The sequence below is a fragment of the Tinamus guttatus genome, unplaced genomic scaffold (assembly GCF_059628265.1).
Source record: "Tinamus guttatus ecotype Peru unplaced genomic scaffold, ASM5962826v1 Tinamus_guttatus_pri_ptg000240l, whole genome shotgun sequence".
NCBI lineage: Eukaryota > Metazoa > Chordata > Aves > Tinamiformes > Tinamidae > Tinamus > Tinamus guttatus.
In genome coordinates this window covers 6,756,819-6,872,187 of record NW_028288774.1, presented here as the reverse complement: position 1 = coordinate 6,872,187, position 115,369 = coordinate 6,756,819, and the positions used below count along the sequence as shown (strand labels likewise).

Genomic DNA, 115,369 nt, shown 5'->3' with positions numbered 1-115,369 from the left:
TTAAAGTTATATATGCTTAAAGCCTTTATGAGAAAATTACTTTTTATATAAATAGTTCCTTTCAGGAGAATAGGGTTGGGGTCTATGCTTAAATATTTAAGTTAAATAGACTTAAATATTTAAGTTCACAGAAGCATTCCCTACTCCAGCTTCTGCTATATTAATCAAAGTACTTAAAATTGTGTATTAAGCAGGTATAGATCTAAAATGAATGTCTATATAAAAGTTATATACGTTTTTCCTAGTATTGTACTGAGCAAAAAACAACTGAAATGCTTTAGTCTAGACAAACTTGCCCCCGCTGAAAAGACCTTTAAAAATATAGACAAAAAGAAGAGACTTAAAAATACAGATTTACCTTTATCTGCATGGAATATTCTAGGTAACTTGCTGGTGTTAGCATAGTAGTCTGGGTATTTGCGTATCAAACATTCTGCATGTAAAACCTTTTAAAGTAAGATTGACCCATAATGTGTAATCATTAACAGTAAACACACTTAACCAGGACTGCATAACAACCTTGAATTTCTTACATTATTTGATAATACAAAAATGAAATCTGATGCAACTTAACATACTTCTGCTTTTCTTGCAAGTTCTCTGAAAGCTCTGCAGCTTTATTTCTAGCCTGTGCTTAACCTCATCTTGTTTGCTCACTGTGGCCAAACACAGGCCTGATGGGTAGTGGGGAGATTGGGCAAGGAGAGTGGCTCAGTCTCAGAGCAATTCGTCCTTCCTGTGCAGGAGCGTGGTTAGACCCTGCTGAGCTCAGCCTTAAGAGGTCAGGCACTTTTCTCCCCCCTCAGCCTCCCCCCGAATGACAAATAACTATTTACCAGTTATCAGGGAGGTTCTCACCAGCAGAAATGGGGGGGCAAGAAAAAAAAAAAAAAAGAAGTATTTGATTTGTCACTTATTTTCCCCCCCCCCCTCGAGGGCACTTAAATTGCCATGAAGGAAAGTTTTTGGATCATCAGCAACTTACAGTTTTAGCTATTACCCTGGAGAAAGTGTTCTTGAACTCTGGCCAGAACAGTGCTTTTCCTTCTCCACAGCAGAGTTAGGCTGCAGCAACAGCAAACAGGCAGCAGGGGAGCAGGGGAGAGAACTATGGACAAACTTTGCCGCCTTCACTGAATAAAGTTGTTTCCACTATCTGCCATTTCATGCAAGTGTTTGAGTGGTAAATAAGACAAAAATACCAGCATTAATCATCAACATGTAACACTTCAGAGTGGATTAGTCCTACTCCAAAATATCTCAAGAAAGACAGGGAGAAGAGATTTATAAACACCCCACCAATCAATAATTGTATTCATCATTAAACAGTAACCAAGTCCTCTTACTCTGCATTTATATTTAACTATTTTTTTTCTCACCAAAGATAGAGAATCCAGTACAGAAGTCATCCTTTCTGCGAGGAAGGTGGATGTGGCAATGAAACCCCAGGTGTGCTGCATTAACCACCTGACACCATATCTGCAGAGGGGATCTGCAGAGGGGACTGGGCAATAGAAACACCATGGCAGCAAGGTCAGTGTAGAAACTAAATCAATAAACTGTCTGCCTACAAAGTCAAAAGATTATAGCCTCCTTTGTTAGGGCACAGAGCAAATATCTGGGAGATTTTACTCTAAACATCTTGACATCTAAGTCGAGAGTGAAAAGAGGCAAAGGGAAATGGGTAGAAAGATCAAAAGTAAACACTAGCAGCAGTGACTGGCAAGACTGCTAAAGGTCAGGAAGAGGGGGGATTTCAGGCATGCCCCTATCTCAGTCCTGCAGAACATCTTGCTGAAATGCATATATTGGTGACACAATTTGTGTCTGTAAATCAATACATAAATATTTTTTTTCCCTCATCTGCTTCTACGCATAACACATTTTTTTTCCCGTCTTGCATGAATAAGAATGGTAGCTTAGTAACAGCAGCATATTTTATTTTTATTAACCCACCTATCTTGCAGTAATCATGGTAAGCCAGAGATCATAAATTAGAATTATGCAAACTGTTCAATCTTTAGCTTGGATCAAACAGGGAAATTAAAGTAGATTAGCATAATTATTCAGGTATCATGCTAAGTAATCTGATGCTACATGTTAGAAGTCAAATTACCATGAAATATTACAATCTTTGAAAGTGGTTATACAGATTTTACAAAGGTACCTAGATTCTCAGTTTAAGGCTGTACAAGCTAGGTCTGAGGAACACATGAAGCAGTCATGAATTGCTTCCTTTAACAAGATATGTCCTTGGAGGACTTTCCTTTTCCATACCCCATGCCCATCAGAGTTCAGAGGGTTGCATCTTCATCCTTTGCAGACTTGAACGTGACCATAAATTCCTGTGTGCTGGCTTGGCCAGTCACTTCTTTCTCTCTGCAGTGTTTCTTCTTTAAAGCACAACTTAAGAACTTATCAGGTCAGTAGTCTCCAGCTGGGCAGCAAACAGTTTTCTCTTGGACAGTTTCCACGTTTCCGTGTTAGAAGGCAAGCTTTGGGCAGAGAAGTGCTATGCTTTTTACTACTGCTGAAGTTGAAGGCCATTGACAGAGACCTCAGCCAAAAGCTACTAACTGTCATTAAAAACAGAGTAAGCAAGAGGGAGGGGAGAGAACCCACATAACCAAACCCACTACTGCACATTCCAGCCTGCTCCTCCAAAGTTACTTCTGTTTCTCAGTTCTGTGCCTTATCTTTACTACAGACACAACTGCCATCCTATATCCTGCTATCTTGTGCATCTTGAACAACAAAAAACATCCCCAGTAGAAAGGATATGTGAGTAAACATAACCATAAGGGATATGGCACAGCTAGTTCCAAAACTTGCCCTCAATTCCCAGCCAAACCAGAGGAAAGGTAAACACAAATGGACCCAAATTCTTTCCTAGTGCGGTGATCACCTCAAAGCAGTTATTCACATAACCTGGTACAGTTTTATGCTTCAGCCTTTTCTGATCTAGGTGACACCTCCAAAACCACATACATGCCAAATCAGGAATGGAAAAGGGCAATTGCCAGGCAAGGATTAGATCTTTGTACTTGGCAGTCTGGTACACTGAGCTCTCCAATTGATTTTGATTTCATTTCACATTCAGATCTTGAGCTCTCAAGCACAGCTATAACGATATTCATAGGTAGTCAATATAAAAGTATTAAGCACACATTTGTTATAGATCTTATCAAATATAGTGAAACCGTTAAGAGGATTCCTTTTCTGGGCATGAGGGTGAGGAAAAAAACACCACTCAACACTTGCACATTATAGAAACATTTATCTTAACCTGTATAAATTGCCATACTGGCATACAGACAACTGCTCTGAAGGACTAAAGAAAAGAGCTGACTATTTTGTCCAGCAGGTGTTGCTGGAGACTGCTAAGCATGTTAAAGACAAGGTCAGACTGGTAAGCTTCTGGTAAGGGGTCGTGAAAATTAAGATGACTTTAGTAGTTCCAGCTGATTAACCCTGCGGTAATTGCACAGAATCACAGAGTGGTTGAGGTTGGAAGACAGATGTAGACATGTCTAGAGCAGGTTGGTATTCTAAAATACCTGTTTTATGACCATATTTAGCTTTTCATTTTATGCAAGTTCTTGAAGTCGGGTACTCCACAAGAAGGCATTGAGCTTCACCTTGCTAATTCTGAATGAGAAAACAATTCACATGCAAAATGATTGAGGTTTAACATTGAAAACAGTCATTTAAAATAACTTTTTCTTTTTTGCTAGATTGCTCTCATGCTTGCTTTTTAAAAATAAAGATACGAAGTTTTCTTAGAATGCCGAAGCTAAACTTGCTAAACAAGCTTGTGCATGGCATGGTTAAAGCAAGCACTAAAATATACTTTCCAAATCCTCAGCCTTACCCCATTGATCACTGTTGGGGCCAGGATTATCAGCCACAGTTTCACTGGGGAAAACCATTCCTATGAAAACTTGAGATAAAACTTCAACGTTTTTACAGCTCCTGCAAGCCTCTTAAAAACCCCAAAGCTAATGTTTATAGACACTGACACCCAGAAAGAAGTCTGAACATCCAAGATTTTTTCTATCAAGGGGTTTCAGATTGGGCATCCCTCCTGTGACAGATACGCAACTAGTGCTCAGCAACAGCTCAAGTCCCTGTCATTTATGGCTTACTTGATGCTGCAAGACCTGTACTGATGGTACAAAAGCCTCTGAAAATGTGTGCAGCAAGAACAGGTAACTGCCATGGCTGCATCCAAGTTACACTAGGAGAAATGGGGTTGGGCACAGGAAGACTTAAGGAGTTTGCTGATTTCCTTAATAAGTGTAATTGTTTAAGAGTATACTTCACAAAGCCTCATCTAACAAAAACTCTTAAGTTAGTCCAACAAAACGAGAGCTACACTGTTCTTGTAATTATGAGGACTATGATATAATATCAAAACTCCAAGGTATTCCAGTTTCCCAACTTTTAGTAGTGGGAAGAGCTTATTCAGAGTAAGCTTACCTACACCAAACATCTGAACATGACTTTTTATAATCAGCTTTATACATACTCAGCTAGTTTCGTGGCTGGGCAAGTGCAAATACGTGAACAGCAATGAGGAATCTTTCAAATAGAAATATATAGGTCTTATTTGCTAAATTTTTATGAACATCCATTCAAGTATCTTCTGTCAAGTAGTAACATGCAGCTCTATTACAGCAACACAAGAGCTACCTTAAAGAGGATAGGCCTTTAAGTCTTCCCTAGTAGTTTTACCTCATCTTTTCCTGCAAGATATACTACAATGCAGAAATACTTTATATCCACATCACAGAATATTTTCCGCTGCTTATCCTATCATTTTCTACCCACCTTCCAAATAAGCTATTCTTAATTAACAGAAATTCATTACTTTTCCTTCTTACCTCAGACCTAGCAGGACTCTTTCTTCATGTAGTTGTTTAGTCATTCATCTTCAGTCACAGGCTGCACTTCAAGCCTTCCAGAAAATTCAGCTTTTCAACTTGCAGTACCATTTCCTATGTGGTGAAGCCAGAGCACTGTAGATATGCATACAGACTGTTGTACTTCTCTTGCTCAACGTAACTTTCAGTAAATATGGGGCTCTGGGTCCTTACCCCATGAGGGAACCACTGGCATTAGGAAGGAATAAGCAGCACATCTCATCAGGACTTGGACGGTACAATCCTGAATCAGTATTTTATTTCTACAACTCTAAAGTTAAGCAAGTGTTAGACACTATTGAACACAACTTTTAACTTTAATATTGAAATTCAACACTAGTAGAACAAATAAAAGCACAAATAGGAAACATTGCCGTTTAAACCAAAATTAATGAAGAGACAAGCCAGTAATTAGATCAGTTCTATTTTTTTAGCAACATATGAGAGAGAAAATCCAACATCAGTACAAGTGTCAATGGCCCCACACTATTCATTTCAGGACTTAACTGAAGAGTTAAGCCTGTTGCCATCTCAGACGGTAGTTTTAGTATAGCATACTGTGAACAAGATGAAACTTATGTACATTAACAATGAAAAGCCTGAACAGTTACACTAAACAATTATTTACAAGTATTCCAACACAAAAAAAACAATAGCCACAAAAATGAAAAAAACTGAAGAGATATCAACATTTAGAAGAACCTTATTAGAAAGAATTACAAAACATCAATAGCCAAGACATTAACAATTGCACTACACTAATACAGAGTTCAAATATTAAATTGGTGCATTATTTCACAATGCACTAGCTTCAAGAGAGAAATGCTGCTTTCACTAAAAGGCAGCTTAGATTTGTTTCACGTAATTGTTTTAACAAGAAGCCTATTAACACAATAATGATTGTTTTAATGCTACAGTTTACAGCAAGACAAAAACCTAAGATAGCAGCAGTTCCACATGGCACTTAATTCCACAGGTTTCTAAGCTGTGGTTTATGCAATGCCTACAAAGTGCTCCCAGTTGAATATACAAATAAAATTCACAATAAAAGTTTACCTGACATCAGGTACATTGAGCGTAGGTGGCCTTAAAGCCTGTCTTCCAAAATTTATTCCCTCCGTTCCAAAACCAGTAACTAACAAAGCAAGGCCCCCTCCCTACCTCTTAAAGGTCATTAGGGATGTTACTTCTTATTACAATGCCATAACACTAAAAAGCAGCACACCACTATAGTGGTTAACCCTGGGATGATGTAACATCTAACAGTGTAACCAGAAGGTTTATGGATTAACATCCAGGATCCTCTATAGACAAGATAGTAGAGTCCAGTATCTCAAATGGTTAATACAGCTGATTAACTGTATTATGCAATTTAAAAAAAAAAGGCCAAATCCTGTAAAACTAATGACATTGATCAAGGGCTGGAAAGGAGACCAAGAATTGAATGCTTCTTTCAACTCCTCAGACTTCAGTCCAGCAGAGACTCTATAGCCATACTCAGTAGTTCCTTTGGACTTAATAGTTCAATATATAGTAAGACTAACTGAGCGGTTCATTTTCTTTCCAATGAGTCGAGATGGTCTATTCTGTGTTGTAGATCTAGTTGTCATTCTGTCAGTGAACAGTGCTCGCTCCTCAGCTGCTGCCTTTGCCATCTGTGCCTTTTTCAGCTCTCTGCAAGACATTGAAAGAGTCACACATATGAAGTGTATCAGTAAGGAGTGCAGCTGTATCACAGCAAGAAGTGTTTTAGAGGAGTTACAGTAGTTCAAGCCATACTGCAAGCATCCACATCCACATGTTCACAACCTATGGGAAAAATTTATTATCTAATGTTATTTATTTATTTATTTTAAAAGAAGTAGTCAGATTCACACAGCTCTTATTTTGAAATACAACCTTTTATATGCAGCTCAACAGCTTTAAGATGAAAATCTGTGATGACTACACAGGGACTCCTGCTGTTGCTTATATTTGTACCAACTGACTAGATGTGTGTATGCAATTAGTACACTGGCATTCCTAACCTTATAAGTTCTCAAGTCTATTTGTTGTCAGTGATAGTTAATCTAAAAAATTGTTTATGGTTGGTGAGTAGAAAGGGAGGGAGATAGGAAAAAGTAATCATCTCTAATATTTGCTAAACTGGTATTAATAGATTTTATTCCCAACTCCCTTCTCACTCTTCTAATACCATAATTTAGCAGGATGGTACTTACTTTCCATAGAAGCTCTGAAAAGCCACTCAAAAAGTAATTAGAGAGGCCTGCTCAAATGCAGTGTTCAGCCACAACTGAAACTCTGCTTGTACAAGTAAACACACTCAAAAGAACATAACTGGCAACACACAACTCGGGCAACATCCTTTTCTTTTTCTATACCCACATTAAAAACGTATCACCACCAAAATCTTGTTTATTTAACACAAGAATTTGAACTCAGAACTGCAAGGCTGAGTCACTGAAGGCAGCACAGGCCATTACCCTATTTAGCCTTCTATCAAGTGTTCTGTACCAGAGATATGCTAATACTCAGCCTCTTGAGAGCTAAAACTCTCAAGATAAAGTAATGATCTGACTAAAGAGCAAAACATTTTACCCATTATGAAGGTTTTTTCATTTTCTGCTTTCCTTCAGGAGACATACTACTAACCATAAGGATTCCTCCCATATACCTTTCATTCACTTTTTTCAAAGCCTGAATTCGGTGTTTACTGTTTGAGCGGGAAATAGGACAAGGTGACTAAGATCTCTTCCAAACCAGAAGATTTTCTAGCTACTTAATAATTTAAGTTGTATATGAGTCAAATACATCCCAAAACATTCCTGACATGCTATTTTATTGCAGTTCAAGATATTTGAATTCAGACATGTTTTACAACAATTTACAAGTGATCTAGGAATTTTCCCATGAAAATGCACACACACACAATTTAAACTATTATGTATTTCGCCACTGTGTGTCATGCTTAAAACATTTAAAAAACAAAAAAAATGTCACTACTAAATGACATTGAGATTGCTTTAAGAGTGGTCCAAGTATTTCCTTAAAGAAGTTTCCTTACGAAATTACATTAACTTTTCTTTTTTTTCCCCACTCCCCTTTCTCTGAGGTACATAAGAAATATTTGAATCAGTTACTTTTCTTTGAAAGCCTCTGCACAGAGAGGGGAAAATAAAGCAAGCAATTATATATATGTAGATGCATAAAGATTTGCAGACCTCAGGCTGAAACAAGAACAGTCTTGAGTTATGATCACCCTATTTCCACAGACACACACAAAAAAAATCACTAGAAAACTGAGTTACGTCTGAGAACCCAAAGGAATTACTTACTTTTGCAAGAGAGAGTTCTTGAATTTTTCTGCATTCAATTCTATCCGCAGCTGCTCTGCGCTCTTTTTTGCGGCAGACAGCAGCACTGAATGTTTGACTAGTGCCACAGCTGAAGGTCTTTTCTCTGGATCAGGGTTAATCATCACCTTAGAAAAAGGGCAGATAAGTTACACTGTATTACTGGCCTTTAATAAAATACCACACTGATCAATGAGCCACCTGTACAGGAGTTCTTACTTTCAGTAGATCTAGTAGTTCTTGAGAAAGCACTTGTGGTATTCTAGGAAGTTTTCCTTGTCGAATTTCATGCCATTGGTCCCCATTAGTTGGAAGTGGTTCAGCACCAGCAGCACAGATCACAGTCAGAGCAAGAGCAAAAATATCTGCTTTTGGCAAGTGTGTGTAGTTCTTGAAAAATAAAGAGAAGTTTATTATATATGTACCACAAGGTGTTAAAGCAAAAACTGGCAGAGAGCTAGCATTCAGCAGTGAGTATATTCAGAGCATTACATTCCCATTGAGGTATTACCAGTATTTCAGTGATTTATGATACTAAGTTGTCTCTCCTCCAGAAAAGAGGAGGCAAACAGCAATTTATTCTAAGAAAACAGCATTCAGACATAAAAATGAGTAACATCCACTAATGAGAGGTACCTCTTGTAGTACTTCATTTGCAAGAAAACGGCTATCGCCTTCCTCCACTTGTGGACTAGATACTCGTGTTACATGACCAAGATCACCTGCAAAAGGAGGACAAAGTTATTCTTCAGCAGACATATATAGGCAACAGTTTTTTAAGCACAAGTACGCTACTCCTTACCTATTTTAAATATAACTCTATCAGATGACCAGTCATCATCATCACCTTCTTCTGAAGTTGTACTTGGGACTGATGTCCTAGATATGAAAATATTACCTGGAAAAGAGGCAAAATTTGAAATGTTTACATGCAAATTCTACCTCATCCAATTTCAAAAGGCTTGTCTTGGCCATACAGAAGTTTCAGTTACATATAGTTCATAGAGCAAGAAGTTAGAGCTCACACAAGCACACACATTCTCTGACCCTCTACTGGGAAGAGGGCCAAGTATTATGCAAGCCAGGCAATTACACAAAAAGGACCCAAGATAAACACAACAACAGTTTAAGTTTGCTAGCCAGTTTTACGACTGACATCTTTGTGTTGTTATTTAGAACTTCAAGAAGAATTTACAGTTAATAGGGTGTGGTTAACTGCTCATTTTTCTACAACAGATTAAACCAACTGAAGAACCACAGAGTGAAACAGTTTATGCACTTACTAGGTTTGATATCCATGTGTACCAGTGACATTGAATGAATGTACTTTAAGCCCCGAGCCACCTGTAGTAGTAGGTCTTTGAGCTCTGGTTCAGTAAAGTAACGCATATTCCTGTAGTTTTCACTTATGGCATCTGCTAAACTGCCACCTAGAACATTACACAAAGCAACAAGTTATTTCACATCAAACCTTTGAGAAATTAAGCACAACTTTCTCCCAAAAGTATAACTAACTCCTTAACATGTACCCCTAAGACCTTGCTGAGGGTGAGGAAAAGCTGAAGGCAAGGTTAAATTAAATTCCATATCTCTTCTTTACAGGAGAAGAGTAGCATTAATACACTACACGGCTATAAAGTCTCCTGCAGTTACGATGTAGGTTAACAGGGTATCAAGTGTGAAGGGAAAAGTCTCCCCCATGCCTCCAAGCCTCTGGAAAGGATTAAAAACACAACCACCTTTAAAATTTGGCTCCACCTCCACTAGGGTAAAATACTGGGTCTAGCATTTTTCTCTGCTTAAACCACAGTAAAGTTAAAAATAAAGCCAATGTACTAAATATCTAATCTACATTTGCATCTGTGTAGCCACTGTAATAACAATATTGATAGCTCAGTGAGAGCATTTATTTTAATTGAGACATACTTCTGATGCACTTGGCCAACTCCCTTCCTCTCTTCATTTTCCAAGACGTTACTATTTGCTGAAGTCACTTTAAAGGGCCTCTGCTTATACTCATTCTCCATCCTCCGACCTTCACTTAGTTCTTCAATAACATCCCCTAAATCATCCTGGTTGCACTGCATGCTTTTAAATATGGGACTAGCATGATAGTGGTACATTTCAAACCACTGCCTCAGATTTGAGGGCACTTTTCATTTTGCAAGAGGGAGGCACCTGCCTTTGTGTTTTGTGATCACTAAGTGCACACACACGGTATTGTTTTACAATGAAAAGGTCTTTCATTCCAAAGCAAAGCTGCAAGTCACACCAGAAAAAAGAGCCGTTTGATACAACGATGAACACTGAAGTTGTGGTCATCTGACATTCACAGCTAAAAGAAATAATAAAAAATAAAAAAGGTGTTTCTGAAGGTAAATAGAGACATTTACCTCTGACATGTTAGTCAGTTTAAAAACTCTAACACCTTCTACACACTCCACTCTATTGGTAAGATTGTCCAAATAAAGTAGCTGGAATAAAATGGATGAAGGCATAAAAGAACATTCCCTATTAAGTGGGCAATAACAGTAATTTGCTAGCATTCCTTGCCCTATCTGAAGGGCATACACATGTCTCTAAGTGGGACTATTTCTCTGGATGTGTGTTATTTTGGAAAAAACAAAACCAAGCGAGCCATAAATGTTGTAATATTTTGCTTGCTAAGTATTTCCCTTGCTGACTGGTGACAGATTTCTCTACAACACAGAAGAAAATGAACAGTCTTGCTGCTCGGAAATGCCTTATTGTACTCCCAATATTCTAAAACGCTTAAAACTTGGTTCGCAACTTAGCAAGTAATGCTTTAAATATCCAAAACGCCATTTTCAACAGAAAGGAACATGCAGACATATCTCAGAATGATAGTAGGAGCTACCTGCAGGGCAATTAATTCCTAGTTAGTGCTAGGAATGTGCAGAGATACCTATATATCTTCAAAAATTAGATTTTGGAAGCAAGTGCAAAAGTTAAGTGAGTTAAGCTTTACTTACCATTACAATACTCATTCTGTATAAGCATATGATCATCTTCTGCCCATGCAGAGTAATATCTTACAACATGAGAATGTTGGCCCAGAACTGCATGTGCATAAACCTCTCGTAAAGCATTTTGCCTGTTACAATCACATACACACACAAAGACAAGAATGTGCAGGAATATTATGAAGTGATTTTAGTTCAATTTCAGCTTGATATAAACATTTGGAGTATCATATCCTTTTCCAAGCTTAACTTATTATATAGTTTTCATGTTAGGTTTTGTGGCACCTTGCTAGATATGAACACAGGTATTTTAAAGTCGTTTATTTAAAGCCACTCAAAATAGCGAAGATTCAGCTTTGCTACAGATGATTCTTGATGGAGCTGCCACTTCCATTACACATTTTACAAGCAGTGTCAGCAGCAGACTTCGAAAAGCATTGGTGACATGTTTTAAGAAAAATTAATAATGTTCATAAACCAGAAGCATGAGTACACTTTTGGTCCATGAATATAGCTAAACAGCACAATGTATGAAGTTGATCTGCAATACGTAGCAATACATCCAGAGTTTTGCAATATAACTGCAATTATTCTAAGTGAAGGAAGTTGGGAATCTCAGCTCATTCACAAAAGCTAAAAAATCCCAAACCAAGCTCAACAAGGATTAAGACTTTGTTTAGAATTTTGTCTTCCCTTTAAATATCTCAAAAGATCATCACAGCAGGGTTTATTCAGGTAGCATCTCCTTTCAATACTGCATAAGAGTATTTTGGGAGTGTAGAGATGAGAACCTGATCAGTTTTACAGATAATACCAGGACAAATCTGTGTTAGAGCCAAATAGGCTTTTCTCCACACGTTTCTTTGCACAGTATACACAAGTGTTATAGGATAATGCAAGATTTTACACTTAAACTGATTTTTTTTTGTCTTAAATGCATTCTGTAGACTTAGACATGAATGAACCCGGAAGAAAAAAGCATAAAAGGCTGGGTTTTAATTTAAACTCTTGGTTGCAGGAAATACTCACTCATCCACTGAGCCTGCTAAGGGTTTCTTGGACCTTTTTATAGCATAAATACAGCCATCGAGCCGTTTCACACATTTAAACACAGAACCAAATTCACCAGATCCAATCTTCTCCAACTCATGGAATTCAGTTGCATACCGTGACTTCATATTACTTTCTGTTATTGTGATTCTCTGCAAAGATTTTAAAAATGAAAGATTTAGATCTGCAGATACACAAACTCCCAAGCTTAAAACTAATTTCTAACAATTAATTACCTTAGCAGGTCTGATAGTCTCATCTTCAAGCTCTCCATCACTTGCTTCCATGTCCTCTCCACAAGAACTGAAATTTACACTAGTTACTTTCACAAACTCAGTATAGTTTTAGCAGTTGCTTGATTTCCTCCCCAGTCTACTTTTCATATTCTACTTGTTTATTCTAACTGAAAGCCAGGCATTTGCAAAGACAAAGTCATAAAATTAAGGCACTGTACTAACATCTGTGCCATTTTTTTCCCCCCATGTTTTAAGGCAGTATTTTCCTCATTGTTCTTCCCTTCTCATAAAAATCTATAGGCATAATCCATTCAGTCAGGTAAAGATCCCTTTCAGACACAGACAACTTTACCCACACCATACATAAGCCGACACAAAAAAATTAATGGAGCCGAGAATTCAAACAGTTATGTTTTGCAACACTGAGATTTGCAGCAAGAAATACTTTTGTGAAGCAACTACTACTAGAATTTTTGCTGCTAAAATTCTAAGTATAAGCTTAAATAAAGCAAGATATTCAAGTTACTCACTCATTCCAGTGAGTTCTCTTCCGCCGACGAACTTGCCCTTCAGAGTTGTGAAGGAACATGGAATCAGGAGTGAAGGGATTAATGTTCACATGAGGTGTCTGTCTAATATCAGGATCTTGCCTCTCAGATTTCCCAACGTTCATAAACAGAGAGCCACCGCGAAGTTTAACTGAGCTGGAGCCCATCCCTTGGGCTTTAGAAAGCAAACTCTAATTAAAACAAAACAAAGTCTTTTTAGGCTTACCATTGTTTTAGATGCAAGTGGATCACACAAGTACATTTCTCAGAAAGTCATTATTACAATATTGCTTATGCAAAATGACCGTGAATTGATTAAAGAATGCATTTCCATCAAGGCATTTCACAGAAACTATTAGGCTTCACATCCTCACAGAAACTATCAAAGTGAATATGACATGTCAAAATCATATTAAAAACACATACAACACTCAAAGGCAGTGTTTTTCTGTCTTTATTCAAACCGTTGCCATCACCTAACCTTCCTAAAATTAAATTCATGAACCATTTTGTACCAGGGACAGTGATTTGCACAAGGGGAAGTAAGACCAAACACAAACCATAGTTTTAATGACTTAGGTGACAAGTTTGCGGGGTGTGGGGGGCAGGAACCCCACCACCACACACACAGATTTGATGCACAAGCTCCTCTTAACAGGCCTAAAAGTCAGTTTCTGAAACACCACAGGATAGTGCATGTTTTGCGTAACAATCTGTCATTTTCCATGTACGTGATCCAATCTCTCCAAATCTGGTTTATAGTCAAGTCTCCCATATCCTGATGGGCATGCACTGACCTACTGGATCAAAAAGCAGGAATATCACAGCTCATCTTAGTAATACCTTAACATATCTAAAATCTAAAACACCATAAGAGAGCTCACGCTTGGGAAACTCATCTGTATTATGCATATCTGGACTAGATGAAATTCAAGATTTTCATCTTTATTTTCATCTAGGGGTATGGAGTCTTAACATGGCAGTATTTTTCATTGGTTCCCTTAAAAAAAGAAAATCCCTACTACAGGTGCCAGCTCTCCAAGATAAGGAAACAGGGCATCCAATTCACGAGTTCTGCAGTACTGCACAGTAGTAAAACATCATTTTTAGTGCTACAACGCACAAGAATTGCGCCTCTAAAGTGACTGATCCACACTATAAGGTCATTCCCTCCCCCTTCCCTCCCTCCCACCCGGGGCTAGGCTATCAGTAAAACCTCATTTAAGGCAGACAGCTGAAGATAGCCAGTTAACAAATAAAGGTTGCCTTATGCCTAAATTCAATTGTTTTCAACCTGTAGTCTACAGACCCCTAGGAGATTATCCCTGGGGATTATCCCTGGATTATTTCTAAAGGGTTAAACAAAAAGTAATGAAACAGAGCATGTCTAATTACCACTAGATTTAAACTCACTGTAGAGTGTTTTATATGGATCTGAAGTCAAAAGCTGGAAGTACTTTCCAAAATCTGTTATCTTTATAGGGGCAAGCTACCTTTTAACATCCACTTAACAGTGCCCACTACTCAGGTAGCTAGTTTTACATTTGGTGTGGAAAAGCACCGTGAACTTGTTTTGAACTACTTTGGCACTGCATTTCCGTACAAGGCAGAGCAATTTACAGACAGGTATGGAGAAGCAAATATGACTTCGAGTTAACTTCTAACTATAAGCACAAAAATACTCTCATTTTACGACACTCTTCCCCCCCTCCCCCCCGCCTTTTATGGGGTTTGGTTGTGGCTGTTTTATAAGGAGTTTAATGTTATACGCTCACGCTCTTTTGAATATTTTTAATCCATTTCCAAAAATACCGAAGTTTTCTAACAGTAGGAGGAGAAGGAGAGGAGGGAGAGGGGAAAAAAAAAAACACACAAATCAATAGAGTTTTTTTTTTTTTTTTTAAGGAAAAAGACGAGGCAGCGGCGGGAGGGGGTGTTTCCGATGCCGAGTGCCGGCACCGCCTTCACTGCCGCGACCGTTTGAACCGCCGGGTTCGCCGCTCCTCCGCGAGGGCGGCGCCGCCTCCGCGGCCCTTTAACGGCCCCGCGCCGGCCGTTACACAACGCAACGGCCCCGGCCCCAGCCCCAGCATCCCGCAACGCCCGCGTTCAAAATGCCGGCTGCGGCGGCGTGCACGTCCCCGAGGGGCTCCGCGCCCGGCTCCGCTCCGCTCCCCGCGGCGGGGCGCCTCACCTTGGGCGTGTGCGGCGTGTCGAAGAGGCGCAGCTTGCGGAAGGTCTTGTGCGGCGGCGTGCCCGGGTAGTCGGGCAGCGGCGAGCCGGGCTCCTCGCTGCGCACCCGGTAGCCGCTGGCCGCCAGGTGCGGCGGGGAGCGCCCGCAGTAACGGCGGCCCTTGTTGGGGGGCGGCGGCGAGGGCGAGCCGGCCATGAAGTAGGCGCCGGGCGACTTCACCGGGGACGAGCCGAAGCCTTCCTCCTCCCACGAGTCCCCCTCGTCCGGCAGCGGCGCTGCCGCCGGCTCCATCTCCTCCTCCTCCAGCAGGGGCGGGTCGCCCCGTGCCGGGGTGCGGGCCGCTGAGAGCGGCGAATCTGCCTCCTGGAAGGCAGAGTCCTCGCCTGTGCTGTTGCCGCTGCTGCCGCCTTCCTCCTCCTCGTCCTCCTCCTCCTCCTCGCAGTCGCTGTGGCCGCTCAGGAATAGCAGTTTCTGCCGGATCGGGGCGGCCGCCCGCCGCGCAGAGACCCGCCGCGGCGGCGCCGCCGCCTGCTGCATGCTCAAGAAGCTCATGGCGGCTGCCGGCCACTCCCGCCGCGCTGCTCCGCGCCCGCGGCGACCTACGCGCCTCGCTGCGGCTCCGGCAGCGGCTCCTGGGCACGGGCGCTGTCCCCGGACTCGGCTCAGCTCCCCTCGCCTCGCGCTGTTCGAGCTCCGCGGCTTTCCCGCGACCGTTAGTCACGTGGCACGCACGCCAACCAATCACGCCCGCCCACTTGGTTTGAAAACACGGAGGGCGGGGGTGGGGCCACGCGCCTCCACGTCACAGGTCGCTTTGGCGCGAACGCGCTGCGGGCGGCGGCCGCGCCTTACAAGGGCCGGGCGGGGGCCGCGCGGCCGCCATTGGCCGGGGGGCCGGGCCGCGAGGCGCCGCGGGGCCGGGGCGTTGCCGCCGCCATGTTACGTCCCGCAGCGGGGCGCGGCAGCCGCGGTGCGCACCGCCCGCCTCCATGTTGTGTCTCTCCTCCCGGAAACGAGCTGGCCTTTAACTTCCCGGGGGGAGGAGGGGGCGGTAACGGCCACGGCGGGGCGCGGCGCCATCTTACGCCCGGCCCAACGTGAGCCACGAAACCGTGGAAATAGAAACAGTTTTTCGGCTCCCGGGGAGCAGGGCTGAGCCTGGGAGGAGGCTCCTGACTCACAGAGCGCTGCAGTTCCGCGGGAGGCTCGATATGAAGCGACTTTGTTTGCTCCTCAGTCATTAGGAGGATGCTTGAGAGCCCAAGTTTCATACGTGCCCCACAAAATGAAGCAGTAGATTCTCTCAGATAAGGCCACATTTTTTTTTCCGTTAAAATAGCAAATTAATATTCAATCACACTTCAAATAATTTGATTCATAAACATTGCTCAGAAACACGCCCCAAACACAGCATCCCAAGTGATGAAGTCACTTCCCTAAGAACTTCTTGCACAAACGAGAAAGTTACAGCCTAGCAATGATGATTTATAGCAGGCACCATGAATCAGCCTCTCTCCCCAGAGATGCTCTCACCTCTGCCTTTCTGCTTCAGTTCAGGGGTTTGAACTACCTTTCCTTGAACTGCCTCACAGCCCCAGTTAGGCCATGACCCCATTCAGGGCCACCCCCAAATCATACTGGGAGATAACAGAAATTACGCTGTAAATGGAACATCCTCACCGAGAAAAGCATGGGCTGACCCCACCTCTAAAATTTTGTAATATAACAGGTAAGACCCAGGTAAATAAATAAATAAATAAAGTTTGTACTTAACCATGTTTCCGTTGCTCCCTGTTTTCCTGTGGATTGGCAGCTGGTCCCTGATTCCTTGAAGCAGAAATCTCAGATCTCAGCCACTTTTTTCCTCATACTCCCACTTTTGCAGGTCAGGAATATTCACCGTTTCCTGATGTTGAATGACCGTAGGCAACAGCAGGTCTCAAAGACTCTTCTTCTGCAGCCAGCGGAAACAAGACACCTGTATGTACAATAGGTAATAATTTTTATACAGATTTTGTACTGATGCCTACACCCCAATTGCCCTGATAGGGTTTCCCCACGTGGGAGCCACTGCATGGTTGCTACTCTCCCAGTCTGCATTTCTAAGATGCAAGAAACGCCATGGGGACACAGGTGTCCCCAGCAGGATGGGCACAGTTCTCCTTACCTCCACTTCCATGAGCGCTCCCTCTGGTCTTGGATCGTCTTCCCCAGCGCAGGCTGCTGTGTGGGAAGCATCGGCGGCCTGCGCCGGGGTGGCACAACTGTCACCAACCGCTGCGGGCCCCCAGTGGGGTCAGCGCCGCTGACGGCGGCAATGCGGCTGCTCTTCCCACACAGCATATGTAGGGATATTTCTGCTTATATGCCATGCATTTCTTGCACTTCTGGTGGCTTGAAAGCTCAAGAGGGTTTTTATTTTCTGGACAAGCAATGGCACACCACAAGAACATCAACCCTGAGATTATGGAAACCTCTTGAAAAGTATAAATTCAGAAAACTGAAAGTAGGCAGGGAGCCAGTACAAGTTATGAAAACAGGACTGGATAGCATGTGGAGAGAGATGACTACATCAGGCCAAGCATTTTAAAAAATGTCTGGCTTTCCAATAATTCAGAATCTCAATGATGTCATGTTCAAAATAGTAACTAACAAAAATTGAAACGCACCATATAACAAATAGTGCCTGAAGCATTCCAGTTTCAGAACAGATGATATAAGAAAAGGCTATTACAAAATGTAACCTCCATCTGTTTCTCAATAGCCAACAGAGGGAAATGCAAAGAATTCCTAATAAAGGACTTAACATCATAACATTAGCTGTGGCTTGCCTTAGTCATGTATGATGGCTTTATTTTCTTAAAAATCAAGAGGTTAAGCTTTCAATAAATGAGTTTTTTTTTTTTAAAGAAATGCCAAAGCTGCAGTATTTCCTTCCCAAGCTCATCGTAAATGGAACCGGTGCTGCGTTGTTTTCTAGAGTCTCCGATGCAGCCATGCAAGGAAGTTAAGTAGCAAGTGAATTTCAGAACCCCTGCATTAACTATTGAATCACTGAGCATTTTAACAGTTTGAGTTGGACAAAACCAAATGAAACAATTCAAATTTTCTGCAGAGATGGAAATATACAAGGATGAGAAAGCAGAAAAAGGGATACAAGAGGAGATCATAAAAAAGGAATGGAGAAAGAAAGAGCAGAAATGCAACGGTTTAAAAAGGAATTTTATTTCCAAAGTGAGACCGAAAAAAGAAAAGGAAGCACTCAATAAATATGTAAATATGATAAAATGTGTAGTTATGTTATAAAGATCTTATTCATCATCTCTCTATATATGTGCCATCGGGCACTTGCACCAGTTCTTCTTTCGCTCTAGTTTGAAGGGATTATTAACTGCTGTATTGAATAGAAGATTACTGTCTACAAGAACAAGTATCGTAGCTCTGCTATGCTGTCCACCATGACAAAAAGTATGGCTACTAGTACGATTCTTATATACAGCTTAACTAAAAAGTACTGCAGAGCAATATCCCTTAGACAGACACATTGACAGTGGAGATGGACGGAAGTGGGGAAGTGCTGTGCAGGCTTCCACTGTGTCATATTCACTCAGCCAAAATGATCCTGAGTTTCCTGATTAAATTGCACCTTTGATCCACTGTAGATCTTTCAAACTAAAGCTCTGATGTACAGTATATAGTTTTATGTCCAGGCAATTCCTGACTGGTATTTTAGAAATTTAGGTGGTTGAAGGGTTTTCATAATGTACTTGCTTTTTAAAAAAAATACTTGCATACTTTAAAAAGGTATATGTGCAATGTAGTGCATTGAAGCTTTTTCTAACAGGAATATTCATCTGGGGCACACACTGTCAAAAAGCTACTTTTAACTACGAGTTTTCAAGCTGAAGAGGAAACTGTTGTTCACTCTTTTGTGGGTAGCAGGGGAACCCAAATAATGATGAATGGCAAAGAAATGAAACAAAGGCCAATTTGTCTAGTTGTCAGAGGAAACTGCCACAGAAGTGGGAACAGTGCCATCTTGTCAGGATTTCCTGCACTTACAAGTTCAGCTGCAAGACCCCCAAATCATTTAGATCAAATTAAAAGAGTTCTGCCAAAAATCCATTTTGTAGCAGCCAACATAAACTAGAAACTGGTTGAAATTACAAGAAATATAAATGGAATTAAAAAGCAAAAGAAAAGAGGAGGAAGGACACATTCCCAATGTCTCATAAAACAACAACAAAAATTAGTCCTTTAAAAGCAATATTGCTTCCTTTAAAAGGTCAGTGTCTATATCTCAGAGTTATACAATGCCCTGAAGTCTCTTACGAGGAATGACAAATTGGCTTACTAAGTAAAAGTTCGAAAGTGCTTCTAAAAAGATACTTGAAAAGAAGGATGAAGCTTCAGGAAACGGAAGTTAGTTCATATTCTCAAGCACCAAAGCTGCTGGGAGTATCCAAGTACCTGTTCAGAAACATCTGCTACAGTGCTATTTAAGCCTGTGATTCTACAACCAATTAAGTCCATAAATGACCACAGACTGGCACTAAAATGGTTGCTCCCTGGCACAAGCCTTCAGAGAAAAGGCTTATATTTTGTCCTGCATGTATGAGCCTTCTTGACATTGTCCAAACCTTAATGGATGATAGTGGTAGAATCAGTTGATTTTTTTTTTAAGAGGTCAAATTCATTTGGACAGTGGATCCCAAGTCAGATCCCAAGTCAGTCTTTCTCTTGTCAGAATTACAATTCTAAAGATTTTACCTTGATTCAATGGTTATGAATGTAAAGTAACTCCTTTGCAGTCCTGGTTCCTTTTCCGATTCAGTCTCAAGTTTCTTTGAACAGCTGCCTGAGGATAGTCTCCTTATCTGTTGAGCTGTGAAAACTGATAGAAACCTGAGGGTCATTTAGTTCCAGGAGAGAAGCCGGTAGTAACGCAGGTGGTCTTGGAGCCAAACTACTCAATATTTGTGTAGGATGTTTCCCTACAGCTGCTTGTAGATCAGGAGCCTGTTCTTCTACAGACCCTGCTGAAGTAAAAATGAGCTGGCTAATGATGTTCCCATAAGCATATTCATAGCATTAATGTACAGTTGCAACCTGTGGCCTGAGACAAATGAGACAAATCCAAATCCACCTCTACGAGCAGCAATATCTTGCAGTTCTCTTCCTTTTTAGTATAGCTTGCATGAATATAGCCTACTTGGAATAGAGGTAATTCAAAAAGTTTCAGTATTTAGAAATTAAAACAATCTCCATTCGACCTATTTGTAAGCTAATGAATACATACAAAGCTTATAATGTACAATTCTTAAGTATCTCTTCCACAACTATGATAGCATAAGTACTAACAATTTTTAAAGACAATTCTGTTTTTAATTTCTGCCTCTTAAAACTTGAAATCTCTACTTACAAACAAAACAAAAAAACAGAATCTGATCCTGAAAGTCACATTCAGATCAGAAATTTCTGTCAAAGCATCATCAAAGAGAGAGAATGATTGTCATGGCTGAAAACAACAGGTGCAATTAGAATACTCCATTCTTTTGCTCAAGTGAGGGTAAAATGGTGGAAAGTCAAGACTTAATGTCCATAATTAAAACCCAATTTCCAATGCACATAATACTGACATAATACTACTAATTTACTGATATCATTAACCTTTTTCTCCCTCCAGGTATATGCAAAACCATAAAAGGGTATTCTGCCTTTTTCAGATGTACTAGTATTATCTCTTAGTTTTAAAATAAGACATTTTACAAGCATTTTTAGAGACGCAGTTATGAGCCTTGCAAGGGTTTCAAGAAGCCCTGCCACCTTCCTCTCATTTAAATCCTCAGAAACCTATGTACATTCAAAAATCTGTCTCCTAAGACAAACAGCAGCTAATCCTGTCCGCCCCACAAACCATTCTTGCATTTGCTGATTTTTCAAAGTAATTACAACTTATAGTAAAATCTAAATCAGCCCTACACCTAAGCAAAAAAACCCACTGGACACATAACTGTGGAACCCTGTGGTTTCTCCAGAAGCTTTCTACAGCTGCTGTTACACCAACAGAGCAGCCAAGTTCCAGAGCATCCTGTCTTCCTTTCCCTGCCTTCCTTAAGATGCCTGCTCAGTTAGAAAACTCTCAGCCAAATACTACAGAACACCCAAAATGAAACAGTAATTTTGATGCAGAGTCAAAACCTCTCCAGAAAAACAAGTAAAATACAGCACCCAATGCAAGAAGCTTATCAGTTTGCGAAGCCTCCACCGAAAGGCTGGTGCAGAATTAAAACAAAGCAAAGGGTAACACGCTGGAGCTTTGAAAGTAACCTATGAGATGCTTCTCTCTTTTATGAAAAAAAAAATCATTTGTGCCCTGAAAACATGAATGTTTTGCCATTTCTCTGGGTGCAGCAGAAATGATTATTTCTTCAGACCCTGAGAGAATTTAAGGGGATCACATTTCCAGAAGAAAAAAATACACAGAGGAGGTAAAGCAGAATACTTTCTTGTTAATATAAGCTTTTGTATTTACTGGGATAATTGAAGTCTTCTTTGATTATAGCCCTCAATTGAAAAAGACCAGTGTCACATTCCTGATGGGGTTAGGTAAGTGCCAGCTGGGTACTACAGTGATGGGCTAATTGTATTGTCAGATTCTCCTTTGGACATGGAACTAGCAGAATCACAACTAATATCAAAAAAAATCTCACAGCTGTTGGAAATACCTGAGCTACTTTTTTAATTACATGCAAAACACAGCAAGAAAAATAACACTTATATTCCTTACATACAATGCAATTTACTATTTATTTATGACAGTCAAGAATTTTGATAAGAGACTGTCTCCTGATTTTTTGGTCTCTTGTCACATTGGTCCAAACTTCAGAAAGTTTTTATCACTGGAAAAAAATTTTTTTGAGGATCTGATATTGAAATTCACAATGATTTGCAAGAACAAGAATACCTGAATATTAATAGACAACTGGAGTTTAAAATTTGCATCTGAAAAAAACAATGCACATATTAACTTTTGTATTTTTAAGAATAAAAATGATACAAGCTGAATAAATACATTTTTCAAGTTTCAAACAACTGAAGAGTGATAGCTGAACAAGATACAAGTTACCCTTCACTTCCATATTGCTTACACTCACCTATCAAAAACATTCGGGTTTGTATTATATTTAATAGCTGCGGAATTTTACAGAATGCTCAGCTCTTCCGTACATGGAAGTGATAATTCAGCGACCAGGCGAGAGTGACAGAATTGGAAAGGTTGTGTTACGGGGCACTTCTGCTTCTCGGCATGAAGGACGTATATTGAACCTAAGGTGCACAGCCTGAGCTCAGCAGCTGTAGATGCCGGATTCAGAAGCACTTTTCTTCAGACCCTTCTCTCCCTACCGGCTTTTCCTCATGGTTAGATATTGATTAAACAGCTTCCTGTCTCTGGGGAAGGTTCCCTGACTCTGCACTCTGGGAAGAACACAGCATACAGAATGATTTCTCAGGAATACCAAACAACATGAGCATTAAAACATCCAGTAAAACAAAATTTTCCCTGCAGTATGATTGAGGAACAGGAACTAGAAGTTTAGGAAGAACTGCCTTACAAGCCGAGACATTTTGTCTGGACTGTTAGCTCTCTCCCTCGGTTGCATGCTAAGCAGACACCACATGCCTTTTCTCCCACACTGTGCCTGAATATTTCCAGTATCAGTCAGCTGATTCCTGGCTGAGATTAATTATGCCATCAGGGATTATGGCTTTTTAAAACTTTGTTCTGAGGCCTCAGGATTTTCTCTTATAAAAACACAGTTTCTTAGCTTCAGCCTATTCATGTGTGCTTTGGCATTAGCTCTTTAAGGTAAAAACTGCCCTTTTGTTATGTGCCCCATGTCTGGCACAATAGGTCATCAGCCAGGAGCACCAGAACAATGACCTCCCTCTTTTTACTATGAAGACAGGCACTGAGCTACTGTAAAAGCAAAGCCTGGAGGCGGTAAAAACCTGTAAGACCATTTAAAAGGGAAAAGTTGTTTTTAGAAAGGAGAAGTTGAGTCTACAGATGTTTTATTTTTATTCCTTTAAGGGAGGCGTTGATATAGGCCTGGAATTTGAAAAGAAAACAAAATTGTGAGTGGGGAATACTGTAAAGTGTGGGAGCCAATTTCTTAGAGGGAGTGATACAGTAAGTTATTTTACTTCATAGGATTCCTTTTTTACAAATGAATTGCTTTCCCTACTGTGCCAAAACACTCACTTTGAGACAGAACTTTAAATAAAAAGGAGTAAAATCTATGGGGAAAGGCAAAAGTTTTCTACTAGCAAACACTCGATCTTTTCTGGCATATTCTTTGTTTCCTCCTCCTGAATTACGTTTTGCCAGTCTTCTTATCAAACACTGAATTCTGTATAACCTTCACCACAGAACCTCCTGATACCAACCACCAGTATTTTCTTACCAGAAAAAGTTCTTTCCGTTCCTGTCAGGATGGAAGCAGGGAGGAAAAAGAAAAATCACACTGTTTTCTCAGCTGTGAAAACAATATTGTCTATTATGCATACAAACCTCACAGCTAAAATACATGTAAGCACCTCTGCACACAGCAGTCTAAGTTGGTCTTTTTTATTAAGTACTTCTTTTCCTTTATAGAGGTAGCTATCAATATGGAAGCAAAACCTGTGACTTGGGAGTTTTAAAAGATATAAGTCAGAGAAATCACTTAAATGAAGTTAGTTTTTCCTAACAGAGACATTTGAATGCCTTGCAGCAAACCAACTGAAATACGAATAGAGAAGGAATATTCACATTGTACAGTGATCAGAAAAAAATTCTTGTGAAACAAGAAGGACTGAAGCTACTTCTTTGCTAAATCATTTCCAGTCATCATATCTAAAAATAGTTTGCAATGAAATTTAAGGAAAAGAAGTCTCTGTTTGAGACTTCATGCCAAATGTTACATCTTTAATTTCTAAAATGAGCTAAGAAACTAATCTAGCTGACAGGTAATTAATCCTTCTTGCATAGTATATTTATCTGTGTGGGATGTCAGGTATTTCCTAAGACACTTTAGGAAAACTAGCACCTAAATGAGTAAGGAGCCTCAGTCCTAAGCTGCAGACCCTTCTACTCTGTAGTGTATCCAGAGAACAGTCTTTGTTTTGGCCAGATCTATCACACTGTATTGTCAACTTTCACTGCCTTTTTCTGTTGGCTATCTCAATGAGAAACCTAAAACGCTATAACCAGCTTTGATATAGTTAGTTACACTAAACCAGCTACATATTATTCAACGTTGGCCTTTTAGAGGTAAAATACCTCTACTTACATAGCTATGAACTCTTTGTTTTTATGGTAAAATGGGTACCTCACATTACTTATAAAATGCTTACTTGATAAGCACTTCATCCAGAAGATTTTTAATTCTTCTCTTGACATGGTAAAAGATGAGGCTTCAGTTTCAGAAGCTGCTTGACTTGTGCTCTTGACACTCATCTAAAACAATCTTACATGAAGCCCAAAATTTTAACTTGCTTGACGAGCCTACTAACAAGACAAGAGTAAAGACAATTTTTTGGTATTAAAAAGCTTAAAAGGTACCTTTTGCTGTATGTGTTAGACATACCTATATTTTGTTATATATTTTTCCTTTACAGAATGATACGCAAAGAATGCTGTACTTATATCATCATTATTAATCCCTAATTTCTAATAACTTAGGTCCTAATTTTCAAAAGCACTGATTATCAGCATATCCAAAATAGTGATTTGTAGCTGCAGGCACTTGTAACTGATAAAAATTAGACTATTAGTGCTTGTACTTATCCTGCAAAAACACCATTTGAAAAAAAAAACTCATTTTGATAACAGATAGTTTACCCTTTTGTCAAAATTAGTTGACTAAGTACTATGTTAATCATTCCTGTAGTGTTCTAGAATGCTTAAAATTAATAACCATTAATACCGAACAGTTAATACACTATAATGGATTATGATCAAAATTCATACGCCAAAATGTTAAACTTAAGATAAAAAAAAACTTTGGAAAAAAATATACAAGGCTGTAAACAAAAACTTCATTTTCATTAAAAAGTAAAACAGTATGTCACATGACAATATTATCCTAGTTAGATATAATAGATATAATATTGTTATATTTATTGCATCATAATTTGAGGGTAGCAGTTGAAGTAAAATATGTAAAGAAACGAAATAATTAGATTTACTTCCTTTAATATTGAACAACCAAAGTTTCTCTTTTGTACATAATCCAATTTAAAGATAATATAATTAGCACTTCCAGCATTAACAGTCTGTATTTACAATGAATGAGACGGCGTGGATAATCTAAAGAGTATTCAAATTTGTGCGAAACAAATCAAAATACGAAGATTTACAGAAGGCTCAAAATCCAAGACTTTTCCATTTCTGGAAAGCAATTTAAAATGGTTTGTCTTCTTTATTACTTTTAGGGTTCCTGAAATGATCATTTTTGTTATAGCATTTTAAATTTGAAATCTTCAGCAATGCCTTCATAATTTGCACATGACATTAAAAATTATTTCCAATACTTCTATTTCACTTTCCACTTGCTTGTAGACCAGTCTGAAATCTGATGAAAGGGTAACAAGGAAATTTACTATGTAATCCTAATTCCATATTCCTGAATATACAACGGTTGGGAGTAGATGATGTCAGTCCATTCCAAGGGTTATGTACACAAAAGTTACAAAATGTTCTTCGCTCTTGCATAAAATGTGTACACGGTATCAATGGGCAGGGAACTTCAAAGTTTTTATGGATTGCTGCTGGCATGGACCTTTGTTGATTGAAAATAAAATACCTTTTAATCTATTGTTCTGGTAGCAGTGTTAGAAGTTAATCATCAATTCCTGGTGTTTCTCCCTGCTGTATTCTGGAAGCTATTCTGATGGCTTCTTCCAAAGACTGCTGTTCTCCAAGCTGAAACAAATGTATTTAAAGATAAATAAATCCAAAAAATTGCATAAGATAAAGGATATAAATTTATTAAGAAAAATAAAAAATGAAACCAAACACCTAGGTGCCAATCAATGTTATAACACAAGTGCAATCAGTGTTGTCAAACCTCTTTTGAGTAATATTAGATTATGTCTACATAACCAGTATGCAAATAAAGATATCCTCTGATAGCAGAATATACCGAGTTTCAATACCCCTAAAAATGCAGAAAGGAATTTCCTCAGAAAGGAATTTAGTTCAATTTAAATACATGATTTATTAAAATACTGTGTCTTCCAGATACAAAATTTACCTACCAATATCATTTATAACAAAAGTAGTACAAACATACGTGTTTCTTGTGTAAAGCAGCATAGTGTCAAGCATTCACCCTAGATGTTTCCCTCAAACTTCCAGTCAAAAGTGACTTTCTTCCCTCTCAAAATACTATTCACAAAAATTCTTGTTTTAGTTTTATTTTCAGTTCCTTTCTAGCCAGAACTCTAATTTATGCTTGGTTTCTAGCTTTCTCAAAACTAACTCAATTCAAATTAAACTTATCTTTAAAACCCAGAAATTACTCTTTCGATGCAGTGTTTAGACCATGTGAAATACTGTTTATAGAAACTGCTGTTTGCACTGTATTGGTTACACAGATAAACAAAAGGTGATTTTCCAGAGATTTTTTATTTTTAATATTTCTGCATAACTGCATACATTTAAATTTTTAACTATTACTTCTGGTTTCAAATAGTATACATTCAGTTTACTATGTGAGTTGCTTTATCTATATTGCTAAATTCATAGCAATTTACCTTTGAGAGCTTGGTATTCTTCATCAAGTTAATATGTAGTGCTGAAGGATGAGTGAAACTGCTGTATCACGTCACTGAATATATATGCCATTCTTCATGAAAGATTCACTTGGCCTCAAATTTCACCCTCTGCCTCCTCTCTTTTTAAAAATTTTTATTTTTCTTTTTAATTTTAACTAGGTGATTTGGAAGATAAGATGCTTATTGTTCCTCTTCCTGACCCTACGTAGTATTTAAAATGTAAAATGATTTGCTTATGTGACTGTTTTATCAGGGAAGACAGATTTATTAGATTCATTTTATCACATGACTAGGACCTTCCATCTCTCGAAATAAGAAACATTCCAACAGACTTACCTGTACTGCAATCTGTGTTCCATTGGATGTAGCCAACAATGTAACAGGTCTGGTTTCTGTCGTCACTAAATGGTGCCCATGTTGCTGATGTCCCATTTCCGACGAGGCACTATGAAACGCTGCTAAGTCTTGAGCCACAATAGCAACCTTCAAGACCAAAGAAAGAGAATGAACTGGGTCATAGAGCTGTTACCATTACCAACTTCATACATAGTTCAAAGTTCAGGTTCACTTCAAGGCTACCACGATTTATGAGAATAATTTTATTCATGCAAAACATACCATTTTTAAGCAAGTTATCATTACTTTGGTTTTTAACATTATCTATTTGATCTCAAAACGCAAACATCCTCGGAAGTTCACAGAAATTCTCTAAATGTGCCTACAAACCTGTGATTATGTATGTACACAGAGCACACTGATTAATAAATATTTTAATTTTCACATGGCTTATTTTTATAACACTGGAGTGAAAAGAGAGATTAAAATTTGTATGACTATATTTCTAGCAAAAAGTTAACTACTATATATGAAAAGCAAAAAATCAAGAAAAATACACAAATGTTTCCTCCCTGCCAAAGAAACGACAGTCCCCAAATGTTAAGTGATAAAGAACTAGAATTCATATTGGACTCTGTTTTTAGTTCTGCCACACATTTGTTGTGTGACTTAGGTAAAAATAGTGAGGACCTCCATGTCTTATTTTGCCTATGCCTAAATGGATTATTTGACTGCTACCTAATAAATTGTTCCTAATGTTTCTAAAACATTCTGAAATACTATGATGTTCCTCCCAGCAGTGGAGAAGAACACATCAAATTATTATGAGGAAAATGTTATGGCTAGGTAAGGGAAACCGCCTTAATTATTTCTATATACATATAGAGGTGAATGGGGAATGTTGGTGAATCCTGTAATTGCTTATGTATCTACTTTATTTCATCTTACAATGAAATATTACGCATACGCACAGGAGACTATTTTACCTGCTGTCCTTCAGTGCCTTCCGCAGTAACCATTGCTACCGAATGTGTTCCTGCAGAGGAGATGACGGCATCGTGGGCAGGGACTGTGATGGTGGTGCCATCTTGTGTTACCATAGTGATTGTATTGCCAATGGCCTGCATATCAGCCTGAGATATGTTGACCTGAAACACAAAATCATTGCTGAATTAAAAAACATTTAATTGCTGCTTGAGTGATACCGGAGTTTTAGCTTTCAGCAACACGATATACGCTTACAGGTTAAAAACAAACAAACAAACAAACAAAACCCAGGATCTGTAAATGTTTATAAATAAGATCTGAGAAAGGATATCACACATTTAAAGTATAACAGTATTTATCAAATAAAGTCCTGTTAATTGGTAGCGCAGTTTCTCTATTTGAAACAAAATATGTAACAATCCAGCATGAAAAAGCAATGTATTTATCATAGCTAAAAAAATATAGTTAGTAGTGTTCTCACATTGGCCATAGGTTCTAAAAACTATGATTCTACTTCCCAAAAGACACGTATTTCCTGAGAATCACTGCCCCTTTTTGTTCTATTCTTTCTTTCTTGGACAAACAGCACTCACCACATTTATCTTACTGATGGGGAGGTAATATTCCGTGGTCATTCCAACACATAAACCCATTTACAGAAACAATTTTGGATCTGTAATAGGAAAACTAGGCGTACTTGTCAACAGAGTCTATGATTCCATGTTCATCAGATTATATCCCAAATAACTGCAGGAAAGGTTATCTCTGGGTACGTCTTACACAGTGGCTGGAGCCAATCACAGTAGTACCACCTGACATACTTTCATCTTAATGAAAATCTTAAAAAGGCCTCTATTGGTTGAGAAGTTAAAACAGGAATAAAAAATTAAAAATAATCATACGATTTTTTATGTCTCCAATGTAAGATGTACTAGGCTGTCAGATATGATAGGTGATTTGATATAATGTGTGATTTATAAGTCAATACAGATTACAGTTTACAGAACTAAAGTCAAGCTGAAAAGTAATTTAAATAAATGCATAAAGTCCATGTTAAGACTTCTGCAGGCTTTCATTTTAGAGTGGAAAAAATGGTTACTTAGCATTGCTGCAGTGTTCAGGGTCTGTAATATAACAGCCTCCCTTTCTGATTCTGATCAGCCCCCCTCTGATTCTGATACAGAAGAGATTTTTCATATGCTCTTTGCAATTCAACTACTTTCTTAGTTGAAATATAGTTTTCCCCATATACCAGAACTAAACAAGACAGTAAACAGTTATGGCTTTGTGTTGAAATCCCCCTCAATGGAACTGCATGGTAATTCCTTAAAAAAAAACTTATCCACAGAAATCATCAAAGCATTCCTTATCCTGATCCTCTCTTATCTATGTTAGAAATGGTAAAGGACTGCACACTAACAAATGCCTTTTAAGACAGGCAGGTGAGCTAAAAGATTTTATTTATCAAAAATTTGTGCAGATAGATGTCAGAGAAGATAACAATCAGATATTAATTGTTTAGGAAATTCCTGGAAATCTCTCAAACTAGACTATACTGAGCAACTGTTGTAACAGCCTATAGTGTGAGCAAAACGGACTTGCAGAGTTTGCAGCACTCACACATACATGGACAGCAAAAAAAAAATCTAGCTTTGCAGTAATACAGTTTCAGTTGTCACAATATATGTTTAATTTAGGTATCCCCGAGGAAGCCCAATCCTGACCCAGCTCCTAAACCATAAGAAACCTAAGTAGGTACTTATCAAGGAACCCAACAGATGTTAGGTACCACGTGGAGCAGCCCCAGCTCTGGGCACGTTGCTGCCAGTTCCTCAGCACGGCAGGTACTTACGTGCTGGGTTCCATCCTGGGAAATGAGCGCGACTTGTTGACCTAACCCTGACTGAGTGACCGTAGCAACTTGTGCAGAAATTACATCATCTCCCTCGACACCTGTCACATAGGTTATCTGGGAGCCTTTGAGAACATCTTCGCCTTGACCTGTTTGACACAACAAAGGCAAGAAGGTAGTTTGCACACTCTAAATACTGGCAGGAAAGCTAAATGACAAGGGTTGTGGCAGACGGGTTTGAAGGTCTTAGACACTACAGGGAAAAAAAAAGGAAAATAAAGGAAGGAAAGATACCAAAATCAAGGCAGAAAGTCCCAAATGACTGTTTTTGAAACCGGGGGTATAGTTATATAGCAATGAGTTCTAATACATAAAAAAACTACATATTTAAAAATGTATTTAATTTAGAACCAAATATCAAAATGGTAGCAAACATTTTGATGAATTCATTAAATGTTAACTTCTGCATTTTAGAGGCTTCTTGCAAGCCCTACTGGCAGCTTATTAAAAGAGTTATTCATTAACAAACATACAGAAGAATACAGTGATGCCTTTGTGTGAAGATTTAAGTACATTTGCTATCTTAATAAATGTTTAACCTCAGCAAATGTGAATCGTAGCATTATCTTAAAAGGTGGTATCAGCATATAGCATTTTTTCTTAAAAATCATATAGTGCAGTTTCCCAAATATATGTAGTAAAACCACTTTTCGGACCAATACAGTTTACAGTTTTTTTTTCTATCCTCAACCAGATCTAAAATAACAGACTTTTGCAAGTTACATTTCTTCTCTCACTATATATTATTCAGTGTGATCTTTTATGATCACAGAATTCAGTAACCATGATACCATGAAAAATATTTTTTCAAGAACTTTCCAAACATGAGCATATCTTCTTAATTGCCTTTACAACAGTATATAGAAGCTATCAACTTTACAGCAAAATAGCTTAGTATGAGACTTCCACCAAGTATGATGTTACACATATTCTTAGAAAATCCACTCAGAAAAGTCTGGCATATTGCAAATATAAACATATTAGACTCTTGCAGATTCCTTCCCACATTCATGTTTATAGCCAATCTGTTTATAGCAGGTTTGCTGGGACTGCAATTTGAATTTCTATTGTATCCTCAGCCTGCTAGCTATAAAATGAATTTATGAACTGCTCAATTACTCACTCAATTTCAGTTTGCAGGTTACCTATCATACTAAAAAAATCCCATGAAGAAGTTAAATAACTTTAAGTACTCTAGATTTTTATCTGTGCTTTTCATTTCTGTGGTTATGATGAACACTAAAATATTAACCAACTCATTTTTACTGTTATAACAAGAGATTCAAAACCTACAAACTCTAACCTGGAGGTGGCTCAAAAAAGGCCTCTGGTTCTTCTTCAATGGGCTCTGTGTCATTGTGTGCTGTTCGCTTGTGCATAGCAAGTGTGGAAATCTGCTTGTATGTTTTTCCACAGTGATTACAGTTATATGGTTTGGAATGAGTATGTACAACATGGTGCTTGTATAAACTGGAATACTCTGTAAAACGTTTATCACAACCAGGAACTGTACAGACGTAGGGCTTCTCCCCTGTAGAAAAAAAACAAAAGGCATAAAACCAACTTTATCTAGGATGCACATTAAAAATTGTCAACAAATTGGTAGGAATTTAGGGAGATGCCCTAATTATCAACCAGATTCCAACTTCAGTGGCAATAGCGGAGCTCACCAAGTGCGGCATCTTTTTGTCTCTTTTTAAAACTACTGCCAATAAAGTTGGGCCTTCTTCTCTCCCTGTCAGGCCATCTAAAAATGTCTTTTATATGAAGACAGAACAATCATCTGAAAGCTGCAATTTACAGAATCTTTAGATATTGACACTAAAGATGAAAGCAAATGCAAACTGCTTCCCTGAATGCCATACTATTCTGGCCTCCTGGGAGGTCAATCTTAACCTCGGTTTGCCACAGTATTGCCAACTTTGTCCCTTCTGTTCTCAGAAGTCCTGCATTTTTCCTCAATTATCATCTACATTGTTATACAAGCAGCATTTCACTTACTTTTGAGACTTTATGCTCCAAAGAAATCTATAGGAAGCATATGTTTAAACAACTATCATCTAATATAAATAAAAATATTGTATATAATATATATATAAAAACTTTTCACTTGAAATCAATGAAATAAATGCAAAAATTACATTATAAACTGTATTATAAAATGGACATGTAAAACTTATCTCCATTAACTTGTACGTGCTTCCATAAGGCATGTAAGGCTAAAGATGATGGCTGTCACTAACTTTTATAACTTTCTATTTGCACAGATGACTCTCCCTGCCAGTCAAACCGGGTAACTGTTTTCATGTCTAGTTCAGGAACATAAAGTTTCGACCCCCCCACTTCAGCAGCAAGGAAGATAAAACTGTAATGAAAGAGTGACTCACAAAGGCAAGCCAAATTCCAGCTCAGGCTTGTACTTCACAACTCGCAACAAAGGCAAGCCCCCAAACCATATTAAGGATTTAGCTCAATGTGAGCCAAGAAAAGGTTTTGCACTGCATTTAAAGAACTTTGGATTAAAACCAAAGTCATTTTGCCTTGGGAGCTAAGGTGCAGAAAGTAAATGCTTAACTACATCAGTGGAAGAAAGATGAGGCCCAAATGAAAGCACTGAGACAGGATACATACGGCTGTCTACAGCCCAGTTACAATGCAACAAAAGGAGAGTGACACAGCACACTGCCCTTCAAAACACTACAAAACATTACTCATGTACCTGTGTGTATCCTCACATGATTCTTATAATTAGTTGCACTGGCAAAAGCTCTCCCACATCCTGGCTCTGTACAGTAATAAGGTCTTTCGCCTGTATGTGTCCTGATGTGAACCTTTCTAATATTAGATGTTGTAAATGACCTGCCACATCCTTCAAATGGACACTTAAAGGGTCTTTCACCTGGAAAAAGAAAAAAGAAAGAAAGAAAGAAAAAGAACATATGCAGAAGTTATAAAAGAACACAAAAATTGTTACTTAAACTGAATGCAGGAACCTAAAGGAAGATATTTTTGAGCCAAATCTGGCCAAGTTTAGGGAAATCATTAAGACCGTAAGCTAAGTAATCATGCATTTAATTAGTATTTTATGATGTATAAAACAGACTCAGTTGCTTGGAATACCTTCGACACAGTCCATATTCTAATGGATTTAACTCCCCCAATATTCATAAACATATTATACAAATGGTATTATACGAAAGGTAATTTATCAATTATACTTCATAACATGAAAAGAATCCATTCATGATTTAGCATATAACCAAGCTATAGACGGATCAGTAAAATTCAGTAGAAAACACTTAACCTACAGGAGCAAAACCAACTTTTTAAAGAGACACAGCCCAAAACTCGAATTTCAAACCCCACAAACCAAATCAATTACAAACACTTTTTTTTTTTTTTTTTTTAAAGAAATCCACTTGTGTAATATAAACATGCTAGCTCTTATCATTCTCCCAATCCATTTCATTATGAATGGTAAGGCTGATCCCTGTCTCCTGTACCCCCCAGCTCTATCAAACCACCCAGAATCGCCCACCCAGGGCAAGCGCAGGGGACTAAGGCGGAAGCCCCAGCTGACCTGCTCCCCATCGCAGCTTCACCCTTTGCAGAGCTAAGCTCCATCCACTCACTGTATTGTTTACCAAAAGCAGGAATCTGAGAGCAGAGAGGGCAGATCATCGCTACAAGCACAACATTAACTATTTAAAACACAGAAACATAAAAGTCCCGATAGAGACATTAATACCGCGAAACTCCAAAGTAGTTCCTTGGCAGAGGAAACTGTAACTCACTCCCTAAGGCAGCTATTAGGGAAGGTTTGCAGTTTCCTGCCAGGGCGGTGTGCGTGTGTTTTAAGTGCACACGCCTCAGTGTTGTGTTGCCATGGCTCCCTTAATCCCTGCCTCAACACAGAACCTCAGATTACACCGGGAAGGAGCCAGGTTCCGCAGTCCACCCTGCACAAGGGCAGCCCTTCCCCAAGGGGCTCTCGGGCCATCCCTACAAGGCCGCAGGAATGTCACCCGGCGGGTCTGGGCAGCTGCCTCCTCTTTCTAATGCACTTCTCAGGAGAGTGACCTGTTTCCAGGGGACTGCAATTTGTGGTGGTAGAAATGCAAAGCAAGTCAAAACACTTTCCAGCTCTACCCCCGCTCAGCTGCAGCACCAGTCTCTGAAGATGGACTCTGCCACCAGCACAACTTCCCGTTCTGAAATGGCTTTTCTGCCACTAGGAAGTATCAGAAGATAGGGCACAGATATGTCTGGGGATGTCATGGAAGAACCTGATGCAAGCATTTAATCGCAGCAGAAAGTGAGACTGGACTGCTACTAAAAATAAAGGGAAAATCACTCTGGCATCAAATGGGCAGAAAACCAAGATTGCTAACACTGCTCTACATGATAAACAAATGAAAAGGCTCCAAGGCCAAGGCAGAGAGGGGAAAAAGCCCAGACCCTTTTGTCTCCATCAGCTAGGCTGTTGTAACCTGCAAAGCCAAAAGTGTACGCTGCTCCCTCCCACCACAGAAAGGACTTGGTGCAAATTCTCTTTCATTCTTTGATTTGCTGCAACTGTTCTTAAATCTGTAACTTGAAGAAATCCCTGAACTCTGATCCACAGATTGCCAGGAGTCCATGTTTTACTAATACTGTTTGAAGGGGTGAATGGCAACTAAAGCTGGCTTAAGTCATATCTCAACAGCTAAGGTAGAATAACATATATTAAATTTCTATGTAAACTTGTATGATCATAAAGAAAAAAAAAAAAAAAAAAACAAATCTGTCTGCAGATAACCAGTCTGTTCTCTATACTGTAGAAATGTTCCAGTTTGGAGTTTGTACTTGATGATACTATACAATAACTTCTGGAATAATTGTTAATAATAACAGTTCTGGAAGAAAAAATACATTAAACTTTTATGTCCTCATCCTAATGTCCATTTGACATCAACATAGCACTGACGGCAACAGACTGTCTTTAAATATGGAAGTAGAGGAAAGCAAAGTTCTTTCAATGTAATGAACAGCTTTTTGCATTTTTTTTCTTCTGTGGGCATTGTCCTTCCAAATCTGAGAAAAGACTATTTCTTTCATTCTTTTTCTCTTTTTAATGTCTAAAATTCAGAGATACAAATGGAAAAACTTGCAGGTGTTCTAGAAGGTGAGTTAATATAATTAATGGAATCACATAGGTTAATAGCTGTAAGAGGCTATTCTTCCTATTATTAAGTTTTTGTGTGTGTGTGTGTTTTCAGATCTCATGAGCAAAGGAGACATTGCACAAGCGTGTTCGCACATGTGTGTGCACACCAGTAGAGTTTTGTGGAGTGCAGGATACGCTATCCAGAATTCATTTCTGTTTTGGCTTTCAAGTGAATTTAATTAGACAAAACATAAAATTTTATTTTCTATACATTTGGATGTACATTCTGTACATCTATACAGCTGTTTTTGCACTCTATTTTTATTCATTCTTCTGCTGTCAGAAGATGAGGGAAATCAGGATAATAACAATATGAGAACTATCAGCCTTCATAAAACGACCATGCTAATTATCTGAAAACACTAAAACTTAAAAATATTGATGGAATTTCTAGGTAAGCTGCATTACTGAAAAAAAGTTCCTTATTCTGTTAAATCTGCAAAATCAATACCTTCTATCTACAAAGAAACTATAGAGGCCTCAAGTGACTCAGTGACAATGCAAGGGTTACACACATTGCTCAGAGTTAGTGCATTTGTAATGACAGTGTGAATGCTTAAGCACTTTTCTGAGAAATGCTGCATGCTGCATTTGCAGTAAATGCTTACCATGCTGACATGTTGTTGAGCTCACTGGGCTTCAAAAAGTGAATATACATAGACTGATTTCATAAGTATAAGTTATAAAATGATCAAAGAGAAAAAATATCCCCCTAATTCTAACCAAACAACAACAACAACAAAATACAGATGCTAATAGTACCTGTGTGGGTTCGGATGTGTTTCTGTAAGTCTCCTGAAGTCTTGAATGATTTGGTGCAATTTTCTTCTGTGCACCGATAAGGCTTTTCACCAGTGTGTGTTCGGACATGACTTTTTAGCCCATACCCTAAATATCAGAAAGGATGTTACAACAGTACAGATACAAAATTAAGATGCTCAGAAATCATCATGATCAAAAGCTATGCTGGCCATTCCGATTGGGAAACTGTCTGATGAGCAGAATTTTTTATTCTACTCTTCTCATGCTTTTCATTGCACTACACTGAACCCAGAACAAAGTTTAGAAAGTATTTCTTCATTTATTTCTGAAGAAAGTACACTTCCATAATGCTTTGTCTTTCCCTCAAAGGGATACATTGTAATGATTATAACATGCAGACAAATATTTATTCAGTCTTCTGAGGAATCTGTGTTTTTACATGCACCTTTTTTTGATCTCTTACCACTACTATCATCAAAATAATTGCTAAATTTTGAATTGAATTATTAGCTCAGAGAGCAATTGATACCATGATTTACTAAACAGCAAAAGCTCTTACTACTTCCCAAGGCTCTGAGTCTATTCTAATTTTTCTAAACAATATATATGAAATGATGTTGTTAATATGTGCCACCAGGCAGTCATAAACAGTCTTTCCTTTTAAAATTACTTTCAGGAACTCATCATCATCAAAAATATCACTAGTCTCAACAGGCTAAGACCTCTGTCAACTATTTAACAGAGAGAATTTTACTAAAATCTTTCCCTCCCTACTTTCCTGAAAAGATCGTGAACAAAGAACCCCAAAATACCCATTTACGAAAAGAAATTTGAATCTTGGGCCCATAAGTGATTTTATATTTCTACAAGAAGATAGCACCGCTTTAATTTCTCAAAACATCCCTACAGCAGCTGAAATGTTTGTTTTGTTTAGTTATTAAAAACACGAAGGTGGCCTAACAAGATGCACATTCGTTCTTACATTTAAAACAAAGTTTTAACAAACGAATGCTCAGTTTCATGATCTAACGCAGCTATTTAACCCAGAAGTATTCAGTACTTAGAATGTACGTGGTCAAAGGACTGCACTTGACTGATGATCTAAAGGGGCACAATAGTTCTGTTCAAACATATGATACTAACAGACAGAAAGATGATTATAGCCATACAACAGTCAAAGCAAAGGGAGAGAATATTTCATTACATGGTTCTGAATCTCTTTACAAACACCATGCAGTTAAACAGATTCATAACCCTTTAAGTGTGTCTGCTTCTCTTTTGACCTATCTCATCAGCATTTCTTTTGTTGGTATGATCAAAGAAGCAGTATTAAATATATTTAATCATATGGAATTCTTTTGGAAACATCTTTTTCTGCTTTCTAAGGATTAAAAATATCCTATAGCCTTTCACATCTAAGCATCATACTAATTTGCATAAAAGGCAAAAGAATAAATTTGAAAACTTTTTCTCTTTCACCATCTTCCATGTTTTATTACTCATAATTGCCTTTTACATGATCAAATGAAAGGCTGACATTATGCATGAGTGGAGTAATTTGTATTGACTATAGAGTGTACTTCATGAAAAAGACACTCTGATACAGTTTTGACAAAGAACACTCAAAACAGACTATTTCCCATCAATAATCTTTTCAACTTTGGATCAGAAGATCAGATATTTAGCCACAAACAAGTTTCTTGTTATCACCTCATTTAACTTACAATAATAGTTTCATGTTAGAAAAAAACTTTGAACTGATGGTAGAATAGCAGGTGAAAAGTAAAGAGAAAAAATGTTTCACATTGTTTCACCTTGATTTTTTTTTTCAGTTCTCATAAATGGATCTCATTCAGGAACAGGTTGTTTACTTAGCAGTTAAAAAAGGCTATAATAAGAACTTATCTTTTATAAAGAAAAACACTAACAGATAGGAGTAACTAGTGTACAAAACATTACCTGTTGCAAATGCTTTACCACAACCTGGATGTTCACACTGATACGGTCGATCTCCTGTGTGTGACCTTTCGTGCACCTACCAAGACATCCAATACTCTGGCTCAATGAAGTGTTTTATCCAATTCCGTCAACACAGAAACCTCATTCTCAGAGACAATATATTTTGTTTCTTTTCCTAAGAATCATGTTCAGAAAGTATCTTCTTTTTAAATTGGTGATAAAAATTAATGGAATAGGATAACAGCACTTTCCTTAAAACTAAAAATGACACTTTTCAAGGTCTAATAATAAATAAATAAATACATGCAGAGTGGCCACCAAGCATCCTGAAAGGCAGCATGCACATATCTCACTAATTTTTGACTCCTGTGAGCCCTCTAATGATGCTCTTGTACTGCATGAAAAAATGCACAGATGTGCTCTGCAGCAAGCACACCATTTGAATGTACAATCCATACAGCTTGAGTTACTGACTGCAGACTGTCTTCTCAGAGGCAAAGAGCCATAGCAAGAAGTTTAACTCCTTGGTAAGTGATTAGTTCTGCCTAAACTGGTATGTGGACTGCTCTATACCTTTATTGGTCTGGTAATTCCTTTACTGACTTAGAGGAGAATCGCAAGTTGGCAGCTGCAAAGAGAAGATGTTTGAGCTTTTCACTTTGAATACTGAATTAGTTTGAAGAACTAAACTTCATGTTCTGATGATAAAATCTTTCCCCAAAAAATTAAATTTTTGCTGGATCTTAAAAAAAAAAATGCAAGTTACAGTGAACAAAAAGTGAACAGCAAATTTCTGAATTTCTGTGGTAGTGCTGTTGGCAGTTATTTCAACAACAGAACTCTTAAATGCTGTCAGTATATAAGCAGAAAAAAAAAGTCATGTATCTACCTCTGTCCTGCTTTGATAGCCAAATGAGTAACATGAAGAGTCAACATTTTTTCCTCATCATTTAAGTCATGGCGCATGCGTTTTATATGACATTGACAGGCAAAAAGAGTATTTTGCTTAGTCAGTGAATGCAGTCTATTTAATGATTAGTTTTCAAAACCAGCCTCTTCTCAGAGCACTATGCAAAATCTGAACATCTGAGACAATCAATTGCTGCAGGATCAGCCCACTAAGTACTTACAAAACATCAACATTATGACTAGCTCTTGGTTCACTTCTATAACTTTTTAACCATAGCTTCATAAAACAAACAAACAAATAAACAAAATCCCTCCAACCAACTAACAAGTGCACAGCACCAATGCTCTTTTTACATATTGTTACCTTAAGATGGTGAGCTGTTGTATACAGTTTTCCACAGCCATCATATTCGCAGCGAAAAGCTTTCTCTCCACTTTGCTGAGCTTTTGCAGTCACTCTTGTTCCGTGTCCTTGCAAGACAATCTAAGTTTTAAAAAATACATAAAAATCAAGAGAACAATACAACTGATCAGGAAACTCTAAGATGCAAAGACTAAAGATGCAAAGTTGAATAAAGAAGTCCACTCAAATGTAGAACTTTCTCCTGAACCACAGGGAAAAATATAACTCATGAAATCCATTAGTAATATTACTGTTTAACCCACAATATCATTCATCATTAATCAGAGAAATCACTTTGATACTTAAAAGATACATGGAGAAGATGCACAACTGGCAGGGCACTCTTGGTTAAACACCTGCACTTTACCTGTCACTAAATCCATTCATATCTCTTTGCTGTTTCAACATTTCCGTAATTATTGTTATTTCTAATATCTGCAAGGAAATAACCAGATATACTTTACCAATGTTGATGGCTATAAAGAGGAGCCAAAACAAGTAGAACACTCACAAAAAAAGATCATTTGGAAATCCTGAGCATTTGTTTGTTCAAGCAACTATCCGCAAAAGTATTCAGTATCTTTGTATTACATTAGTTCATGTGAGTTGAGGATTATTAAGAATTCAGTTAGTGTTACCATTCAGCAAGGACAGATATAATGTTATTATTTTTAGAAGATAATGTTGTCTAAAGGAATTTAAAAATTCAGATGTTAGATACTAAAATCAAAGAACACAGCAAATAAAGCTCTGTTATAATGTGAAACTTCTTAAAAGGAATTGTGTCCTTCAAAATACTTTTAAATGGATTAAACAAAAAATAATTGTAAAAGAAATCACACAGACATCATAACTTATTTTGGAGAGTTAACGCCGCAGAACAACAACAAAGGATATAAAGATCTCAAGATTTTTATATTGTGCAGTATACACATAAATGTTAGTTGTATGATTCTACTCTTATTATGAACAGATGGGTACGACAGGCTTGAAAGGAAAGAGCATATCATATCCATTTGGTCACACATATTCTTCTGTCCTCACACATACATATCACACTAAGATTCACAAAAAGCCTTTCTGTTTTTTCTTTAGTGTGAAAGCTAACCATATGCAAGAGGTTTGAATCATTACTCTGTGGCCTGACATCTGTTCTGTTCTTGTGTTACTGAGGGCTTAAAAATTTTATAGTATACACTTATAACTAAACATAAAATTATTTTATCTCAAATAATATATTATCTCAAAAGGAGCTAAAAGTAAATATCTACTTGCATTAAGACATAATCATGGTTAAGATTTTTGAAAATTACTGATAGTTTGGGGACACTTAAATTCTGATTGGCCAACTGAAGTCACCTTATGGAGTAAGAATTTGATATTAAGCCTCAATATCTTTTGAAATATTAGATCATTTTCCGTTTGAAATACAATGCTCCTTTAGATTGGCACATTTCCATATGGCATACAGGCTGCCATATATGCAAAAGATTAAGCTACCTCCATATTTACTTTAATTTGTGCTGGGCTGAGGTGGAAATCAATGTGTAACTCGATATTAGCAACAAGCCATTTTATTTAAATGGGTCTTATTATTTTCCATCATTTTTGATCCAGGATTACCTATGGTTTAAGGACTATAGAAAGTTGGTTCACCCTCTGGAAGAGAACTGTTGAATTACTTAACCTCTCATGAATGAAATATACAGGTGAAAGAGTCGGCCTGAAAATCTTGGAAATTCAACATAACTTTTTATATACGTTTCAAGAGAGAAGAAAAGGAACATAAAACAAAAATTCTGTGAATGGATCTTCCGTAAAGTGAAAAACACAATCTAGCCACATAGGTTTGAGCTGAAAAATTCCTGAAGGGTAGCAGCAGACTCTAGCTCATAGCTTAACAGAACTCCTACTGTGCAGCTTGCTGGGCATGGAAAAGACAAGAAATAAATAAATTTGAATTAATCATTCTGTATTGTGCTACATACCTGCATTTTTTTATCTTGTTCATTTTCACCTATCATTCCTGTGCTGCTTACACTGTCATTTCCATCAATAGACACCTGAAAAATGAAGTTGAGATGGGGAAAAACATTTATAGGCCATATTTACTTATCTGAAAAGCAGAGGGTTACAGACAGTTCCTAAGGGCTTACTATTCCACAGCTCTCTAGCTCCCTCTTAAAAGACAGTTGTTCTATAGTACATTAATTTACAGGTCACCACTTTGATCAGCTGCATTATGCAATAGTTATGAAGATAAGCCTCTCAAGTTATCTTAAAACGGAGACAAAAAGATTGCAAGGACTAAATGCTTTAAATCAACAGACTGGCAAAAGTGTTACAATAAATTAATAATATTTAGTTCAGACAGAAAAAAAAAGTCATTTTTAGTAAAGGGATATATCTATTTTTTTCTGAGCAGAATTTGTTTGTTTAAAACAGCACAGCTGCTTTGGAATCAAAATACCTGTAAAATATTTTACATCTCAATTCAAGATAGTAAAATTACAACAGCTAAGGAGTCATGCATTGTTCCAAAGGTTTATTTTTTAAAGCAGTCTATATGAAGAGAAAAATACCTCTGCTTTCCAAGGAGCTTATAAAAATATATCTTTTTATGAAAATATAAAAAAACTCTCAAGTACATTAACTCAATGGCTTTTTATTCACTGTAGGAAAAAATAATTTAGAGTATACCTTACATGGTTTCGCCATCTCTTAATAATGTCTGGGTTGAAGACAGGTTTTTACAATACACTATGCATTCATTACACTTATGCATGTTGAGATTGCTGCACCTAAATCAAGTCCAAATTATTTTATTCCCTTTTTCAGATATTTTGGCAAGAATGCTAGCTCAGCTGGTAAGCCTATGCCTTTCACTAAAGAGGTCACAGCAGCCTTCTAAGAAGGTGTAAAAGGTGTCAAAAGGTGTGTAAAAGGTCTTGCCCATAACTAAAAAAAAAAGTTATGATTGCTTTAAACCAAAATGAAGTAACAGATGGCTAATTTGTAAAAGTTTGCCACTACAGCTCAGCTAGGCTTGAATTGCCTTTTCATTTTTTTAAATCTTGAAATCTTTCTTTTTTGAAATCTTACCACAGGCATAAGTAACAAATCTGACTGGCTCTCTTAGGATCTCCTCATTTATAGCAAATAGTAGCAGAGTGGAAAAAAACAGTGTTTCAACTATATTAATTTTCCTAACTGGCCTTCTACCAAAACTTGACAGTTTTGAGTGACAGAAGACAAGTAATTCTGCTCTTTTCCAGAGCATTATAATTATCCAGGAGCAGGGACACTGGAAAACTAAAAAGCCATGAAAATTGCAGTGTTTATTATTATAGTTATGTCTTGATTTACAGTTGTCCTTAAAGCGTAACCTTTAACATGCGAAGAGAATTGTAACTGGTGCAGTTCATTAATGGACTACATGAATGTTGAACTTCACACTACACTTTTATTATTAAAAGCATGCATCAAAGAAGTTTTCTTCCAAACTCAATATCTGATTAATCATTTAAATTACACTGCATCATATGCTGTCCACGCCAAATACAATGGGCCCCAGTCTTCTCAATGAAAAAAAAAAGGGAAAAAAAGAAGGCCTTCCAATGGTATTTTTAGAGAAGTAATTTACTTTTCTAAATCACTTCCCAAGTTAATCCAACTCCTCTTCTGGTGTTCAATTCCTTGTTCCTTTTATGCAACACTACAAACTGGAGCTGCTCATGACAATGAGGCACTGTCAAAACAACTCAGAGGCCTCTCTTTTAAGAGGTCTGAATACTCTCTTACTTGTAATTTTATTGCTGACTCTTACTGCCAACTCTCACATGCCACTACATTAAAATCTTACAGATAGATAAAAGGTCTTTCAGGATACCTTGGCTGCATATTGCTCAAAGCACTGATGGTATCTGGATCGATGGCAGCATCCCTGTGTGAAGCCCTGCCACTGTGCCGTCAGCCTGAATAGCTAAAATGGTATCTGACTGTGGCATCTGCACCGTATGGTGGATGTAGGCGGTAGTACCATCCTCCAGCTGGACTGCTTGCAATGCACTCTGGTCATAACTATCTGAGAAATAATATTGCAAAATGTTACAAAAGAAAAGGAAAAGCAGTGTCTGAATGTCTTGAAAATAAAGACATAACACAAGAAACAACTGTTTAAGAAAGGGTGTCTGAGAAGTATAATTACTTAAAAGATCACTATCGATAGCACAGACTACCTTCATCAAAACAGCTCTTCCCATAGCTTTTACTTCTGTACACTTATAAAAGTGCAAAAACTATTTTATGTTAGTTACTTAGAAAACACATTGGACTGCTTACTTACAAAGGAAACCACATAAATATACTTTCAAATTGTTATTCACTCACAATAACATGTAAAGAATATAACATATGCACTAAAGTCTATAGTTCATATTTTAACCGTTTCATAGAATCATAGAATACTTAAAGTTGGAAGGGACCTCTAGAGGTCATCTAGTCCAACCCCCCTGCACATGCAGGGTCACCTAAAGCACGTGGCACAGGACTGCATCCAGGTGGGTTTTGAAGATCTCAAGAGAAGGAGACTCCACAACCTCTCTGGGCAGCCTGTTCCAGTGCTCTGTCACCCTCACTGTTAAAATTTTTTTCCTTAAATTCCTGTAGAACTTTTGGTGTTTCAGTTTGTGGCCATTACCTCTAGTTCTGTTGGTGGCCACCAGTGAAAAGAGGTCCTGCACTCCCCAGGTGCAGGACCTTGCACTTGGCCTTGTTGAATTTCATAAGGTTTCTCACTGCCCAGTTGTCCAGTCTGTCCAGGTCCCTCTGGATGGCAGCGCAGCCCTCTGGGGTATCGGCTACTCCTCCCAGTTTGGTATCATCAGCAAACTTGCTGAGGGAGCACTCTGTGCCTTCATCCAGGTCATTGATGAATAAATTGAACAGGACTGGACCAAAGACTGACCCCTGGGGACACCACTAGCTATAGGCTTCCAATTAGACTCTGCACCGCTGATCACCACCCTCTGGGCCCTGCCATCCAGCCAGTTCCTAATCCACCTCACTGTCCACTCATCTATCCCACACTTCCGGAGCTTGCCCAGGAGGATGCTGTGAGAGACGGTGTCAAATGCCTTGCTGAAGTCAAGATAGACGACATCCACCGCTCTCCCCTCATCTGTCCAGCTGGTCATTCCATCATAGAAGGCTATCATTGCAAGGCTACTTACAGCCCTGCCTCCTCTTCGTTGGATCCTGTCATGGTCACTGCAGCCAAGGCTACCCCCCACCTTCACATCTCCTACAAGTCCCTCTCTATTTGTTAGCACGAGGTCCAGTAGCCCACCTCTCCTTGTCGGCTCCTCCACAACCTGCATCAAAAAGCTATTGCCAATGCCCTGCAGGAACCTCCAGGACTGTTTATGCCTGGCTGTCTTGTTCTTCCAGTTGATGTTGGGGTAGTTGAAATCCCCCATGAGAACCAGGGCCTGTGACCGTGAGGCAATATCCAGCTGACTATAGAAGGCCTCATCAACTTCCTTGTCCTGGTCAGGTGGCCTGTAGCAGACACCCACCACAGCGTCTCCCGCATTAGCCTGCCCTTTAACCCTTACCCACAAGCTCTCAACTCGCTCATCATCCACTCCCAGGTTGAGCTCCATGCAATCCAGTTGCCCTCTCACATAAAGAGTGACTCCACCACCTCGCCTTCCCAGCCTGTCCTTCCTAAAGAGCTCACAGCCTTCCATGGCAGCACTCCAGTCGTGTGAGCTATCCCACCACGTCTCTGTGATTCCAATGAGATCACAACGCTGGGACCGCACACAGAGCTCCAGTTCATCCTGCTTATTCCCCATGCTTTTAAGAACAGAATCCTGCAAGTGACACCAGCATATGCAAAAGGAACACACAATATATGAGATGAGTTTTAAGGAAGAAATTCTTAAAAAATTATTATAGTTATTCCTATTTGCATTGCCATTTGTAGAACATAATTCTCACCATACTAATTTAAACAAACTTAAAATATTTACTTGCCACTTTTCAAGAGAGTGGGCCTATTTCCAAGACTAGTGTCATCAGCTGCTGCAGAAATCTAAATTTTCATTTAAAATAAATACATTTGCATTTTGGACTGTTATCACAGAATCATAATCATAAAGGTTGGAAGCGACCTCTAGAGGTCATCTAGTCCAAATCCTCTGCAGAAGCAGGGTCACCTAGAGCATGTGGCACAGGATTGAGTGGGTTTTGAAGATCCATGACATTTTCTGCATTACCACTTAATGGCAACACCATCAATAACAAGATCTTTAAAATTTAACTGAACTTCTACCTCCCTCAGTTCAAGAGAAATTTATATTTCTTACCTGCTTTCTCTTATCATTTTCACATGCAGTCATTACTGAAATCTATACCAAGGTTTACATTTCTATTATCAGCATATCTACTTACTTTAATGAGATCCTAGACTAAAAAAATAAAGTATGCTGTCTTTTTTTCTGTTCATAACTGCTATATGAGGCCCAAAAGACAAACTGAACCAGTCTCATTTAATAATTTCCAGATGTCATTATGTAAAAGTAACAAGTAATCTACAATGAGAATCATCTTAAATACAGTACCATGTTTTCTATTGCTGAATTTCTGTTGAACTCTAGTAACAAAGCACACTTCAAAAATATTTACCTTTGGAAGTGTGATGAATAAATGCTGTAGTTCCATCTTCCAACTGAACTGCTTGTCCATCCTCCAGGCGTAGACTGTCTCCTGTTCAGAGGAAAGAATTGGAATACTTTAAAAACAGGTTGAAAAAGCCACCAGTTAGAAAGATTGAATACTAAATATTTAGATCTGTTCAAGATTATTTGCACTAAAATAAGAAACAAAAATATTACTTGTTATTAAATAATATAAACATTTATCAATAATACAGTACTTAAAAGTATACTTCTTGTATTATTACACTTACTACTTTTAGGCATGGGCACATGTTGAACATAGGCAGCAGAACCATCTTCTAGTTGAATCACCTGGCCATCCATTAATTTACCATCTGAAATACATCATTAGATTCCTTAAAAATACTCTGCATGACAAAGGTCAAAACTCCTGGTTTAAAATGTCAGTGCAATATCATAGAGAAATAAATTTTAGAGAAGACTAAGCACAGTATGACTATATAGCAAAAGTTTTAAAATTCTGGGATAAAAAAATGGTGAAAGCTCTGATGGTTAAAGTAAATATACCTCAATTAAAAAAACAAACTCTGTATCCTATCCCACGTGCAAATGTTTAGCTTGAAATGCAAAGGCCATTTCATTTGGGTTGACATATGTTCTGTATTTGATACCCCTCTCCTATTGGGAGCAGGAATAAATATTTATTTTATAGTGTTACTTTAATATCTCAGCAGGAATTGGAGATTCATAAGCATTGTACAAACATAAGAAACAGAGTTTTCCTGCCTTTAGAGATTTACAGTCCAAAGAGATGGTTAAAAGACGGAAATACCGTGTTTAGACAAATCAACTTTAGCCATTTACGTACCTTTAGAATTGTGCTGTATATAAGCAGTGGAGCCATCAGCAAGCGTAACTGCTTGCAAACTCACACCTTCCATGTTTTCCAAGTTGTCACCATCTAGTAAGAGAAAAGTTCATATACACTATTACCAGCATCTAACCATAAAAATCACAATCTAAGCACCTCCAAAAATTATGACATCTTCTTAAAACATAATGATTTTAGAAACAGTGCTAAGTAATAATTCTTACTTGCTTTCAGGCTTTTGAAAAATACACTAGTGTCACTTGTTAAAGATTATAAACATGACATCTCAAATGTTATTTTCCTTAAGCAAAACAGTGAGAATGCCATTAAATAACTACAAAATTGAGGTTTTAGGACAAATATTAATTAGGTCATGATCCTGAAAATTGAAACTTTGATATATACTTTTATCAGTGATTTTGTTTGTGCATTTCATTAAGAAATACAAAAATATTTAGAATGAAATACAGCATTAGAAAAAATATTTTATCATTTAAAATCAATTTAAAATGTCAGAAAACATAAAAATTTAAACAAAACCTGCCTGGATGTGACCCTGTGCTCTAGATGTCCCTGCTTGAGCAGGGGGATTGGACAAGATAATCTTTAGAGGTCCCTTCCAACCTCAACCTTTCTGTGATTCTGTGTGAATCCCAAATTATCAATTTATGTGAAAGCTCAACTAGTTTAATACATACTTAGATATAAACTGAAGTTACAAAGCAAAAAACAGTAAAGCTACACTGAAACAAAGTCAGATTATATGGTTCTTATTTTGGCACATTTTTGCTCTATTACTTTAATTAAAAGATCGTTTAGTTTCAGAATTAATGAAGTTAATCTCAGGTAACTAAGAATAATGTGTTGATTTGTGCTAGATTCTTCCTTTAGAATACAATACATGCATTTTGAGAGATTTAGCTGAATTTCAAACAGAAGACACAAAATGATGCAGAGATATTTTAACCTGAATGTTCACCTTGCACAGCTACAGCTTCTGTTAAGCAGAGTGTCACATGCTGGGCCTCCATTCCTCCTCCAGAAAATTCTGTCATTCCCTGAGAGTCTCGATTTATCTGAGCTAATAACATCGTCTACCTAGAAAATATCCACAAAACATAAACAAACAATTCAAATACAGAACCTGAACTAGTTAAAGACAATCCAAGTTTAATTATATTTCTATGTAACTATTACAGATATTTCATGTTAGCTTTTTCATAAAGAGGATGCAATAAGAGACTGATTTATCTGGAAAGTTGTTCAAAGATAAAAAAGTTATTTGACATGTCTGTTATTTATTATAACCTCAATTGACTAAGCTCTTAAGAACTTCAGGTAGCAGTTGCCACATTTTAAGTGCATCAGCTCTGTTTAGAATTCAGTCAAATATGAACGCAGGAAGGGTTCTATAAAAGCAAAGGTACTAGTTAGAAAATAATAATGTACTTCATGATAAAATGTGCTAAAAACAAGAAAGTGATTGGTGAATGAAAGTTACAACTTAGCCCACTCAACATGTTTTTCTTTTCTTTTTTTTCCCCTCAGAAATGCTTTACTATGACATATTAGGAAGTCTACTGAATCTGAAAGGTTGCTGCTGGTTGTTGTATTACTAGATTAAGAGGTTATAAAGGAAACACAAAACATTGCATTCTGCTAACTCAGACATTGGCTTTCATCAGAGATATAAAAATGAGTCACTGATTTCTGCAAGCCTTTTAGTCAAAATCTTATATAGAAATATGTGGATATAAAGTAAGAAAAAAGCCACATGGTACTATGATTAGGCTATGCAGCATTAAAAACCCTTTCCCCCAATCTCCTTATTTTTTTAAAAACATTAAGAAATAGTTTAGATAATCTCACAGAAAAAAAGGCTACAGATAAATAATGCAGACTTCAGTCTTAGTGTGGTACTATGATCTGCTGTTTTGTAATCCAGGGCTGAGAGGAACAATCTAGGAATTCTAAGCTATTTGGAATTAAACTTCTGAATAAGTAAGCTATCTGCAACCTTGAGAATCTGTAAAAGTGCCTTTGGATGAGGCAGTTCATTAATGGTCTCACGAACCACTGAGAAACTCACGCTCATTAAGTTGAAACTGAAGAATAATCAAAACACAATTAGACCATTTACACACTCCAGAATGCCTGCAGTGTTTAAAAAGCTCAATACCTTAATTCAGTACTGCCAAATTGAAAAATATCTCCAAATAATATTTACAGACTGTGTTCCAGTGACTTCAGAGCTGATTTCATTTCTGAAGGTGGTGGGCAGCTAGAGCAGTCTCTCAGTCTCAGCAGAGCAAGTCAAGCCACAGCGAGCTGCTGCAGCTCTGTTATTTTCCTTATCTCAAGTAAGTCTAAACCTCAGTGTGGTGCACAAGGCAAGCATATCACTAACTTACAAGCCTGACTAACTTTTATTGTGATGTTATACCAAGTATCCATGTTACTTTTGAAAGTAGGCCTGGACTCTTTTTGCTATGTATAGGAATGACAACTTGATTAACTGTTAGGTTAATGGGATACATACAGTTTAATAAGGAAAGTGGAAGGAGTAGCTTTAAGGAGGTTTTAAGTTTCCTTTATAAAGGCTATTCTTTTCACATATTACTTTGAACACTGTGCAAGAAAAACAAACAAACAAAAACCACCATTAGTGATCAATACACAACTGAGTAAGAAATGTGTCTTCAAAGATTAAAATCTTACATAATGCCTAATTGGAACATTAAGGAGATAGGATACAGGTTTGAAACAAAGAGCCTGAACCTTGGACAACTTTGAGCACCAAAGAGAAGATGCTGTTTAAGTGGAAAGAAGGTAAAATACAGAACAAGTGTGAGACACTTCTTTACATCCAAAGATGAGAAATAGCTGCCTTCTTTCAGACACTATAGCCTGAGGGAGAAGGAATAGTACTAAGACATAAGAGATGTTGAGTTCAGCTCCTCGCTCTGTCATCTCCTGATTAGTGACTCTGGAAGAGAACTTCCTAGCTAGACCGATTCATGTATTGGAGAAGGAATGCTATATGGGTTTTGAATGGAATTGAAGTTTTGAAACAATTCTAGTAGGGACTGGAAATCAAATGCCTTCAGCTATGTTTTAGAGCATTCCCACCCTTAGACAAAGTATCTTTTAAAAATCCTACCTCTTTAATATGCTATATGTCTTTAGAAGAGAAAAATGGCCTTCCTCTATAGAGTTCATGCCTCTTCTCTCCACATTGGGGAGTAGAGAGAGGGAGATAGGCAACTCCTGGAAAACAGCAAAGTCCCCAAATACTCAAAAGCAGAACAAATTGAGTCAATGACTATTTCAGGGAACAAAAAGAAAAAAAAAGAAAAAAAAAAGGCACCTGAGGAGCCAAAGTATTTGTTTCAGTTTAGTTTTCTTGCTGTAGCGTGGCAAACGAGTAACTCACTGCATGCTGTGTCCATCACTTTCCTTACCCTAGGCTCTGCATGAGCATGTCCTCTCAGGGACAGAGGCTGCTTTGCTCTCTTCTCCCAATCCTGACTCTTTCCTTCCTGACATCATCCCATCCGATCTATCTTCCTCGCAACCCTCCTTCCTTTCACTAGCTTCTTATCACCAAATCCATTTGTTCTCCAAGAACCAGTTCTTCTCTTCAGCCAGCCCTATACAGCTCTTCCCAAACATAATTCCATCCTTCCTCTTTCTTTTAAGACAGTCTTTGATGTTTCCTTTAAATAATGATGCACAAAGTAACCAGACCTTTTCATGATACCAATATAAAACAGCACACATATCTCAGGGGTAACAGGAGGAAAGAGATCAGACTCATCCAGACCTGTGCACCCCCAGCAGAGGCTACAGCAGAGTGGCTCCGGGAGCCTCTTGTATGCAAAGCCCCAGCCCTTGCCCGCTCCCCTGCAACGCAGTAAGTGCCACGCACGTGGAAAGGGTGCTCAGCCAAAGCGGGAACCACGGCTCTCCGCCCCTCTCTGTCCTCCTCACCGGACAGGAGAGGCTGAAGCAGGCAGTGCTCTGAGAAATCAGGAAGACGATGCAGAGATCCAAGGCCTATATTGCTCAAAACTGGGTCAGAGAAAATGTTTTACAAATAATCGCTTCTACAGCACTATCTTTTTTTTTTTTTTTTTTTTTTTTTGCCTTTGAGGGTGGCCAAACACTGGAACAGACTACCCAGAAAGTTTATGGCACCTCCATCCCTGTAGGTGTCCAAGAGTCAGCTGGACAAAGTCCTAGGCAAACCTAGTCTCACTAGAGCTGCCCTGAGCTGGGGTCAGGCTCAGTGATCTTGGTAGATCCCTTTCAACTTAAGCTCTTCTATGAGCCTATGATTATTTATCATTTTGATACTGCATACTCTACAAATCCAGCAGCCTGTTATATTTTTCTTCATTCATTTTGCTTTTATAAAGCCTGTCTCTTTGATCAAACTTGTGGTCTTCTCCCTTAACTCATATTCTTGAATTTATCCTTCCCTTTTCTGCTAACTGGTTTATACAGTTCTCTCTCCACAGCTTCGTCCAACCCCGATCTCATCAACTTCCTTTCCTAATCTACCTCGCAACTTTTATTTCCATGCATTTGCATCACTGAGTTTTCCCTTTAAACCTGTCTGCCAGGAGTTTAGCCAGTGAGAAACTGTGAAATAAAGATTTCCTTTACCCACTTCTAATATTGCACCTTGTAAGTCAAAAAGCTGCTGAAAGCAGCTGTTCTAGAAAAACATATGAAGCCTGGTCTGACACCTACATAGCTGTTCAGTGGGACTGATACATGTCTATTCCGGTTGATGTGAAGTGCTGTCCTAAAGAAAAGACAAATAGATCTATGGTCACTGGAGCAAGAACCTAAGGCTTCCCTTGGTGAACTTTCGCAGATCTTCATAGCTTGTGTACAATGTGCCACTTTCAAAGGCAGTAACTTGATGATATTTGAGAAGACTTTCACGAGGATAGTAATGTGCACGTACTGCATCTTGACACTATCCATCACTAAAATATTCCTATGGTATAAGTCCTATGGATTTTATATATGTGTGTGTGTATATATATATATAATATATATGTAAAAGCTCCACAGAAACTCCAGGATAACGTCGATAGACAAAACAAGCCACTCGCTAGGCCTCATAGGTACAACTGTATATTGAAAAAAAAAATCGCTTCCCATAAAAATCCTGTAAAATCAAACATGCTGTTAGGTTCTGAACACTCAGAAACCTTGGGAGGGGGGAAAAGGCAGGAGCTTTCATGAAGTTGCCTGTCTACAGAGCACTACTTGTATTCTTCCTTCAACCAATACTCAAGCAAACAGCAGAGTCTTTTAGGTGCTGTTGTGTTTTTGGGGAGAAAAAAAGGAAAAAAAAAAAAAAAAGGGTGATTTGTTAGCAGAGAAGCTTTTAGACAGACTAGAGATAGCTGCTGGAAACAGAGGAGTGACAGCAGAAAACTGGAAACTGAGCAATCCTGGAACAGCAGCTGCGATTTAGGGAGTTAAAAAAAAAGAAAAGCCAAGAGCTAGCAGAGGGCCCACTGTAGTGCAACAGAAATGGAAATTCTGGGCACTTGGGAACTCGGGCAGCTGAGAAGACAGCATGGGGCAGCCTGCACAGTGGAAAACATGGTAAGTAACAGATGAAAAATAACTGACATTTCAAAAATAACCATTCCTTTTTTTTTTTTTTTTTTTTGCTGGACAAAGAAGTGTAGCAACAGCAGCAGAAGCAACTTAGAGGGGAAAAAAAGAGATGACACTTCAAAAGATGTTTAATAGGAAATACAGTTTGCAATGGACGCCATAGAAGAAAAGTTGCAATAACTCTATGCACAGTAAAAATAAAATCTAGCATGTTCAAGAAGAAAAATATGGGAAAAGTCAGGAAAAAAACTACTGAACACATTCAGCAAACCTCTGTTCTCTCTTGTGGCATAGACAGCACTGAGAAGTTTGAAATAATATCCATAACATCTTGTTTGAAAATAAATATTATTTATTTAAAACATACTTCTTCTAATGTACAAAAATATAGTAAATATATAAAACTTATACAAACAACAAATAAAAACAATTAAAAAGTAAAATGGCAAATGACACACAATCCTATAATACTTTCTCTATAATATTGATGAATTTTTCACTGGAGATTTTTATAAAATTGCATTCCTTATATTTGACAAAACTGTATCCCAGAACTAGTGCAAAGCATGTCTGCACACTAAAGCAATTAGGTGCTTTTCTGAATTAGATATGGGCTGCTCTACAGTCCTTAATAACTGGTAAGACTGCAAATATCAACGCAGTAATTTCCCGAAGGGAGCTTCAGGAACAAATATTTGTGAAGAATCAAAATTAGTACCTATAGTTAACATTCTGGCTAATTACACACCAATTTACAACTAATATGCACTACAGCCTCCCAGATCTCCATGCAGAAAATGACAACTGAGAATTTCCTGACTTGCAGCGAAATAGCTTGTGTTCTACCTAGGTATGACTGACCAATTGCACAAAATCATTTGACAGCTGCAAGCTTAGGTACAGAGACACAGCACAACTAAGGCTCTCTCAAACTTTACTTCTGTTCCTATATACACATGTACAACAATCTCTCCTGTTATTACACTACAAATCTGTAGCGAGATCAGAAATGAAATCCAGATCATGTGCTTTGCTCAAATGCTTCAGGATGAGACAAGGATTTCTTTCTCCTCCAACAGCCCTTAACCTCTTTCAGCATTCTACCAGTGCACTGAGATATGGATTTTGCACTACTAACTCAAGGAGGTGAGGTTCACTTTTTGTCAATATACAAAACAAACTACTTATTGTTAGGCATCGCCCAACTTCTAAGTGCTTTGCTCTATAACTCTAATGCTTTTTACTACATTTTTTTCTAGGTCTCACAAAGTCCATCACATTACACCAATTACCCACTGTGTAAGATGGAAATTAGGCTGAAATCCAAAACAAAGGCCTCTACTGAAGAACCTGGTAGCTACAGTTGGGTTCATACAGACTGGTTATTAAAGAAGGCAGAGATATGCAGTTTGCAAATATATTACAGATTTTTTTTTTTTTTGAATAGCAAGGAAGTGTAGCAAATTAGAAATCATCCTGAAGAGGAACCTCGTCAGGACAGACAACACTGCCAAGAGCATAGGCACGGTACTCTCACACACAGCTAGCCTAATAAGACTCCTGTCACACAAAGCAGAGGCTTGCAGTTAAACTCTGGACTCCATACTCTTTTTGCAGTATTTTAACCCTTCTGTTCTGCAAAAGATGCACCTGGATGAGGATGCAGTTCAAGACAAATTTACTATCACAGTCTGTGATACCTATTAACAAGCAACATAAATGCAATATCAAAATTATCTGTACTATAACCTACTATTATAAACTAACTATATGCAACTCTTGACTTCTGTGTAGCTGCATTTAAGCCCCCAAAATTACTGTGATCCAGTTGTGAAGACTTCAACACATATTCAGTTTACATTGTCAATCACATCCATGGAGTATAAATATACAAGCACTGCACAGTACAAGCGTATGTGCTGTGCAAATGTACAACCATGGTGCTCAGTGCTTGCATTTTATCACAATAACAGGAAAAATATCAAAATAACAGGAATAACTAGCACACACAAAAAAAAATAGCATTACAAGTCCTCATTCTTACCAATACAACATAACACATTTACAAGTAGTTTTACATTGTGGCAGTGCTGATAATGCTACAATTTTCAAACAGAAAAGATTTAAGAGAACACCGGCAGATCAGAACACCACCCACCTACAGAGATATCCTACACATGTGGAGAAGATTCGGGTCGATCCCAAAATTAGACTACTTACTTCACACCTTTTTTGAACATATTGCAAAGCAAAAAAATTACTGGTTAATGAACGCAGATCAGAGTAGTTCTATCACTACATTAATTGCCAGCGCTGACAGAAAATTAACTAAACTCGTGGTACAGCTCTGGCACGAGCACCTCACCATTAAATGCTTAGTTCAATGATCATATAATAAATGTCTTAGGTGGCACTATTAAAACAGTGCTGCTTCTAGGTAACTATCCTAATAACCAGCACGGTTTCCTGAGCCACAGACTTGCAAGGGATTTTGGAAGACTTTCTGAAATATGGGATTCCAAAAATTCTTCATGGTAGTCTTCTGAATTATCTTCAATTCCTTTGTATCTAAATCCTTTTCCAGGAGCCCGCCGACATTGTGCCACGAGGGGCACACATCTGCCCATGTCCCCCTCCCCAGCTTGGAAATACAATGTGCAGAGACAGGCACTTCCCCCATATCTTCTTGCTCGACCCTCAGAACAATACTCATACACATCTCAGTTTAAGGAAACTCATGTTTCAGGGCCAAATTATCATATTCCAGAAGAGAACCCATCTGTGAGCATCATTATCACAGGAACTAATAAGCTGAGCAAAAACCTCTCCTCAGTACGTTGGCATCCTTCTGCCACTGGGGACAGAAACAGGGTACTCATCTCAAAGTTCTCAGGTCTACACATTTCCTTCCAGCATAGAAGGAGAAAAAGAAAGGGTCAGATAGGAATGGGGAAAGAGCAGAAAAGGACGCAGATAAACTTCAGAAATGTGGAAGAATGATACAACAGCACAAGACAAAAGCCAGTGGCAAAGAAAGGCAAGCAAAGGCTGGCCTGGGATACCCTGATTATCAGGAATGTGCCTGTTGCTTTGTGTGTGGAAACTCATCCAAATTCAGCAGAGCCCTAAGCTTTGGAAAACAAAATTAATGTCACACATACCAATTAAAGACTCAGAACTTAATAACAATGTTCCTCAAGACTCCACCTATGCTGAGTGTGTTTTAACCCAAAATACCAAGGCCAAGACTTGCATGTGACAGCAAGGAAAGATCAATATGCCACACTGTAAATAAAACCCAGTTATACTGGGGGAAGCAGCCCACATCAAAACTGTTTTATTTTCAGCTTTAAGGGAAACAACATACATCCTAAGAAACCATTACATGAAGCCTGCAATAACATTCCAAATTTAGTGAATACTAAAACTAACTGAATCTTATTTCAGAGCTATTTGTTCATTAAAAAGCTAACAACAAAAAGCATTAATGGTGTATAAGGACACCTCTCCTTTCAAGAAACCAGTTGGTCCAACTGAACCAGTACAGGATCTTTTCTCATCTGTTTAATACCCACGAGGTCCTTGCTATGAGTCTTTGTTACTAAATTGCTTTGTGGATCCAGGTGACCAGCTGCTGCACTCCCTCACCAATGCAGCATATGTTTACAAGGACTAGGACAAACAGTTTTTTCAATAAAAAGCATTAGTTTGGCTGCTACCTGTGATGCATTCCTCCCAAACCTTGCACAGGCTTAGGCACATTACTGTGTACATCCCAACTCCCTTTAGTATTTGCTGCTGCTTACTTCAGGCTACTGACTTGAACGAAGATTCTCAAAAACAGGATGAAGGCAAATCATTCTGATGCTTGCAGATATCTTTCCCAAACATCCAATAAATTCAGCCCTGCCAAGTACAGATGTAGGTTTGACATTTTAAGGAAGGCTCAGAAAAGAGGGTGCCCAGGCACATACCATGACCCCCACCAAGCTTAGCTCATGCACCCTCACCCCTGTGCATGAGAACCACGTCCCTTGGGACACCAGCCCAGAGGGAGCACAGGGGCCATAACGTGGCTGAAGCAGCCTGGGCAGCAGCAGCTGTTCAGACCGCGCTCACTGCTCCCGCTCCCATCAGTTCCCTTCTCCTGCCTGGCAGAGGACAGCAGAACACAGGGCAACAAGGACCAGACAAACTGAAGTAGCTCACGATTTGAAATAACCCAGAAAAAAAAAAAAAAAAACAAATGTAGCTTAATTCAGGCATCTATTATGAGAGAATAGTCATCCTTTTATTATCTCTGAAAAGGGAATGCCACCTCATGGCAAAAATATTTTGATACTTAAGTATTCATGTTACACAAGCATGAAGACACACAGTGAAGTCTGCATGACTTTTCAGTTAAGTAAATTTCTACCCTTGCTTAAGCATTTCCTTTGTTTGAGCTTGACCAGGTAAAGCAAGGTAAATCTTGCATAGATTGAACACTAGAAATGTTACTCTATTACTATAAAGGTGACATACATAAATTATGTAAATCATACATAAATTATGTAAATTATGCTATCAACTTTGAATATATCTATTTACTTATCTTACATTGCAACCTATTACCAAGACAATCAAATGCTATTTGACTACATACTCCTGAGTTTTATTTCTTTAGTGATTCAGATAAATAGCTTCAGACATACAAATGTCTTGAAAGATCAAGGCTTTAACCCATTAAATATTAAATAATAAGCCATACAAGATGGTTATATTGTACACTGTCATTCTAAAATTGCATGGCAAGTACTTACATAAACACAAAATACACTACACCCAGGCTCCCACTCTTGGAGAAAAAAAAAAAAAGTACTCATTAGGACAAAACCACTTCCTTTTCCAGGTGCTATCCACTTGAAACTGTTTCAAGTCAAGTCTTGGATAAATGTCTGGTCTGGTATATAGTCCTCTGAAGCACTACAGATTTAAAATATCCAGAGAAAATTTTGAGAAAATTTTGATGGAGAACGGTTTGTTTGAAAGACTGGAGCTTCTGTAACACTGGAAACAGGAATGTTGTGTTAAAAGTACTAGTATCACTGTGTACACAAGGGCAAAACTAAGCCTTTGGTCATTTGTCCATTCAAAACAAACCGTTGCAAAATTTTATACACAAGCATAGTCACCACACTGCATTTTTTAGAAGAAAATTTAACTTGCAAGAAAGTACACCATTTTTTTTGATAAACATCCATAAGTAAGAACTTATTAAAAAAAAAAGGGGGGGGGGGGGAATAATCTTTAAGTCATTGTTCCAGGTGAGCATCTTCAAGCTATTTTTATTCTACCAAAAGTTCCAGGGTAGGGAAGCTTTCCAGAGAGGAGACGGCAGGAGGGAGCAGGTTATGAATCACCTCGAGCGTTTCGGGGCCCGGAGGGCCGGGCAGCCCCGGCCGCCCCCGGGCCGGGCGCCGCTACAGTGCGCGCCCCACGGCGAGGCCCCTGGGCGCCTTGTACCGGGCACCTCCGTTAGGGCGAAGCAGCCCGGTACTCCGGCAGGGCGGGATTTTACGTATTTTCCCTTGGCGAGTTTAGCCTTCTCGAAAAAAAAGGGAGCTTTCAGACGAAAATAAAAACCAAGTAATAGTAATAAAAAGGATGGGGGCGGGGAGGAGGCCTTCCCGTCAGCGAGTGCCCCCCCCCCGCCCCGCCCGAGCCCCCCCGTGACGCAGCCTAACGGACGCCCCCGCGCCACGGCCGCGCGGGGCCCCCGGGCGGGGAAGGGGCGCCGGGGCCGCGCGGGGCTCCCCGCGGCGGCGGCCGCGGGCGGCAGAGGGGCGGGAGAGGCCGGGCCGCGCGGCGGCGGGCGGGAAGGCGGGCGGGCGGCCGCGGCTTTATTGGTGTCAGTCGGTGCCGGCGCAGCGCCGCGGCCCCCGCCGCTCGCACGCGGGCCCTGGCCGCCTCCCGCCGCGCGGGGCGAGGCGGGCGCGGCGGGCGCGCGGGCGGCCCCAGCCGGAGATGGCGGTGGTTAGAATAAGGCACACTGGGTAAAAACACATTTATATACTAACCTCGCCGAGAAATTTTCCAACAATTCCTCCGTCCGACCACCATGCACCAGGACAGGAAACGGCCGCCTCAGCGCCCGCCCGCTCCAGCGCCGCCCCGAGCCGCGCGGGCGGGCCCCGCACCCAGCTCTCCGCCGCGCGCGCATTGGCCGCTCCGCGCCTCGCGTCACCGCCGTGGCCCGCCATTGGCCGCCTCCAGGCCCCGCGCCGATGCCCATTGGCCAAGCGCCTGGGGCCCCGCCCCACGGGCCGGCTATGCTGGGTTCGGGGCTGCTGCGGACGCCATTTTGTACCGCGGGGGTAAGGCGCTCGTGCGTCAGCGAAGGAGTGGGGCGCCATTTCCTCCTCCGGGGAGAGAGCCGGCGGCGGCGATGGCTGCCGTGCTGGGGCCGCCGCGGGCTCTCGGGCCGCAGCGGCGAGGAGAGAAGGGGAGTGCCGCAGGGCTTCCCTGCGGGGCTCCTGCTCCGCGGCGCCCTGCGGGGGACCAGCACGGCCGCCCCGCGAGGGGCGCGGGCTGAGGCGGGGGCCGCCCGTGGCTCCGGTTGCCACCGGCGTGTTATCTGCCGCCACCGCTTCAGCTGGCTCCGTGCAGATAAGGGCTACGTTTTTAAAGCAGCGCTTGAACAGACGTTTGTCCTCACTTGATTTGGACCAACTAGAGAGTATGAGAATTTTTTTCAGTAGGTGTTTCCATAGAAGAAAAATGCCATGGTTAAGCACAATTAATGTGAGCGGCAAACACCGACCTAGTAATATGCTACGGAGGAGCTGTGTGAACATAACAGGTTTAGGATTTCTTGCTGCAAACTCTAGAAGACCAGTTTTAACTCCTGGAAAGTGTAGAGAAGGACAAAAACAGATCAGTCCTGAGCAACCTTTAAGCACAGGAACAATTACAGTGAGCCATTTTCCTTCTGTAGGTTTGGGTTTTCTTTACAAGCAACTTGCACACGAAATACAAATTAGAGCCGTGCCTTTAATTCAAGCAGTACCAGGACTGCTGTCGGCGGCATTGTCACCCTGGTTCCGCAGGAGGGATTGCAGCTTGTATCCATGACCTTTCTGCTCAGTTTCGCGTTCGAGCTGCTTTTTCCATTTCTTTTGTCAGCCTTTGAGAATGTGTGGCTGTAAAAAGCAAAGGCTATGCAAGCCTATGACTAAGTTAAATACCACTCCTTGATTGCAGAGTACTTTACAACTGGTCTATACAATAGCAGACAAATGAACCTTTTTTAAGGTGTGTGGTTGAACATCCTTGGAAGGTACCACTAGAATTAGGGGAAGGGAAAAATGAGGCTCAAGGATTTCAAGTCTCTTGTTTCTACAGTCCGTAGCAGTATAACACATGGAGCCTCCAAGCTCAATCTCTTTTTTTTTAAAGTTTCTTTTTTTTTTTTTTGAGATTGAACAAATGCAAAACTAAAGTGGTTTCTGTGATGAATTTTGATTTATTAAAAAAATGCTCACTGCTGCATAAATTTTTCAGAAATTCATCCAGTCAGAAAATGCTGGTGGTCATATAGCAAAGAAAAGAACCAAGTCAAGAGAGACTGGGAAGACCTTTTTCCACCAGCATGTCTGAACAAAAGCTGTTAAATCAAAATTTGTACATAGACAAATGGGTCTACAACTAATACTGAGCTAGATATAACATCAGTCATTCCTTAGGTGATTCTTACACATCTACTACGGAGCCGGCACCTTGGATACCTTGTTCTGCAGATTCCCCGCAGAATGACTGGGTTTGTCCCTGAGCATCAATCCAGGTGCCAAGACTCCAGCAGAAGGAAGGAGTCATTTATCAGGGTGTTTATACTTATGTCACAGAGGGGCCCCACTATAAACCGTTCACCCTTTCTGAGCGACATCTCAGAGGAGTTAAAGGGGACGTTCAGGCACAGGATAGCAACAGAGAAAATGCGTGAGGCAGGACTGAGAGGGAATGTGACAGAAGCATGCAATAATGAAGATAACTGAGAAGACAGCAATGTTTATAACTCCCCAGACCTGATACTCAGTCACAGAAAGAGCAGTTCTGCTTTTTTTTTTTTTTTTTTTTTTTTTTTTTTTTTTTAAGTGCCCAGTACTTGATCTCTTGATACCTGGTAGTAAGTTTTATGGATTAAGTTGTATTATTATTATTATTATTTTAAACCTACATGTTTACAGTCAGATATTCTGTAATTAATCCACTACAGGCATCTTGAATCTTGCAGAAGTAATTCTAGGTTAGTTACAATAGATTTGCACACAGCTTTGCTGTATTACACCAAATTGACATTTCAATTAGTACTACCCTATTAAGATCTTTCGAAGTACTTGGGAGCAAAATACTAATCTTACACCAACATTAAAAAAGTTATAACATTAGACTTTTGTATTTAACACTTATTATTGCAATTAAGAGAGCTCTGGTTCTGCTGAAAAATCTCTCCTTGAAGAAATACTTGGAAGTACAAATCTTAGGAGTTAAGTAAGTAGAACAGGAATCCCGTGTACTGTAAGAATACAGCTACATTCAAACAACACACTGAAATAAGTGAAGATAAGGATTTGCTTCAGATGTTTATTAATCCAAGGAGATCTTCCATAATAGAAAAAACAGAGGCTTTTAATTTCCCAACTCTTCCTTTAGAGGTGCATTATCCTTGAAAAATGGAATCGGATAAATGCAAGTTCCAGGAGGAAGATCAGTTCTAAGTTTGACATAAGTGCATCACTGAAACTGATATATTGCATCACAAAATGCACTATTACCACCAACAACAATGCAAAATTGTTTTGCAATTTATGTAAATACATGTCTTGGAGCAAAGGAAAGCAAAGTTCTAATTCCATTCTTAAAAAAGATGCTCCTTGTTAACCAGTCTAGCGACACATAAAAGCACCCTTGAAGTAAGTCTATTCCTCTCACACCAAGATAAAATTTTTCCTTGCCTGGTGACTTGAAAAATATAACTGTTTCAGAATGACCATGGCACTAAATTGTTTATTTTCTCTCTCTTCCCCCCCCCCATCTGTTTATTATGTACAGCCTTCTCTACTGCTCTGTTGTATCTTTTATGACGAGGCAAAAGTTGTCTTAAGTTATCTTAATTTTTTTGGGACGCATAACAAGATAAGCAGTTATGCAACAAGGAGATGATCAGAAATGATTTATGTAAAACTGGGTGCTTTCCAAGGTCAAGGAATGCACAAGAAAATGCATGCTGTACGTATGTCACCTTTTTCTACAAAAATAAAACCTTGTCTAGAGATTATCTTGAGGCCAGAACACACATCTACATGCTCATGAGTTACATATTGAAAAAATGTTCTGCTGCATGTATGTGGCTAAGTCAGCTAACGATTGAAAAGTACTATTGTGGTTCTCATACCACTACTATAATGGATACTCAGATTGAAGGCTAGTTTTTAACGCTTTTTCACATCAGGTACACTACCCATCTATTTGCTTTGAAGGATCCCTTTGGTATTCAGGTAGGACAGCATGGCAGTTACAGTCCCGGCTCAGTCTATCGCACTCAGACTGTGCGCAGGGAGACGTACTCGCCTAAGAAAGGCAGTCCAGACAGGAGTGACAGGAAAAACATGTTGTATTTGCCTAGAGAAGCACTAGGAACTGCATAACAAATGGAAGGCTGGGAATTGTGCTGGACAACTCATCAAGGAAACTCCGAACCACACATTCCTGCTACTCTGCTGATGCAAAAAAACACACCACACAAACCAATTTTCTGAAGACTGCATTTGAGTATCATAATATATATATGTGCATTTCATTTTTTACAGATATAAACTCAGTTTATTTTTAACCTGTATTTAAATTTTGGAGGCTTACATTAAATTAAGGTAGCTTGTTTAATATCAATTGTAACAGCAGGTGACATTTTTTTTTTATATAAAAACAGCCAAAAGAAAAAAAAATTGATTTAAAAGACCTGACACCAATGATCTCAAGGCAAGATCAAAAACCTATGGATTTATACTTTCAGAAAAGAAAAAGGGGGCACTTACGCCAACCCATTCACAGCATCTCCCTGCTGGCTTCTTCATACAGTGGTTTTCATAGTGGTCCCAGAGGGAACTGTATTTTGCCTCTCTAGCTAAAATACTAGTTACTATAGCAATTTTCAAGGAAGAAAATGGTGGCTTCAAATATGAAAAATTGGCAAAACTTCAAATACACTGTCTGGATCAGGCAGAAAATAGCATACACTAAATGCTGGGAGTGCAAAAAGAGGGGGAATGAAATGCAAGAGTAGTGCACCTTCAGAACAAGGTGCAAGGGTAAACAAAAACAAAACAAAAAAATTGTTCTGTGAAGTTGGGAAGAAACCTTGCATTCATAGATCAAGCCTGGGTTAGCCAAATTAAGGGCTTTTTTAAAGTAGATTGCATATATAGATGTTTCATCTACATACTTCACAATCAAACTTACAATACTTCGAAACTCCTTTAAGAGCAGAATTTAATCTAATTTACATGCTTCAAAGAAGGTAAAACTTTCTCAGTGCTTACAACAAATGTTCGTATCCAAATCTCCACTTGTACAATGAGATCTTTAAGAAAAAGAAATGAGACAGAGGGAATTGCTATTTGTTTTTTTTTCCTTTAGCAGCAATGAAATATCACTAACCCCTTTTTACAGAACCGAATTCAAGTCACAACCAGAGGTGACTGCACCACAAAGTCACCAAGTACAAAACTGCTAGTTAATTTTAAATTAATAACTTGAAATTATTTTCCCCAATACATCCCTTTTTTTTTTTTTTAATAAACAGCAAACATTTTGCTATTTTTGTACATAGGCTAGCAGGCTTGTTTCAATATGAAAGTGCTAATTCATTTACAGATTTCTCAGTTATGTAGTGCTACATTAAGTGTCCAATATTCTACATATGAACAATCTGGATAAATGGAAACAATGAAGATTAAGTAAGGCTATCTGATTACCTTATCTTATTTACATTAAAAGAATAGACACCCAATAGGAAGGGAGAAAAGGGAAATAAATTGGGCCAATACTTATATGCCACAGGTGTAAAAATTAAGTCTGCCTTCTAGCTTGTACTGTAAATGAGACATTTTAAATAGTCCTGCAGCCCATGCCTATCTTTTTCCTCAGAAAAAGAAAAGCTGCCTTCATGACATCCCCTCTTGATTTCAGATTTCCAAAGTGTGTCATTTGAAGCTTTAAATTCAGATTCTTCCTATCTTAAAAAAAAAAACAACTCTGGTTTGCTTTCCAGTATTAGGTTGCATGATCAGGTCCCACTTCTGGGGCTTTTGTCCAATCTATTTATCAATTAGTTTAGAGTGAGCTGTAGATAACATGAACCAGTTCTGGAACCACTATTGGGAGGAACACAAGCTCTTCACTACAATCACACAGTAGCAGGAAAAGTGATAATTCAATTCATTCCTGGGGCAGGGCCTCCAAAATTAAATGAAGTTGGCACAACTGGAGCATTGAATTTGTATCCTCCATGCTTTTCAATCATTTTGGATTCTAAAAATAAACAAACAAAAGATTAAAGTTTTGTGACCACATAGTATTTCAATCTTCTCAGAGATGTTTAACTCAGTGTAAAACCCAAGAACACAACCAGGACCAACAAAGTGGGTGGGAGCATGGCAGGTCCCACTAATATACAGAATGAATTTAAGAAGTTTCTCAGTATTATTAAAATTATGTTTATGTGAAAATATATTTAACAAGGAAAAAAAAAAAAAAAAAAGAACACTTCAGCTTTCAGGAATATGTAGTTTTCACATTTTCAAACAGGACCTAAACAAACATTAGGTATCTAAAATTATTAGCAGATACACAGTGCTTTCTGATTGACATTGATAGACTTTTCAGTCAATAAAAGAACAAATGTACAAAAAAGCAGTATATAGTTATTAGATTTTCAGCATTTTCTTATGGATTCAATTATATAAGCAGCAATAGTAACTGAAGCTGTTATATATGGAAAACTCCAAAGCGGATTGAGTTGTCCATATATATGTCCATATATATGGACAACTCAAAAGCAACTCAAGAGCAGATGGAAATGTATAGTTCCATCCACCTTTACTACTGTCTAGATCATGTAGTAGATGGGTTACATTGTTCCCAACTCAATAAAGTGACACATTTTACCTTTTGCTTTCCAAAATGATCCTTCCTCTCTGAAAAATGGTAGTCAATCTGAGACTTTTCTACTGCTTTGACATATCACAGAATGGTTGAGGTTGGAAAGGACCTCTAAAGATCTAGTCCAACCCCACTGTTTCAGCAGGGACAACTAGAGCACATGGCACAAGGTGGCATCCAGGCAGGGTCTGAAGATCTGCAGAGAAGGAGACTCCACAACCTCTCTGGGCAGCCTGTTCCAGGGCCATCACCCCCACAGTATATAAGTTCTTCCTCGCATAGAGATGGAACTTGCTGTGTTTCAACTTGCACCCATTACCCCTTGTCCTGTCACTGGCCACCACCGAGAAGAGTTTGGCCCCATCCTCTTTACATTCTCCCTTCAGGTATATGTACATATTGATCAGATCCCCTCTCAATCTTCTCCAGGCCAAACAGGCCCAGTTCACTAAATCTTTCCTCATAACGTTCAAGTCCCTCTGCGAGACTCAAGGGAGAGAGATTTGTGACCTCTCTCTGGAGATACAGATCTTCATTTTGTCTGTTCCTTTGGAAACAGGATAGAAAAAAGTTGCCATAGAGGGGAAATGGGGAACATGACCTTTGTCCACTTCCTGCACCTACAGTTCACAAATATCTCTTAGCTCTTGGAAATCCCTATTACCAAGAGTAATGGGAAATAATATTCTACATCCTGCTAACATAATATGTTCATGTGGATGGAGTATCAATGTGCTCCAATAATACCAAGAGTTTCCTGTAAGGATCTCGTTGCTTAAATTAATCTCCATAATCTGATACTCTGAACCTAACTTGCTCTATGAGTAAGCAGCTTTAAAAAAGTTCCTTTTCAGAAAATGCAGATATGAATCTTGGGCTTGATAGGGATAACAGTGAGACTGGACTTCATATTCATTAAAAGGGAAACACTGGAGTTTTAAAATCTTTGTAAGATAGCTTAGGATGTTCTGACATAAAATACTTATAAAATTGTAATCCAGTCTTTTTACTGAAAAGTTTCTACACTTCTCCTTTGAAATATCTTCTATTAACTGTGCAGTAAGACTATGAGGCAGGATATGAGACTGGAACATAGAACTGACTCACAATTTAGCCTTTAACCTAGCTTGACTTCAGAGAAAATGCTTAGCATACATAAACACTTGCACATATATATGCTTACCCTCAAACACCTGTGAAAACTAATGGAAAGAAAAGAAAAAATACCTGCCTCTCTTCTGCATTTAAAGTTCTTAATCTATTGAAGAATGGTAACCTGAAATGTTTTATAGATTTAACCATATGGCTTTACAGATGGATACTACATACTAGTATTTTCCCATCCATAGAATCACGGCTGCCCTAGGTTACATCAGGAAATAATTTATCTGCCACTTAACATGTTTGTGTGATACCACACACAGTCCATCTACTCTCAGGTTGTCAAATCAATTGTTTTCAAATCTACACAGTTCTGACAAATGTCTACTTACTGGGTCACTTCATTAAAATATGCCTACCATTCCTTACATCTCTCATATGGCATACAATTTGTGCCTTGAGCCTTTGTATTAGCTGACAATTGTAGAGATTCAAATGTAAAACAACTCTCCTTTGATGAAGACACTAGACTGTGATGAAGACACTAGACACAGTCTAGAATTTTTGACTTGTGATTCCTGAGCACATAAACAGCATTTAAAGAGCAAAAAAGCAATCAACAGGGTAAAGAGGGAAAAATACCATGTGCTGCCCGCCTCTGATCTGCCAGAGTTGCTATGTCCTGCAATTGTTTTCTTTGTTCTTCATTAAGACCCTGTGTCAAAGTCTGGTACCACACAGGGTTACGATTCTGAATTGCTGCAAGAGAAGGAAAGTGTTCATAAAATATTTGGTAAGTCAAAACTTGTTAACTCACCACATTTTTAATCACAGTAATATTCCTATCAACCCCATCACCACTATGTAATTTAAGAAATTTAAAACCATTAATACAACTTCTAGCACCTCTTCCCATCTGCCAGAAATTCACTCCATTCTTTCCCCCTGCTCTAAAAACATGGTGCTCTTTTCCTCTTTCCAAAGGAAGATTTTATTTGGATAAGATCTTTAACTGGAATAACCAGAAAGCCTGTTTGGATGTTTTCAACAAGCCCCCCTAGTTTACAATACTATTCCTACAGCTGAATTTCCAGAACACTAAAATTAAGTTAAAGCTGTTTGGACAGGAAATAAATTACTCACTCTGAAAAATTGTTTTAAATATTTGATATTCATCTACAGGGTTGTCTTCATCATCAATAATTGTTGAATAGCCTTCCAAAGCAGTCTCTTCAGCATCATCTTCTTCCCAGTCTTCATCATCTCCATCTTCACCAGCCTGTTTTGCCAGGATCTCTAGATATTCTTGACCATCTTCATCAATGTCATCTTCATCACTCCCCAGTTCCTCTGGGTTAAATATCACACAAAAAGAAGTTTATCACAAGAATAGTAACAACTTTTTAGGAAGTTGCCTGATTATTCAGAACAGACAGCAACATCAGACTAGAAAGGAAGAAGCTCTTTCAACGCCTCTCCCAGCACCGTGGTCTCCTTTAGTACTACTTAGAGCAACACTAAGTGGGAACAGACTTTGTTGTCACAGAAATGTGAACAGGAAAAGACATATAATCAAATCATTTGGAACACCACTTGATACAATTTTAAGCAAAGCATCATTTCTGCCCAAAACAAGGCCGGAAATACCGAAGTACAGGGGGAGCGGTACATATTTTTGAGCTACATATCAAGATGGGAAAAAGGGTGAAAACTTGTGAAAGGATTGTTATGAAGAAGAAACTCTGTAATGAAGTTTGATGCGGTTGAGGTTAAATTAGTTCCGAAACAGATTAGAAGAACTGTCACTTTCGAATCACATATAATGCCTAACAGTTCACATGACACTTTGTAATACATAGTTGAAAGTCTGCAGTGGAGCAGGACTCCTGAAAACTTTTTCTAATGACCCTTAGTCATCATTCAAATGCCCCAACAATAATTCCTTTCAGAAAGGACAGCATCCACACACAAAAGCTAGCTTCACAGGACTTCAAAGAAATCCAGTCTAGAAAACTAGCTTTTGCAAGAGATCAGAAAGAAGTCAAATAAGACTTGCAAAAGACATTAAAAGGATGCCAGTTAGGGCATCCTTAGGGCATTCAGTTCCCAGTTACTGAACTGAACAGCTGCACGAAAGAATTATTTCCAAATAATAGAACATATTTCATTTTTTGTACCTGTGTCCTCATCTTCTTCAGCTTCATCATCATCATCACTGTCATTTTCATGCTCTGCATGACAAGCATATGCTCTTTTCAATCCATTAAATAAAAGGATAAAAGCTGGCAGGATCTGTCCAGCAACTTGATTTAAAACCTGTGGTATTTGCTCTAGATCAATAAGAGCACACAAGCCAAGCACACACATTTTTCTGTCATGAAGACTGCAAAACAAAATGGTTACAAATTTTGTTATGATTTAGAAGTAATATAGCAGTATACAACAGAGGATAATCTTCAAAATTAGAAACACTTACCCCAAAAAGCAGTCTACATCATTAAGCCACTGTGTTATGAAGTGATTAGTGACAGGCTCTACATTATTGGGGAAACGAAGATTTTCCAAGGTATTTAAAAGTAGATGAGGATTGTAATACAAAGCAGCTATGGCAACCTGGAGGCACATTGTTCGCAGTTCACTTGTTTTTACTTCTCTGGTCAATCTCTCTAAAGCAGCTTCCACAAATAAGGGTATGCACTGGAAGAATGAGAATCATTACAACTTCAGTACACAAAAATCAGCCATTGGTTCTGTAGTTCTGTTTTACAGGCTTTTCAGTTGTAGTGAAATAAAATCCTGAAGATACTGTAATTCCATGCTTAAAAAACACAACATAGTAGAGAAGCAGAGAAAAATCTGTAAGCTATGAATTCCACAAAATTATTTTTAAATATCCACTATCCAAAAGAGATAACATTAATATAAGCCATTCTAGGAAAACGAATAACCACCCCCCCCACCTATTCAAATGCATAACCTCTTCAGACAGGCCATACAGAAGAAAAAAAATCTGCAATAGAAATTTTTGCTTCACATAAAGAGAATTTGTAGGGACCATATCCACATATATTAAAAAGATGCATGCAAAAATGCTCAATGTCATTTAATTAGGATTGTAGGAACTTCATTTTTATTCCAAAGTTAACTTGACAAATTCCATCATTTTCACAAATGAAGTGGAATGCATTTAGAGTAAAATTAATCAAATTTTAGAATTAATATGCCTCTAAGAGGTTACTCTTCCAGATTCATGAAAAGCTTTACGAAATTTAAATTCTGAAGACAAAGCATGCAATAACATTCCTTCAGCTCTATGACTGCATAGAAGCACTTGAAACACTGAAGTAGAAGACACGACTATTACTTAAACTGCAAAAATTTAACCAAACTTTTCAAGTTTAACACAAGACTTGTTAAAAAAATCAATTCATACTTTAGAGCATGATCTTTTTAAGAGATTACAGTAATCAAAGTTTTTACTAACCTGATCAATACCACGTCCTTTACACTGAAGAATAATTACTTCTAAAAGTTTTGCTGCATGGCATTCTGCATCTTCTCCAGCAACTCCTGTAAGGACCTGAAAAATAACAAATACTATTGTTATTATCCTTGTAAGAAGCATTTTCTATATGCTGCATGGCTTTGAGAAACTGATACAAATTTATGCCCTCCATTACAATATGACCATAAACAGCCATCTACAGCAATAGCCCAGTGTCACAACTTCAGTTTGAAACATTGCTCAATCTGTTTGCAATTTATCTATCCATGCAAGTATTAAACAAGATAATGGACTCAAAGCTTACACTAGTAACTATTTAAGCAATAGCTGCCATTTTGAAAGACTTCATTTTTACACATAGCATGAAAAATCTTAAATATTCAAGCACTAAAACTTGAGGTTGAACTTGCAATATCTGTGGAATCCAATGGAAAAACCACAAAGTACCCCATAATTTCTGTCCACACAGTACTCCATAATTTCTGTATCAAAGATTCACTTTGAATGGGTCTAATCAACCTGGTTGGAACTTCTTCTCAAATAAAGGCTGGCAAGAGTTATTTGCAATAAAATTCAAACATCTTCAGAATTGAAGAGGGCATCTTCAGAATGGAGAGGGCAGGGGACTGTTCATCATAGAGTTTTAGTATTGGCACAACACATGACATACTGAAGTGGAAGAAGTGAAATCCCTACCTATTATAATTAGAGATTGTAAAATATTACCACCACCTTATAAAGAAGTATTCATATCCTTACATAGGGCTAGCATTCTGGAGAACTTTGTCCTCTATGTATCAACTGGAAAAAGAAAGCTCAGTTGGAAGCTACCTATAATATAAAGGAACTGAGAAGCTAAGTTAAATACAGAAACACTGCCCAAAGTCACTTCACCGAGACGGAATAATTGGATTCTGCCTCATGATTTAGATACTGATCTGAGCCTAGGAAAATAACTCCTTATTCCTACTTACCACCCCTACATTGCTTGATTTAGAAAACAGATTAAAAACCTTTAGCATATATATATGATGTGTGGTATCCTAGCTATTGCGAGGCTACAAATATCAGATAAAGTAGCTACCTTTTGCAATATGCATACATGTCTTGCACATGACTTCCTCATTTTAGCAAAAGCTAAATACTAGAATTTGTTTTAAGCTCTTTTCATTTCTCTATAATAACTTTTCAATTTATGGAATCACAGAAGATACTAAATAGAATTATGTTTTAATAGCAAACCTCAAGTTTCTCCAGTTTTACAGCCTGCTCTTATGGAATATCCAGTTGAACAACATATAACTTGAGAATACATTTTGGGTTTTTTTGTTTGTTTTTTAATTCCTGAGTAAGCATCTTCAGGTAAGCAAAGGAATCTACTTACCTTCTTGCACATACTGTAAATCATTTCAAGATATTTTGTGTCTGACAGAAGTGTATCTGTATCAACAGTGACATAGTTATGCAAGAGAGGCATCATATCTGTGTTAAAAGAAAAATAATCAAAGTAACATATTGTTTTCACATTTTATGATTTTATAATTTTTTATAACTTTATATTATTTAGGTGTTAAAATCATGTTGAAAGCTACATACTAATAAATTAATCATAATTCTTGCTTACATGCTTTTCAAGATAAGCATGTATCTAATCAGATGCCCTAACAAATCCACTTGCTAGAACAGCAGAATAAAGTACAAATGCACCTCCACTTGAATATACAAATGTTTCAAAGAGATATAAATCCTTTTAAGTTTGAAATCAAATATATGAAGCCATTTATTGTATATAAAATGTATTTATTAGTATTCCTTACCAGTAAAATAATCAAACCCATCCTGCTGAAAGACTTCAAAAACAAGAGGAAGAAGCTGCCACATTTGTGCAGAAACTTGTTGACAGGTCAGGCTATGCGCCAAGGAAAAGATCTCTTCATAGAACTCTAAAACATAAACAGAATGACATTAAATTTAATGTCAATCACATACACTTAAATAATTCAACTAAACTAAAGGGCACATACCTAACACATGCTGTTGCAAAACTGTTCCAATCACTTGCAAACAGATCCCTTCCAGCTGCTGGGTAATCTGAAAAATGAGATTTATGTCTGTTTTCAATACTCTGGAATTGAAATTAAAAACATTTTAAATAAAATTACTCAAAGCAGTTTCTCTTTAGTGAATATTCTAAAATAATAATGAAATTCTTACATTTTAGAGCAGTACATGTGCAAAAGCAGCCCTTTAAATTATTTGTAAAATAGTTTCTAACATGAGGTGTTTTCAAATACTCAAAGTATTCCAAAAAGAACTCATTTAGAAGTACACTTAAACAAGTCCAACACTAACCATATACAATGCCTCAGCTCCGTTAAAACACAGTGAATGAGTGTGTTATGCCAGCCACGTGTACAATGAAAGCTGCAGGAACTCCTCTACTCTTCCAGACATTCGAGATTTCTAAACTCCCCAAACCTAATTTAGACTGATTGTTCACATACCATACAAACATTTCAAGTGCTTGTCCAGTTTCAGACACATTTCCTAACAAACACTTATTCATCTGTGGAACAGCTAGCAGACAGTAACCTGACTGGTAAGGCATTCACCTGGCACTCAGACAAACAAGGGTTGAGTTCTGTTCTGCACAGCTAAGACCAGGAGTTGGACAAGATGCATCTAAATTTAACTATTTATTGATCAACTTTTCCCAATCAAGTTCATCAGGATAAGCACATTATTGCAAAAGCTTTCCATTTAGATATAGAATTTGAGGACAAAAATAAGCAGACATTTGATTTGCTAAGTAGTTTTAGCAAATGAGTCAGTCAAACCAGTTCCAGGTCTGTTGCATTGGAGCACTCAGGTCTGACCCTGGGCAAACAGAATTCCCACTATTCCTTAGTCAAACCCTCAGAGCTCTGACAAAATCATTTAGTCACTGAAAAACTCTAATGTATTTATAAAAAAAACAAACATGTCTGACTATGCCCTATGCCAAGAAGCATTTTTATCAGCCATAGCATCTTTTGGAAAGCTATATTCTGGCTAGAAATTAGTCTGCTCAGTACAATAAAACTAACATAGTTTGCATCACACTAGAAAGTTTAACAATACAGATTAGGCAGGTAAACAACACTCACTTCGCATAAACACAACACCTATTTTTCAGGCACCAATACTGTTAGAGAAACAAACTAGAGTCAGCAGAGTTAATACTCAAAATTAAATGAAGTTATCTTTTGTTTCAAGGGCAGGCACTATCCAATTTGATTTTTTTTGGAAAAGCTGACAATGCCATTTACTAAAGAAGCTGATGAAAAGACAGTTTCCACCTGTTTGATAAGAACCTGGATTTTTACAAGAAATACTGGGGCAACATTTATGTTGTTTTGTGAGAAACGTAATTCAGTCTGTTGCATCTTTGTAGCATCAAAAATACTTCCCTGTTTGCAGAGATTTTTGACTGTAAAGAGATTTCCAGGTAATGTCACGTATACACAGTAACTTCAAAGGACTTCAGTGTCTTAGCCAATGAACGTTGCCTTTAAAGTAATTTTTACTCACTTCCTTGTGATCTTCAACTACACTGAGAAGTGTATCAATAGTATTCAAGATTCCCATTGCTGTCACTGCTTTGTCATCACTGCCCTCTTCATCTGGTCCGGTCTGTATCACCTGGTTAAATGTCATTGCCTAGGCGTAATAGAAAAACAACCCATGAATGTGCCATTCAGTGAGGATGTGTTCGAATATGAAGGATTGCACAAGTCTGGTATTCTACATAACCCATTTAATGAGGGCCACTGCTAAGAAATTGGCACGTGAATTAGGAGTTCACTGTCCCTATTTCAGGGCTTGATTTTGAACTGATAAAATTTTAACATTAAACTATTTGCACAGCTACCATTTAGCCATATAAGAAGATTTGTAACTATCAATGACATGGCTTTCTATGCAAAAAAATACTAAATTTATGAAAAAACTATTATTCCATGCTTTAAAAAGAGAAAAATAGGTTAGGTCAAATCATAAAGATTATCTAAAATGCACTACTAAAATTCTTTACTATCAAGATAAAATAAGAATCCTTCTTAGAAACTTCACTTTAGTTCAAGTTATGAAGGCAGTTTCGAGCAAAAAAAAAAAAACAACTATCAAAATGTAGAAGAAAATCTCTAGCATTAATACATTTTAATTGATGAATTAATGGGTGGTTTAATAATACCTAGTATTGACTTCCAATCACCTTCATTTTAAACACCGACCTCCTGCATATTGGAGATCTTCAAAACCCGCTTGGACGGGGTCCTGTGCCACATGCTCTAGGTGACCCTGCGTGTGCAGGGGGGTTGGACTAGATGATCTCTAGAGGTCCCTGCCAACCTTAAGCATTCTAAGATTCTATGATATTAAGCATCTTTCCCAGTCACCAGAAAGTCTTACCAAATGCTGTGTCATTTCTACAGCAATTGGGGTAACTTCTTCACTATATTCACAGATCATTTTCTGAATCACATTAGTAAGATCATCATTTTCGGTCTCCCTTATAATATGAAGTAAAGCTTGCATTACAGGTCTAATGAATGGAGTAATATATTCTTTAGCTGTAAAACAAGCAGAAATTAATGTATGAATTGACATAAATATTACAATATCACAGTATCACCATAAGATAATCAATATAAGCATTTTTTTGTCAACTTAGCCAAAGCATTTGATATAAAATTTACTCTTGCTTTGCAGTATTTATGTCAGTTTCCGGAATACTAAGCAATGCAAAGCTTGCCAAAACAACTAACTTTGATAATAAACTTGAACATGAATAAATGCATGTTGAGTGAGATACACTCATACAGCCACCAATTCAGTGTTTAGGAGTTTAAAAGTAATTTATTGTATCATGAAACCACAAATTAATTTCATTCATCTGGACCTTATAAACATGATTATGTTGTTCATAAACAGCAGCCAGATGGAAAATTACAAATAAGCAATTACAAGTTACAATGATGAGGAGTGAATTAACATCAGGGAACCCTACAAGAAACTTCCTTGAGCTTAGAAACATTAATGCATATTCCATTAAAATAATGAAATATGTACAGTAAACTTCCTGTAGCTTTATGAAAAGAGAGATACCTTTCTCTTGATTACTGATCAGAACTTGAAGTGCTATGGCAGCTTCCACTTTCACAGGCATTTCCCTATCATCTATCAGACATCGTCTTGTGAGCTCTAAGGCTGTCTGAAGATTCTGGTCACTCTTAAATTTGACTTCACAAAAATAATGAAGGACCCAGCAAGCCTGAAAAAAGACACTGATTGAATTCAGTTATGTAAACTACAAACTGGATGATGACTATTTATACAGTATACAAAAACAATAGCCAAAACAATTATTTTAATTTGAACAAAAATATGGTTAAATAAGGATACTGGAAAGCTTTTAACTGCTGAAGATGTTTGAGAGTTTGGAGGCTGGCCAGTGGGAAGGTTGTCTTTCAGACATCACTAGACCAGTACTATGATCTCAAGTTCATCTTTGGCCACAGGTTTTGTGTGAGTGGTATAGTCTAAATGCAGAACGCAAACAGACCATACCACTAGACACAGATGGAAAACTATGCACACAGTTCTGCAGCCATTTTAAAGCTGAACAATGGATATTTAAAAACATGCTATATATAAAGACTGATAGTAATCCTTGAAATAAGCACAAAAATTATTACAGAAAAGGTGCAAATAAAAGCATTTCTTGGAGGAAAAAATGATTACGAAAATATTCCTAGCCTCTTCAGCTGTATCTGAACAGTACATCTTTTTCTTACCCGTGCTCTCATGTAACCCAGTTCACTGCTGAAGAGAGGGAACACGTGATTCTGCAACATATATTCCATCTGATCTTTGTATATCTTTTTCTGTCAGAATATTAACACAAACACGTCAGCTAGTAATTTTACACACAAATGCTCTTCTACTCCAATATATAATGGCATATATCAACATATGAACAGCATAACAAAATCCTTACCCACTTCTAACCTCGCCCCTTACTAAAAACCAGTTATGTAACCTAAAATTCCATGTTAATAATTTTAACTTGAACACGTTTGAAACTGGCTTTATTTTCAAAAAATATACATACACACACACAGTCCCACACATTTCTTCCTCAATTTTTGGACTTTTGCTTAGCAGCATGTTACTCTTAACACCAAAATTGTTCAGGGAAGCTTCTGAGGCATGGTCCAAACAATACAAATTCATGCTTTCATCTCATTCCCTGCCATTTTAATTCAACATGGACGTTTCTATCCTTCTTAGAAACTAATTTTATTTTATTTCTCCTATACACAGGAAAGGCCTCACTAAAACAAAAACTTTTCAATGGATCTTTTACTTCCACTAAAAAGAAAAAGTACTTAAGTAGGACAGGAAACTGTGCAGCAGTTTTTATTAAAAACAACATATAACTGAAGTTCTTCACACAAGTCACCTGAACTCCAACAAGATCTGATAAAACATGCAATTAAGCTGACAACTGATCAAAATTGAAACACTCAAGTTCAACAGCTAAGAACGAACTTGCAATGTCTCTTCCAAAAGTTGTAAACTCAAAGAGCTATTTTATGTCTTCTAAAAAATTAGGAAGAAAAAAATATATATGTGAAAGAAGGAAAGAAAAGCACAGAAACCCAAAAGAACTACCAGCTTGATTCCACTCACTTTTAGGAGAATTTCAGCCAAAGAGCCAATCATATGTAAAGCACCATCCTTCTTACGAGGGTCAGCATTTGGCTCTGTAAGGATCTGATAACAAAATCCCATGGTCTTCTGCAAGACCTAAATTACATACAAAGACAGTGTTAGCCAAAGAACTTCTACTAATTGCCTCATGTATCATTGTTAGTGCTCCAAAATGTTCAAATTGTGTAAAACAATTTCTTCCAAGTCCAGAACTTGGCCAACAATTTATAACCCTACTATAACACACAACATTGCTAATATACTGGGCTGGGAATTGGCAAATACAAATTCAAACTCATATACTAGTGACAAATAAATATGAACAAAATTATAAATTTTAGTGCAGTACAATTTAACATACAGAGCAAAAATTTAATCAACTACTCTTTCAGAAAAAAAGATATAGAATATCAACTAAATTAGGGTCATATATATGTTTGATATAAAATGAAATCCTTGGAATAGCTTACCTCTTTCCTTTTACTACATGATGTAAACAATAATGTCTGAGCAGCAGTTGTTGGAGAAATGAAGTCTTCAAATACATCTATTAAATAAAACAGAAATGTTTGTCCTTTAATACAACTCATGATGCTTAAGTCACCCAACAGTCTAATATAAAACAAAAAAGCCAGAATTTTCTAGCTTGATCAGGTGGTTTCATTGCGCTTTCCTATTACAAATATCAAGATCAAGAAAAAAAAAAAAAAAACACTGTTACACAGTTCTAGAGCTTTCTTAAATAGCGTTGTTTCATCTTTTTCATAATCACTGAAAGCATGTCTATTTTCAAATTGCAAGGCCTCCTATTTTCAGGATAAGTCTTTTCTAGATACAGAAGCAGAGACTGATGCAGTGAAATATGTTATCTGAATGCAACTGAGTAAAAAATACTTGCTTTCTTATTTCTCTGCAAAGTCAAATATTTGTATAATACCTGTACTGTTTTATAGGTCTGACCTTGACCTGAGGGCAACCCTCCCCTCAAATCATGAAGGTTCCTTGTTTTAGTCACTTAAAAAGTCCAAAAGGAAGACTTCTGTTCAGGAAGTCTGTCTCCTCTTTCCTCTTCAGCCTGAATAGACTGCACAGTCTTATAGCAAATGACAAGAACAAAGACACTTTTCAACAAGCAGAAAAAAAGGAAAACGGAAGCCTGGAATATTAGGCTTATTTCATAATATTTTATTTACCATGATGGTAAATCTAATCTGACTTATGCTATGTTTAAAATTCCTTAACTTAGCAGTGTTGGATTTATTTAATGAAAACTTCATAGTTGTCAAGGTTAGCTACTTTTTCAAATGCAGAAGCAACTGTTGTTGAGACATAAGCTGTTATTTACATCAGGATACCAGAAGTTAGCTATATTATTTAGTTAATAACCTCTTTTTAAGGTTTAAGCTATCTGTGTTTTCACAAAAACTCCAAAAACACAGGGTTTGTGTTAAGATGCATTATAACACGAAGAATAGATTTAAATTCTCACCAAATTTCATGCGAATATACTCATATGGATCTTCTTGCCAAAGCTCTTCATCCGCATCTGTATAGCACATCAATGGAAAAATAACATCTTGGATAATTCCCTGCAATAGGAAAAAGTTAAAAGATTATCGGTTCTTCTCTCTATTCTATCCTGTATTTAACATAAACAAGACTTTTGTGCATTCTATCAGTTATGATACAAAACAGTAACACACTGAAATCACCATCTTCAGTACTACCTTACAGAAGGAAAACACAGGAAAAAGCAGAACACCAGTACCACACAAGTTATTAGGTCTGTGTTGGATAACAGCAGATAAAGATGATTTAATGGCACCATTCTGTGGTTATAATCTCCAAATTTGCTATGTTGCTCTTTTACATTATATAAGCCTTAATAATAAAACACAGAGCACTGACATCAAATCATATAACTTGTAAGTTTTAAAATTTAAAATAAAACTGCATCTTCAAGTACTTTTCAATCTCTCTGTTCAAACAGCAACCCTACTTTGATGCTTTAAATATACATTGAAATTCTGTTCAAATGTCAAGAGCTCTACTCCAAGTAAACTGTATATTGGCTAATCATAGAATCATTAAGGTTGGAAGGGACCTCTAGAGATCATCTAGTCCAACCCCTCTGCACATGCAGGGTCACCTAGAGCACGTGGCACAGGACTGCGTCCAAGCGGGTTTTGAAGATCTCCAGAGAAGGAGACTCCACAACCTCTCTGGGCAGCCTGTTCCAGTGCTGGGAAAAGGGAAAGTCTTTTACCACAAGTGCAGTAAGAACAGAAATCGATGACAGAATCGATTTCTTAGAGCACAAAAATAAGCATCTAGAAATAATTGTATCTGCAAAAAATGCTTGCAAGAAATAACTTAGTTTGATCCAGAGTAATTAGCCAGTCTTCCTAATATATATAAGAATCTTCAAACAGATTTAAACTCTTTTCACCAGTTATTTATAAAAGAAACTCAAAAACCTAGAGATACTGAACATTAGACTCATGGACTATCGAATCATTAAAGTATTAAAATGGTTTACTTGAATATGAGGTTTCAGATTCTTCCAGGTGACAGCATGTGACACTCCTTGATTGATGTAATTCAGTGTTTGCTGCAAAACTCTAGGAGCCATGTACTGTTTCTCCTTGTATTGATACAACACCTTCAGCAACACCTAAACAGATTTAATAGCTTAGAACAGAACACAAGGCCTTTTAACATGAAAAATTCCACCCTCCCTCATAATCCAACATAATAGCCGTTCAAAATTCCACTAAAAAGATGTTTGTATATTAGACTAAATGGATGCTGATTTAACCTATCATTTAATTGTCATTGGTCATTTATAAGGCAATTCTCAGCTCCTATAAGCAGCTCTGCCTGTCTGCTGGATAGGCATCCTTCAAGAATACAATCCTTGAAGCAGAGAAAAGTCTAATGCTAATTCATCCCTACCATTGCTTAAGGTGCCTTTCTCCCTTACATTTATTATTTGGTCTTGTTACCCTTTGAAGACAGGTATGCATACCCAAATACTGGATTGGTAAAATATTCTAGACTCAGGTACTCTAACAATTCATGCCTATATGCCCCATTACAGAGGTGACACTAGGCTATATATGAATAAGGTCAAACATCTTTCTCCTCTTTGCTTTCTAGCACAAGTTTTTCTGCTGAGGCAAAATTCTAAGCTAATTACAGGGATTTAAGTTCATGAAAGACCTTATTTCTCCACAGATAAAGATATAATTCATGGAAATGTTGTTAGTATTTAAATTCCATCCTATTGGACAGGTTTGGCATCAACATGCAAGGAGGCTTCCTTGCAATCCAATCCAAGCCAGTGACAATTGCTCTTTACAGCTTACATTATCATACGGGAGAAAACTGTAAGAACCAGCTAAAACACCATTTTGCAGAAATTTCTTTTAAAGACTTGAATTCCCAGCGTTTCCTAGATAAAATAACAAAGGACAAACTTGACTTCATAGGAAATCCTGGGGTAAAAAAAAATACTGTACTGTTCATCTTTTTTGAAAAGTTATTTTTCCACACACACTTTTCTTAGAAGTTAGTATTATCTGAAAACAACATAACCAACACTACTGACATCTCAGGAGGAGGACAAAGACTCCACTTGTCCGAGTAAAATGTTGAGATGCTTCCTAACACTGTGTTACAAATTTTGTGCTCCTTTCAATAATGAGGATGACCTTCAGAATGCATATATTTGGGAAAAGTTTTCCCTATTTTTTTCTCTTTTAAATGTTCAGTCCTGTCAGTTATTGTAATTTCTTTAGGAATGAAAAACAATTTGAAGAAACTGAGAACTATTTTTCTCATGATTAAAATAAGGCCTTTTCCTTAAAGATTCAGCTCCTTGTTTTCATAACTGAAATGTCTGTTTACGTTTACAGCCTAATCACCTGCTAAGAAGCAAATTTAAGAGTTAACACAACTATAAACATTTTTACAAAACTAAAGTTTTATGAACAAACTTGTTTCAAGAGAAGAGGAGCCAGCAGTACAGCCAGGAACAGCAAATCAGCTCTAAGATTTTCCAGATTTTCACAGGAATTTTCTTGCTGGTTTAAAATATTCCAGTTACTGACTCACAATACATGCTCTCTAAAGAAAGGTAAGGTGATAATTAACTGCACCACTAGTCTATTTATGCCTTTTTCCTGGAGGTTGCTGACATGAACTAGGTTTGACTATATCCTGAAGTTACTTAGTAAAGATAAAGCAAGGGTTATCTGGCAGTACATTAATAGTCAAGGCTATAAACATCCCTGTTCCAGGAGATACCTTGTGTATAACTCAGCTGCTATACAAGTGTCCCTAGACAGAGATAAGAGTGATAAGTGAACTGACTTACCTGCTTGTAATCCTAGCCCCTCGCTCTTGGAGAAGGCCTTTATAAAAGGCTAGAAAGCTTAGTACCTACATTCACTGACTTACAGTCAAAAATAGCCCCTGTATCATCTGAACTACCCCTTAGGATCAACCCACACTGTAAATATTAGAGCTATCTCTTTCAGAGGGGGAATAAATATAAATATATATATATATACACACACACATACACACACACACACACACTTCTCATCTAAACATTCACTTGTAAGCTAGCATGTACTCTATTTACAGATTATCCATACTGCATGGACTATTTTTAGTGGATTGTCCCAGGGCTCAAATAAAAAGTTTCTCTAATTTCTTCACTTCCTCCCACCCCCACAGACATCAATGCTTCCAGCAATATTCCATTACCAAAAAAAAAAAAAAAAAAAAAAAAAAAAAAAAGGAATTTTTTCAGAAAATAAGGAAAGAATAAATCATTACTAACTCTACATTTATCTCAATATCCCACACATTCAGAGTTTCTTACTTGCTGAACACCAACTGCAAATGCCTTCAGGAACACTTCAGCAAACTCATTGTATTCCTTGGAAACATTACCAGGACTCCCATATCTAGAATTAGAAAGCAAGTATGCAAATTCAAACACATAGCAATATGTTACCAATTTTAAGTAATATAAGAGAAATTACCTCTCAAAAAGTCTAGCCAAGATATGCAAAGCCCACTTTTTGCATTTCCACCAAGGCAATTCAGGTCTATCATCTTCATCAACTTGAAGGGTTTCCTTTAGGAAAAAAAGCATTTATTTACCTACTATTAATGAAGAGTTCAAATTATATATTTCTGAGCAACTAGACAGCATATTTGGCTTTTCTTCTACAGTGCCAATTGCATATCACATTCCTAGTTTAACAGAAGCATAAAGTACAGCAAAACTACAAATCTCGTGATCCATGCAGCATAAATGCTGTTCTTTAATCAGGAAGCCAAAATAAATCATAATGTAATTTGAAAACAGAACTCTCATTCAGGTTACACACTTTAGAAAATTTTCTGTTTAAATTACCATATTTAAATTATTTTTTCTTTGTACTTATAGACAAAAAAGATTTCAGAAAAAAAATAAACTTTCAAAATTCTTAAGACATTAAAAATACTTAGGCATAGAGAGACAAATATCCAAAAGCCACTTACAGCTGGTACATCCCTATCCACAACAGTCTTCAGGATTTCTATCCATTCAGTCAGGTTTTGCTGATTTATCAACTCCAAAGGTAATGTATACTTATTTTTAAAAATAAGGAAAAAATGCAAATTAAATTTAGTAGAAAGCAATTTGAAAATGTCTATTTCAGTTTTAATTTTAGCTCTTTAGCTCTAGCTCTCAAATATTTCTGTATAATTAGCTAACAGGAGAGGCTAGCAAAGGATCCAAAAAACAGTCTGAAGAACATTAGCACTACCAAGAATAGGTTGCATAAGAACTTCACTCCAGCTCGCCGACTCTGCAGCGCTAAGAGTGCTTAAAAGGGATGTTATTCTAATTTCCGAATCACCAGCACATCAACAGTTTCCTTCCAAACTGCCCCATTTACTTGGGTAATTCTACGGAGGCTGGCCTCTACAATCTGGCATTAGAAAATTGATTTTGTTTTCTAGCAAGCACTCAGGCTTAGAGGGTGGCATGCATAACTTCTGTCTAATGCTTGACTAGGGAAAAGTATAGTATTCATTTCACAGCACAGTTAATCATACCAAAACCCTGCTATTCATACCACAGTTGAGTAGTAGTGGAAACTGACTCGGATGTAACTTAACACATAATATTTCTACTATTTACTACTTTAAGGAAAAATAGTAGTGCTTCAAATTAAGTTACTAATTAAGAATATGTAAGACTTATTTTTACCTGGACAAGTGCATAAAATATTTTAAAGATTTGTTTCTGGATGAGGACAGATTGATCGGATGGATCATTCAAGAGCTGAATGAAACTGTCCTTCAGCACTGGTAGAAAATGTTGCATCGCAGCTATCAAAGGACTCCGCTCCTCTGGTTTCTTGTACCTTTAGACAAGACTAAAATTAGTCCTACAGTTCATAAGATTTCAAAAACCCTACTAATATTTTGTCATAGAATTTGGACACTGAGCTGTAGCCAAGCAACATTACCCTCAAAAAGCAAGTTAAAAGATGCTCAGCTCCATTACTGTGCTATAGATCTGCATTGGCATTCTGCTGGTAATGCATCCCTGCTGACTGACTTTGAATACCGCACACCATGTTCTGCCACACCACTACTATGGTGAAACGCAACCAAAGCACTATAAAAACTGCAAGCAAAAGTGCTACCCCTATAGCCAGGAATGGCAGATATTGGGCTAATTGGTACAATTCCCAAAAGCCATTTATCAGAATGCAATTCACCAAAATATTTCCAAAAACGGAATAAAAGAAGCTAAGAGGTCATTCCCATATCCTGCTGTTTCATTTCCCTAAATCTTACAATTGGACAGGGAATGAAGGCTTTGAGGACCTGAGAGGGATGCAGGATGGCCTTCTTTTTAAAAACACCCTCTGAAATGGGGCTCCCAAGCCTTCTGCACTAGTGACAGTCCCTCGTTTGCCTGTGCTGAAAGCAGGGCTGCACTTCTTAGAATACTCCAAAGTTTTGGAAAGGAAATGAAGCCACATTTTGAAATATTCTGCCCAGATCTTAACTTACAAGAGGAAAGTCCTTAACGACTCTAGATCCTAGAGCAGCACAGGAAACTAGGATCTAGCCTGTACCTGTGACGCCAACAAGAACAAAGCAAGTACCACTAAGAATGTACAACTCTTTAAGTAATTAATACTTTAGCATTCTTGGATCTTGTGGGAGGGTTGCTTTGTGTTTTGTTTTTCCACAAATGCATTTTTGATAAGACTTTCCACTAATAATAAACATTAATCAGTGCTTAGTCTCCTAACACCACCAATGTGGACAAACACAATAAACGCGATACAGCCTCCTGCCAAATGGCACATTCTGTTAAAACCACTACAGAAGAGAGGTCCAAAATCCTGTTCAAATAATGCAGTTTCCACATATTTGCTGAAACAGAAGCCTATATAAAAAGACCAGATGTTGCTCAGTAAAACTGAAACCCTAATTCCCCCAATATATGTAACTGGGAGGAAAAAAAAAAAAAAAAAAAAAAGACTCTGCAAGGAGTCAACTGAACTTGTTCATTGGATTTACAGAAAAGATAACACTACGTCCCAACATATTTATCTTCCACATTAATAAAAATTGGGGGAAGGAGGGTAGAGGGCAACAGACATTTTCGACAGTGTAACTCAAACAGGAACAACCTAACTCAAGTCAAAACATTATGCAGAAATATTTTTTTTCCTCCAAAAAGCATGGATTTGGGAGACCTGCTTACACCTGTATTGTCATTCCATTATATGTGCCCACTTGTACACACTTTCCAAAGCTGACCAGTATTGACTTCACTAGAAAACTAATCAAGTGCAAAGGGTTGCTGGCCTCAGCTGAAGTGTCTGATGTGCCAAGACTACAGACATACCTGGTAACTACGCTTAAGCATGTGATGGTTGTACTTATATCAAAATTCTTCCTTAAATAAAGATTAGAAACATTTCATGTTTTATATCTCATAGAACTCCTGCTGTGCATTCATACAAAAACATTTTGAAAATCAAGTGAGAAATTACAGTTTATTTTCCTTTCCTAGCAGAACTTGCTGTTTTCAACAGAAAAGACTCAAATGTGTTATTATGGTCTCCATACCACTCCTATAAATTTTTTTTTGAGGAACCAATTTACATTTATCTTACACTAACTTATACACGATTCATTAAGTGAGCAATGGAAGTTTTCAATACAACATGTATTGAACGAGGTATCTAAAACAATGTTGCATGTAACAGTGTTTCAAAAGATTTCAAGGTTGTAGACTCTAGCACAGCTCCCAGACTCCAGTATTTTAAGAGTCTACATTTAGCTCAAAAATAACTGTTTTTTCTTTTTTTCCCCTCTTGTAAACATCACGGTTTTGAGCAGATTTCTTATGACTATGTACTTGTATTAATACACCACTTCAATCCACAAAAAGCAACTACTAAACTAGGGCTTTAAAGGCATTTTTTTCTGTTCTAAAACCTTTACTGAAAGTCTTTTTCTGAACTTTCTGGGAGAATGTATACAACAACCTCTGCCTGCGTAGCAAGTAGTCAACAGTAAGTACTAAGCTTGAACTTCCATCACCTTTGCAAACTCCAACACACAATTTTACACTACTAGAATGCACATAGAGAATACAAGAAATACACAACAGTGTAGTCATTCTATTTTAACTGGTAAAAGAACTTACTCATAGTTCTTCACAAGTTGATAAAGACAGAGAAGAATTCCAAGCCAACAAGCACTGTTGTCAGACTGAAGATAAAAACCAATTTTCTCCACAACTGCAGTCCAACGACTAGGGTAATCATGCTTGATAATATGGTGAATGCAAGTAGTAAGTTGTACTCTGGAAATCAAATGCACAATGGTTAAATAAACTCCTACTATTTTAAAAAGGTTTTTGTGGTCATGAAACAGCCAATTCTGCCTGAATTTAAACCTACTTCAAGTTAATCCCCCCACTTTAACTTCTGAACTTGGTGTATTATTCTTCATTCAAGGAACATCATAAAAAGGAAGCGACTGGGAGTCCATTTTTCTTTTAAAGGATTTTGTATTAGTAGATTTTTATATGCTGCACAATCTAAAACCTGTTTTTCTGTCTAGATTATTTCCATGCTTTCAATACATACTGTCATACAATAGCGTAAGACAAGAGTACTTTAAGTGTAGGTCATCTTAGCTACGAAAACAGTCAGGAACCACAATGAATTTGAAAACAGGTTAAAAGTATGTACCTAATCAACTCAGGAGAGTGAATAATGGCTTCTACGATATTTTCACGAATACAGTGTCTGTCTTCTTCTGGGATGGAGTAAGGTGGAATCTCTCCTGGTGCAGTTTCCCGGTCAGGCCAATATTGGGTTATCATATTTTTCAAGTAGATAACCCCTGCCAGATAAAAGCATCAAATCAATCAATAGCCACTCAAAGTGTAAAACAATCATTCAGCAGATGAATGAATTCTGCAGATGAAACAAGCAACTGCACTGGCCAATTCTAACAAGGATAATCAAAATATATTAAAAAAACAAATTAACCTAGTAATTGACTATATTACTTTTTTTCCATTTCTTATGACACCTACATTACCAGTATGAAAATATCAAACATTTTGCTTTCACCTATGTTATAGATAAAAGCTTGTGGAACTTAGCAACACAAACATGAAGACCTGTTCATAATTATTTTCATTAAAACAAAGCTAACAACTTTGCAAAATACTCCTTTTATTGTGAAAGAAAAAAGTGATTATATTTGCGATATAGAAGGGAACATTAGAGAAACAGAGCTGCTCTACACAAAGATTATAAGCCACCACTCTTTGCAGCTATCAGTTTGCTGGCAGAAACGCCACCTTTTGCCATTCGTCAACCAAGCCCAAACTGCTTATGTGGCAGAATATAGATTACAGCATTCAAAAAGGATTTACAAAATGCAAAAGGAAAACTCGAATTACAATTAAATTTATAGCAAATCTGCTATTAATCTAATTTTGTATACCAATCCATAAACTGCATTCTCTTCCCAAATTTTGCATGCAGTTATTCTACCACCGTGAAGATTCAGACACTATTCCCTACAGTTCTGTTCATGTGGAAATCACACAGAAACCAACCTTTTCGGCAGTTAACATGCTCAATGTGTCTTTGTATAGCTGCTTACAAACTGAAATTCTCATCAAGAAGGTTTCTTTTGCTCTTTTCCCATTTTGTGCAACTGGAAACCACCCTCCTTCCTCAAAATGATCTGAGCTACAGAAGAAAGTATATCATAACCCAAGTCCCAGAAATACTGATCAGAAGTTAATTAGTTTTAACTTAAAACTAAAGGTAAACAAGATCAAAAGAATCAGAAACCTTAAACAGAAAAAATCCTATTTTTTTAAAATGCGAATCATTCAAAATTTCAGGCTAAATCATCGCCAAAATTATTCACTACCTTGCAAAAAACAGGAAACACTCAGCAGATATGTGCCATGACAACACTTAACTGATGCAGACTAAAAGTTTGCCCTCAGTGCAATTTATCAAGCCACTAGCTGCTTTGAAATACATGCACTGTTTTTAAACTATGAGTTTATCAGTTAGCTCCACTCTTTACAGACTGCTTCATCTTTTAATTGGCTTACAGTGAGAGTAAATTTTCAGAGCTTTTTTTAAAAATCTCCTTTTTTAAATATGTAGTGGACTCTTGACACTTCTAAAAGTTACCTGAAAGCAATAAGATAAAAATGCAAGCTAGGCTTATGTTACAAACTAGTATAGTTTACTAGCTGGAATATCCAAGTAGGTGACCAAGACCTCATTACCTGGACTGCCAGAAATCAAAGTATTATATTAGAAATCTCTATCAACTGATCGTAGTAGCTTTAAGGCAACTGGTAGGAATTGTCAACATTCATCAGCCAGCTTTGCTGATGACTCCTGTGCAAATGAACAGCGTTCCACATGACAGAACCTACTTCTAATATTTGAAAATTACTGCAGAACTACTACTATTTGAAAGCATTGAAATTGCTAGTACAAGGTTAAATTACCTCCCAGAGTCAAGGACGAAGTCATGACAAACGAATCTGTTTTCCCAAAGACCTTATTCACTAGGGATAAAGGGGAGCCACCACCCAAGTTAGCTACATTTTTATTTACACCACCTTCCTTCAATGCATGCAGTTTATGACAAAGATTGTAATTCTGGCAGTTTTCTGACTAGCTTTTAAGTGTTACAGATTACTACCATAGGTATTCTTTAAATTGCATCAGCATATGTACTTGAGTGCATGCATAATTAAAGTGTATACAATGAAAAAAGATTTGAACACTTGCCTGCCTGTCTCACTGGTAAATCCAGTTGCTCGGACATAGTGATCTGAAGCAGAGTTGAAACAAAGTTCACTGACTTATGAGCCTGCAGAGCAAAAAAAAAAAAAAAAAAAATTTAGTCAGTTTGTCAAATTTTAGTTTTAGAATCCTCCTGTAAGTTTTGCAGTATTTGTATAATGATGCTGCACAACCCATGTAATTCCAGCAATTCAAATGATGTTACAGTTCTTCCCTAACAAAAGAGAACACGTCAAAATCTTGCACTCACTGTACAGCAAAGACAGCACGGTGGTTATGGTTAAGTCCTAAATACAAGAGGTGAAGAATTCACTGAAGAGGTTTCAGTATTCAGTCCTTTACAGTCACTAAACAAGTTCTTCATTCAGAAGAAATTATTGAAATAAAAATATCCAAATAGCCATAAAGCCTCTAGCGCTTCAATTTTACCTTGTGACCTTAAAGGTTATGTGAATTCATTATATATTAAAATAAGCACCAGGTAACGACTATGTTTAAAAACTAAGCTCAGCCTTAACTAAGCATATCCAAACCATAGTTCATCTTTCTGACAAAAATGGACTGAGAACTCTTTTGTCCGTATCAGACGACGGCAGCATCCCTCCCAAGCACGGGAAGAGCCAGCCAGATCCTTAACTACCAGGTATTTCTCTCCAACCTCAGCTTCCACCAGGAAGGACTTCCTAAACATTGCAATGTAGCTGTATGTAAAAGAGACCACACAGGACTTGTAATTCCTCTGCCTATTTGTAATGAAATCTGTTTAATACAGCTTGTCTCCTTACCAACCTCTTTTCATCCAAAACTGATTTTAAATGAGTGAACTTTACTTTTAAACCTCTCCCGAGGATGCTGAAATGGTGTTTTCATATTCATCATTCACACTGAAAATCCGCAGACTACAGAAAACTACAAAAGCAACACTAGCACCTGCTGCAACTGAAATGTTTATTTGTAGAGCAGGCCTTGATGAACTGGGAGTAACTGATACTGCAATATGAGCGTGCACCTTTCTGACCTACATCTCACTGATAACCCCAGTGCTCTGAGAAGGACATAGATCCCCAAATGAAAGTGATTGTTTTGAACTGTCAAGGAAATGGCATAATAAGTAAGCGTTGAATAAAATTGTACAAATCACAACTGTAGCATTGTTCAGTTCCTTCTCTACTTGGGTAGCATACTTATCTTAGAGCACGTACCAAATGACATTAGACCCAAATTCAGCATTGTACTCCATTATGTGCCTAACATTAATATCAATGAAACTGCTCCTGTGCTTAAATGTGTTATTATGAACTTGCTGAAGCAAGATTTCAGTTTCAATAACCTTTAACTCACCTATGAGCAATGTCATATTACAGTCTAAATAAAAAGAACTTAAAACCACAAAATTGTGGTTTTCCACATTAATGTGATAGTCTGTCCAGCCACTTTAATATTGAAAATTAGTTTCAATATACTTCATGTTTGGAATTGAAAAAGATTATAATGTTATTTAATCCTAGAATTTTGAAAATGAAGGATTCTTTCCCTTTTTGTGTGTGATGACCCACAATTATCCCTAAAATTAATGCTGCTATAACAGAGCCAAACAGCTCAATGAAACTCCTGAAAATTGCTTATGCATCACCAAGAAACCAAAGGGAATACAGGAATAAGCCTAACGCATAAAAAATGCCTTAGAGACAAAAAAGAAGCGAAAATCAGACAGCAAGATGGAAAGAAGCTGCCATACTGATAGTGTTAAACATCAGTGTATCAAAGAATAATCTTTCCTTCATGAGAAAAACACAACTGAGACTACCACTGTAGCAAGCTGCATAAGCTCTCTAAAATGTTGATTATATAGTATGTGGATTTAATACATTTTCCCCTGGATTTTATGAGGTATAATGAATTTAAAAGGATAGCACCGCATAATCTATACCATCATCCTGCTTTTCTAAAGTCTTAGAAGTAGCAGCCGTATTAACATCTTGAACACCAGCCGCCAAACTGGTAAGAAATGTGAGCCAGCCTATCAGCTTTGAAGTGGTTTAGAGTCAAGATTCAAAGTAGATATGAATTTAATCCAAGATGATGTGTAAGGTAACTTGTACTTTTCAAATATGACACCTCTTAATCCATCAGTTCATAACTAAATTCAGACAGCTATGTATGACTTCTACATATTCTTTGTGAAATATAAAGGGTTCCCAAACTCTTCTCATTAACATTTCCCATATCACTTCATGGAATCTGTATTCCCCAAAACCTGAAATTTGGAGAGGAGTAAGGACTACTACTACAATTTAGGAAGGTACACGTGTACTGTACTGTCAAATTAAACCCCAGACCCTACAAAAAACGGTTACTTGCCTCTTCTCTTTGAGAAATCAAACTGAAAGTTAACAGACACAACTTAACTCTAACATGAGAATCACTATATATGAGCAGAGTCTAGAACTGTGGCATAAATGTTACTGAGTATACATCAATTTTAGCCATTTTCATCTTTAGAATTGTCATTTTCCAAAGATGTTGGCCTCTGAGGACGTCATGATCCTGTTCACTGACACCACCGCCTAAAAAAAAAGTTCTATTTTAGGTACTTCTATACAAAAATTGGCTTTTGTTTTAAGAGCACATCATCAACTAGTATATATGATTTAAAACAAGATGAGCTGCAAGTGAAGATTAAGTGACTAATGACAGCATGCAAAGGGTTCTGCTGTCATCCGGGTGCCCCAGTGTTCAGAAGGGTCCACACATGCTGATGCCACCTAAATGAAAGCTACTGGCAAGTACCATTGCTCCATAGTGTCCGTGGCTCCAGCAAGCAAGAATTAAACACAGGACCACACAACAGCTTCTATTACATAGTATAACATGCACAGAGAATAGAAACAATTTCTATGATTTTAAAGTTTTGGCATTAGGAAAACGTTGTATCTTATTTTCCTTGTTAACAGATACCCTTTACAATACATACTTTATATATAGAGATATATAAAAAGAGTAATAACTGACTGCAGCAGAACTTCTTTTCCCAGAGCCTATTTCCTGACATGTAACTGAACATTTAAAAAAAAAAAAAATCTAAAGTCTTTCCCCCTTACAAATGCTCCAACATGCCGTGTCACTGGTATGACTTTCTGTTGTCTAAGAGCCAAAGAATCCAGGGACTTTTCCCAGGAGCAATCTTTGCTATGCAGCCTTACTAGTCGAGGAATGTATTCTATCAGACCACAAACGTTGCACCACTGACTGCTAATATCAATCAGTTTTCTAGAACATACAATCTTTGGGCATATTTCATTGCACTTTTTCCTAGCAGAGCTGTATGTTAAAACATAACTTTATTATGACACAAATGTCATGCCAGTCACACATTCCGAAGTTTGAAGGAAATATTAAAAAGTCCAAAGTATGGCATACATAACTACCAACAGTTAACTAATTATAACACTCAAAAGCACCTTTCCCACTAATGACACCCACTAAAGTCAATTACATTCATCTTTTATACCAGAATTAATATTTTACATAAAGCCTTTATGCTGATAAATGGTAAAAACAAGCACCTTCATTTCAGGTGGAAAGACCTTCATGTGTTGTTCTTAAATGTTAAGGATCTAACATACTATAGTAAACACTCCTTATCGGTATCTCTCCACATCTTACCAAAAAAGTAAATCAGAGAAGCACTGAGGTATTTACTAAATACTTGAACCCTAGGTTATTTATACAAAAAATTCAAAGTACTACACATTTAAATAGAAATTACAGCTTATTTTTTAAGAAATGAAAAATACTAATTCAGTATATCTCCTCCATTCCAGTAAAGCACTGCATGGAGTATTTTATCTATCCCATAACAGTGCTAGGTAAACACAACCACTACAGTTGAGACAAACCAGTTTTGTTTTCTTACAGGAAGGTAAGGTCAGGAACTGGAAGGCCATGCTGAATCAGCATTTCAGTTCGGCTTTAGGAACTCAGCAGGTGTGGAAGTCATTCTGACCTCAGGTTTTTGCAAGCCAGTTCCTACCATGTCTTGTGCAGCTAAATTTTATATGTAAAATCAAGTTTAAGGCCTACAAAACTACATAATTGCCTACCAGAACTTGCAAATATCTGATGTTCATTTCATCAAAATACTGTCCGCAAGTTCTGCAACCTATTAGCTCATCTATTCGCAGAGGAAAAGGAATGTGCTCTTAGCAAAAGCCAGCAAAGCACAGGCAGTAACTATCTGCTAAGTCATGAGAAAGTAACAAGTTGCCCAGTCTCTGATAGGATTTTACTTTGTGCTGGGTAATATGAATCAAGAATATAACTTCTTTCTAATGAAGACAAAGCTCCTTTGCTTCTTTACTGCCCCCAAGGGGATTTCTGGTGTTGGACCAGCCTTGAAACATGCAATTGTTAAACCTTTTCCCACTGCATCTATCATTTAACACATACCAAAATACATAAAGGGAAAATAAAGGAAGTGAAAATAAGGGAAGTGAAAACAGTCAAGTATTTTTAGTCAAATGTCATACTAACTTCACAAAGAAAATAAATTATGATCTGAAAATCAGACAGAGCCTGGACACTCATGCTCTATTCTTGGTTTTATATATACTACAGTACATAGCTAGAGTCATCCCTGAAAATGATGTTAAATCTCTCATATAAATACCTAACCCAAAGTGTCCAAACATAGTATTTGGTCAATATTTGGAAGTTCCTGAGTGACAGGAGATTCCTTTTTCCCCTCTTTCATAATCTTTCACTCCAAAGCTCCTAACAGCTAGAATCCACTCATTCCACCATTCTGACATTTATATCTAAAAAACAGGAAATAAGAGACACTAAACTAGGCCCTACCGTACTCTGCTAGACTGAAATCATGCTACGGTGACCAGTAAACAAGCTCAAGTATTTTTCTTTCCCCTGCTGCTCATACTTTATATATGAAAAAGGCAAAATATAACTTCTGAAAAGTACTTTTTCAGTAGAGCAAGAGGATAACAGCTTCCTAAACAAGCTTGTAAACTTTGACTTACCAAAAAAGTTAAGAGGCATTTTTTTAAGGCACAAAATTCAGGTAGGTATTCTAAAAGGACGCTTTAGTAGCTCATGTGCCTAGGGATTAACCACAAAATTTATATAATAGCTAAACTTCTGTGTGCCTGTATGGGTGTATATATACATACATGCATACAAACACATACACATATATAAAGCAATTAAAATACATTATCAATATTTCTCTGGAATTACAATGTAGAAACCTGTAAGGCAAGAACAGTCTTGTCTACCAATGACATCTTTATAAATATGTTAAGATTAAAAGATGAAACAACACTGTGTATTATTTTCAGAGTGTCATTCCACAGCTGCGTAGTTAAAAATATCTATTCTCATCACCATTTCTGGGAAACACTTTCTGTGCCACTGTAAAAAGACTTATTGCTACTTTCCAGTCACTTACTTGAAGAGTCTGGTTCTAAGTCCCTGTAAAATATAGCTTTCCTCTGGAAAAGAGCCACAGGCTGGGGCAAACACTCAACTCGCGAGGACATACCATCAGCTGGCAAGAAGCTCTGGACACAAAGGCTAGTAGTGATTCACTAAGAGCTGGTGTTTTTAAGGATGCACTTATATTTGGACTTATATATCGCTTTAATGTTTCTGTAGTACACTGTATATAGACTGCCATGTTTTGATCCAAAAGCATGAGGAAAAATCAGTTGAAGGTGAGCATGATCCTTCGCTGAAGCACCCCAATGGCAGAGTGCCATTTCCTGAGCACTCAGCAACTCAAAACCTGCAGAAAACAGCTAGAATAGATTTGAAGCAAGTTACTATATGCAAATGCATGCAATGCACACACACACACAAAGAATTCTCGAGACAGTTTAAGTTTTTATACACATGTGATTGGTCTCCATGAGCAATCACATTACTTTTAAATAAGAAACACTGAAATGCTCTATATATAAGGTATACAGAAAAGACAGCAAATTGCTTGATACAAACCTGATTCAGTCACTGAAGAGTTTTACAGCTAGGGATTTCAAATGCACCTAACATATTTGCTACTCACTTATCAAATGCCTTGCAGGAAAGCAACTCTATTACTATTTTCTATGAGAAATGGCACGTTCTGTTTTTGGAAGTTTGCTTGCTGCTTGCTGCCAGCAGGCCGCTTGGCCCCACTTCTTGCCCGACCTCACTAGCCGCCTACTCCACGGGCGGCAGCCGAAGCCCTGAAGGCCGCGTCGGGGCCCCCAGGAGAGGCTCCCGCGGGAAGGGCCGAGCGGAGGCGCCGCGGGAGCTGTGGGCCACGCGGCCTCCCCCGGGCCAATGCCGCGAGGCCTCGCGCGCCGCAGCTGCCCCGTGCGCGGTGCCGCTCCGCTCCGCGGGCGCAGCCCGAGCCGGGGCGCCGGGGCCGCGCCGAAACAGACGCCGGGAGTGCCCGGGCCCCGCGCGCCGCCGCTCCCGAGCGCGGGCCCGGCGCAAGGCGCGGCCTGGGCGCCGCGCGGGCGGCCCAGGGCAGCGGGGCCGCGGCGCGGGCTGCCGCAGGCCGCTTCTGCCCGGCCGCGCCGGGTAGCGCGGCGCTGTGGGGTCGCCGGGCCCCTCCTGCCCCCGCTGCCATGTGCCGGGGACAATGCGCCTCGCGCCCGGGTCCGCCGCCCTCCCGGGTCCGCCCTGCGCCGCCGCCGCGGCCCGCGCTCCGGCCTGCGCCGCCCGCCCCGCGCGCTCCCGGCCCGGCGCCGCAGCGGCCCGCGCCGCCCTCACCTCGTTGAGCTGCCGCTCGGCGGCTTCCCGCAGCGCCGGGTCCATGGTGCCCCGCAGGGCCTCGATGATGGCGCTGGGGTCCATGGCGGCGGCGGGGCGGGCGGCGGTGCGGGGGGCAGGGGCCGGGGCCGCGCCGTGCGCACATGGACCCGCCGCCTCGCAGCGGCCGCCGGCGCGAAAGGAAGGGGAGCGCCCAGGGCCCGGATAGAGCGGCCCCCCCACCGCCCGCGCGCCCCGCCCCTTCCGCCGCGCGCCCTGCCCCGCGGCCGCCGGGGGACGCGCGCGCCGCCAACCGCCCCGCGGCCGCGCGCTCGCCCGGCCAACGGCGGCGGCGCCCCCGCCCCGCCCGCCCCGTGGAGCTAAAGGGGCCTCGGCAGCCGCCGCGCGCCTGTGTGCGGGGAGCTCCGTGGGTAGCGGCTGGCGGCAGTGGCGCGAGTGACGCCATGAAGCGTGTTTGGCAGCTCGGCCATGGTGTAGTGAGGTAAAACGGTGTATTTTGCCTTGAAATAGTCCCTGCGTTACGGAGGTGTTGCGGTCTCGAGTGAGTGTGAGGCGATGGGGGCATCGGGACATCTGGAGGTTCCTCTGCGGTCTTTTCTGAGGTCTCCTTCGAGGTAGGTGTACGCAGCTCTGCGGCACTCGGGAGAGCCTGGCGCTTTGCCCTGCTGCTTTGCTGGAGACATAAGGCAAAAGCAGCCCGTGAAGGTCATGGAGATATCGTGTCTTAGGTGCAAAATCAATAGGAACCAGAACTGGTTTCTGGAGGGGCTGGGTTGGTCAGGTAACTAGAAAGGGACTGCTTAAAGTGTTCCTGTGCAGGTCTCCTCTGCAGACTTCATAGCTAGTGCAAGCATTTTGGCACTGAACTGGTTTTGTTTTCATGACTAGCTACTCTTAAATAGCTAAAGCTATTTATGTAAGCAAGTTACGTGCATGGTTGTTTTCTTAAATGGCTGTTATTCAAAACCATTAATAAATTATTTGGAGGGTGGTATTCAGTGATTTAGTTAAACATTTTATTGTAAATTTTGTGAGAGAGGTTTGTTGGCAGTTAGATAACGTAGTGAAGAACAAAGTAGTCTGCAAGTACTCTGGCTGTCATCAGCCTGCTCCTGAAAGCCTTTGTCTCGCGGTTGGGTTTAGTCCCAGAGAAGGGTCTAATGTTAGGTTATGATGCCACCTCATCTGACAAAACTTATGTTAGTCAGGTTTATCTATAGTATTCTTTGCATGTGAAACAGCTTAATGGAGTTTGTCACATATGACTTCACGATTGTTGAACTGAAAAATGAATTTCTGTTTTTTATTATTATTATTATTACTAGCTTTATCTGTGTAATACTAAAAGCTTGTGCAGTTTACATTTCTTTTTTTATTGCAAGTATCATTTCTAAAACTGAACAGTGAATGAATGTCTGCCTTCTAAAACAAGCTCAGAAAAAAAGTATACCTGACAACCAGCTTTAGCAGACTTTAGTGGTAGCCTAGCATCACTTCAAGACAATGTTATATTCTTCTGTAAGCTGCCTGTGTCTGCAGTCACACTCCAGTTCTGTATATTGCTAAAAGCGTAAGGTGCGCTATTTTAGAGTCATTATTGAAATAAATGCTACATTTTTTTTCTCCATGCTTTTGTGCCATGGCACTCAGAATCAAATCTTTTCAGTGCTCTTTCTTTGAAAAGAGCAAAGCAATAATGTTTCCAACTGGGGAGAAGTTGCTTAGACTCTAAGCTGATCAACAGCTTACAAAACAGAATGCATCTTCTCTTTCAAAAAATATGTCCAAGGACAAAGGGCTTATGATGTGCAGGCTATATGTAATTCTTTTCAGATACACAGATGTGAAATGCTGCAAAGACAAGATGCACAACAGAGTGCTAACATTTGTTGGTAGGGATGCTGGGGTTGCAAAAGCTTATCAGAACTGTTGCCATTTTTATGCAAAAGTGGCAAAGACAAAAGATATTAATGCAGAAGATTGTGGAAGTAATTGTACAGAGTCTTGAGTATTCAGAGATTCTGTCAGAGAAGACACTTTGTGTGGACTGGGCCCCAGCTACAGAAGAAACATCTATAAGGATAGCAAGAAATTCAGTGCAGATACAAACAATTTGTTCATGGACTGTAGGTAGTTTATTGTTAAAGAGGGAGATGAAATAATAAATACCAAAGAAAACACATACATACTAGCACTTGGAGTGGTATAGTCCAACAGATGACAGCCACCATGGAAGCACAGGGAGTTAGTGAGCTTTGGCATTCTAAACATAAATGTTATCAAGCTTGATAACATTCATGTCCATATCATAACATGCTTTCCATATCAAATGTATATGGACTGTCAGTTGCCACCTTTGTATCATATTAGCATGACAAAACAGAGACTTAAGGTGAGCTCTTCGGGCAGAGCAATTGGTGAATACTTCAGCTAAAACGGTTCATGCAGTCACAGAAAGGGGAGAAAAAAAATCTTAAAAAACTACATTTCTTTCTTTTTAATCATTTTAATTTTTTTTTTTAGTCAATTTTTACTTTTAACAGAGCTAGGTCTGGTAGCAAGCTAGAGAATAAAGAGTATCTCCCAAGAAGAAAATGTACTAAAAGAAGTACTAAATGGTTCCTTCCAGGAGGATGTAATAGGATCAAATATCTAACAGAAAACATAAAATTACATAATAAAAATCGTCACTAGCTATTTAGATTATTCAGATATTTCCACAAATAGGGACCAGCACTGACATAATCAGTAGCATGAGAATGTACATGAGAAGGGAGAGGAAAAAAAGATGACTATGGAAACAACAAAAAGATGAAGGGGAAGAGGGAGGAGGAAGATGGGATGGAGAAGTGATATATCGAGAGAAGTTATTAAAAATAAGTAGAGGCAAAAGGGATGAAACTGAAAATTCAAATTTGAAGAAATCCGTTATGACTGTTGTGCAACTTAAATGGTCTCACATGGCTGTTGTAACATTCATCTGAGCATGAGAAAGTAATAACTATGATCAGTTGCTACTGGTGATCACTGCCTTTTATGAATTCATCCATTCTGGATTCATTATGTATTTATTCAAAAGAAAAGTTATTAGCATATTATGATATACTTTTTTTCCTTTTCCAGCTTTTCAGATTTACCTTTCTTACAATCCTTTCTAAGCTTTAGGAGATAGCCATGTATACAACTAAGCCAATATATTGAGTATATTATCATTTTAGAGCATATACAAACACAACAAAGAAATATGTGGATACAGGCAGGGAAGCACAGCTGATTGGGAGAGAGCTTGTGAGCAAAAGATACATTAGAAAGTTGCTTACAAGTTTTAAAATAAAAGTATTAAACCTGTCTATTTCAGTCTGGCTAAACTAGGTGAATCAAGACTTTAGGTACTTTTCTTTATAAATAGGATTTCTTGAAAGTACCTCAGCCTCTCCTAATATGCTGATTGTGGCTTGCCAGGATTCTGTTGTACTCCTGGCCTTTCCTGAGCAAACTTTCTCACTTGAGAATGTGAAGTAGATTTTCATTTATCCTTCTGCTGGGGGTAACAATATAAAGTAATTATTGCACCTGAAATTGTATCACCAGTGTAGCAAGTAATTCCACATTAAAAATGCTGGTTCAGCAACAGTAAGGTTTCTAAGGTTTCTTTCTGTTCTTTCTCTATCAGAATAATGATGTATCTTTCTTTTTAGTTCTTATAAAACAGTTTATTTGTGTTTCTGTGTTTTTCTTTTATTTATTCTTTTATTCTTATACAAGCCTTTGACATTTCTTTTCTGCAGTCACTGCTTTTAGTCTGTTTTACTGTGGGAAGTGGGCCAAAAAGACTGATCCTTTAGCTTGTTCATAGGCAAAAAGGAACTAGTACCATGTATAGTAGAAAGTGGGTGATTGTCCTCATCAGACACTTGCAGATCTGTCTTTCTGCATTCAGCCAAGCTATTCAACAGGAAACTTGCTGGGAAGCTTGCAGGACTGGATGCATAGTGCTCAAGATCAGAATGAGGAGGTTTCCTGCCTTAGGTACAAACAGTCTATACTTATCAGCCCATCCTCATTTAATCTGTAATCTGATTAAGAAGTGACTCGGTGATGCTTGTTATTACCATAGTGCTATCAGTCATATTATAGCTCTTTCAATTAATTTAGTAATTTCTCATAGGAATACATGTATAGCAAGTCATTCCTCATAATGTTGGCAGATTTTCTAAAATGTTTCAGTTAAACACATTCTGACCCCTTTGATGTTGCCCTGAATTTTAATTATTTTTTGTTGCAGAATTCTGGTTTAAAGATGACCTGAATATATTTCTTAAAAAGGAACTATGTGTGAGGTTGCAAATTGCGAGGATGAAAGGTTTGTTCATTATGCATTAGTTATCATCCCACTTGTTAGGATTGGTTAGTTCCTGGAAAAGCTTAGACCTTAAAGGCCACATCAGGAGAAGTACTGTGTATTCTCACTACAGATTTATTGCATTTCACAGAAAAAGCAAAACAAAGGGAAGCTTGACATGTTTTTCACATATATCTTGTTTAGACCCCACACAGTACAAGACGGATGTGGAGCTGCTGGAGAGAGTTCAGCGCAGGGCTACAAGGATGATCAGGGGCCTGGAACATCTGCGCTATGAGGAGAGGCTGAGGGAGCTGGGCCTGTTCAGCCTGGAGAAGAGAAGGCTGAGAGGGGATCTAATCAGTGTATACAAATACCTCAAGGAAGGCAGTGAGGAGGATGGTGCTGGCCTCTTTTCACTGGTGGCCACCAACAGAACTAGAGGTAATGGTCACAAATTGAAGCACCAAAAGTTCCACATGAACTTCAGGAAGAATTTTTTAAGTGATGGTAACAGAGCACTGGAACAGGCTGCCCAGATAGGTTGTGGAGTCTCCTCTGGAGATCTTCAAAACCTGCTTGGACGCAGTCCTGTGCCACGTGCTCTAGGTGACCCTGCGTGTGCAGGGGGGTTGGACTAGATGGATGACCTCTAGAGGTCCCTTCCAACTTTAAGCATTCTGTGATTCTATGATTAGTGAAAGACATTGGAACGGGGGAAAAAAAAAAAATTCTAACCTCCCTCCCAAATGCATATAGTTAAGCTGATGGTTTCAGGGACCTTATGGAAATATTAGCTTGGGTTACATTTGAATGTTTTTAACTTTTCCAATGGAGGCTTTGGTTTTCTGGAAAAAGTGGTATCTATTTTTCTTATCCTTCTCCAATCTGCCTCACACTCACACTGTACCAGAACACATTTTTCCATCTTTCCCTGTTAGAATTTTTGTCCTAATCATTTTCTTTCCAAATCTCATCTACCTCTTTCCCTCCCCCTGCCCCAGCTCTTTCACATCTGATTTTTTTGTCCTCTTTGGTGCAGAAGAATCTTCAGTCAAGGTGGAAATTCTGATGTCTCCAGATCTTCTGGAGCTTCTGAGAACATCAAGGAATAGGAATCAATCAATTGCAAATAAAGCAAAAGAACAACCATTTTGCCAGCTTCTGACAGGTGACCACCAGCCAGTGGTTCAATGACTACTGTGAGTAACTGCTGATCAGGCTATTTAAATTTGGTAGTTGCTAATTCTGAAAAATAATGGGCATTTAACTTGGGAGAAATGATTTTTATAATCTTTATTGAAGTTTCTCTTGCAAGCTTGAAAACCCTGCTAAAATAAACATTCCACTACCTGACTTTATGATTTTTCTGCCATATTTCACTACAGGGGGTGGTTTGGGCAGACCATTTTTTTCCCTTGGAAGAGGTGGTTTCTAGCTTAGGGGCAACTTGAGCAATGCATTCATTCTGTGGTCCACAGTTAGCAGGAGGAGTCTCCATATTTATATGACTATATGATGAACTACATTTCCCTCTCTCTCTCTCACGTGTGTACACACTTTCTAGACTGATGCTTTCTCCTGTGATCATCTTCAGCAATGAAAGCAATCTCGGAGCATGAGCAGTTTGTCTTTGATCATCTGATATGCTGCAATTTGGGGGTGTGCTGGTAGATTCAGAGTAGTTTCAGTGGCAACATTAAGAGCAGTAAAACTGATGATTTTGAGGGCTAGAACAAGGATGAGTGACCCAGTCCTTCATAACCCTGTCTGGGAAGGGCATGCAAAGTCCTGTGTCCTGCTTCTGCCACTGGACTTTATCTGTGTTCTTTTCTGTGGCATAACATTGTTTACCAATGTATGGAGGTAACAGAAAAGTATTCCTGGAACATAAAACCATAGGAACAGAGTGTCTTATGATCCTGTGCTACACTAGGACATTCTGACCCTGGATTTCAGAAGAAGCTGAGGTCAGAAGTCAGACACTCAGCATTTCTGAAAAGCTCTCTCTATGATTTCTCCCCTGCCAGGAGTGGTTTCTATACTATGGGTCCCATTTCTTAAAGTCACTCTGTTACTCAGGTAGTTAGTGAGAAGACATGCAGACTAATCCTTATAGAAGTAGTAATTTATGCTTTTTTTTTTTTTTGTTCTGTTGTAAATGTTCAAAATTATGTGTCTGTTTGCTATATGTACTGCTGACTTGCTCATCCTTTTCCAAGCCAAACATGTTTAACCTTGTAACAGAAAAGAAGCATTAAAACAGTAGCCAGAGCACAACAGATGATGATCACTGATAATTGACCATATGACTTCAGTAGCATTAGGAAACTGACTGACAGAACCTTTGCACTGGTAACCTGGTTCAGGGCTGGTGGCTCATTGTGTATGGGCCACGTTCCAGGAGAGCTATAGAATAAATAATGAGGCTGAACTGGTTTCTGTTAAGATCACAAGAAGTTCTCCTTTTTGTTTTTCAGTGCTTTCTTTCTGGTTTGTATTTTACTAGTTGGAGATTTTTATTCTGATAAATGTATTTTCCCCTTTAGCTTCTTTTTACAGCTTTGAAGGATATAGCCAAGACCTCAGTTCAGGACAAATCAAAATAAAAGAACCTCTCTGTATTACAGCATAACCTCTTAGCCTAGTTACAGTGAGAAAGGAAAAGGTAAAAATATAATGTGAGTAGAGAATTGCAATGGACTGGTTTCTGGTCTAATTAAAAAAAAAAAAAAAAAAAGAATGGGGGGTGGGGTGCAAAAGATTGCCTGTGTCCTAGGGAATTCCAGATGGGTGGTTCCATTTGGGCCTATGTGGACTAGTAGGAAAAGCAGCTTAAAAACACCTTATTGCACTCTGGGACATTAATTCCTGCAGTCACTCCAGCACGTTAGATAGACACTGCCAAAGCAACACACCTCAGTATGTGCTCAGTTCTGGGAGGTGTCATGAAACTGGCTCTCTAGATGAGCTCTGGGGTTATTTTCCTGTGAAGCCCAAGCAACCCCCAGATAAGGCAGTGTTATGGCCCCATATACCTGGAGAATGCAATGTGCCTATATTTGGAACAACCACATGGCTCTCAAAAAGTGTATGTAAATGATGAGCGGTGGGGGAATGGATGAAATGAGCCACAGACACAGGCTGCCTGAACAGGCATAAAAAGTTCTGACTCTTTTCCTCCCACTTAAATTTATGTGCCCGTGATAGAGCATATGAATAAGAATTTAAAGGCCAACCCCACAGCATATAATCACTGTGTGTGTGCGTGCATAAAAACAAAGCCTCAGTGTAACCTAGCTGAAATTCCAGTTACCACAGGTATAAAGGCAGAAACTGTGAAAAAGAGTCTGAAAACTATGCAATGGCATTAAAGAGAAGTTAAAGCAGACTTTTGATCAAATTAAATATAATGGTTTTTATCAATATGGAATAACTTGGATTTGGAGACTTTTAGCCTGTGGACAGGTATGTTCACCTCTTTTACAGTTGTAAATGAGAAGGCATCCTTGAAGGAACGTGTTTCTCCTCCATAGGAGGAAATACCTGAATTTTCAGGTACATTATTTTGGAACAATTATAAACTTAGCTGCGGGCAGGATAGAAATTTGATCATCACATTTAATGCTAACATAGTGTTAAATATGAATGATGGACTAGTGGGTGTATCCCAGGATATTGGCACATATAGTCTCTACCCTGGAATTTACAAATGTGATAGCTGTCACAGGCAAAGAAATAAATGCCATGAGATTATGCATACCTTAACTACAGGCAAGTGCTGCACGCCTGAAGTCTTGAGCAGCTATTTTTCAATGAAGCAAGTACTTTCCTTCTTGCATCTCTGCATATACACTCTCTTCCTGTGCCCTGTCCCAGTTATCTGCCTGATTTGGGCTGTTGTTGTTCATGTTGCTTCCTGGTCTATTACGCATGGGCTCTGCTGTGAGTTCTGAAGGAAACACTGAGCAAGAATAAGGTACTAGGAAGACTTTCTTGCTTTGGAAAGATTTTTACTATTATTGCAACATAGCTTAGAGAGCTGAAATTGAGCTCTAATATATTTTCTGCCTGAGTCTGTTCCCAGAAACTCAAATGCTGAAGGCTGGACTAAAACCTGGGATGAAGCAATTGGCAGGGTGAGGTGGAGCTGTTAAAAATAGTAAGGCTTTTTATTTCTGTCAGGAGAACACTTCAGATTTCTTACACTGAGAACTCCCTTCTCTTCTTGGTATTTTTAATAAGAACTTTGTTTTCCTAGAGAGAGTGCCTCCTGAGTCTTTAAAAAAAAGAATGGGTCTGAGGTAACGCCCATTTGCAGCAGGACAAAATAGGCCTTAATTCTTGCTGCCTTACATTTGAAGGTATGAGCAGGCTAACCAGAAAAGCTTCTTTCCTCATTTCTCATACACCACTGGAGAATGCTGTATCAAAAATGTAGGTGGATACTTAAGGTGATCTATGAACTATCAAAGAATTAAACAGCTGTAACATAGCTGGGAATCTGGTCTTTATTTTTACCTCTTGAGATAAAAGCATCATAACTATGTATTTTACTGTGTTTCTTGTTAACTAAGCAGTAATGTAAATATATACACGCAACTAAAATTAGGAATTGTCTTTCTAAATAAAAATATATAGAGAATAAACAAGCATACACTTCCAGGAGAGAAACAGATCTGAATGTCTGATTCCTGAGCTCAGACTCAGGATTTTAATGTTCAGAATGTTTTGCCCTCACTTGCTGTTTTAATTCTTTTTTTCAGCTCTTACCCTTGCACACAGACTTATGAATAAAAGCTTTCATTCACCTATTGATCTGACTCCAAGATAGTTCTAAGCCTTTATTCATATAACCAAAGCTATCCAGCTACAAATATGTGCTTATTTCTATTTATTTCAGTTGGTGACACTTCTCTATTCATTTTTATTAGTACATTTCATTCTAACTTTTATTCCTGTTTACTCACTAGTTAGATCTTGAAGCAACAAACAAAACAACAACAACAACAACAAAACAGTAAAGCTGTATGAATCTAGAATTAGTTTACTAGTTATATCAATATAGTCATATGCATAGTTTTGTCTTATCTGAATTTCTTCCCAATGACAAATTATGCTGTGAAAAGATCCTCCAATACAAAAGAACATCTCCACAAGCTGGGGAATTACAATGATATACTCTATTAGTTAAGATTTATGCCACAGATATAGGTTTCATAGGACTATAAATCCTTTTTGAGCACATGCAGAATAAAAATGCACAGAATACAAATTCTTCCTTTGAGCTAAAATGGATCTGCTGGTATAGACTTGTTCAAACCTTTAAAAAGGTAGTCTGTCTCCAGCAGACTCTGGATATTGCATATATGCACAGCTTTACTGCAGACCTCCAGTAGCTGTCAGAGACTGAATGGACAGCTTCTCTGCCAGCCTCCTTCCATGCCTGTGCTCCAGGAACAGGACCTGTGGCTACCTTCCCTTTGGAGCTGGTTCAGGCAGTGTACACTTTCACTAGGATGCTTGTCGGATTTTTACCTTCCTCAGGCCTCCTTGCTTCGAAACTACTTCTGTTCCAGTCACAGCAGCTGAATTCAGCCATGCTGGGAGACAAGTTGGCACCCTCACTCTTCTCTGCCAAACCAGGATGTGACTCAGAGCTGTTCAGATAGATAAGATGCTGACTGCTCGTGTAACCTTCAGACCCTGTCTGCCACAGTCTTAAGACATAGGAGGAAATATTGGGAAGGAAGCACCTGTGCAGAGTCTGCTTTCAGAAGCATAAGGAATGCTGTGACCTGTTGTGCCATCTTCATGTATTTCTGTTGAAAGAGTGCTCAGGCTCTGGGAGGGCTCACAGGGAGTACATGAAGAGCAGCAGACACTATGCTATATGGGCTGTGTTGTCCATAACGGAGTGGGATCTTCTACTACTTTCCTTGGAGTAATCTAAGGTGATGATGTGAGCTCTCTGCTGTTTTCTGCCCTTCAGAGTTTAACAGCTTCTTTCTGCAACCTACCACCTCTTTGAGCTGTCAGCAAAGCAGCTTCCCCACTGTCTAGCAAAACCATCTGCTTTTTTCTAAAGTTTGAACTGTTGATCAAAAGGGTAATTTCTTGCCACATCTACATACCATAAAAATGATATGACCATTTTTCTTCTCAGTGGTCAGAAAGAAGACAATAATATGGGGAGTAATTCTAAATCTACACTTTTCCTCCTGAGGAAATGATACGTAAGATTTAGTTATTGATTAAATCACCTGGTTTTGATACTGGTCATCCAGACTCTCTCATGAGCAGGATCCATCAGTCTTTCCCCATCTCTCCTCCTGATATTCCTCATGACTCACCCTAGAACAGCATTGACAGTGTCAGTGACTCAGCTGTGGGACACATGCTCCATCAGTCAATCTAGGCGTGATTTTAAAAATAAGCAAATAGAAGTTTTGTGTGCTGTGGGAAGACAGCTCTTTCAATATGATAAAAATAAAATGTTCCATCCAACCACCCACAGAAGGAAGCTGACCACTTAGCTATACTTACCCAAGTAACTGTCTATGCATTTTTTTCTTTTGAGTGGATCAAAAAAAAAATCCTTTTGGTGCTCATTCTGTCACCTGGAAACAATGCCTGGAGTAACAAGTCCCCAGGTCTGACTGGCAAAAGAGAAAAGAGTGAATGACACGATTTAATGACATTGTTTCAAGTAATCAGATTCTAGGCATCTACCAAATTCCAAGTAAATTAGAGCTTTATATGGAATTTGATCACAGTATGCTGGAATAGGATCACAGTCTGCAGTTTGGATTATTGCTTCCCACTGAATTTGGCAGGAGTTGCACTTGCATATTTAATGGTATCCTGCACTATTCAGAACTGAAAATAAATAGCTTCCTATAGAAGTGTTTTTGAACAACAAAGCAAACTCAGTAAGAGTGATGTTGTGTGCTAACCCAAATCTCCTTTACTGCCCTGCAAACACCTGTGATCTCAGGAGATAGTCATCTGTAAGATGTTGCTGCTATCGCATGATTTACCTGCTGCTTCCTGTACAAGCAAGCTCAAGGTTATGCTTAGACAGGGAGTTAGTTGCAGCCAGAGTCTTGGGACAAACAAGGCTGAGGTCGGGTGGCCAGGCAGACCCCGTCCTCCCGTCAGAGACCCCTCTTCCCAGAGGCCTGGAGGGACAAGTGGGGCTTTGCGAGGAGCTCAGGTGGAGAAGGGGGTGACACACGGGCTCTCTCAGCCAGCAGCCTGCCTGACAGCTTGTGCAGCATGTGGCCAGCTTCACGGCCTTTTCTCTGGAAAACGCAAGAGTTGGTGACGCTACTGGCTGGTGGGGAGAGCTGGGAGGTGATGAAGTGCCCCAGTGCCAAAGGTTCACACTGCCAAAGGGCAGAGGTGCCTCGGGGCCGGGCTCAGCCGCTTCAAGCTCAGGCAGCTCGTGAGCACTGGACGCGACCTCTGGTTTTTCAGGCGAGTGTCAGACTTCCCACTGACAGAAGACACGAAGAAATTAAACCCCAGGGCACTCGGGAGGCAGGCCCCATCGCACCGCAGTGTGTGCCCGCGGCGCGGGGCCTAACGGTCCGGGGTGCCGCGCGCCGCGGGTCCCCGCCCAACGGTCGCCACGGCGCGGGCGCAGCCTTATTTGCGCATGTTTAGCGCGTGCCCGGTTACCGTGCAAACCCCTCGGAGAGGCGGGCGCTGGGCTGGCTTTCCCAGCGCGCTCTCCAGCAGCCCCGTTCCGGCTGCTCGGCGCCGGCCCCGCGGCCCCGGCGCGCTGAGCAGCCCTTGGGTGGGCGCGCTCGGCGTTTGTCTCAAGCGCATCTACCCTACCGCTACCGTATTTACGCTCACTCACCGCCGCCATTTTTGGGACCGTAAAGCAGACGGGAGAACACGTGCTACCGTATATCACGGCGCGTAAACGCAGCACGCCTGTGCCGCTCCTGCCATGCTGCTGTGGCGCATGCGCGGCGCGGCAGGGGCGGTAGCGGCCCGGTGGGGTGAGGAGGAGCGGCCGGTGCCGCCTCCTCCGCGGCTCTCGGTGCCGGCGAGGCCTGGGCACGGCTTCATCCGGCGGCCCCGGGGCCATGGCGCAGCGGAGGGCGGCGGAGCGCCGGCCCTGCCAAACGGCGGCCGAGGGCGCCAGGCAGCAGCGGCAGCTTCTGGAAGGTGCCGGGCCGGGAGGGGAGGCGCGCGGGTCACCCCGTAGGGCCCGCCCGGCCGCTAACGGCCGCCAGCCGCCGCCGCGCGGCCGCGCTCGGGCGGGAGCCGGTGACGGCGCCGGGCAGCGCTCCCGCGAGCGGCGCGGTCCGCGGCGCTGCCCCGCGCGGGGCTGCTGAAGCGCTGGGGTCGAGGGCGGCGCAAGATGCGCTTCGCCATTCCCCCGCGGCGTCCTCAGGGGCTTCCCGCCCGCGAGCGGGCGGCGGCGGCGGCGAAGCGCCCGGCGGGAAGTAGCTCGGGAGGGCAGAGGTAGCCGTAGCCCAGACGTGGCTGTGCCGGGTGTTTCGTCATCCCCGCCTGCCCTCGCCTCGCCCGCAGCCGGGCGAGCGGGCGGGCCTGCGCTCGGAGGTGCCGCTGCCCTGGCAGGCTCTGGAGGGCCCTTGTGCCCATCCTCCTATGGGTGCCGACAACGGGCGCCGAGGGGTATCTGTGTTAAGCAGGGAGGTGACAGTAACTCTGAACACTGCCAAAACCTTCAGTGGGGAAGAGACCTGCATCGTAACTGTGGTTGTGTTGCCTTTGCACAAGCTATAGAAGACAGGAAGACTTAGTTTAGATCTATACGTATGAGTATAAAATATGTGTAATTGCAAACTCTGATCAAGGGAGTCTATATGTCAAGCTGCTGATGTGAATATGTATGTGTTTTCTTCTGCTGAGTGTCTTCTAGCTAGTTGTGGCTGTGGCTAGTGTTCATTCTTGTGAAACAGCTTTTTAATAAGCATCTTTCAAAGAACATACTGAAATCTTAACTTCAGAGGCTTATGCTTTTTTTTTTTTTAATTAACAACTGGCAAGTGACATGACAAAGAAAAAAAAGCACGTAGAGTTTTCGTATTCAGACTGCCTTTCCCCTTTACAAATGTAATTGAGAGAAAGTATTTAAGGATCAAAGTTGACTTTTATGGGACATTTGCTTATATAAAAAGTTCACAGAATCACAGAATGGTTGAGGTTGGAAGGGACCTCTAGAGATCATCTAGGCCAACCCCCCTGCTCAAGCAGGGACAGTTAGAGCATGTGGCACAGGGTTGCTACCCATGTGGGTTTTGAAGATCTCCAAAGAAGTTCAGATTTGTTTCAGAGCGTTCAGGGAATATGAGCAGAATGTTGTGTGTGTTATTGAAGCCATTTGTGGAAGGACTGTGTACATGGAGGACTTATTTCTTATCAAAGCATAAGTTTGAATTCTGTTGCAAGTTCTTTCTTAACTTTGTTTTTGTTTAATTTTAGGGAAAGCCCATGCAGAAGGTGGATCAGCTGGAATGTCTCTTCTTATTTTAGTGTCCATCTTCTTATCAGCTGCTTTCCTTATGTTTTTAGTATATAAAAACTTTCCGCAGCTTAATGAGTAAGTATGTCAGGAAAGATTAACCTATTTGCTTTTCTTGCAACATCAGGTTGTAGAGGAACCTATATGGCATTAGTCGATCCTAAGCTAACATAAATTAAATAGATTCTAGGCATAACTTGAATCAATCTCTCCCTCTCTCTCTCTCTTTTTTTTTTTCCCTCCTCCAGGATCCAATTTACAGCCAGAACTTTATATAGAAATGTGCACTAACTTGTAGAATCTATTTAAACTCTGAAATTTTGTTTTAATCAGTGTTACTATTGCATAGCTGAGAGATGACGTTTTAAAACGTTACCACTTGTCACTTCAGAAATGATAATTGGCAGTGTTGGTTCCGCAGTTGAGAGAAGTAACTGCAGTCTGGTACAAAAGGGGCCATCCTTCTTCCTTTATGCCTAAGCTTCATTTTCTATTTCTCTCCCATTTCTTGCCTCTAACGCTGATGTGTCAGGAAGGTAGTTTCACAAAATGAAAGTTTTCTTGTCTGAACACTTTGTTTTTTCTCCTTCCATGTATGGTTAACTTGCTCAGCAATTTAAATTCAATCATTAGGTCCAATATAAAGGCAGAGGGACTGCTCAGCTGTGCAGCCTGGAGTTGCACCAGAAGAGGTGTGATATGAAATTTCAGTCTGAGAACTTTCTTGATTTGCTAGGCAAAGCTTACCCTCTCTTCCTGCACTTTCATTAAGGCAGTCGTGCTTGCTTCTTTGACTGAAATATTGACCACTGCATAGTTGTCAAACTTAGATTTGAGTAATTATTTTGCTCAGTTTCTTTTTGGTGAGAAGTCCTAGAAATAAAGCAGAACATTTAATGAGTAGCAAATAAAGATGTCTTGCAAACATGTAAAATAATTAATTTTATCATCAGAAAAACTGCAGGTATTGAAAGAGTTTAGCTAAAGAATGTTATCACAGCAACAATAGTATGGTTTGTTTGCTGAGATAATAATTCGGTCATCGAGTATTTTACCATCTATATATTCAGCAAGTAATTTTACTGTACTGTTTGCTTGTTTCACTCATTCCTGGTTTTTTGTTTCTTTCTTTTCCAGAGAAGAAAGAGAATGTATAAAGATTCCTAGAGACATGGATGATGCAAAGGCCTTGGGAAAAGTCCTGTCCAAATATAAGGACACCTTTTATGTTCAAGTGTTAGTGGCTTATTTTGCCACGTATGTTTTGTATCCTTTTTCTGATGTGAAATTTTTTTTTTGGATCTAGTTATATTTCTCTGAAAGAAATAAATAAAAAATAGAAGGCTACTTTAAATTTTTGATCAAATGTGAGGGAGACAAACTACCTAGTAATGTTCGTAAGATACAGATATTCCCAGAACCCTGAATTTACAAATATTTCTTCTGTTTCACAGTATACTACTTGAACTGCAGTAGAAGGAATTTGAATTAGATGTATGTACGGTAAGAAATACTATTGAAGGTTTTTCTTGCAGCTTCATATTGGCTGTTTATATCCTGAAAAGGTATTTTAAACTTTTATGGTAGACTTTGTCTTATTTTAGCATTATGCTGACTTTTAGTGTCAAAACTTGAATTGCTAGGTAGAAGTAAAAGCTAATTCTAAAAGAGTATTGAAACTACTGCTTCTCTATTCCTGGGATACTCAAAAGTGCCCAAAATGAGAGTGAGAATTGTTTATAGAATTTTTTATGCACTCATTAAGGAAAACATTTTAAGCGTTCTTCGTATAACCTTTTTTTTGGAGAGTTGAATTTCTGAGATACTTTGTGCCTGAGGGGAGACAAAGGCTGCCTATGTTAACTTTTATTCTCCGAGTGCTGAGTATATTAATTAATCATTAAGCACACTCTCCACTGGAACACTTGACTAAAGGTTAATAACTTTTGAAAGGTTGAAGAAATTTATGAAAGGTTTGCTTCAGTTTAATGCAGGAGACTTTCTGTAACCCCCTGAAAAAATAGTGCCAAATGTGCTACGTGTGATAATTATGGCTCATTCTTTTTGACAGGAGTTCACAAATAATAGGTTTTAAATGAGGAAAACTAGATGTTAATATTTATATATAAACAAAAATAGAACATGACCGAGTGTTTAATAAGCTACTACAACAGCTGATGCAACAATATCTAATACCTTGGAGTTAGGAGAGGACTGTGATCAGTACACAAGCATGTTGTAATTATGTGAAAATCTGGACGCTTCCTTAGAAAAAGCTGTACTGGTCTTGATGTAAAGAAAGACAATTTGACTGCTCGGTATTTCAGTTGGTTTAGTTCAGAGGGAATGGTTTTCTTCAATTTCTTTGCATTACCAGATTTCTGTTCAGGAACTGAACTTGCACTGTAGTCACAATTATACTGAGCAAACCTTAAGCTCAGCAGGATTTCTGCTTCTCTGAAAAACATACATAGGTATTACACAGAAGCCTACAGTGAAACAATAATGCCCTAATCTGTGTCAAGGGTTTACCTGGCCATATTTTGGCAGCCTGGTACTGTAGGCTAGATCTAAGAATGAGCAGGAGTCTCTTACCATCAATGATTCAACAAAAACATTTTGACTGCAAATAGAGAGATCAGTGATTGCACCGTATCTGTCTATAAACTGAATAAATTTAGTGCTGCCTTATAGAAGCGATTTGTAACTTTACATACTTGTTTTTTTAAATCATTTTCTGGGAATACTTCAAATTGATTTCTGGGAGGGATTTTACTGAAATTGCAGTCCTTAAAATCAGTAATGTTAATAAGGAAGTAGTAATTTCCTTGACATGTCACTAGTCCATCTCATTGTGATTATGTGTTCTGAAGGGAGCTCTCTGGATCTTTCAGAGAGAATGACTAGCCTGTATGTGATTAGTCTGTATAAAAGCAGAACTATATAATGTCACAGTAGGTCTCCATTGTCAGTTGTAGCACAAAGGGAAACATGGGAAATGTAGTACAGCTTCTATTTGGTAATTTATTTTGTATTAGTCACTGGAGTATTTAGCCCTTGTGTGTTTGTGGGGTTTTTTTGTTGTTGGTTTTGTTTTGTTTTGTTTTTTCGTCCTGTCTTTTGAATCGCCATACTTGTATTTCACTCTTGTTTGAAGCCCCAAGGTGTTTGGGTTTCATGTGCTATTCTGCAAAGATATTTTGAAGGATCTTTTGAGTCACAAAAGTATATACTTGTGTGGGTTTCTTGTTTGTTTCCTTCTTTTTCCTCCCAGTTTTAATATATAGCAGGATTGTTTATAAAGTTGAATAGCTTTGGTTTTTTTAATATATATTTTAATATATATTTTCCCTTAACTAAAATGTATCTAGCTTGCAAACATTTGCTATCCCTGGGTCTATATTTCTCAGTATCCTGTCAGGTTTCCTTTATCCCTTCCCACTGGCCTTATTTCTTGTTTGCCTGGTAAGTATGGAAAACAGTTTGAGAGGGCATATATTTCTATCCATATGGAATACAACCAAGCATCCAAACAGCTTTTTGTCTGTAGTGATCAAAGATCAAGTGAAATAGTCAAGTGTAACTTGTTTTGAGAAATTAATGAGTTCCAGTCCAGCTCTATTATCGGAATGGCATTACTTTTGAAATCTACCATAGCGTTGGTTTATGATCCAAACTACTAAAATGTTTCTCCAGGTTTTCTTAATAATGGAGGCAGATGGGTACTAATCTGCCAGAGAGTTGTCTTCACTATAGATTTGTCTGGCATCCACCAGAACCTGATTGTAATTTCAGAACATTCTGCAAGCGCTACATTTTTATTATTGCACTACAAGATGCATCAGTTTTTAAATCACTTAAATAATCAAGAAACTTAAATTAAGATATGGAATGTATGTTATTGATAGATTTTCAAAAATGTCCTGGGGAAAAGATGCAGTCATAGTGAGCCTTAGTGCTAAAGAACTAGATGACTGAGTCAGTATGTTGGACCAAAATTATGAATTTTTGAATGCCATTCTGCACTTATTTGCAAAGTTTTAATTATTTTCATATTGACAACATTTTTAGGCAATAGAAGCAGGCTACATCTGGCTAGTCTAACAGGGATATAATATTAGTATTAATAAGAGGTTTTTTTTTTTTTTTTTTTCTTCCATTCTCTTGCAGTGCTCAGGACTTGGAGCTTCGTTCTGCTATATGCTTTCATACCTAGTGGGACGGCCTGTTGTATACAGATATTTAACAGAAAAGGCAGTAAAGTGGTCAGACCAGGTAGATACTCAAATAAATACTCAAATTTATGATTGAAAATGTAATAGTGAACTGAGATGGAAAATTGGAGGGTGTCATACCCATAAATATAATCAGAGAGTGAAGGTTTTGTCTCCTTTCTGTATAATTACTCTTCCTGTTCTTAAACATGGGGGAATATTTGGATTTATAGTGTTTTGTAGTGTGAATGAGAATAAATTGGGCATAGAATGAATTGGTTCGGCTGAGCTAGGGACAGAGAAAAAATATTGCCGGTAAGCAACTTCAGATAAAGCAATCACATAAAAATTTTAAATGATTTTGTTTTGGGAAGCCCTTTTCCTAGAGGAAGAGTTTGCAACTGATATGTATATATTTTTAAACCTGTCTGGTGTAACTAATGGCAAGTAAACCTCCGTAACTATGGCAATAAATCTCTGCAGTTTCAATTTAAACAAACAGGTCTGTGAGCATTAGAACTAATAAAAGCTTTTTTTTTTTTTTTTTTTTTCTGTGGGACAGGGAAAAACATAGTTAGGATGAGACCTGCCACTGTGCAAATTACTTGTTTAAATTAACTGAATCAAATGCACTGTCAGCATACTCTACCACAGACTTGTATTTCCAGACTAAGTTTAGTTCTATTTAACAGGTGATTTTTTTGATTGTTGCTTAAGTCAATCACTTAACTCTGGGGTGGTTTTTTTGTTGTTGTTGTGTGTTGGTTTTTTTGTTTGTTTGTTTGGGATTTTTTGCAACAGAAGATATACAAAGAAACTAATAGCTTCTAGCAATGAAGTAATTTTGTATTTTTTTCCCTCTTCCCTGACAGGTTGAAAGACACAGAGAACACCTCATTAACTATATAATATTTCTGAGAATAACGCCTTTTCTTCCTAATTGGTTCATCAATATAACATCTCCTGTAATAAATGTACCATTGAAAGTATTTTTCATTGGCACTTTCCTAGGTAAGAATCCTGATTAATTTTAAAATTTTGGGGCAGCCAGAGGGGATATTTTTGCTTTTGTTTTCATGGATTGTTCAGCAGAGATCACCATCTACTGGATGCCTGAAAGATTACAGAAATGCATTATTTCCTACTTCTCCGCATGTGGAACTTCAAACATTGAAAGGTTTCAGTTTTGAGGACTATTATGATGAGATGTGGCTAACTTTTTTAAAGAAATACACCTTCTTGTGACACATTAATAACTTCCTTTGTTCCAGTTCACAGTTGCTGTATTTCCATGAAATTTTCTATCAATGAGAAATACTTTGCAGTTCAGTTTAATTGTATGAGGATGTACGTGACTTTGTTCAAAGCATTGTTTCTCCTCTTTCCTCTCCATGTTCATCACACCTTTCTGGGAGTTAATTTGTAATTTGATTACTGTAGTGGTAAAAAGTTTAAAATTGTTTTTAAATGCTTCTTAACCTGATTAGAAAACTATCTATGTTTTTCTTTATGAATTGACTAAGATGAGTTTGTAGAGAGATGATTTGAAATGTACACAGTCTAGATAACACGGATTTTTTTTCTGGTGTCCTGTGGTTGAGTTTACATAAAGCAGTATAAGCATAGCATATAAATAGTTCTTGAGATAAGGGGTTCTTGTTTTCTGATTTGTATTTATAGCCTTCTTAAATGTAGAAGGTACCAAAGTCTGAAACTCTAATGTTAGTTAGGTGACTAATTTAGGATTTTTTTTCCTATCCCATTTATGATATTTTCCCTGTCGAGCTGTTTTGTTTTCTTCACCATCCTATCCTTCTGGTTTCTCCTTCAGGTGTGGCACCACCATCTTTTGTAGCAATTAAGGCAGGGACAACACTGTACCAACTTACAACAGCAGGTGAAGCTGTTTCCTGGAACTCTGTGTTTGTCCTCATGATTTTAGCCATCCTTTCCATCCTACCAGCTGTCTTCCAGAAGAAACTGAAACAGAAATTTGAATAAGGATCAGACTGAATCAGAATTACCCATGTTTCATCTCAGGATCAGCACTTCTGATATTTGTATGTTTGCTTTTCTATTAGATCTTCTATGGGAAGCTTGTAATGGATAAGAATGTCTTTAAATGAACATATGGCCTAAAAATTGAAGAAACTATGTTCAGAAATGTACTACACATAGTTTTGTAACCAAACCATCAGTGTTTTACTTTGTGGGAAGGTACAGGATGAGGGAAGGGAAGATGCACTTTGCTTGAATTCTGAGCAGAGCAAAAATGGTAATGCAGACATGAACTGCAGGTACTGTTTCCTTTAAAAAAGAAAAAAAAAAAAAAAGAAAAAACTCTCAATTATTCAATCCAGTTTTGTAACACTACAGGTCTCTGCAGACTTGCATGTGATCTGGTCTGAGTACATCTCTCATCAAAAATTTCTCTTGTTTTGCCTTTTGTAGTGCCAGAAAAATAGCATCATATAATAGCAATTCTCACTGAGAAACAAAGATATTTCTCTGAGCAGTACTTTAACTTCAGTTAACACTCTCACCTTCCTGATTGTTTACTCTTTCTATTTTAGTGCTATATGGTTTTAAATACTTGAACCAATATCTGCTTTAGAAACTGGATTAAAAAAGTCAAAGGAGTGTCAGATTATTCCTCCTTGTCATCTGTAAATTCTTATTCTGGGAGAGGATATAGGAAGGAAGAGAGCAGGCTAAAACTTGATCCTGTCTGGCTGATGAGTTTTAATGTTGATTATTTTTCCAATATTTCGCTTGCATGGATTTTTTTTTCCTGCCAATA

At 38.6% G+C, this 115,369-nt stretch overlaps 4 protein-coding genes and 1 non-coding gene across 6 annotated transcripts; 1 reads left to right on the top strand and 4 right to left on the bottom strand.

Moving 5' to 3' along the window:
* Positions 1–5,220: 5,220 nt before the first annotated feature.
* Positions 5,221–15,839, bottom strand: WEE1 (WEE1 G2 checkpoint kinase). The gene is made up of 11 exons (XM_088525785.1): positions 15,288–15,839; positions 13,076–13,284; positions 12,546–12,612; positions 12,289–12,461; positions 11,269–11,390; positions 9,559–9,705; positions 9,078–9,173; positions 8,912–8,997; positions 8,495–8,665; positions 8,258–8,403; positions 5,221–6,596 (listed from the first exon to the last, which is right to left on the bottom strand). Exons 1-11 carry the CDS (start codon positions 15,837–15,839, stop codon positions 6,446–6,448), a joined length of 1,920 nt encoding a protein of 639 aa, XP_088381911.1. The 3' UTR covers positions 5,221–6,445.
* A 9,671-nt stretch (positions 15,840–25,510) lies between these two features.
* Positions 25,511–58,965, bottom strand: ZNF143 (zinc finger protein 143). Its single transcript, XM_088525784.1, is given in 18 exon segments — positions 25,511–26,256; positions 27,447–27,593; positions 28,433–28,594; positions 30,286–30,434; positions 31,649–31,876; positions 33,065–33,244; positions 36,314–36,439; positions 38,273–38,348; positions 39,546–39,665; positions 41,573–41,647; positions 43,474–43,493; positions 43,496–43,528; positions 43,531–43,668; positions 46,275–46,355; positions 46,558–46,641; positions 47,136–47,228; positions 48,118–48,236; positions 58,841–58,965. Coding segments are annotated over 17 exon segments (1,908 nt in total). The 5' UTR covers positions 48,230–48,236; positions 58,841–58,965; the 3' UTR covers positions 25,511–26,172.
* A 4,470-nt stretch (positions 58,966–63,435) lies between these two features.
* IPO7 (importin 7) lies at positions 63,436–94,678 on the bottom strand. The gene is made up of 25 exons (XM_088525783.1): positions 94,509–94,678; positions 87,720–87,801; positions 85,632–85,785; positions 85,082–85,240; positions 82,613–82,769; positions 81,898–81,987; positions 81,393–81,487; positions 81,230–81,314; positions 78,878–79,012; positions 77,828–77,927; positions 76,809–76,885; positions 76,318–76,434; positions 75,420–75,509; positions 74,731–74,896; positions 74,035–74,195; positions 73,156–73,284; positions 71,610–71,676; positions 71,403–71,528; positions 70,970–71,067; positions 69,565–69,660; positions 68,557–68,777; positions 68,258–68,463; positions 67,224–67,430; positions 66,723–66,839; positions 63,436–64,349 (listed from the first exon to the last, which is right to left on the bottom strand). The coding sequence occupies exons 1-25, from the start codon at positions 94,590–94,592 to the stop codon at positions 64,252–64,254; spliced, it is 3,117 nt and encodes a 1,038-aa protein (XP_088381909.1). The 5' UTR covers positions 94,593–94,678; the 3' UTR covers positions 63,436–64,251.
* LOC148594511 (small nucleolar RNA SNORA23) lies at positions 75,049–75,230 on the bottom strand. The gene has a single exon (XR_015913455.1). It is a non-coding gene; the product is annotated as a small nucleolar RNA SNORA23 (small nucleolar RNA).
* Positions 94,679–98,694: 4,016 nt separating the features above from the next.
* TMEM41B (transmembrane protein 41B) lies at positions 98,695–114,798 on the top strand. Of its 2 annotated transcripts, XM_088525781.1 has the most exons (8): positions 98,695–98,871; positions 99,893–100,052; positions 108,316–108,433; positions 109,493–109,621; positions 111,727–111,820; positions 112,526–112,630; positions 113,442–113,580; positions 114,401–114,798. In XM_088525781.1, the coding sequence occupies exons 3-8, from the start codon at positions 108,348–108,350 to the stop codon at positions 114,568–114,570; spliced, it is 723 nt and encodes a 240-aa protein (XP_088381907.1). In that variant the 5' UTR covers positions 98,695–98,871; positions 99,893–100,052; positions 108,316–108,347; the 3' UTR covers positions 114,571–114,798. The 2 variants fall into 2 exon arrangements, with proteins under 2 accessions (XP_088381907.1, XP_088381906.1); XM_088525780.1 differs by lacking the exons at positions 98,695–98,871; positions 99,893–100,052 and adding an exon at positions 106,863–107,031.
* The last annotated feature ends 571 nt before the right edge of the window (positions 114,799–115,369 follow it).

Bases quoted from the DNA above. Each gene is read 5' to 3' on its own strand.
- TMEM41B (XM_088525780.1), top strand. From the start codon at position 106,950: ATGGCGCAGCGGAGGGCGGCGGAGCGCCGGCCCTGCCAAACGGCGGCC. The intron at 108,434-109,492 runs GTAAGTATGTCA...TTTCTTTTCCAG, and splicing joins AACTTTCCGCAGCTTAATGA to AGAAGAAAGAGAATGTATAA. The intron at 109,622-111,726 runs GTATCCTTTTTC...AAATGTATCTAG, and splicing joins TATTTTGCCACGTATGTTTT to CTTGCAAACATTTGCTATCC.
- WEE1 (XM_088525785.1), bottom strand. From the start codon at position 15,839: ATGAGCTTCTTGAGCATGCAGCAGGCGGCGGCGCCGCCGCGGCGGGTC. The intron at 12,613-13,075 runs GTGAGTAACTTG...TGTAAATTTCAG, and splicing joins AAGAGAACTCACTGGAATGA to TTCTTGTGGAGAGGACATGG. The intron at 12,462-12,545 runs GTAATTAATTGT...AAATCTTTGCAG, and splicing joins AGACTATCAGACCTGCTAAG to AGAATCACAATAACAGAAAG.
- IPO7 (XM_088525783.1), bottom strand. From the start codon at position 94,592: ATGGACCCCAGCGCCATCATCGAGGCCCTGCGGGGCACCATGGACCCG. The intron at 73,285-74,034 runs GTAAGACTTTCT...TATTACGCCTAG, and splicing joins TAGAAATGACACAGCATTTG to GCAATGACATTTAACCAGGT. The intron at 69,661-70,969 runs GTAAGTAGATTC...GTTATTTTTCAG, and splicing joins TTTACAGTATGTGCAAGAAG to GTCCTTACAGGAGTTGCTGG.